The sequence below is a fragment of the Tinamus guttatus genome, unplaced genomic scaffold (assembly GCF_059628265.1).
Source record: "Tinamus guttatus ecotype Peru unplaced genomic scaffold, ASM5962826v1 Tinamus_guttatus_pri_ptg000288l, whole genome shotgun sequence".
Lineage (NCBI taxonomy): Eukaryota > Metazoa > Chordata > Aves > Tinamiformes > Tinamidae > Tinamus > Tinamus guttatus.
In genome coordinates, this window is record NW_028288822.1 from 3,290,108 (window position 1) to 3,432,452 (window position 142,345).

General features: G+C 41.5%; 6 protein-coding genes across 6 annotated transcripts; 5 read left to right on the forward strand and 1 right to left on the reverse strand.

Annotated features, from left to right (window-relative positions):
- Nucleotides 1-899: 899 nt before the first annotated feature.
- On the forward strand, nt 900-35,279 carry TRPC3 (transient receptor potential cation channel subfamily C member 3). Its single transcript, XM_088527678.1, has 12 exons — nt 900-1,228; nt 10,562-11,333; nt 16,382-16,567; nt 22,988-23,152; nt 25,405-25,621; nt 27,222-27,455; nt 28,759-29,023; nt 30,635-30,830; nt 31,412-31,621; nt 32,473-32,556; nt 33,547-33,622; nt 34,967-35,279. The coding sequence occupies exons 1-12, from the start codon at nt 1,002-1,004 to the stop codon at nt 35,107-35,109; spliced, it is 2,775 nt and encodes a 924-aa protein (XP_088383804.1). The 5' UTR covers nt 900-1,001; the 3' UTR covers nt 35,110-35,279.
- Nucleotides 35,280-36,347: 1,068 nt separating this feature from the next.
- BBS7 (Bardet-Biedl syndrome 7) lies at nt 36,348-51,465 on the forward strand. Its single transcript, XM_088527688.1, has 19 exons — nt 36,348-36,449; nt 36,825-36,890; nt 37,539-37,601; nt 37,946-38,121; nt 38,720-38,906; nt 39,564-39,636; nt 40,808-40,924; nt 42,310-42,440; nt 43,195-43,279; nt 44,165-44,267; nt 44,720-44,912; nt 45,913-45,987; nt 46,186-46,251; nt 46,743-46,882; nt 47,848-48,012; nt 48,720-48,829; nt 48,937-49,040; nt 49,967-50,090; nt 51,013-51,465. The coding sequence occupies exons 1-19, from the start codon at nt 36,414-36,416 to the stop codon at nt 51,147-51,149; spliced, it is 2,151 nt and encodes a 716-aa protein (XP_088383814.1). The 5' UTR covers nt 36,348-36,413; the 3' UTR covers nt 51,150-51,465.
- A 1,138-nt stretch (nt 51,466-52,603) lies between these two features.
- CCNA2 (cyclin A2) lies at nt 52,604-56,862 on the forward strand. Its single transcript, XM_088527703.1, is given in 7 exon segments — nt 52,604-53,114; nt 53,200-53,315; nt 53,432-53,655; nt 54,208-54,412; nt 55,549-55,662; nt 56,084-56,217; nt 56,662-56,862. Coding segments are annotated over 7 exon segments (1,356 nt in total). The 3' UTR covers nt 56,714-56,862.
- A 3,352-nt stretch (nt 56,863-60,214) lies between these two features.
- On the reverse strand, nt 60,215-65,207 carry EXOSC9 (exosome component 9). Its single transcript, XM_088527689.1, has 12 exons — nt 65,103-65,207; nt 64,893-64,987; nt 64,390-64,509; nt 64,174-64,276; nt 63,581-63,718; nt 62,982-63,064; nt 62,503-62,635; nt 62,226-62,314; nt 61,918-62,064; nt 61,369-61,559; nt 60,986-61,064; nt 60,215-60,421 (listed from the first exon to the last, which is right to left on the reverse strand). The coding sequence occupies exons 1-12, from the start codon at nt 65,166-65,168 to the stop codon at nt 60,340-60,342; spliced, it is 1,326 nt and encodes a 441-aa protein (XP_088383815.1). The 5' UTR covers nt 65,169-65,207; the 3' UTR covers nt 60,215-60,339.
- An 8,664-nt stretch (nt 65,208-73,871) lies between these two features.
- On the forward strand, nt 73,872-74,060 carry SMIM43 (small integral membrane protein 43). The gene has a single exon (XM_088527704.1). The coding sequence runs from the start codon at nt 73,872-73,874 to the stop codon at nt 74,058-74,060; it is 189 nt and encodes a 62-aa protein (XP_088383830.1).
- An 11,235-nt stretch (nt 74,061-85,295) lies between these two features.
- On the forward strand, nt 85,296-103,060 carry ANXA5 (annexin A5). Its single transcript, XM_088527691.1, has 12 exons — nt 85,296-85,343; nt 90,975-91,059; nt 92,119-92,213; nt 93,274-93,387; nt 94,996-95,086; nt 96,013-96,092; nt 96,607-96,663; nt 97,947-98,040; nt 99,075-99,170; nt 99,663-99,721; nt 101,551-101,673; nt 102,807-103,060. Exons 1-12 carry the CDS (start codon nt 85,335-85,337, stop codon nt 102,867-102,869), a joined length of 966 nt encoding a protein of 321 aa, XP_088383817.1. The 5' UTR covers nt 85,296-85,334; the 3' UTR covers nt 102,870-103,060.
- The last annotated feature ends 39,285 nt before the right edge of the window (nt 103,061-142,345 follow it).

The window sequence follows — 142,345 nt, forward strand, 5'->3', positions numbered from 1 at the left end:
GTGCAGCAAGGATCTTTGAGACTATCTGCGGAGTATAATTAGCTTTGATTACCTGCAATAGGCATCTCGACATCCTCCCACTGCATTTAGCTTTACATCACGTAGAGTTAAGCCAGTCATTCCAAGGTACAGACGTGTGGAGTATATTTGGGGAATGGAGACTTATTTTTACCACAGATAAGCCGGTGCAAAATCCCATTTTTCTTTTCCCAAAACGCAGCAAATCTCACCTAAACTGTTTTCCGTGTCAAAAGAACGACGTTGTGTGACTTTACCAGCCTGGGCATGCGGGTCACGTCCGCAGAAGCCCCCGGCTCGTGGCAGCCCCTCGCTGGGCTACTTCAACCAGCACCCCCGGCTCGCCGCGGACCTCGAGCCCGACACGGCAGGGCGAAGGGCGGCGGGGACCTCCCGGCGGCTTCCTAAAGCGGCGGCGGCGGCGTTAGACGGGTGAAAAGACCGATTCACCTCGACAAACTGCTCGGTACCGGCCGCGCGGTAATGGTACCGGTAATGGTACCGGTAACGGCCGTGTGGCAACGGCTCCGCGCGCACCGCCCCCGCGCGGCCGTTGGCAGCCGTTGGCGGGCGGGGCGGGGCGGGGCGGGGCTGGCCGCGAGGGGGGCGGCCGTTGGGGCGGTTCCGGCGGCGGCAGGTCGCGGCGCGGCGGCCGGCGCGCCACATGACGGCTGCTCGGCGGCCGCTCGCCCCTCGGCTGCGGTGGCCATGCGCTCCTAGCGGGGGAGGATGAGCGCGGGAGCGGAGGGGCAGAGCCGCCGCCGGGAGCCCGGTGTCTGCGAGGCTGCCGCGCTCTCGGGCGCTCCGCGGGGCTGCAGGGCGCCGCGCCTCCGCAGGCAGCGGCAGCGCTGCTCGTACCGCGAGGGGCTCGTCCCCTCCGGCCGCCGCCGGGCAGCGCTTCTCTCCTCCTGCTTCTTCTTCCTTCCCCGCCACGCGCGGTGCCGGGCGAGGCCGGCCGGGAGCCGCCCGCCGGGAGCCGCACCATGTCCAGCAAGAGCAGGCGGAGCAAGGAGCAGGGGCGAGTGACCTTCCCCCCGCAGCAGCAGCAGGAGGAGGAGGAAGGCGCCGAGGAAGAGGAGCAGCAGCGCCGGCGCCGCGGCTGGAGAGGCGTCAATGGGGGGCTCGAGCCGCCGCCGCCGCTGAGAGCTGTCAAGACCCTGCGGGAGCCCTACGGCTACTACCCGCCGCCGCCGCCCTTCGCCAGCACCATGTGAGTCGGGCCGGGGCCGGGGCGCGAGGGCTCGGCAGCTTCGCCGGCGGAGGCGCCGCCGCAGCGGCGGCCGCGGAGGAGCGGGGCGCGGGACGGCCGCGGGCGCCCTCGCGGGCGGAGCGTTGCCGCGGCGCCCCCTGGTGTCCGCGCTGCGCAGCCCCGGCGCTTCGGCGAGGGCCCGGGCTTGGCCCTGCCGCGGCTTCTTTTTTGCTTTAGATCCCTTTTTTCCTTCAAAGAAATGACGCGATTTAAATCCCTTCCCGCCACCAATCACTTAGGAAACTTTATTAAGTCACTGAGGGAGAGATGGGAGGAGTAAGTCGTTCAGTGGTCTAAGGGCCGTGTTGGGTTTGCATTGGTATCGTGTGTGTATCTGTGTTCTGGGGTGTTTTACACTGAACTACCGGTGTAGTTGCTGAGGGGAAAATAATTCTTGTTATAGGCTCATCGAAGGCTTGGAGAGCTGGCTACAGCAACTTGTCCTGGCAGTGCTGAAGCCCCTTTATAGCTTTTAAGTAATCTAGACTCTGATAAAGCCAGACACCCAGCAGAAATCTAGGACAGCTGTGCAGGAAAACACTGTTTTTTGCAATGTATCTTGTCAGTTTACCATTCAAGGTGTCTTCAGAAGTTTCAGTTTGTTTCTAAAGACAAGTATTCGCATTTAAAATCCTGACGCTGGCTAGGGTTGCTGCAAGAGAAATACGTTCAGTTTTACTTACAACGATAGGTGAATTTTTTAGGTCATTTTCATAATGCTGCAGTTAAATGAGACCTCTCTCTGAGGATCATTTGAGTATATTACACTTTCAGGACAATATTTACATTTTAATTAAATATTTTAATTACCAAATGGTGAACATTTTATTTTAAGCTTTAAGGTAACATATTCAGCCTTTACAGAAAAAAAAAGTCTTTATTAAAATTGCCCCAAAGGCAACTCTCAAATACAGAAATAATTAGGGTAGCACTTAGAAACCACTTTTATTTGTGGTTATCACCTTCTACCATCCCAATGCAGAATTTCTACAGAAATATCCTGTATTCAACAACTGTGACATCAAGGGAAAGAATATCTCACTTGTCTTTGGCTGACTGAAGTCGCCTTGAAGCCTTTTCCAGGCTCTCCCTGTAATCAATGGGATGAGAGAGGAAATAGCAGTGGACAGGTCAGCTGAGCCTTTCTGGAGGTGCCTGTTGTTTCCCAGTCACCATGCAAAGAGCCTAGAGGATTGGTTTAGAATTGGATGCTTAACTTCCAGTCAGCTGAAGCCTGCACAGATAAATTTTAACCCATGAGAACTACATTTCTGAATGTCTTGTAGTTTGATGCCTCCATAGGACTGTTAGACCTTTCCTACCCCTTTTTCTATTCCTTTCTTTAAGACCTATTCCTTTCTTTAAGAAATGATTGTTTTGCCAACAGGGACTGAAATTGGAGTCAAGCTTGCACAGCTATAGGCATTTGTACCAGGAGTGAACTCCCTCTCTTGGCATTACAAACTGATACATAATTCTTGTGATCCTGTGCCAGGAATCTTTGTCACAGCAGTCATCGCAAGGAGCGACTGTCCGACTGTCCCCGGGGCTGCCACTGGGTTCCATTAATCAGTGTAACAGGAGCAGGGGAAAACGAAAGGGCATAGAAACCGAAGACCCACAACTGCCACTTCCTCCAATACGTGCCCTTGGTCATCTATGGTACAGCACCAGCTTTTTCTACTGAAGTTATTTTGTGTGCATGGTGCTAAGGGTTAAATCTGTAGCATCCGTTAATGACATAAATACGAATAGCTGTTTGCTAATAATGTGCTCAGATTGTCACGCTTGATGCTTCAGCATGCACTAAATGAGCGTGAGAGTCCTTGACTTGAAAAACGTGTGGTCCAGCTATCAAGTACACACAAATAGTGCAAGGGGAAAGAGGCAGGAGATGTGAAGTAGCATGCCCAGGGAGCTATATTTTGTTGGTATTTGAAGTATCTTCACTCTGAGAGCTGTAACCTATGCAGGGTACCTGTCAACATACAGTTGGCTCCCTCCTGTGCTGAGTATTGCTGGAAAAAGTAATTAACCTCAGCTTCCCACTAAGACTGCAGCCTGGATATGATACTTCTGCTTCAAAAGGTATCATATGTCCTGGGGAGAAAATGTGGACGGAAACAAGTTAAGTTTACTAGGCATCGAATTCCTAATTTCCTGGGGCTCTTTGAAAAAGATAGTTTATTTCTCTGAGTCATGGGAAGGCCAGAGCGCAAAAAAGGTTTTAAAATTCTTCCCTGCTGTAGCCCTGTGTCTTTTTCCCAGTGAGATCAGTTTGCCTTGGTTTGTGTGCACATGCGCAGTTCTCGCATCAAAATACAGTCACTTTATTTTCCTAGAATTCAGATGATTGGCATTTTCTGATGCAGAGTTAGTGAAGAGTAATACTAAGAGAAAGCTCTGCCTGTTTTTTGGGGGAAAGGATTGTGCTTTTTGCTGATTTTTGCCTGCAGTTCTTTCCAAGTTGTGAGCCAGAACTTCTGCAAGCTGCCATGAGAGCATTTTGGATGATGGATTATGTCATTTCAGAGCAGAGGGAGAGTATAAAGCAGGGTCAGGCCCTGCAGCTGCCCTGATTTATGTTCTACTGCTCACCTGGATGAGCCTTCCTCTTCTGGCAATAGTTTGCAGTGGTGAGAAGGAAGCTCTAATTGAACATGCTTTGGTTTGGTGCGGGGTTACCAAATTGCGTGGAGCACATGTGTAAGCCCCTTTTAAGTATGGTGTGCAGGCATATAAACATGACAGCACTTTACTGGTGGAAAAACAGAAACCTGCCAAAGGCCGGTGTGGGTGCAGGGTGTGGAGCAGAGCTAAGTCTTCCTTGGTGTGGTGGTGAGGCTGGCGGGGCTGCCTGATAGTCCTGCCAGGCCCTGCACAGAGCCCTGAGCGGCTGCCTCAAGTGGTACAACAGTCTTTTCCTGGGATGGTAACAGAGCAAATGGCCTTGAGATCCCTTAGTTTAAGAAATCTCAGGAGCACAGGGCTGCTATTTATGTGCGTGTCTCAGCACTTGCTTTTGGGAGCAAGTCAATTATTATTTGGTAGATTTTTAAAACTGGCACCTTGGAGGTTACTTTTGGCAGAACGTACAGCAGGTGCAGTGTCTCCCATGCCACAGATTTCAGTGCTGTTGCTCTTAAAAGCGCGTGCGTGTGTGTGTGCGCACATCACTCAGAGTGATAAACTTGCCTGGTATCTCTGTAACTGTGGGACTGCAGGCCGTTTTCAGAGTCAGAATAGAATCAAGATCGCCAACATTGTGCTGAGATTTAGCAGCAGGATACACAACTTATAAATTCTTGATGCCATCTTTTCTTGCATACATTAGTTCAGGCAGAGTAACAGCCAATTCTTCTGTACAGATGTTAGAAAACTTTGGGGGCAGGGGAAGTGGGGTTTTTTTTGTTTGTTTTGTTTTTTTTTCTCGTCTCCTCCCATGCAGTCTGCACAATGAGACTTTGAAACAAGTTTATAGAGCTTTGGAGCTGCTGTGGCTGAGATAATAAAAGGCATAACACAAGCAATTGTCAGGCCAACTACGTCTCCTTTTTGCCACAAGTTTGAACATCAAAAGGGATGGAAATTTGGAGTAGAAATCTAGAATCGAAGTAAATGAGTGTAGAAGTAGAGGAATCATAAGATTTGCTCTATTTTTTTTTTGCAATTATTGTGCTGCTAAAGTTTCTAGTATCCCATATACAAGTAACTCTGTGTCCAAAGGGAAAAATCAACATGAGGAACAGGCTGCAGGGTTCAGACAATGCTGGAGTGCACTGTAATGTCATAACAGATATTACGAATGCAAACCACAATAGACAAAGTGACTATTGATTGCATAATGAAAAATGCAATTTTTTATTTTTTTCATTATAGATATAAACAGAGAAAGATCTTGGGCAAAAATACTTAAGATAAATAGAAATATAATTTTAATGTTGAAATGTTGAATATGTTTTGGTGCCTGACAGTGCCAACTGATATATAATGAATTAATTAGGTGTTCAGAGGCACATGTCGCTGCCTAAATAAAATGTTTCTCATTTGGTAAGAGCCTTGAAAGGTCGTATACCCCCTTTAAGAGTCATAGCAAGAGCCCTGGTGCAAGCCAGAAGCAGAGATGTGCTGTCCTAGTTTCATATTATTCAAGAAGGGCACAGCCATGGATTATGCCATGAAATTGGAGAAACACTTTTCCATATAAGTGTGAGGTTTCATCCACAACCTGGCACTGGTGCTAAAAGCATAATATACAAAACAGGAGTTAAACAGTGTTGCACTGGCTGTGATAGGTGTGAACAAGGAGAGTATGGCACGTCTGTGAATAGCAGTTTTTAATTGTACTTTCAGTGAACAGATTATCTGTGTTGTTTGTGTCTCCTGTTTATAGTGAAGAAGCTGTTTTGTTGAAAGGGGCAGGCAGCAGCAGAGCACGCCACATTTTTGTCCATCAGCAGGTCAGAGCTTCTGCCTTTTAATGTTAGTATCTTTCCTTGCTAATCTGTTCTTATGAAGACTTGTCTTTAAAGGTTGTGCGTCTCTGTGGGTGTCTTTGCTTTTAAGAAAAAATAGGACAGCCATACCACCAGGTATGAGCTGATTTAAGGTCTTGTCACATCTTTGTTAATCATCTTGAGGTGAATTATGCTCCTTAGGGTATTAGTGAAGTTCCTGAAAGTTTGTCAAAGTGCGAGCATGGGACTAGACTGAAGCTGGCAAATGAGTCATGGTAGCAGTACAGCTAAGGAAGTAAAACTTCTAACTTAGGAGCATATTTTGTTTTATTGTGATCGCTAACAGGTGCTTTTGAAGTAGTGATTTTGAAGGTTGCTGTGCGGTTTCAGTAGTTCTCCCTTTTTGCCAGAGAAACTCTCAGGTCCTCCATATACTTAACCGGTACATATTGATGGCCAAGTGAATGTGCTAGGATGTTGTGGAACTGGAGTACTCCGGCTAATGTGGATGCTCTTCCCCAATTCCACCCCTCCTGCTTATGCTGAGCAGCAGACTGGGGCTGGAGGTTTTGTACATGCCTAGGCCACTTCATGTGCTGTGGGGAATACAAACAGTCATGGGCAAATAGAGGGGCTCTGCTGCTGCCCCATGTCAGCGGGGGGACTGGGTTCTGTGCTTCGTCCCTTCCTACACCATGCTGAAGAGTTTATCTACTCAACCTGTTTACTAGAGCCAGACTTCACTTAATGTTGCAGTGCATCCCTGTTTGAGCATCAACACCTGGTAATTGGATGTTTTTCTTCATGTGATGTTCATGTGAATTTTTATCCATGAGCTCTAGAGATTCTAAATCTTCTTTCCTCTTTCCACTATTTTCCACTTCTTTCCTCTTTCCACAGGTGGGAAGAAGGGCAGGACAATTTCCATCTCTCCTGCCAGTAAGTTATCAGCCTCTTACAGAGGAGAGGTTGAGAATGTAGACTTTAAAGTGTCCAAGAACTGGAGCACAAGTAATTCATACATGTTCAGATCTATTTTTCATGCTTGTAAGTCAATGTAATGATATCTGGAGATGTGTCCTGAGACTCTTGTGTTTTGATTACTTCAGCTAGTAAATACTGAATACTAGTGTGTTGAAAATGCTCTAAAAGTTAAAACTAAAATCTTAACCACTCAAACCATTTTCTTGACTTTTTGGGATGGCTTAAAAGTGTGACTCTTGGAAGAATGGGACAATGGAATAGGAATGCTTCCCTAGCATCCAGGAGGTCTGAATTTGCCGAGGGAACAGGAAGGAAAAACACAATGGGGGTGTGTGAACGAATGTGGCAATCTGCTGGCTGGGTGCTGCTGTACAATATCTCTAGCTCTTTTTCAGAAGGCCTTGACGATATTTTAGTCAATAAAATAACAAACAACTTTCTTCTTAATTTGACAAGAGATTGCAGTCACTTGAAATATATCTTCTCTGTCACAAGATTTATAGCTAAGGAGATCTTCCTTTTTGGGAAGATATTCCCGCGCAACACCTTTGGAAAGATGCATTTATTTTATAGCAGTCAGATGAGTCACCGGAGCCAGGGAGAGGAGATCTTGAAAAAATGATAGATAAAACAGAAAATAAAGTGTGATATTTCAAATTGTATTGAAAAATTACACTGCATATTTTGGGGAAAATATGGTGTTATATATTTCACAAAAGATTAGTGAGATTCAGGGTCACTTTAGAATCTTCTGAAATCAAGAAGTCAACATAAGTTAATCTTTTCTGTCTTTTTACTTGTTTTAATATACTTAAAGTTTTTTTTTTCTAACTACATGATTAAGGTCAAGAGCTACATTTCCATAGCTGGCTGTTTTTTTTTTTTTTTTTTTTTTTAAGATCTGGAAGAAGACTAGATATGTAACAGCATAGCAGACGATAAGATCTTGTGTAAAATATAACAATGGAAATAATATGGAAATAATGTATTTCTGGTCCTACTGTGATTTCCCAAGGGGATATGGTAGTAGCATGTGGTGACTGTTCACTACATGTGCTGGGCTCAAATCTTTATATTGGAGGAATCTGTAATATTAAATAGGACTGAGCTTCAGATACTAAATCAATTCTGTGTTTAACACGGTTACAAATCCTCTCTGTGATGCAGCCTTTTTCGTAGCCGTAAGGAAAATGGGTCAGGAGTGAATAAGAATGGATCTAGCTTATTTGGCAAAGCAGTTTTGATACTATTTCCAAAAGTAAATAGTCATTAGTATAGCTTATGCTACACAGGTAATTTCTGGCAATCCAGATCGGCTTGCAGTTGTAAATTTAACTAAGGTCAAATGTTTTCATCCCAGGAGGGTCCTGCCCTTGGTAACGAGCATTACAGTTTCACCCTTGGCCTGCAACGAGACTGCCCATTCACGTTAACGGAAACGTTCGGAGCATGGCCTAGCTTTTATGATGCCGGGAGCTTTGATAAAGTGATTAAGATTTTATGTTTTGTTAAATTTATTATAACTGATGTGGATAGCTGGAAGGCCAGACACATTCTTACAACCTGAATGGCATTAGTTATGCACAACAAAAACCATTACAGCTGCCAGGACCGCATATAGAGAAAGCCAGTGATGTCAACAGGCATATTTTGTGCAGAGGTAATATAGATAAGCTCACTGTTGGAAAAAAAAACACACAGAAGAGGGGAAAGAATGTGTTCAAGAGAAGGTTATTCAGGTTGCAGAGCTGAACTTACTGGAATTGGGATATGCCACTATTAAAGTTGCTTATGTAGCTTCTACTGTGTCCTCTTGAACGTCTAGTTTTTATGTGCATGTGTCATTTTCCTTTCATTTCACTTCTTTTTACATACTGATAGGATTTGCTTAAAAAACAACTTTTTAGTATTTTCTTTTTTCCTTAATGTTCATTATGTGGACGTGCATCCATTTAGCATATATTACTTAGCCTATGCACTGAAGCTGGAAGTAGTCATTTCCTCTTCAAACTTTCCAAGTTGCTGTTTACCATTATATTGGAATTTTTTCACTGAGGTGGATGAATTCATTTTCACAGCACTACTGTAAAATGGGAGACGGTTTTTCTTTGTCGTCTAGATGATGAGCCTTGAAGGCCCAAGTTTGACATATAGAACCTCTTTGTTTCAGACTGTGTCACCTATGTATAGGGTCATATATATTCAAAGCACACTCTTCCATTAACTCGGATGATGTTTATCAGCAGCATGGTGCTCTCTGTCCATCAAATTGATTCAAGTGATCTCTATCTCTCGAGTTAATGGATTAACTGATAGCAGCTCATGCCACCTTCCTTGGTATTGATCCAGACTAGAAAGGAATGGGAGCTTGCTGCTGGGTTTCACATTTCTTTGCTGACAGCTGAATCAGCTTTGATTATGGGATCCTGAGCACCTTTCCAAGCCTCTGCCCTATTCTCTGGTAGGCATCTGGCATCTGTTTGTCCCCCAGCTGTGCGACTTCGGCCTGGTTGCATCTATCTGATGTGTCAGACCCAGCCAGGCTGGCTGGTTCCTCTAGTCAGGCAGTGTCTGTTCTTCAGCCTCTGGTCCTAGCTGCAGTTTCCTTGCAACTCCTTGTCTCACTCCTTCAAATCTCCTTTCCCCTCTCTGTTCTTATTACCTGGTTAGTTCTAGCTCAGCATCTGATCTGTGTTTTTCTTGTTCTGGTTGGTCTTGTTTGTTCCTCACTGTTCTCAGTCTGCAACTTCTCTGGCTCAGAATTCTGGTTTCTGTGGTCTCTCAGTGACCTTGCCTGTGCTTTCCCTTCCTCGCTTCCTTTTCTTTTTTCCCCTCATTCTGCTTTTGCAATGAACTTTTCTGGGAGTTCACCAGTTTCCAAGCTGATTCTCAATTTCTTTTTCTAAACCATCTCCCTTTACTGTACCCAGATTTCTCCCCAGTGCAGCCTACCCTCCCTACTCATTCATTCCTCTGACTTTCTTCTTTTCTGACCATGTTACAGGATTGGTGCATGTTTGGGGCGGAGGGGGGTTGTTTCAACTGTCCTTTCAGCTTCTCAAATGGTAGACATATCAGAAGCAGGACCAACATAGCCCATAGCATTACAAAACTTCATTTGGACTAAGTGCTGTTCCCAATCTAGACTCGATCATGCCTAGTATCTGGAAATGGAACAGTTCAGCTGCTAGTATCCATGCAGTCTGCTCAGCATGTATGAAGTGCTGTTTTCAAAAACTTATAATTTTGCCAAATTAACTGGCCAATAATTTCTGCCAGATTTGATTAACACATCTAGCAGTAAACGTCAGAGGTCAGGAGATTGGACTACTGTACTATGTACTACTCTGCAGGGCATCAGAAAGCAAAGCTTTGTTTCTATTAATGCTAATTTTGGTATGATAAGCATGAATATTGTCTTCCTTAAACCATCATCTCCTCTGGTGAATAGTATTAATAACTGTTGACACTCCACTTCAGAATAGCAGGTGTTTTCAGTTTAAATACATGTGTGTAAGTATATAGGTAGATCTGTGTCTATATATACATATGTGTGTGTGTATGTATATGTTAGTGGCCTGGGAGGTATTTCTGAAGACGGATGACTTCTTATATTAAGAAGAAAAAAATCTTGACTGTACTAATGAAACAGAAATGGTCTGTGGAACTGAACTTCCAAGGTCCTTTAGTGTCTAATGTGAAGACAGAAGATGACAATAGAGAATTATCCTAGTCATTAAATGGGCAAATGATACAGGACAAAATCAGTAGATTGTCAATTTTTACAGCCCCAAGGGAGGTGGGACTTACTCATAATCAACACTGTGCAATTCTATTACCTTGTTTTTTCTAGGTACATTGAAGGAAGTCCATCCCTGAGACGTATGACTATGATGAGGGAGAAGGGAAGGCGACAGGCTATCCGAGGCCCGGCATTCATGTTCAACAACAGGGGCACGAGTCTCACTGCTGAAGAGGAGCGCTTCCTAGATGCAGCAGAGTATGGGAACATCCCTGTGGTGCGCAAAATGCTAGAGGAGTCAAAAACACTGAATGTCAACTGTGTTGACTACATGGGCCAAAACGCCTTGCAGCTTGCTGTAGGGAACGAACATTTGGAAGTGACAGAACTTCTGTTAAAAAAAGAGAACTTGGCACGGATTGGAGATGCCCTGCTGCTTGCAATCAGCAAGGGCTACATCAGGATAGTGGAAGCAATTTTGAATCATCCTGGGTTTTCAGCAAATAAGCGACTGACACTGAGCCCTTGTGAGCAAGAGCTCCAGGATGATGATTTTTATTCTTATGACGAAGACGGTACTCGCTTTTCTCCAGATATCACTCCCATTATTTTAGCTGCCCACTGCCAGAAATACGAAGTTGTGCACATGCTGTTGATGAAAGGAGCAAGGATAGAAAGACCTCATGATTATTTCTGCAAATGTAACGACTGCACGGAGAAGCAAAAGCATGATTCTTTCAGTCACTCTCGGTCCCGAATAAACGCTTACAAAGGACTCGCTAGTCCTGCCTACCTGTCCCTCTCCAGCGAAGATCCTGTGCTCACTGCTCTGGAACTCAGCAATGAGCTTGCCAAGTTGGCCAACATTGAAAAAGAATTCAAGGTAATGGTGTTTTTGTATTTCTGTTACTGTTTTAATGTTGATGTTACTTTTCAAGCATCGAAGGTTATTATAATTATTTCCTAGGTTTTTACTTTTTTTTCCAATTGCAAATGTTTCCAATTTATTGATTGTATCTTTTTTTTGCCCTTGATTTTGAATTCTCAATATATAAGCCATTAAAAAGCAGTTTTTAATGGAATGAAAGAGCTTTTTCCCCTACTATGCATGGAAAAAGGGACAATGTGAATTCTAATAACCTTGTAACGGATGGAAAACAACTTTGCTATAACAGATGAAAAGCTGTTTTTAGTTACAAATGCTCAGTAATATAAGCTTAGAAAGCAAAAACATTATGGTTTTCTTGAGCATACAATAGCATTGACCTTATTCCCGTTTTTATTCATTCTTATTACAAATAATGTCACCAAATTGTTAGCAATACAGAAAGCTTTTCCTTAATGCACCTTCTGAAATGTCACTTGATCAGAGCTAGCTGTTAAACTGTTTACAGATGCAGTCTCTACTATACTGTTTCCCAGTTGTCTGGTTCGGTATGTCAATGCCTTGCCTTTTTCCATGTATTTCAGCTTCTCCATCAGATAACTAATGATTCAATTAATTAGGACAACAGCTTATAATAAGTAAAGCTTAGCTTGGGGTATGACAGTCTGTGCACAGTGAGTTGTGATATTAATAGCACTGAATATAGTTGTAACAAAAAATTTAATGTGGTCCTGCAGGGTGCTGGGTACCACTTGTGTAATTAATATCTTCGTAAATGATCTGAGAGAGGCAAAGATGCATTAATCTTTCCAGGTGACAGCAAGTGCTACAAACAGAGTGGCTTCTTGAGAAGGACACAACAACCTAGAGACAAATAGGCAGAACCAAATAAAGTGAACTTTACCATAAGCAGATGCTCTGTGTGTTCTTTCCAGCCTCGTAGGAGAGCCGCCTATTTCCCTGTAGCATCTATGGTTGGCTGCCCTTGCTGTGGCCAAGAGGGAATGAACAAAGCAGGGGGGAGGAAAACAGGCAAGGGATTCTTTTAGTATGAACGCCTAATGAGCCCAGAAAGGGCTGGAACTGCCCATCTGACAAGAAATCTGTATGTTCTGTGAGGGCTGGGGCAGGTGGGTAGAGCTGCCAGCAGTGTGAATGTTAAATGAGGTGCTGGGTGGGCAGCTGGCGAGGTGGATCTAGGAGGAAGCAAGCAGCCTCTCTTCTGTGTCTTACAGAAAACCCTTCTGAGTTCTTGCCGACATTGATGCAAGTTCAAAATGTACCTGCCTGTTTGAGATTTTTTCTCATTGTCCATGGTAAACTGTGGTGCACAGCACTTCCAGAGCCTGCTCGCTGCAGTACACATAGGGATGTGGAAGAGGAGCACAAAAAATACTTCTGTGTGGTTTCCTCACAGAGAATAAATAAGGGATTAACCTGTTTACGAAAATCTGAAGCCAAAGTTTCCTGATGCACGCTTGTTAAGTTGAACTTTGGCTCTTTGGCATGTACCAAGTCCAGCTTCTTTCACTTCTGATTTAGAGGCAAATTCTGATGTCCATGTGCAAATTGGAGATTGCAGAGGTAAATTAGAGATCTGGGTAAAAAACTTAGAACATTCATTCATGGCAGTCGGATCCATGTCAGCATTAAAAACCTTATTCTTAATTACAGTGACTTTTTCTCTCAAAAGTAAGCATGAGGGAATCAAACCAGTGAATCTTTTTTTTTTTTTTTTTTTTTTTTTTTTTTTTTTTTTTTTGATACAAGACCTCTGTAGGTAAAAACTGAAAATGGGTAAAAATCGGTGGGGAAAATGGAGCCCTAAAGACGATTTCAATCATCTTATTTCTTACTTTTCCAAATTTCTGGCTCCTTCGTGAAATCCTTCTTCCACATCTTTCTAACTATTATGGTAGAGAAAGTTGTGGTGCAGCTTTCTACTGTCACTTGGCTTTCTGAAGTGGTTTCAGACCTCTGAAATAGACTGCTTTATACTTCAGAGACAGGCTGGGGAGGCAGAGTCTGGAACTGCATATTTTTCTAGTGTAAAATGGTGTTCATTGCCACAGCTGGAGAGTGCAACTGGAGTATTTTGCAATGCCAGTAGCACCAGAAAACACTTTGAACTACAAATATTCAGAGTTTTGTATTATTTTTTTTCTCTATTTTATCAGACCCTGGCTGCTGCAGTTGCTGTAGGTTACTAAGGCTAATTGATATTTGCTGTCCTCCCTGAGACCTTTGAAAACATAATTGCCATGTGACAGAAGAATTTCCAGCAATCACAACAGCAGATGAAGCTTTCCTTTGGAGTAGAAATACTCCCTCACCCCTCCAAGAAAAGGCAGGGTAGCTAAAAACCCTTGCGCCAGTCTGTGGATAGCAGTTCTAGCCTGCTGCAGTTGTGACATGAGCAAGCTCCATTCCCGCAGAGGGAACTGCACTGCTTGACATCATGTCTGACGTCCAGTCTGTCATAGCAAGACCAAAGGGAGCGCAGTCCCACTGTGTACAGGACAAATCCCTCCTCTTGGCTCTACTGAAAGCTCCCACCCAAAGCGACGGGAGATGTGGACGTGCATCTAAAGGCAGAATTTGTCACAGTTCCAAGTAAATTTGCATAGTGTTATCTCAGCTGAACTAACAGTGTTCAAGCTTGAACTACATTTAGGACCAGTTTTCTAAAGGACAGGGCTAAGTTCCAAGATCATTAATGCAACTGTATGCCCAATGTGCATATACTCTTCTTAGTCATATATGCAAACTGGCTACACACACAGTTTCAGAAGGGCTGTTTAATAGTCAGCTTGCCTATGTGTGAATTAGTTATGTTAGTTATGCAGTGCATAGTCCCAGTCTTCAACTGCGGTGCTTATGGAAATCACTGTTGTATAACAGGAAGTAGGTATATGCATTTTGAGTAGATGTAATTTCTCTTTGTAAATTTCTCTTTATAAATTTTTTTAAAATAATTTATCACAGGGATAAAAGTCTTTGCTTTGAATTTTTGTTCATACACTTTACTGTTCATGCACAGGCTAATACCTCCTTTGTAATAATTTGTTTAAACTCATAATGTAATCTTTTGTGTTATGAGTATAAATGGAATATGCAGGTCTGGACAGACTGAGATCTGACAATTGATGTGTGCCAGAGTCCTCTGAAAGTGCTGGTGAGGCCCAGGCCTGTGGTGCCACTCATGAGCAGCTGTGCATTAGATAGAGGTGTCATCTCTGATATCAGTCTGTGTTCTTCTTTTCGTGGATATTTCTGGCATTAGAAAGATGTCTGTAACCAGTATATTTGGAGAGATGTCATTTAAGATATAGCTATTAAAGCCAGCTAAGTTAGCTTAAGTTAAGCAGTGAAGTAACTGAAGATGCATTATGCTAGTCGGGCAACCAGAGCCCCTGGGTTCTCAGGAAGAATGGCCGAGGAGCACTCTGATCTAAGCAGGTCTGGAAGTACCTTGCTCTTTGTTCGGCCTTCCCCTGCAGGGCAGTTTCACCTTAGGGAATGGGCAATTTGCATTGGATGTAGCAGGAAGTCAAACTCCGTTTGGGTGCTCCAGGAGGGAGTTGGGTGGCCTTGTGTAGAACAGAGAAGAGGTGAGAGATTTGGGCTTCATTTGATCTCAGTAGCTTCTCAGGATAAGAGCTGGGGTGGGGGGCGGGCAGGAAAGACCACAGGATGTGTCTTCTGCTGCCAGCACAGCAATTGTAAAAACATCAGCTTACCAAGGAGTAGAAGATGGCTTGAGGATTGGCTCCCATGGTTACAGTGTGGGCCAAATTTGGCTGTTTAGCTTATGAAGCAATTGGATTTTTCAAATAAATAAAATAAACACCTAGACAGAGAAGTCTAATGAGTTTTCCTAGTGTAGGTTTCAAAGTCTGAGTCAGGCTCACATAGTCACTTTCAACTCTTGTAAGGTATATTCATGCAAAAGCAAAATTTGAACTATGATGTTCCATGAGGACCTTGAAAAGCTCAAAATTGGCAAAACTGAACTTTGTTAAAAGTTAATGAGATGTCTCTTTTCGGTACAGTACAGGTAGAATTAATACTAAAACAAAGAGTGACTTTCCTTTGTGCTGCCTCAATATCTGAGGCACAGCAGTTGGATAGACATACAAGCAGGGTCGCTACATGTCAGCGTAACTAAGGGTGGTCCAAAAGTGTCAAGTGCTGGAGGGTGCTGTGAGGAGAGAGAAGAAAGACTGAAGATCGGCAAAAGCAGTTGCTCTTCCTGTGTAATATACTGAGATTTCACAGGTAAAATCAACATGCCATAAATCTGGAAATGGCTAATGCTGTTGTGCAAAGTGGAAGGAGGAGACAGCAGGGGAGGGCACAGGAAGAGATGCTTTACTACAAGGAAATTGAAGTTTCTGCAGTGCCTAATTATCCTGGAGTTGGAGGAGGGAGCAACTGAGATTGTCTACCCAATCCTGGGAAACCTTGTTTGAAGTCCATAATAGGAAACAATTTTTAACCATTTTTAAAATTAGTTGACATCACAGAAATACACTTCCCAATTCAGATTAGGTTTGGAAAAGAATCTCAATAGGAGGAGGGCACCCAAGTGCCTAATTTCCTGCTGCAGTTATTCTCTGCAGTAACTTTCTAACTTAGGGTTACATGTAAAGCCACTTTAATTAATGGTGGGAAGCAGGGGGGAAATAAGGTGGGAAAATGAATACTGTATAAATGAGGGTAAAAATGCTATTTCAGAATTGTAGAAAGAAAATAAATTATATTCGTAGCCCAGGAGGCAATCCTGTAAGCATTATTTCATTAGTTAGCACCGCCACTCAAAGCTTTTGCTGTTCTGCTTAGGTGGGCAGCAAAAAAAATCCTATAACAACCAAGAAATGATTCTGCCATACAAAAAGATTGTAATGTCTGATACATTCATAACTTGACATATTTTGTAAAACTCAAAACTGTTATTTTTTAGTGATTTAACATTTTTTTTTCTTACCCCCCTTGCTATTGATTCTTAAGCACATTCCTTATGGGCCGTTTCTCTTCTGCTCTAGAATGACTATCGCAAGCTCTCTATGCAGTGCAAGGACTTTGTGGTTGGTGTCCTGGATCTCTGCCGAGACTCGGAAGAAGTGGAGGCCATTTTAAATGGGGATCTGAATTCGGAACCCGTTGAGGCACAGAGACACAGAGCATCACTCAGTCGCGTGAAATTGGCCATTAAGTATGAGGTCAAAAAGGTAACTCTTCCAAGCCAGTACTTGGAGACGGTGTGATATATGAGCATAGTGTCATTTCATTATTCCACATGTGTTATAAGTGGTTGTTGGTTGTGTTAGTAAGATGTAGAGCATGTAACCAGGATTTTTGCAGGGTAGAAGCAGGCAGAAGGGTGCTCCAGCGAAGGAGTTCTCTTTAATCAACGTACTGTATCTGGGAATTGATAACTGATTTTTAATGACATAAATCAGCTGTGCTAGCAAAGTTTTGTTTTTGTTATCTTTGCTTTTTACCTTACTTAATGAGGCAACTAAATTCTCAAAAGTAAGTTTAGGAAGTCTTATAATGTCCTATGAGTATTCCTACCAATAGATTGTATATTTTTTTCGAACAAAGGTTTGTATTTTATTACTTTGAAGAGAGAAGTAGATTACTTTCATTGTCTTTAACTATATTGTTTATTCCCCTTCTTTAAAACATGACACTATATCAAAGAGTTCATCTGTGTGGGTATCAAAAAACAGCACAGAGAGAAAATCTGCACTATTGACTCCGTGTTCTTTAAAAAAAAAAAATCTTATAAGATTCAACCCCAGAAATGCATGGAATGTTTGTTGTCAGCTAATCAGTTTATTGCCAGTTCATCAGTTTACACATCTGTGTTTGTGTAAAGTGCAATGTGTTTTCAGCTGATAACCCTATCAAATTATTTTTAATGAGCACAATTTTGTGAAATAATCTTACATATCAAAAGCGAAGCTCTGTATTGCACAACCTATTTTCTGTAGTTGAAAATCTATATATTATTGCAGTTTCAATGCATAGCTGTGCTGTTCTTTCTCAATATCCTACTAGATTAACACACAAAATAGTTAATATGATGGCCTAGTGTCAAAAGAACTCAAATACAGCTGTGCCTATGTTTTATTTACAGCTACCTATTTACATGGTCACCACAATTTCCAGTCTTAACAGCCATTATAATTTCATCATCTCTGCAAGAACTCTGTGCCTTTCAGAAGAAATAATACTGTGTTATGTGGCCACCTGTTGAGCCCATCTGCCATATAAAATGATTTGTAACCAACCTGTCAGGACTGCTGGAAGAAGCTGGTGTTTATTGTGGCCTCAAAAGATGGCTAACAAAAATCGTAAACACAGCTTTGAAGTAAATATGTAAAAAACCTTAAGTTAGTTGAAAAGAGCAGGAAAAAGAAACCGTAGTTTCAGTAGACAAACATGTTATCGTACCTAGATGTTTCTGTGTTATTGCTGAAGACTTAATTTTCTTTTAGGAGATGGTTGTCACTGGTGAGCAAAGAGCTACTCAGACCTGTTAAGAATAGCAAAAATCTATGTAACGTGATACAATTCCAAGTAGCCAACTTGTTCCCTCCTGCAAGAGATCAGTTATTTGTAGATAAACTCAAGAGGTTGGTTGCAGTCCCTGAGAAAAGCAGCTCGGGACCTACAAGAGTGGTGACTGTGGTGGGAGGGAATAAATAGGGGATAGAGAATCGTTTCCATATTCATACACTGCTGTTCCGTGTATACAGTCAGTACAGAAGGTTGGCGAGGAAGGAGCTGGGAAGTTTTCTATCATTATGGTCTTGTGATGCTGAAATTGGCCCCATTGCAGCTGCTGTGAAGTGCAGTGCTGCTCTGGCTGCAGAACAGCAGATGTGGGAATGCCGTGCAGGATGGTTTCAGCCCTGTGACTATAGCAAGCAGGCAAGGATGTGGCCCGTATTTCTTCATTTTTCAGTATTTTTACGTGCACTTCTGGGTTGGTTATATTGGATCAGTTCACTGTTGCAAGACAGATAGCACAGCCAACAGGACTGCACTTCCCTGAAGTGGCTCATGAGCCCTGTGGCGGCGGGAGAGACACTAAAAAACCATATGACAAGTGAACTAATGTTCTCAGGAATGTGGTCTGGGAAATGCAGCTTTTAGCTCTAATGAAACTCTTGCGCTCAATACCTGAGACATTGCATAAGAAAGTAACCCATCCTTCAAATAGGGTACGGATTCTGGAGCTAAGATTCGGACTGAGACTGTAGCCCCAACAGTGAACATCTGAGGGAATTAGCAGCAAAGAACAAGTAGTCTGGCTCTCCCTGCTGAACTGCTACTGCAGTAGTGCTTCCGGTTCCTGCAGGGTGTGTTAACTGTGCTTTTGGGCTGCCAGCAAAATCAGAGGAGTAGCTGATGTTGGGCCAAATTCTGCACTTCTTATTCAAATGAAAATCAGAATGGAGTTTCCAAATGAAATGAACAAGAGTTTGAGTAAAACCATGGGATTTAGTTTTCAAACACTGAAGCTTCTAATAGACAGGACAAAAGATTCATATTTCACTCTGTATGCAGTGTGTTTATATATCAGAATATGCCAGGATCTGTTCCTGCTAGGTCAGTCATTTGGATATTAGAATAAATAACATTACTTTATAATCACTCTTACTCACTCCTACTCATAGAGAAAAATATTTACATACAGATCTCTTGGTTCATGGCCATGGAACTGAATGCAAATTGAATGAACGCATCTAAAAGGTTACTGTCAAGTACGCGCTCAGAAGTAGATATGTAAAACTGGGTTTTTTTTTTTTTTAATGACTGGATATATTCTGCATGCATTTTTTTTTCAGTGAGATCTGGAGCAGCTTGTAAAATATTAGACAAATGTGGTAACAAGATAAGGTAGCAAAAACAGCGAAACTATATGGAATGGGAAGTGAGAGAGGTCAAATGCAGAAGAACAAGGTTGCAGCATGATGTAACTGGTAGGTGAGCAATGATGTGAGATGGTAGGGGAGAGATGCATAAACAGATGGCCAGAGAAGAGGTTGCAATTGCTGAGATTAAAGACAACCAAAGTAAATAGAAATAATCCAGCAGGGATGGAGGGGGAAAAAAAAAAAAAAAAAAAAAAAAAAAAAAAAAAAAAAGAGCTTCAGAGCTTCTATGGATGGGAGAAGTGATGTGAATGGCTGGGGGTGCTTGGAAGTGGTGCAAATAGTGCAATTGCCAAGAATTAAATTAATCTCTAAGATCTTCTTGAGAGCTCTTAGACTTTCTGCCAAAGCAGAACTTGCTATAACTGTTGGCAGCTTACTCCTTAACTCCTTTTAATTTTTGTGGAAAGAGATAGTGCAGGCAGAGCTCATCTCCGCCTCAAATGATAGAGGAATAAACTAGCACACAGCTCTGGATGAGATGCAAGTGGCCCCTGGACTCATCCATAGTTCTAGGCTAACTGCCTTCACACTTCCCTTCTGTGTTTCTTCCCATTTTTTCTGGTAACGGGAGGAACGACGTGGGTGCTCCCACTCCTTTTTCCAGGAGTTTTTAATATGACTTCATAATATGAAATAATTACCTACTTTTCTATGTCTTGGCCCACAGTGAGCTTGTCACAGGACTTCTCACTTAATGGCATGAATCAAGAATGATTTTTTTTCTAGCAAAAGAAGAGACTGGGGGCATGTGGCAGAATGTACAAACCAACTGGTTTACCCACACACAAACAGAAGTCTTTCTGTCACTTTTATTCTCGTATAAGCTTTTAGTGGTGTGGCAGCCTGTTTAAAGGAATAAAAATGTTGCTTGAGTTTATCTTAATTTCTTACAGACATTTTTATCTTATATACTTCTGTCTGCCCTTCCCTTACAGGCACAAACTATGGTAATATGGAGCTAACTGGCTAATGAATCACTTATCAAAATACTTCTGTTTTGGAGCAAAGTAGATTAGAATATGAAGATTGCTTCCCTGTTTAAACCTCATGCAACAGCTTCAGATTCCTTTTTCTGAGAGAGTTAAGGTTCCTTATTTCCACTGCCAACTATTTAATTTGATTTTTTTTGTCTGCTCTATTGTGCTACTGTATGCACTTTTCAGTGAGTTTTGGAATACAAATGTTTTGCAGGCAGGACCTGGCAAGCAAAGTATAAGTAACTTGATAAAATTTCCCTCTTAATCAAACGTGGAATTATCTTTTTTTTTTTTAGGGGGGGAGCAATTGCCTTAATTTCTTATTCCAATTTGCTAGAAGTATCAGCCAATTTGACAAGAATATAAACAAGCTTCGGTTTGCAATGAGGACTTCTGTTCTTGTGCTTAACTGACGTCCCACGTGCTCTTGTGACATGGGCCAGTCTCCCTGGTCAGAGCATAGCAGCAGTGAGTATGATGACTTAGGAATGGAGCTGTAAATGCCATGGACAGGAAATGGAGAGCTGTAGCCTTGTCCTCTCCCCTTGACATTTCTTCAATAGCAGCACCCAGCGAGGACTGCAAGCTCCTGGTTATGAAGTGATCCTGATAGGGTGGCAGTACAGCCTCCTCCATCCACAGAGAAGGCAACCTGGCCATCAAGAAATAAACAGTGCTTTAAAAAACATGGCTGTACATGTGCATCCACAAATGCAAGCACAGTGGTTTTAGGAAAATGAAGCTTGAAGCATATCAAAACAACTGAAATAGTTGGGTACAGCTTGTTTTATCATTCCAGAATTATTTTAGGAAATAACCCTTTTCCCATGCTGAAATCTTACTGAACTTAGGAAGATAACTCGTGCATCTACTTGCTGCTGATCAGAAAGATGGGAGTTGTCTGTTTAATAATAGGTTTTAGATCCTTAATATGGGTCTCGATTTAGGATCTGAGCATTTGAACAAGTGCTTCCTTGCAATTTTCTGACATTCACGGAAAGCCCTGCAGAAGCTAGGGCTAACAAAACTTGTACAAAAGGCTCAGGGGAGCAAGGTCATGTTGAAATAACTCATTGTCTGAGGAAGAATTGCGCTTTTATCTTGAGCATTCTCTGCCTGTCCCTTTGACTGTCTTTTGTGATTAAAGCCTGATACATTCACCTGAATGCTCTATTTCTTCATCTGAATGTTTGTTTGATACTTACTTGATTTTTAGATTTTAAAGCACTTAAGGTGCAGAAGTGCTTAGCTATGGCTGTGCTCAGTTAGGCTGTAAGAGAAGTAAGAAAGTAAGAAGAGAACTGAAGTAAATGGTAGCTGTATATGCTTAGACTACTGATAATCAGGATATTCTTATGTGGATGCATGAATATTGTCTCAGGAATGTTGAATTAAGTACTGAAATGTGAAGTTCACTCAGATATCAAGTCTAACTTGTTCTTGTGGTTTCCCCACTCTGATTGTTATCTTTTAGGCCTGCTGCTATAGAATAAATGAGCATTATTGATTAGTAATAATATGAACCAGTCAGCAAAAATAAATATAAATATAAAATTTTATTTTCAATTAATATTTTTATCTTGCTTAGAAAAATCTCTGAAATGTTTTTTTTAGGTGAAGTATACACCTTTGAAATCCTGTGTGAGCCTCTGTTAAGATGTTAACAGCTCATCAAAACACGGAGATCTAAGAATAGCATGAGACTGTACAGTGATAACAATCTGTACACTGAAGAGCTTTAAAAATCTTAAAATACTAAAAAGGGAACAGTTATTTTTGAAAATGTCAAATTTGAGCATTTAATATTTTTCAGCTAAGATGGTATCGAAGGCACAAACTTCGAATAGAGAAAATGAAGAACTATCGCAAAATGAAGTCTATCTAGTTGACGTAAAGGATAACAAAGCATTAAATATGCTAAGTCTATTATAGTGTTCTTGGACCATCATCAGACCACCTGAACATCTTATCTGATTCACAAAATTGAATTTCTATGTATTACTGCATGATAAGTATTACCTTCCACAAAACAGAAAAATGTGTTTGTAATAAGTGGCTTCTGACTATTTGTTCATATGCCAAGACATTTCAAATAGAGGTGACAGCTGGCCTCATTGAAGTTAATATAAGAATAAAGAACCCTTCCAATACCCACTGGTGCCTCCATGGAGGTTTAAACATATATTCGTGCTTTGTTTACTTCTTCTCTTGGTATGTTCTAAACTTAAAATTTATAAATCGTGAAGGAGGTATTTGGAACACTCGTAAAAGAATCAAACCAAATGACAGCAGCTCTCAAGGAGGTCTGCAAACATTCCATGTGAGAAGCGGGAAGAGAAGCTGAAGGTGGGTTACAGTTACACCAGAATTTCTACTCTCCATCAGCTTGATTTGCTGAGAAATTGTTGCAAGATAGGATTAAAGCCAAACTCTGCCAGGATCCTATTGGGTAGGTGACACAGTTCTAATGAAGCCAAAAAGTTTCATGTCGGTGACATATGCAGCCCCTTCCCCAAAGTGCTGCTTTTCATCATCTCAGCAGTTTCCGTATCTGTTAGCCTTATTTTAAAGGAAAGGAGGAAAAGCATGCTTATCAAGATCTAAATTAACACAAGATGCTTAAGACTCACTGTTCACGTATGTAATATTTATGTAACTTGTATTATAATAACTTGTGTTATATATTATAATATATCTTGATTTTCATTCTTTTTCTTTGCAGTTTGTGGCCCATCCCAACTGTCAGCAACAGCTACTGACGATCTGGTATGAAAATCTCTCAGGACTGCGGGAGCAGACCATAGCTATCAAGTGTCTGGTTGTGCTGGTTGTGGCATTGGGCCTTCCATTTCTAGCCATTGGCTATTGGATTGCACCGTGTAGCAGGGTATTGACTTTTATAAATTGCGTATTAAATTACTTTGTATTATTCTGGGTGCTATTTTTCAGCATCGAGCATCCAAAATGTAGTATTGTGCCTCGACCTTGATGCTTCTGAAATTGCTGCTTCTAAATAATCATATTTTTAGTGAGCTCTAGCTTTGAGCCAAATGATGCTGTTTGTTTTATGTAACATTGTAAAGGGGGAACTACAATGATGAAGCATTAGTGGGAATGTAAGTTCTTGTTAGGTTTAAAGAAAGAAAAAGCCAATTTGAAAGCTTTTTTAAAAAGTTTTAGATCATGCTCACTTTGAAATTTCTGCAATGTAACTGAATTCTTGTATTTGTTTTAGTACTGAAGATTTTTAATAGTCAGCACCCAGTGGTCCAGAAGATTAGATAACAGTTCTCCTCTGGTGGCATTTTAAGGGCTGATGTTCCTTTATAGACCATCAATAAAATGTTTGTTTACTTCAGTGATGCAGAATTTAATCCTAAATAAAATATTTGCTGTTACTGTGCTAGCAGGTCTGTTTACCAGGTGAACCATAGAACAGCAATCAAATTAAATACAGCTTTCCAACCGTTTGGTATGATATATTCATAAGAGAGCGTACCTCTAAACACTTTTTTAAAAATGATACAAAAATGAACAAGTGCTTCTACATTTCCTGCTAATTTCAAAATGAAAATAAGAGAAGTTTCTTTGAAATCCTTACTGCCTGTAACATCTGAGCTATCTGAGAATGAAATGTATTGATAGACCTTCTATATATCAGGAGTAGTAAGAAGATATCTCTAAATTTCTTTGTCTTTAAAGATTTTTTAAATAAATATACTTCTGTGCTGAATATAGTCCTAGAATTTTCTTTTTCCATTAACTGTGCAGCAGAGAAATCTGAGTTTCATTTGAACTTATATTTTGCCTTTGTAGCTCGACTTTAAAAGGAATAAGATTTTGCTCATCCCTTGCGTATTTCAAGTGAATGTGGTGTTTTCTCTGCATTAACTGTTTTCTTTAAAGATTAGCCTTTATGAAATGGTATAATTATTTAAATTATTCTGTGAAATGCTTCTTTCTGTGATTATCAGTAGTGAAGATATTCCTTACAGCTCTATATTATAGAAACATATTAATTTTTTTAGCTAGTGGCTAATATGGAAAAGTGACGTTTGTCCTTGAGCTTTAATCCCAGTACCAGAGACACCTGACATTTTTCCTCGTGCTTATGTCAAATAAAAGTACTGTGCATTTAGATCAGTTGTTTGATACTGTAATTTCAAAATGCTTTCTAAAGGTCAGGAGGAGGAAAGGGTACTGAGGCTGTTTGCATAGGTAGTAAATCTGTTCTGCGTGTGCCGATCTGCTCGGTCCAGAGTCGGCGACTCCAGCTTTGGAGGAACCATTCCACAGAGCAGGAAGGTTCCTTGCAGCGCCGCATGCCTGAGCACAGTTGGCTGTGGGTGGGATGGCTCCTCAGGAGCGCACTGTGTACTGGCAGTAATACAGAGTAGCCACTCCGTGGCGAGCAGCACGTGGTCCTCGTGCATGGAGGGAGCCCAAGAGCCCCGCGGGCCACAGCGGTGTGCGGGCGCTGAGGTGAGGCCAGCTGCCTGCACAGAGGCAGGGCACACACGCAGCCGCGCTCACGGTGCGGACATGGGCTGCATCCCAAAGGTGCTGATCTTTCCAAAGGGAGCTGAGCTGGGAGAGACTGGTGAGTTCAAATGGGCAGTCCATCACGGAGGTCCCCAGAGTGCCAGCAGGGAGTCTTGGTGCCGTCCCTGTCCTGGAGCCAGTGCACAGGCCCCAGCGTGCGGAGGAGCCTCGCGCTGCCCACGCTCTTTGAGGCGGCGTTGGCACCTCGGCGTTGTGCTGTCACTGCGCTGTGAAGGAGGCTGCCCGTGGTCACCTCAGTGAGGTGGGCCCTCCTCTGGCACTTTCAACACTGGCTGCAGGCTAAGGCTAGCAAACTGTGTATGTCTGTGATTCCTTGGAGCATTTCCCTGCAAACATTGCCATCTAGGGTTTATGGAATAACATGAACGCTCCCAAAGAGGATGACCCCCCACAGGGCTGCCTTTGGGGGCCTCCTGTTCGGAATGGCACTTTCTTGTCCTTAATATTCCTGAGTAGAGAGTAAAAGTTTTGTTTCTGATTGTCCTGAGATTGGGGTGCCTCTTTATGCTTCTGAAAAACTGGATGAAAAAGTTTCTGTGAGGAGGATGAGTGACTGCTTTTGTTTTGTCTTCACAGCTTGGAAGAATTCTTCGAAGCCCATTTATGAAATTTGTGGCACATGCAGCATCCTTCATTATTTTCCTAGGCCTGCTGGTGTTCAATGCTTCAGACAGATTTGAAGGAATAACAACGCTACCCAATGTCACTGTTACTGATTACCCTAAGCAGATCTTTAGGGTGAAGACTACCCAGTTCACCTGGACAGAAATGCTGATTATGGTATGGGTACTTGGTAGGTATATTACCCCTTCATCTCTCTATCAGCCGTCTTCCTGGAGATGGAAATTTGAAAAGAGAGAGGTATCTGTCCCAGACCTTCCCTTCAGCTACTGCATGGTTAGAAATAAGCACTTGGGGCTGGTTACTACTTGCAAACTAGAAAGAGCATCTCTGTGCTTGCGTGGGAGGGAAAATAGTGGGAAGAGCAGGTTGGGGCCATAAAAGGGATGACTGGACTGCTTTATACCTGGGGTGCAGCCCCAAGCAGGACTCAGGAGGCCTCTGCACTGTGTGCTGTCACCAAGCCACAAAGTTGGTCAGCTGCCAGCCTTATGTGAAGCTATGTATGGCAGAAAATGGCATGTTCTAGTTTTTTATTTATTTACTTTTTTTTTTTTTTTAATCAAGGTCAGGTTCCTATGTTCGTAGGAAAACATCAGTTAGCCACATGATGATGTAGCATTCTCAGGTTTTACTAGCTGGTGAATGTGGAAGAAGTATTACTCTGGCTACTGCATAAAGGGGCCTCACCCCAATTTTTGAATCTTTGATGTCTTCTGGTTTAAGCAATGTTTAATCTTGAACTGCATTATTTTAGGAGTATCCCTTGTGTGTGCTGCCTTTTGGGGAGTCCCAGCTGGTGGGGAACTACTTCTTTATTGCTTTATTTAATGGAGGGTAAAGATTGTGATTTTGATGATCTCTGGGACTTGGTTACTGTGAGAAATTACTTTGGTTCTTAAGAGCTGACCAGTCCAAGCAAATCCAGTGTGTGGCTGCTGTGCATATGCTTGAGGTGACAGCAAAATTACAATTTAGATTGGAGAGTCTAATGGCATAGGTCTGTTCAGCAGAACCCCTTTGCATTATTCCTCCAGGGAAACAAGCAAAAAAAAACCTCTCTCTCTCTCTCTCTCTCTGTTCTCCTCCCCTCCCTCCCCAACCCCCCGCCGAAACATTTTGAAGTAAGGAAAAATCATGATTCTCAACAATTACATCTCTAAATTGTGATGGGATTGTGGTCTGGATTAGTTGCTTGTGAATGAATCTCTGGGGAGAAGTTTGACTAAGAAAGCGGAATTATTTGAATTACAATAGCTAAATTTCCCTTCACGTTCTGAAGGGCGTCTTATTCTATGGAGAACCAGTACTCTAATTTTGCAAGTTACATGTTGTCATCTATACAGTTGTGAGTTGTACCTTTCTGTAACAATTAGCCCTTTTGATTAAGAAGTGTTACGTAAATCTAAATGCTAAAATAATGAGGAGACTTTTTAAACATTATTTTTTTTTTCTTCTTTAGGAACTTGGCATGTTGTTAGGCTTTTGCTTTCATTCCATATGCAGGTTTATTGGAAAGTTATGGTGCTACTTTATATAGTATGGAGAGGACTGAACTTTATCCTGGTATATTGATTAAGATCTTGGAATTTGATCAATCCTGTTAAAACCAAAAGAGACATATCCAGCGTGTATGACAGCTCTGTGACACAGCAAATAAGTGATTTTCTGCTCTACTTGTATCCCCTGGTTTCATGTGATGGGAGAATACAAAAAGCTTAAATGAAAGCAGTGTGACCAACATTGCTGTGTTTTGTCATTTTTTGTTGCAGGTATGATGTGGTCAGAATGCAAAGAGCTTTGGCTGGAAGGACCCAGGGAATATATTTTGCAGTTGTGGAATGTTTTGGATTTTGGGATGCTGTCCATTTTCATTGCCGCTTTCACAGCAAGGCTTCTAGCGTTTCTGCAGGCCACAAAAGCACAACAATATGTGGACAACTACATTGCAGAGAGTGACCTCTCTGAAGTCACACTTCCACCAGAAGTAGAATATTTTACTTATGGTGTGTTTATTTTTTCTGCAAATTTCTATCTTAAAATAGAAGATCTGATTGACATTCATTTACGCTATGAAATTAACTGGCATTTTTAAGCCTTAAGATGAGTATTTGCATATGTTGATGATCATAATATTACCTAATATTTTCTGCCTTTGGTTTACTTCTCTGATATTTAAACAATACTTACTATGCTAATTTGATAAACAAGCTTGCCAAAGTGTTAAAAACAAACATTAGGAAGGACAGAATCAGTTCAAATGTAACTGTGCACACTTTAATTGTTTTTCTCAAACTGTTTATACTTTTTTCCAAGCTATCTCTATTCTTGATTTTACACAGAACTAATACAGTTTTGATGTGAATTCTTCTTTGGTTGATTCATTAGAACCATTCATATCCCTAAAGGTTTATCAACATTTCAACATTTTATGATTAAGGAAGAAGCTTATGCCAGAACCAGGGAAGTCCTGTGCAGATAGAAGTATTAAATAGTTATTGCAGTGTAAATATTATAATTAAAGGTGTAAATAATTTCTATTTGCAGCTATCAACGGAGGCCTGCATGTGCTGCTGTCAGTGTACTTTATGAGCTTCAATATATTACAATACCAGACTTTGTTACTTTAACTGGTATATGAGCAACTGAATCTGTAAATAAATATTATTTTTGTACACATAATTTTGGTGTTAAGCACATTTTAATACAGTGGTATTTTGCTACAAGGATGCATTAACTCACGTAATAAAGAATTTATTATTTGTAAATGAACTCTACTATTTCTGAACATATTGTAAGTAAAAATTGTGATCCTGTTTCCACTGAGGTCAATGTAAAGAATATCCATGACCTTAGTTTGCTCCAAGTTATATCCTGAATTTGTAACAATGGCAAAAGTTTCATGTAATGGGAAAAAAAAAGTTCTTCAACCAATACTATTAATTTTCCACTAATAAGCCCCAAAATGTGAGTTAATTATTGGCTTTAGACAGTACATATTAAAAGAGCTTAATCTCATGGTCATGTTATGAAAGGCAGTAAGAAATTATTTATTGTTACATAGTTCTGTTAAAGTACACACTGTAGAAGAGATTTTCATCTTGAAGCAAGTATAATTTTCTTCTAGTAAAATGTAATTTACTTTCCGTATTTGTGACTTAAAGGAAACAAGAACAGAGTAGAGGCTACTAGACTCCCCAGATACTTGTCTCTGCTAGTTGCAGGCATGTTCATGACAAATCTTATCAATATTTTTTAAACAATATGATAAATGAATAACTCTCTATGTCTGTATTTCATGTCTTCCAGCTAGAGATAAATGGCTCCCATCTGATCCTCAGATAATATCTGAAGGCCTTTATGCAATTGCTGTTGTGCTTAGCTTTTCTCGGATTGCATATATCCTGCCTGCAAATGAGAGTTTTGGGCCCCTGCAGATTTCCCTTGGAAGGACTGTTAAGGACATTTTCAAGTTTATGGTCCTTTTCATTATGGTCTTTCTTGCATTTATGATTGGAATGTTCATACTGTATTCCTACTACCTTGGAGCTAAACTAAATCCGGCCTTTACAACGTAAGTATGATGCTGTATTCAAGCAAAAGGAAATAGGAAATTTTCAGTTTTCCACAAAGGTAACAAAGTCTGTGACTACTGCAAGGTCTCTCCTAGCATTACATTGTAACTGAAGGCTGTTCAAGTCAGTGAGAAATCAGGTATGTTAGAGCCTTAGAAAGCAGAATACAAAAGCCCATCCTATCCATACACCTATCCTATGTACATAGAAGAAGCTGCCATTAAAATAATTTTACCTCTATATCATGGTAATCATACAAACTTGCGAACAGCAACTGCAAGAAAATGTTACTGATTTCCCCAGAATTATATTTTTCAATATCAACCAGTAGAGTTACACTGTGCTCTGACAGACCTAACTGATACACAGAGAGGAATGTAGCTGTCAGAAACGGGCCTCCAAATAATCCTTCAATCTTTTGAGAAGTGAAGGTAGCAGTTCTGTAGTGATGTGTTTTTCTTGGATCAGTACTAAAAGAAATCTATGAATTGCATTGAACCTTTTTGAATCAGATTTACAATTTGCATGCTATCTTTGCATCCACTTGCTGTTACATGAGTTACATGAGTGCAAAAGAGCACTAGCTGTGAATTGCATCTTGGGCAATTAGATTCACTTGCCATGATCTTCTCTGAGATTTCTGTCTGATTTCCATTTTTTTTACTTCCTGAAACAGAGTTATGTTGGAACTTAAATGTTTAGGATATCCCAAACCAGAAGTAGTTCTGTGGATGCGTCAACTTTATTCTTTCTCCCATCTTTCTTCAACTGAGCTTTTGTAAAAAGTGCAGTGTATTCATGTATTTGATTCCATGACTTTTCCTTCGACGTGACTTTTTTTTTTACACTTGTTCTTCCTTATTGTTGTTCCTTTAGATAAAGAATGAAGTATAATGATATTTATTTTAAAATTTCTTATTCCAGATATTGAGTGCAGATAATAGCAATACAAAAAAGTAATTTCCAGTAAATTCTGTACAATGAAATGTACCTTTTTAAAAGTAGGATCAACCTTTTTATTGATTTTCTACATCTCTTAGCTTCCATTCCGGAGGAATGGGTTGCAGGAGGAACAGCAGTGTGAGGACAATCCCGAAGGTGTGAACCTGCCAAGAGGCAGCTCCCTCAGGACTCAGCCTGTCCTGAGCCTGGAGCCTGAGGGGTGTTGAGGTGTCTGCTTCCTACCGATGTGCCCGCATCCCACTGTGGTTTCAACAGGGGTAGTTAGAACAGAATTAGACTGAAAGGGAAATGTGCTTCATCTCAACCTCTGCAAACGTGATAGCCTTCCAGTTCCTTTTTCTCTGGTATTGAGCTTTCAGTCTTTGACAAATATTTTTTGAGTACCTGAATGAATTTTGCATGCTTTACCAGTGTTACAGCTTTAGTACGTGTGATGTGATGGAGCACAGTGGAGAATTCAGGCAGTCTGTGAACACGTTTTCTTAGTTTTTAGATCTTAAGGATCTTATTTTGATCAATGCCTAAATTAAAATTGCTACAGACTTGGGTCATGGACACATTACTGGAGATTGTTTATTGTTTGTTTTAAACACAGCTTATGCTTTTATTTGTGTAACTAGTAATAACGCTTTCCTCTTTTCATACAGAGTGGAAGAAAGTTTCAAGACTTTATTTTGGTCAATATTTGGCTTGTCTGAAGTAACCTCGGTTGTCCTCAAATACGATCATAAATTCATAGAGAACATTGGTTATGTTCTTTATGGCATATACAATGTAACGATGGTTGTAGTTCTGCTCAACATGCTGATTGCCATGATCAACAGTTCGTATCAGGAGATTGAGGTATGACTTGAAATCAAGTTCAGACTGGTAAAACTTTGGTTAGAAAGTATGAGGACAAAATCAGTCTGTCAGTTTTTGATGAGATTTCTTCATGAAAACAAATTTGACACTTTGTAAGTCATGGTTTGTGTTCATAGTTATGTAAAAAGCTGTGAAATCTTAATAGTTTATACTGCGCATGCCTGGAAGCCAATAGAATTGCACCTTTTGAATGAGTACAAAGTTCATGTAGCCAATTTAAAGAAAAGAAGAAAAAAAGGCTTTAAAAATGTTCTTCTATAAATAGCAGAGGGTTAATATATTAGCTTTCATTCTGTGCAAAAATAACTCATGTTTAAATAGTTCACATGCTTGAACTAAGTACCAGTAATGAGATGTTGACATAAAGAGACCCAGCTGAATTTTAGTTAAAGTAGATTCAATAAAGCAGTTGCATTTTTGCAGAACTACTAGGAATCTTACTTGTAAGTAAGTGACATTTTTATTTTACATAAAGTTAGATATTTAAAAGATTTTTAATTTGGAAGGAGTTTTACATATCATGAAAACAAAGCACATCCCTGTCTTGTGTCTTAATGCAGGACGACAGTGATGTAGAATGGAAATTTGCCCGTTCTAAACTCTGGTTGTCATATTTTGACGATGGAAAAACATTACCTCCACCGTTCAGTCTTGTACCAAGCCCCAAATCTTTTTTCTATTTCATCATGAGGATCATTAACTTTTCTAAGTGCAGGAGGAGACGGCTGCAGAAGGACATTGAAATGGGAATGGGCAATTCCAAATCTAGGGTAGGTACTAAAATCTTCTGAATGTAGTCATGAGTTATTTTTCTAACTCAGCTTTCTGCTTTCCATTTTAGCAGATAATTTGTTAATTAATAATTGTTAGCATATAATTCTGATGATTAAGCATTTATATTTATAGATCTATAATTCATGTTGTCACTTGCAAAAACACAGTTTTAACAAAAATAACTGAGTCATCAAAGATGCAAGTAATTCCCATGTGGAATGACCTAAATATTGAACAAAAAATGCCTTCAGCCTCTGCTGGAGAGATGCCACCGTACAGTTGAATTTCATAGACCACAACTCCTAGTATGAAGAGCTAGTTTTTCCTTTCACCAGCATAGGCAATGTGTGAGGGAATGTGATGCCTTTGTGATGGAATCAGCTGATCCTCTGACAACTGAGCAGGGACCAGTTTTCTATACGTATTGCTATTCCTGAAAACTGTGCTTCAGAAGAACCACTTTGCAGCTACTTTGACCTGGGCAGAAATGGCTTTGAGCTTTCTTGTAGCTGAGTGTGTGCCTAAGGGTGCAGTTTGACAATAACCCTTTGCCAAAGACACTTTAGAGAGTCTTTCCTTGATCTGGTCATTCATTCCTGCTTTCAAGTGGTAATCTTCTGAACTCTGTGAGCACAATTGCTTTGAAGCTATGCTGTGAACAGGATCGTTGCAAAGAGCAGTGTTTAAAAAAATAAATCAAGGCAATCAGGCAATCAGTGTGTTTTCTTTTGAAAATAAGCTTCTAAAGTAGTGAATATAGAAACATCTCCAAGAAAAAAAAAAAAAGGCAGATGACTTTTAACTATGAATTCCATAAGTGTTTGAATTTTGTTTCATTGTTTCCTAGTTAAACCTTTTCACTCAGTCGAACTCCAGGGTTTTTGAATCACACAGTTTTAACAGTATTCTCAATCAGCCAACACGGTATCAGGTGAGTACGTACACTGGCCACTGCTGAGTAACGGAAGTGTGTGAAAGTAGATAGATATCTGTATTAATTGTGCATCACATAAATTGAGTAATTATTTCATACCCTTTATTTCATAGAATTACAGACTGTTCAGATTGGAAGGGACCCTTGTATATTATCTAGTCCAGCCTCCTGCTCCAGGTCAGAATGTCCAAGGCCTGGTCTACTCAGGTTCTAAAGATACCATAACCACTCTAAGCAGCCCTTTTCAGAGTATTTATATTGGAATAAGGGAAGGGGAGCCAGGAGTCGATGCCAAGAACAGGTATGGTCAGCTAATGCCCAGAACAGCTGTGGCATACTTGATTACCTAGAGCTTGTTCTTGGCCAAAATAACTACAGCAGATCTGGCACCATATGCTAGTGCTGGTGCTCAGAGGGTTTTGTTTAGGGAAGAATTCTGTGTTGCATAAGATCCTCGATATCACCATACAAGTGGCTGGACATGTGCTAAGGATGTCAAGATCATGGCAGAAAAGTGCTAGACAAAATACAGATTTTCTTTCATCCCTGCAATTTTACATTGGTAATGATATACACAGTAGTTAGACCGTATCATTGGGTTTGCACATCCTGTAGTGTATAAACCTCTGTCAGAACATCTGGTGACTTCTGAAAATGCAAGCTGTTCACACTAAGCCAAATGTCCTTGTTTCTTTCTGTTACACTGCATTAAAATAAATGAAACTACATTCAATATTTCTGTATTGTCCATGTTCCCTGCAATCAGTGGTGATATCCTGTAAATAAGAGGTAACAGTGAGAAAGGTGCTTTGTTGGAATGCTGAATATGTGTATGACACAAAAAAAGCCCATACAAGACAACTGCTTCATCTAGGGCTGATAGTTCTTTTGCTTATGAGGAAGTGAGAAATACTGTTCATAAATGAAAGTAAGCAGAGGTTCAGTATAAATGCTTATCTGATTGTATAACTGTTTTTAATCTGGCAGCAAATAATGAAGAGGCTGATAAAACGTTATGTTTTGAAAGCACAAGTGGACAAAGAAAATGATGAAGTAAATGAAGGTAAGAGACACTGCAGTTGTAGCATTCAGAGGCAGTTTTTGCCACGCCAGACACACACCTTGACTCCCAGTTGGAGGATGACTCCGGTGCACACAGTCCCCCTTTCTCCTGCCTTCCAGCAATGAAATGCAAGCCTGAGGGGTAAAACAACAACAACAACACAGAACAAACCCTTATGAGGTCTGGGCAAATCTCGAAATGAAGTAGTCAGGATGAGGGCAGCACTCTGCTCTCTAGGGAAAGATCATGAGGTTATAGACTAATGACCTTTTCAGGGCCAGCTCTGTGCTTTGAAGATGCAAGTAACTGTGCCAACAATAGTTTTGTTCCCGTAAGCTGGAGGAATCCAAAGACCACATGTTCTCACTAATAACTGTGGAGTTCAGGTCTTCCCAATGCCCTGATGCCTGCATGGGTATTTATATACACACACTCACATGAGTAAGGCAGTTAATGTGTGGAAAAATCATGATGTACATCATGATTTTCCTAGAGGCAAGTCCACTTTGTGCAAGCTGGCTAACACCTGAACTGCAGGCTTGGCTGCAAAGCAGAGACAGCATTTTGCCAGGCTTGCTGGTACCTTAGGTATTCTCTTGTACTGTTTCATACATGACAATTTCCTGCAGAGGATAGCATGTAAGAATTAGTAAGCCTAATATTTCCAAGAATAGTAGTATTTAAATTAAAAACAAACAAACAAACAAAAACCTTCCTTTCTTGATCTGAGCATATAATGAATGTCCAGTTGCTTGTTACAAACCTGGCCTTGACCGCTGTTTCCTGACTAAGGTGGTTCCCAGTTAGCTGGGGTGTTGGTGCCTGTGTTGGCTTCTATCATAATATTAAATTGGTTGACTTTTTCTAATTCAAAGGATATTGTTAAGGAAGAGGAGAGAGACTCAGAAGCTGTGAGTTTTATTGCCAGCTCTGCCACACTTTTCCTGTGTTGTTCTAAGCATATCACTTCAGAAAAAAATCTCTTTGCCTTTTCTCTCTGAAGTGGGGGGGGATAAATACTAATATTTACCAGCTGCTCAGCGGTGTTGCTGTGATTAATTCATTAACCTATATAAAGGGATTTGTGAGTATTTGATATTCGGTGTATCTGTGAAACACAACATTAGTAGCGTGTGCTGGATTATGAAAATACCTTGGGCACAATCCAGGGGTGGACACATTCTCACACGCTGAGTGTTGCTGCTGCCCCTGCTCTCGGCAACATTTTGGGATAAGCATATGGAAATAATTCTGAAATAGGCTCTGGTGTTTCTTGACAGAACATTATTTTATGAACATATAACAAACTTTGCTAACAAGTATTTCTTTCAATGATTAATACAGGTGAATTAAAGGAAATCAAGCAAGATATCTCCAGTCTTCGCTATGAACTTTTGGAAGATAAGTCCCAAGCAACAGAAGAGTTAGCAATTTTAATACATAAACTCAGTGAAAAACTAAATCCTAATATGTTGAGATGTGAATGATTCAGCAGGTGAACCATGGCTTTGACTACAGCACAACTATTTATTGGCAATAATATTTCAGTATCTTATACTTGAAAAATGTATTGTAGATTTTTAGCACTAAATAATTTTATGTACAGCTTCTCTGGAATTTAGTCTTAAGGAAATTTTATTAACTCATGACACAACGATTGCTCTCTCCATTTTAAGTGTTTAAAAGCAAAAATTATCACACTTTTTTGCATTTATGCATTTTAAGAAGGTACGAATGACTAGTATTTTAACAGGTTTATGAATGAATGCTGAAAATTCTTTGCACTAAATTTGCAAGAAAAGATTACAATACTGTACACAGTGTAGTGTCCTGTTTCTTACAACAGTGGGGTATGAAGAGGACGATTGCCTATCTAATAAGTCAGTTAGCAAGCAGTGAAGGATTACTTGAACTCTTTTATGTTCTTCATTAGCGACACTAGCACCCCATCACTGTACCCTCACAGGCACTCCATGGAAGGCAGGTAAGTGTGAATGTAACTTTAGAAGCACTGTTTAATATGTATGTATATATGCACCTGCACACATAAAAAATAGCTTTTTCTTAATTCAGCATACTTACTTTCAACAGCAAGGAATAGGATTTTTTTTTTAAAAAATACTTTCGAAAGTAATGTGACCTCGGTCCAAAACTCCCCTTTATGTGGTAGAAATGAATTTTTTAAAGTGCAGTGGGGGCAGGGCTGGTCTTTTGTTACGCACTTCTCGGTAACGCCTCCGATGCTTGTTATTAAATAAAATATACAAAATACTGTTAAATAAAATACGCCTCCTCGGTGGTGTCATGCACAGGGTTACGTGAACATGTACCCAAAACAACTTCTGTGAGAGACGCCCCAGGTCTCAACGTGCGCTCGGTCTTTCAGGTGCTGTCTCAGCAGCCCTGAGCTGTCCAATTTTTAGATTTAAGTTCCAAAAGTAGGTTTATTCGCCTTAAAACCGCCGATGTGACACAGTCCCCCCCCAGCCATGATCCCAAAGGCGCTGCCGCCTTCCCTCAAAGAGAGCGGGCGGGGGCCGCTTCCCCCGCTGGAGCCGCTCTGACCAACCACGGCGCGTCCCTGCCTGCAGGCCCGCCCCCTCTGCCGCGTGGCCAATGGGGAGCCACCTGGGGGCCGCGTGGCCCCCGTTGCCGCGGAAACGGGGGCGCCGCGATCGCTGGGGGCGAGAGCGGGGCCGGGCGCGGGGTGCGGCGACGCTGCGGGCGGGCCGGGCCGGGCCGGGCCGGGCCGGGCCGGGCCGGGCCGCTCCGCTCCGCTCCTCTCCTCGCCATGGAGCTGAGCCTGGCCCGCGTGGACTACCTGCAGGTAACGCCGGGGCACCGGGCCCCCTTACCCGAGGGCAGCGCGGCTCGGTAGCGAGCTCGGCCCTGCGGCGCCGCCCGGCGAGGATGGCGCAGCCGTTGCCGCTCGGGAGGGCCCGAGGCGCCGTGACCGGGCCAGCGGCGCTCACCGCCCGTAGCGGTGAGGAGCCCGGCGCTCTGCGGAGGTGGGAGGCGGCGCGGGCCGGGGTAGCAGGGTGCCATGGAGCCGGTGAGTCCCGAGCGCAGGCGCTGCCGGGGCGGTTTCAGCAGGGCCGGGCGCTCCGGTGACGCTTGGGCTGAGCTGCGGCTCCGCAGGCAGCTGCTGCCCCCGCTGCTGCGAGCAGCCCGGGGTGAAACCCCCAAACGTGTCCTTACCCAGGTGGGAGTAACGGCGCAGAAGACCATGAGGCTTCTCCCTGCATCGGGACGCAGGGCGACGCAGAAGGTACCCGTTGTTAGCGGCAGAGAGCTTGTTCTGCAGCCTCTTGCTGATTTGTTCTCTGCTTTGCAGAGTGCCCTGATGATACCAGCATAATGTTAATTGACTTCTGATTTCCTCTACCTGGTAAATCATAAGAAAGAATCTGAACGACTGCAATTTAAAGAGTTGCAGAAACTGAAAGGAAGGCCTTGCAGTCTTGTCTATGTTGCTAGAAAAAATATATAAATAAAAGCGTTCTTTAAAAAAATACTTTTAATATAGGTTCAAGTTGATGAAAACGTTCTTCAGGAAAACTCAACACAATCAGTAGTGCATTTCTTTAAATAATAAATGCAAAATATGAAAATATGCCTGTCTGGGGGGTGTCACCTGATGATTTCTGGCCTTTACAACAAGAAGCAGAGAAAGGGTAGTAAGGGCTCTCACTTAACATCAAAACTGTTCTTAAACAATAATGTGCTATTTATAGTAGTTTACATAGTGTTGTAAAGCATAATCCCATACAGCTATATAAGCTAAGTACTATAGGTCATCATAATGTTTACCAAAGCACAGAAAAGTATGACTAATCTAGTGAAAGTGTTATTTTTTTTTAAAAAAAAAAGTATTTGCAAATGGAATAAAGTATAATATTCTACTATACTTTTGAAGGTTGTTGTTGGAGATCAGGATGGGGTGATTACATGTTTCGGCATAAAAAAAGGAGAAGCTGTGGTAAGTATTTTTCCGTTTAAATACGTATTTTTGAATGGAGTGCAATATGGAAGAGGGATAATAGTAAAAAAATTGCACAACTATCAGTAGGGTGAAATTATCTTAGATAAATAAGGATAAATGTTATACAGCTTTTTTTTTTAGCTTATTATATTTAAAAGACTTGCTCAAAAGTGGTTGATTTCTTTGTGATGGAAAAATATACGGCATTATTTTTATCTGCCTATAGTCTGTAGTAACATTAGTTTTGCCAGAAATAGTAAAATAAATTTATCATCCTTTGTGTGAAAAGGTGGCTGTAAAAATATTATTGAGATGGTTAAAATCCCTTTTCTATTTTACAGCCAGTGTTCAAGACGCTGCCAGGGCAAAAAATTGCAAGGCTGGAGTTAGGAGGAGCTCTTAATACACCGCAAGAGAAAATTTTTGTGGCTACAGGATCAGAAGTTAAAGGTTTCACAAAAAGAGGGAAGCAGTTCCTTTCATTTGAAACTAATCTCACTGACAGCATCAAAGCCATGTATGTATTTTATTTACGTATCTGTTTTTATGCACAGCAACTGGTTAGTTTATGTTTTTATGAAATAGGCCTCTTAAGGCAATATATGTTTGTAGGTGTGTGTGCAGCTCTAGCACGCAACAGCTGCATGACCCATAGAAAGGAGCTTCCTGTGACAAATAGAGAGTGCCCAGGCCCCTGCATGGGAGCTGGGGTTGTTAGGATGGTGCGTGATGTTCCTTTACCCCTTCTGTGGAAAATCAGCTTGTTTATTCTTTGATTTGGTTGTAAAAGGCCTGGGACAAACTGTACATAAACAGTCTTGAGAAGAATTAATACTCTCAAATATACATTAGGTAAATTTCTATAGAGGTGTTCTAAGGATTTGACATGAAGACAGGAGATAAAATTTGAGAACTATATAAATCATATGGTTCTAGTGTGCATAAGAAACATTTTTTCTTTTAACTGATGAAATGGATAGCTTACGGCATGCTAATGCTATGGGATCTGCCGTGGGCTCTGCAGGCAGTAACACAGTCTGTGCATTATTATCAGGATAAAATAATATCCCTGTAACTGTACTGGCAAAGTGCTCCAAGCAGTGTTTTCTTCTCAGGCATATCTCGGGATCGGATCTCTTCCTCTGTGCAAGCTATATCTATAACCATTACTGTGACTGCAAAGACCAGCACTACTACTTGTCAGGAGATAAAATCAATGATGTTCTCTGTCTTCCCGTAGAGAGAGTGAATTGCATTACACCTGTACTTGCGTGTCAGGATAGAGTCCTCAGAGTTTTACAGGTTAAAATATTTGCTTGTTTTTCTTCTGTGTATGGATGCCATAGAATCTGGGTATTTCTTAAGGGAATGAACACATTTTCAATGTTTTGAGTGTATTATATCTTAGTTGGTGGCGTTATTGTCCGTAATAATACAACTAATTTTTTTTGGGGAAATGAAGTTTTGTTTTTCTGAAATCATGATAGTAAACTTGCAAAATAAGGATTTATAAAAATCTGTTATAAATAAGCTTTGTAATTTAGACATGTAAGAAGTTAACATTTTTTGTAACAATAAGTAATTTGTTTTCATGTAACTACAGCTGCTCACACAAGTGATTAAGTGTGTAACTATATATAGATAGGGAAATTCTTTCTATCATAAATTACTGTCACAGTAATTCTGTCTCATCTTAAATAACTATTACTTCATACTAGCAGATGAATTCTCAGTATATCTTACCATAAAATGAATGTTTATATGGTAATAACATAATAACATATTTTAAGACCTTTTAAAATTTGAATGTTTTGTTTTATTTATGAATAGATGAATATTTATGAGTAAATGTTTAGGAATAAATGTTTATGAATAAAGGATACCCGTATACATGTACTCCATTTTTTTTATTTACAATATTTTAAAAAAATCATTTGAAGTATTTTTCTCTGTCTTTAGGGATCTGATTTACTGTATGAAGTAGAAGTTTCTGGACCACCTACTGTTCTTGCTCTAAACAATGGAAATGGAGGTAACAAGATTTGTGGTATACATATAACTGAACATTTATTGACATTATAGTTGAAAAGACATTATAGTTGATCTAGTTGTTGTTTTAGTGGATGAAGTTCATATGTGGCAAAAGGGATGAAAGGCCTGTTCTCACTAAAAGAAATTCAAAGTTAAAGATACCTTTTTCTCCACGCACATACACAAACACACAAAAACAGTTTCTGAGTCAGAGTTACAGCATTAATACTGTTTAGGCAAGTGAGAAAATAATAAGATGAAAAGAGAGAGATGGCAGGAGGATCACTATAGTGCCTTTAGTTTGAGACTGGTGAGGCGGTTGTGGAGATTTGAGGCTAGAGACTCTTCCCCCATTTTGCTTTTTATGCACTGACTGTAATTCTTATATGTAACTTTTTAGATGATTCTAAATGATACTCACATTTCACTGAAAGCCTCTTTCAGCAGCAGTGAGATATAAAGTGGTTTCATCATGTATGTGTAAATATGAACTACCCTTCTGGAGACGTCAAGCTAGTTTGGGTTTTGGATTTCTCTCTTACATGTAGTTTTTCTTAATGGGAATCCTTAGCTGTGTGCATCCGTGCATGGAAGAGAATATTCAGTAGTGTTCCTGTGCACTGAGGATGTGGCAGAAGGATCAAGAAGGATCAGGCTTAAAATAGTTTGATCATCCTTCTTGTTAATATGTATTAACCTACTATAAATCCCTCTGGTGTCTTAATCTGGTGCTTAGTTTAGTTTTGGTTAGACCATTTGACAGCAATGTTCACAGTTGGTTTGGCCAAGTACTACTTTTTTTGCTTACCTCTCAAGGCATTATTCACTATTAGATCTATGTTCTTAGTGAATCACTTTTTTTTTTTCTCTCTCTCTCTGTAAAGGCAACTACGAAGTCCCCCTCTGCCTAAATTTAAAGTCCTAGATTATGAATGCCTTGGTCGCTAGGCAGAACTCCAGTATAGGAGGATATTTGTGCACAAGAAAATACGAGCATTGAAGAAATTACATGAAAACTGCAACTATTATATTTGCCTCTTTTTTTGAAGCGTGGCAGTTCTGTTGCACAGCATTCTTTGTTTGGTTTTTAAATTCTTGGGAAGCAGAGTACAGCTATACTTTTAAAATCCTTGTATAATTGTATTGATTCTAAGATGAATTTATGTGCTTAGGTGATTCTGGAGAAGAAGTTGTGTTTGGAACTTCTGATGGTAAAGTGGGTCTGATCCAGATTACTGGTTCCAGTCCTGTACATAAGTGGGAAATTGGAAATGAAAAGAAGAGAGGAGGTATGTGTCTCAGTCTCCTCATCTCTGGTTTTCCAGCTTTAGGTATTATTACAAGTATTATAATCAAGAGGTCTTATTCATAGATATTTTGGATCTGCATTATAATTATTGCAGTGTATGATATTAATATGAATAAGTTCTCTTTTATTCTTTCTCCTAAATTTTAATCAATTCATCTTGCTTTGGATTTTCTGTTCGTACTATTTCCAGTCTTTTAGCATAACTTTGTTGTTATAGTGTGATTTTTAAAGTGACAATGTTAAAACAGAATACAAATTCATATATAATCCCTTGAAATTTATGTTTTTTTGTGACTATCTTTAAATGCCAATATGAATGTGTAAATGCTAAATTTTTCACATGTTCAGTAGTCCCTAGGTCTTTTCAGAGGAAAGGCTTGCATCTTCCCTCCAAGACTATTTTTATGTTAAATCATTCTTAAGGTTTTTCTCTGAAGATAGTGCAAAGATTTCCTTAAAGCTGCACAGTATGGTTTAAGTGGTGTGAACATAGTAGAATGCTTTCTGCACTTCAGTCTTGGTATACTGTTGCTTCTGCAGCATGTGTTAGCCTTTACTCCATTGAAAAGGAAAGGACCAGAAATGCCTTTTTTTTTTTTTTAAATGTGAATTTAATTATCCCACGAAAGAAAACATTAAACTTTAAAATGCATTAAGTATGGCCATACTGTTCCCTTGCAATACTTGAAATGCTCAAATTCCATCTGATTTTTCTTGTTGTCTTACACTAAAGCTTATGCACCCTTTCTCTCTCTCTCCCTCCCTCTTCCCTCCTTTCCTTTCCTCCGTTCTATAGCTCTTTCTGCCTGTCTGGTTGTCACAGACTGTGGTTCCACCCGGTTCAGTGGTAATGGGTTGTCACACTAACATGTCATTGAGCACTATAGACCTAATCCCGATCTGGCACAAGCCACAACCCTATTTCTGTCAAATTATTCAGAATTTGTAGTAGTGTGTTGATTACAGCTCTGTTTATGCTCTCAGAAACAAAGAATAGTAGAGTGGAGTGGACAGGCAGATAGTTCATCTAGGAAGAAGTTTGGCATGGCAGGGTTAACTCCTTCAGGAGGGAGTTTTGGGGGTTTCATACAAGGGATATCCATACAGTGCTGTTCACCTGCGGTGTTGCTCACTGGAGAGGGCTCTTAGTGTTGACTTGGTGTTGGCTACCATAAAATCACATGGCATTTTTTTGACATTTGGCTACAGATCAGAGACTTCAGCCCTCTCTGATGCGCTCAGCCAGAAATAGCTATTACAAGACTTTAAAAACTGACCTAGAATTCTTTCTCTGTAGTTTAATGTGGCCTGTGTATATGTCATAAACAAAGATGAAGCAAGTGCTTTCTTTGTCCCTTTCATTAGGTATCTTATGTATTGATAGTTTTGATATTTTGGGAGATGGGGTTAAAGAATTACTCATTGGACGAGATGATGGTATGCTAGAAGTCTATAACTTTGAGAGTGCGGATGATCCGGTTCTTCTATATGATCATGTAAGTCCATATTCATCTTATTCTTCTTTGCTGGCAAAATGAATTAAAAATCTGTATTTCAAAATTTGAAGCTTTTACAAGATTGAAAGTTACAGCTATAATGACATTCATCTTTTAAAAGAAATTACTGCTCTCTGTAATGTTAGCAGTACAAACTTCAAAGGGTTATGCTAAGGTTTGAAAAGCAGAAAGTGACATAATCCTAGTTTGAGTAAAAATCATAATAGTGTGGCAGCTGTATTGATGCCCTGTCTCTGCTAACTACTGAACCCTGTCCTGGGTGAAACCTGAGTGAAGAAACTAAACCCAACTTGTGTATAATCTGTCTTTTGCATATGAAATAATGAATGTTAGCTGTCAGAATTTTTCTAGGCTTGATTATAAATTTCTAAAATTGTGGATTTATTTTATAGGGATTATGTTAGCTTTCAATCAGACTGTTGATTATCCCTGGAAAAATGTGCGTACATCAGTGTTTTACTTCAAGCCACCTCTTTCTACTCTATGTAGCAAAGGCAGTATCAAAATGTATTAATTAAAGCAGCCTGATTTAGCTTTGGTCATCATCAGCTAGTTTACTTGCTTTTAGTGTCTAGATACTCTGCATCTATGTAGGTATTTTGTGATGCAGGGAAAAAGGAAGAAGTAAAAATAGAAAAGGAAAAAAAGGAAAAAAAAAACTAAAAAATGCGAAACCAAACTTCTAAAATGGGTCCAGTGATATTTCCCTCTCCTTGAATGTGTTTATTTGAAGGCATTATCAGAGAGCATTGTGTCAATCCAAGGTGGCTGCGTAGGAAAAGATGGATATGATGAAATTTTAGCATGCACCTATTCAGGTAAGCTGCCTCTTATTCATTCAGTAGAAGCTGGGTGTGGTATGGAATAGAGATGTAAAAGAAAAACACAGGCGCACCTCTGGCTTTGCAAAGGCAAACTCCAGTGTGGGCTACAGAAGGCTGGCTTTGGTAAATTTTGGTAGAAAAGAAAAATACTGCTCTGAACAGCAGAAGTTACATTTGAAGCCTGGCAGTGTATGACTTGTGTGGATTTTTTTTTAAACCTTGCACCATTATTTGACTTTCTTAGTTGTTGAAGTAGGTAGCTGAGGAATATAAAAGATAGTCAGCATTTACTTGGCCACTTTTGTGGTGCGTTTTGTAATAATGCAGTTTTGCCGTTTTAATTCTGCCGAACACCTAGGTCTACATACCATACCTGAGGTATCACAGTATAAAATCGCATATCTATTTTTTAAAGGTAAATGCCATTAAGAAAACCAAGTTTTTTTTCACATCAACCAAGAGCATGTTGTCTCAATATATACTACGTGGTATGCAGTTTTCTATAAATTTACAGCTCTTTAGTGTTTTCAAATATAGTGCTGCTATTAGGAAAACTTCTGTCAGAAGTAGTAGGGTTGAATAGTAAACACTTAGATAAAAATACCTATAGATGGATTATTTGTTTAAAGTGCTCTATGAGAAAGGATAAGTAATGCTTTTCAATTTGTAAATATAGAATGACTACCAACCCATAAAAATCTATGTTTAATGTCTAGAGCCATCCCTTTTTGGAGTGTATCCTCCAAAGAAGGATAAAACTAGAGCTTTATTCTCCCTATCCAAAATCCTGAGCTAAAGTCACTCTACACAGATGTAAAAGCTAGGTGTACCTTTTTATTTATAGCTTATTTGGAATATAAACTTTGTATATTGATTTAGGGTGGCTGACGGGGCTGACTACAGAAACCATCCATAGAGAAGGTGGATCTGGTGAAGAGCTAAAATTAAGTCAAGAGATGCAAAGCAAGATTTCATCCTTAAGGTAATTTTTATCAAAGCAGAAATCAATAATAACCTGCTATTTCATGGTCCCTTCTGTCTTGTCTTTGGATGATGTTGTCTTGATGCCGTCTTTCTTACAGTTCTTTCTACAGTTCTTCACTTCTCTCTTTTTAATCTTCTAAATGATACAAGGGAAATAGTCATATATTATTAAAAATATGTTTTGTTTTTGAAGGGAAGAACATGTCCTTTCAGTGTCTATTAGAAATTTCTTCAAGCACAATCTGGTAGAACCTACATTTTCATATTACATAGCTTTTATTTTATCTTTGTGAAGTTATGTATGTGAAAAAGGACTTTACTGGTCATGTCTGATTGGAAAACAGTGGGCAGAAGATCAGAAATATGACAACTTTGCGAGTAAAATATTTAATTTCAAAGGTAGCTTTTACAGTTAACTTTTCTGAAGAGTTTGTGTTTTCTCTTTTCTAGGAGTGAACTGGAAAGCTTACAGATAAAAGTACTCCAGGAACGTGAAAAATACCAGCAGTCTTCTCAGTCCAGTACTGCTGTTTCATCAGTGCCTGTGTTCAGTGTGAATGATAAGTTTACATTAAATAAGGATGATGCCAGCTACAGCCTCATCTTGGAGGTGCAGACAGCTATAGATAATGTCCTGGTACAGGTGAGAGCATTTGTTTTCGTGTTGGCTTTCACTGAGATTTAAGTAAAAGTTAAAAGCATGAGGAGACTTTCTGTTTAAAAAGACAAGCTATAAGCTGTTAAGTATGTGTTTGTTCTTAACTGTCTGAATTGATAGGCAGCTGAAATGTGCAGCCTTGGGGTATTGATGCACTTGTTCTACATGTTTGTTGTGTAATCTTCTGTACCGGAAGATTCACTTGGAGAATGGTATGGGTCACTTCTGTGCAATTGAACAAATTCAGTATCGGATTTTTATGTTCTTAGTGACAAATATTTCTGCTAATTAACACTATCTTAATTAGTTATTCTTCTTAACACTCATTTCAGCTGTTGCAATGTCTTTGTAGTCAGAAGAATAGTAGTACTGAGTTAAATTTCTTTTGGGATATGCCTGGGAAGCAAAATTTGACCAGGAAGAATTTCTGTTTAGGTAAATTTGCCATATTAGAGTGGAGGGAGCTACTATATGATTTTTTTTTTCCTGTTGCATATTTTTATGGCAAAGGACTTTGCCATAAATCACCACTGCCACACATCAGAGGTGTTAAGGCACACCAAGTTTGCAGTTCTGTGGTTTCTTCAGTTTCATTAGCTCAGCAAGGAATACTCAAATTGTTTTTATCTAGGCCTGAATTTATTGCAGAGTGTGCTTTTGTATAAAGAAAAGGATCGAAGTTCTGAGGTAATGCTTGGTATTTCCTTCTGTTGCTAGAGAATGCAATAAAACTTTTTTTTGTTCGTTAACGCAGCTATGCAAGAGTTTGAGACACTGTAAGAGACGTTGTCGTATTCCTCTGAAAAATAAACTTTATGGAATAAGTTGCATGTCTGTTAAGCTTTTACCTCTTTGCTATGAATAATGAAGTAACCATATTGCCTCACTATTATGAAAAAAGATTGATTAGAGTTAGAGGATAAATATATTAGAAGCTACTCAGGATTTAAAACTTTTTATTTTCCCTTCCTTATATGTTCTACAGAGTGATGTCCCAATAGACTTGCTGGATGTGGATAAAAATTCTGCTGTTGTTAGTTTCAGCAGCTGTGATTCTGAGGTAAGTGAAACAAGGAAATAATACTTAAAGATTGCATTATGAAAGAGCTTAATACTCTTTCTATAATAAAAAAAAAAACCACCGAATTTGGATTGATATATTTGCAGTATTAAATATATGGAGTTAAACTACTTATTTGGTGATTTTTGTTTTGTTTGACCTGTTTTATATTATTCCACTGTTTTTTATTGTTCACAGCCAAATAGCAACTTTGTTCTTGCAACCTACCGATGCCAAGCAAATACTACAAGACTTGAACTTAAGGTAAAATGACACAAAATACTTTCCATGGGAAATTATATGGTATGTGGCAGTGTGTTGCTTTGGTATGTGGCAGTGTGCTGCCTAGGGATACAGACATCTCCTCCTGGATTGACTGGTTAACCTGAGCAAATGATGAGTCAAGTTATTCTCACGTAGTACCTTTCTGCTGCTGCGTATTCCCTGTTTATGTGGTTACCACTGAGAAAATGTGTGAAAACATGATTACTAAAGATAATCTTCAAAACACACATAGAGACTATTTAGCTCTATCTAGGCTTTCTCTTGATGTGGTCAACTATTACCGCAGTAAATACTGTACAGTTTTCTGTACTCTGTACTGTAGTCCTGCTGAAATACGGATTTGTACTAAAGTCCTGCTGAAATATGGATTATCTTTATTAAATTTTGAACACCCACCAATTCTCTGAATTCTGGTAAATTCATCTTTTCCTTCCTGTTCTTGCTTGTGGGTTCTGCTTCTATTTATGCAGGTTCGATCAATTGAAGGACAATATGGGACACTTCAAGCATATGTAACTCCAAGAATTCAACCGAAAACCTGCCAAGTTCATCAATACCAGATTAAACCACTTTCACTTCATCAGAGAACTCACTCTATTGACCAAGACCGGTATTTACAAAGAAAAATCAATGCTTTTCTTTCTGATGCAGTGCAGTTGAAACAGGGTTTACTGTAGAAGTTTAAGCAATTATGCTCAGTTTAAGAACTTGAGCTGCCGTTCCATTTAATGCGTTTTCTGACAAAAAAGGGGCAGGTTTAGCAGGTTCCTGCTTTCTTTGATGTTTTTATCTTTATTTTCAGATTATTGGATATTATTTTATTGACAGGGTGTGGTAGTGCAGCCCTGTGTGTCCGTGGAGCTAAGGGTGTGACAGAAAGGAAACTGTCCTTCATGACACTGTCTTTCTCAGTTTCAGCCTCAGCTTCCCCCTAACCCCTTTGCTGTAATTCTTTCCCTTTGCTAACTTTAGCTCCTGAGTGACTTTTTTCCCCATATCCCTCATTGTTTTACCAAATTTTGACTTCCCCCTTAATCAGTATCTTATATTACCATCTATTGATGGCATTTAAACTGAAGGATTGAATTAATGATAAAAAATCATTCATCAGGTATTTGCTTGAAGTGCCAAGGTGTTCCCTTGTTTTGATGTAAATGCTGTCTGTCTGTGCTTCACAGTGGAAGGACTCTGAGGCTTTTAGCTGTATCTTTTTCTTTTGTCAGTTATTTACCTTTATCATAAATGTCAAGCTTAACAACTTGAAATAGGTATGCCTAAAACCTCCAACTGGTTCTTACCCAATTTTGCCATACCTACTAGTAGATAAAATTTGCACATACTCATAGCTTTTTGTCTTGAGTTATAGAAAACTAATCTGCAGTGTATTACTACTTATCAAGGTACCGGAGTTGGCCAAGGGTGGTTTTTATGTTGTTTTTTTGCAGGATGCTGATGATAAACAAGATGATCACATGGAATTAAGTGTTTATTTTTCCTTTTCATAGGGATATCCAGTGCACTGATAGTGCCACTCCTAGCAACTAATGGCAAGTTTTTACTTTCCTAATGTCGTAGACCCATGAATACACTGATGCTCAAAGGCCAGTTCAGTTTTGCTGAAATTCATTCCTGGGTTGTGTTTTGCTTGCCCGAAGTTCCTGAAAAGACTCCAGCTGGAGAGAGTGTCACCTTTTATTTTCAGAACACCTTTCTGGGTACACAGCTTGAAAGTACTTACAGGTAAAATATAGTTACAGAAGGAGAGTGGACTTTGCTGCGGCTGTGTGTTTTATTTTTGACTAGTCTATGAGGACTATTCTCATGCACATGCTAATATTTGCCTCTCCATCCTTCTCACTTCCTGTCTCCAGTAAAAACTCCCAGTAGAGATAATGGAAAATTTTGCTTAAAAGGGGCTGTTAAAGATTACCCTGATTGAATCGTGCACAGTAATGATATAATCCTTAACAGCTAGAAAGTGGTTGAGGTCCTTTTTGGGGAGAGACGTGTTTGTTTTTCCCCCTTTCTGGTAATGAAGCTCGCCTTCCTGTTTGCCTTCCAGGTGTTAGAAATCTAAAAAAAAAAAAACTGGTATATTGAATGCCATGCAGAATCTTACTTGTGTAACCTTAATGCCGTGCATCAAGTAAGATAAAATGGCTTTATCTGTGTATGCCTGAAGATACTGCTTTCTATGAACTCTTGGAACAGATTCTGTTCCCTGACGAGATTACACTGTCAGTAGGAGAGGAGGGAGTAACATGGATGTATACAACCACACAAGAGAATCACAAGAACCATTATGACCAATATAGAGGTGGTTTGTTTCTTTGTTTTCTGATTTCATTATTAAACTATGGGTCTTACATTTTAAAATGGGAAAATATCTAATGCATACAGCTGTTTTAGGTTGGCCTGCTTGTTTAAAAGGTTTCTTCTTTTTATAGAAAAGGTGAAGGACTTTTTAAGTCTGACAACATATCCACCATATCCATCCTAAAAGATGTGCTTTCCAAAGAGGCTACTAAAAGGAAGATTAATCTTAATATATCATACGGTAAAACTTCTTTGCTGTTTTACTGTCTTTGACTTCATTTTATATTTTTTTAAAATGAAATGTATTATTCATTTGCTTGTTGTTCCTGTTTTTTGATGCCCTACTAGACATAAACGAAGAATCTGTGAGGTATACGTTAAAGCTTATCCACCCCAAATTAGAGTATCAGCAGCTGCTGGCCAAGAAGGTTCACTTAATAGATGCTTTGAAAGTAAGTATTTTCTGGAGGCTTTCTGTGTGGATTATATTAGTAAATATCTGTATGGCTCAAGTCAGATATGTGCCTTAATGTTACCTCTTCTGTTCCCAAGACACACATAGTAGTTATGTTGGAGACACACATTTTAAAGTAAAACTCCTATTTGTACTAGCAAATAACACATGGAGAATCACTGATGGTTGTTGAGGGTATTTAAATTGAACAGTGGACATGGGCAGCTGATTCTTCTTGCACTTAACTAGTTTGTCTGAATTCTGCTTAGTGGAAAAACTTCACTACTAGTGAGCACAGAATATGTTGTATATTTTAGTTATCAGTTAAAACAGGAAAACCTGAGAGATACAAAATAATAGAGAATTCATTATTGCATGTTACATTTGTGCACAGGTAATGATGCTGGAGCTCTTGGTGTTTTGTGCTTGTCTTGGGATTTTTTTTTGTTTTTTGCATAGCAAACATTTAACTTTTTTTCGTGCCACTGTTATCTAACTTGTTAAGCAGCAATAAAATAATCCGGTGAATGACGAAAGCTGTTAGCACTTAAGACTCAAAATGCATAATTACCTTCAGTCTAGAATAGAACAGCCTTTCTGTACAGGATAAAAGGATCTGTATTAATTGGATCTGATAGTAACAGTTATAAAAGCATGGTGAAAGCTTTGCGATGCAGCTGGATGCTGTAGAGGCTGAGCTGTGCACTGAACCTGTTCCGGCAGCACTAGGAGCTCAGAGCTGTAATATGGAGGACTTTTGAGAAACCTAGCGTATGAAGAGACAGGTAACATCTGGTATTAGAAAACCTAGAGAAAAAGGCACTTCTGAATTAGCAAGTCATTTTGAAAGGCATTGTTTAATCCCTGCTGCATTTTTGTTACATTTACGTTCTTTTAATTTTCACAATTTAAAATGTCTTTGAGGAATTACAAGTCCATGAAGGAAATGTGGACTTCTTGCTCCCTAAGTACCGTAGCATTTTAGAAGAGTCGGATCAGCTACTTGAGGAATACAAGAAACAACCTGCGCATCTTGAGAGACTTTACGGTTTGTTGATCAACCCAGCTTTTTTTTTTCTAAATGCAAATTAATATTCAGAAAATACATTGGACATGATTGAAATAGTTATCAAGTCAGTAGCCGTGGCATTGAAATAATTTGATACAAGGGTACATTTGAGTAGCTTCAGGAGACAAATAGGTGTCTAAGTGTATCTGTCCATCTCCTCTTACAGCTAGGCTGTTACACCATGTTGCACAGTATTTTTGATCGTAGGATTCCAGAGCTAAAAGGCAATAGAACGTAGCACATGATGAAATTGGTTTTGCTTCTACAAATTTTGAATAACTCCGCTAAGGTCTTTCAGAATTGTTTGCCTGAGAACTCCCAAAAATATCTGTCGTAAGCACAGTGCTGGGATTGTCAGGGTTATTTGCAAGTGACTTTTGTACCTTCTGTTTAATAGGCAGCTTTTTATATTCCGATGACCCTTGTATTTATGAACACAATTAAGGAATGTATTCCAATTCCAGATGGCATTTATGAATATATCAAAGTTGAATGAGTGATTAAGTTCTGCCAAAGTAAAAAGACTTAACATAAACATAAAAATTAACATAAAAATATGCATGGGATGTGAAGGGAAAATCTTTGACCTAATTAAGTGAAGGAAATTCTGTTGCATTTTCTGGTGGTTCTGCCCATATAGCTTTTAGCTCAGGTGCTAGGTTTAGTAATGAGCTGTCCTTTCCTACCTGTGGAATGTTCCTTTCTCCTGAGTGTCTCAGGTGTGGGTAACTCTAAGGCTAGTATATATATATACACATACCTTTTGGAATTAAGCTGAAATCTGGGATAATGGGAGGGTGTTTTGGATTTATTTAGAAGTAAATAATTGCTTAAAACATTGTTAGTAGAGATGTCTCATAGTTGAAAACAAGACAAAAATTTTGGAACTTTACTTTTGCAGGTATGATCACAGATCTCTTCATAGATAAATTTAAATTTAAAGGCACCAATGTGAAAACAAAAGTTCCTCTTCTTCTGGAGATTCTGGATGGCTGTGATCAAGATGGACTGATTGCTTTTTTTGAGGCTGCAGCCTGATTTGGAAGTGACAAGGAAAGGACGCAGTGATTCCTTTTAGCTATTTGGTTTTTAACCAAGGTAGTCATCTATCAAGTCCAATACATCAATTTGGGAAGGGGGGAAGTTTTACTATTCTTTTTACACTTTAATTTTATTCTTATTTATTGCCATATTGAATACTGGTCAACTTTGGTTCCTCTAAAGCATTGTACATGTGAAACGCACACACAGCTTATGTATTCACAAATGTTTTTCATAGCTAACGAAAGCTATAGAAGCAGATACTGAATATCCCTTTTGCAGAAATGTATTTTCAGTAGTATCAGAGACTATAAATCGGAATATTTTCCATTTGTAGGAATGTATGAAAAAAATATTTTCATGAACTTAGCACGCTTAGAAAATAAAATCAGGTGTTTAATGTGTGATGTGTGAGCTGTGCTAACAGGCACCGCGCTGGCAGCCGCTTTGCGTAATGAGTGTGCGCAGGAACGGCGGGGAGGAGCAGCTCTGCAATTTAGATTTACACCGTTGTTCTTTTGAAAGGGGTGAGGTGTTTTATAAATGTCCCCTGTGCTTCTCCTCGTGTGATTCTTTGTTAACTCATTCCCCAGAAGCCTTCAGTTCTCCTTACGTGAAAGTCAGTGTACTCTTCAGCCTGTTTTTTTTATTGCTTGAGACAGTAAATGCTCTTTGGATAGAGATGTGTGTGTGGTTTTGAGCAACCACAGTAAAAAAGTGGTTAAAGAATCATTATGGTTGGGAAAGACCCTCGAGATCATCAGGTTCAGCCCATCATCATCCTGCCTCCTAAACCGTGTTCCTGTGCCTCTCGTCCACCACTTCCCTGGGCAGCCTGCAGCCATGTAGAACTTCTTAATGTCTAACCTGAACCTCCCCTGGCGCAATGTGAGGCCATTTCCTCTTGTCCTAGCAGTCCTCCTGTTATTCTGGAGAAGAGACTGACCCCCGAAAGGGGGAAGCCAGACCCGGCCCCACCGCTCTGGGCGGCTCTGTCTTGGCGGCCGCCGCGCCCACACGGGGGTTTCCCCTCCCTCCCTCCCTCCCGCCGCCCCTCAGCAGCGCCCGCCCCGCCCCCGCCCGCGCGCCGCCACTTCCCGCCCGCCGCACCCGAGCGGAGCCGAGTGGGGCCGAGCGCAGCCGAATGGGGCCGAGGCGCCTCCCCGCGCGGGAGGCGGCAGCCGCTGCCCGGCGCGCACTGCGCATGCGGCCTTCCTCCCGCTCTGCAGGCCCCGCCCCTCCGCCTCAGGCCGTGCCCTCTCCCCGCCGCGCCGCGCTCCCATTTGGCCCTCGCCGCTGCCCGTAGGCCGCGTGACGCGCGCGGCGCGCGCTCGCTCATTGGCTGGTTCAATAGTCGCGGGCTACTTGAGGGGCCAGAGCCGCGCCGCGGCGCGAGACTCGGCGGCCCTGGGAGCGCTCGCGCGGCCCGGCCCGCTCCCGGCGCCGCCATCATGTTCGCGGAGCAGGAGAACCAGGAGAATGTCCCGCCCGCCACTGCTGCTGCCGCCGCCAAGGCGCCGCCCGCCGCCGCCCGCGTGGCGCTGGGGCTGCTGCGGGGCCCCGCGGTGCGGCCCGCGCCGCCGCAGGCAAGTGCGGGTGCGGGGGGTGGGGGGGCTGTGGGGCCGCCATCTTGGCGCGGCGGGAGCTGTCAGGGCGCCTGTCAGCGGCGCGGGCCGCGCCGGCGCTGACGATGCCGCCCCCGGCAGGCGGCGCGGAGCGAGGCCCGGGCGGCGGCGGGGCGGCCGTGCGGGGCGCAGCCGCCTTTCGCCATCCATGTGGACGAGCCCGATGGCGAGCGGCCGCGAAGGCGCGGAGCGATGGCGGTGGCGGCGACCGACAAGGAACAGGAGGCGGCGGCCAAGAAGGAAGAGGCGACGGCGCTGGGACTGCGGGTGGCTGTGAGCGCCCTGGGGGAGCGGCGGCCGCTGGCGCCGCTGAGCAACAGCTTGGAGCTGAGCTGCGGTGAGTGCCCCTGGGGCCGGCACGGTGCTCCCGGTGCCCCGGGCCTGGCGGCGGGGCTGCTGAGGTAACTGCTCTCTCCCGCCAGACTCGCCGAGCATCATGGACATCTCCATCTCCTCCGAGGCCGAGGAGACGAGCCCCAACGTGAACAATGTGCCCGACTACGCGGGCGACATCCATGGCTACCTGCGGGAGATGGAGGTAGGAGGGCGCCCAGGCAGGGCCCCCTGCGCTGCTCAGCACCCCCTAAGGAGGGCGGCCAGTGCCTCCCCAGCCGCCCTGCACAAGCTAAACCTTGTGTGTTGCGCATCCTCCAGGTGAAGTGCAAGCCCAAAATGGGCTATATGAAGAAGCAGCCCGACATCACCAACAACATGCGGGCCATTCTTGTGGACTGGCTGGTGGAGGTTGGCGAGGAATACAAGCTACAGAACGAAACCCTGCACTTAGCTGTCAACTACATTGATAGGTTTCTGTCTTCCATGTCTGTCCTGCGAGGAAAGCTCCAGCTCGTGGGTACCGCAGCCATGCTGCTTGCATCGTAAGTGGAGCTGGTTAACGGGAAATTCCACTTGCTGGTCTCGTGTGTCTGGAAATCTTCTCTTGTGGTGCTCACATTCTGTTCTGTGTAATCTGACTGACCAGGGTGGTTTTGCGCTAGGTAGGAAGCCGTAGTTATCCCCTGAAGAGCTTGGTAGCTTAGGTCGAATGCTGCAAACAAGGAACTAGCTATGTTTGTGGAGAGGCCTAGTGTGAGGAGTCATTATTTGCAGCTGCAGCAGCAAAAAGCTTTTGGGATGTATTTGGGGATGTATGTGCAAAGCAATTCTTGCTCACAACTGTTAGTCTACTGTGTTTTCAGGAACTTCAGTAACTCCTGAGTCCCAAATTACTTAACAGTAAAGCTATTAAGTCTCTAACTTCAAAGTTATGCTGATCCAGGACCTAGGGGACTGGAGGCAGCAAACTTGAGTAACAGGATGCAGCTACTCCACAAGCCAGAACTTGTACTTTTCTGCTTTTCATTAAGTGTTGCCACTTAACCTGGTCCTCTGCTATGCAACAACTTGCTCATAACTACTCTTTACTGCAGAAAGTTTGAAGAAATCTACCCGCCTGAGGTCGCAGAGTTTGTCTACATCACAGATGACACCTACACCAAGAAGCAAGTTCTAAGGATGGAGCACTTAATTTTGAAAGTTTTATCATTTGACTTGGCAGCTCCAACGATCAACCAGTTCCTTACCCAGTATTTCCTGCACGAACAGACAAGCGCAAAAGTTGAGAGCTTATCCATGGTAAGTAAGAATTAATAGCTGAACTGTGTAACGGGGCAGTTATTAGTGCACCTTGCAAGCTCTGTTTTCTTTTACCAATAGAAAACCGGTGCAAGGTATTTCAGGGCAGGCTTTCCTGTCTCAGCCTCTGTTAAATCACTAAGGTCCCTCTTTGGGAGAGGCCTGGGGAGCACAGCTGGTGCCCCCTGTGTCCCTCTGGGGTGTTGCTCCGCCTCTGGAGAGCAACCCTTTTGTTGGCTACTTAGCATCTCAAACAGCCTTGTTGTCTGCTATTTGAGCTGGCTCAAGCATGAGTGCTTGCTCAGAGCAGGCTGAGACTGATAAATTCTGGGTCTGTTTCAGGGCTGGTTGCTTCCCCTGATACTTTCCTATCTAAAATTAATGTGTTCTCCCCGCCAAAAGGCACATTGTTCCTTAAGTTTCCATGTTAAAATTGTATAGGGATCAATGCATAGTTGTCATCAATTACCAGAAACCTGCACCTTGAATAGCTAGTATCTTGTCTAGGTGGACTTGTCTACCAGGGTTCAGTTTGTCTGGAAAGGATACGATTATCAAGCTACAAGTCTAGAAGCTAGTTTCTTGAACAGAGTATGAACAGTGAACATCTCGGACTTGTTCTGGATCTAGTCTGACGTTATCACAAACTCCAGGCGTGCGGCAGGTGCTGGAGATGCTAAAGGGAAGCAGCAGTCTCACCAGGCAAAGGTCAGGCATGCCTGGACCTTGTGTGCCTCCAAGGCTAGACCTGTGCTGCCTGCAGAGCGCGCGTGCGAGCGATGTTAGGCTGTGGGTAGCGTGGATGCTCTGAGGAGTGTTTCTTGGGTAGTCTCCAGTTTTTTTTTTTTTTGCTATTAAGGACACCCAGAATCAGATGGCAGTTCCATTTGTCAGGCCTTATTTTTTTCATTTTCTCCCTGCACCTGTGTCCAGTGCTTTAACCTGTCTCAACTTTGTCTTGAGCAGAGTATCAGTATTTGCTGGAAAGCAAAAACGTGGGACCATCTCACTAAGGGAATTAACTGGGAAAAGCTGTTTCACTAATGGGCAGGATTTGGAACTTAAGGTTGTATCCAAGTGAAGCTGTTTTTTTATTCTTCCTTTTGAAAGTAGATGATTCTCTTGTCTTCTTGCAGTATCTTGGGGAGCTGAGTCTAATAGATGCTGATCCTTACCTGAAATACCTGCCATCAGTTATTGCTGCTGCAGCATTTCATCTAGCAGGCTACACAATCAGTGGACAAACGTGGGTATGTAGCACCGAAACAGAGTCTTCAATTCTCTTCACAACTATTTTATGCAGTTCTGCATTGTGTGGCCAAGGCTCCTTTTAGGGCTCAGGCTGCTGGAAGTACAGCCCCTCCACACCAAGAGTTTGTTATTACAGATTGTCCCTGTGGTATCTGAAAGAGAGGGGTGGGAGGGGGAACCCCTTCTGGGAAGGGAGAAGCATCTCCTGATGTGCTCTGCTCTTGTGATTCCCCTGAAAGCTGTTAGCAGCCTCCTTGTGATAGGCAGTGACCACTGGAGGTGAGGAATATTTCTAGTTTGTGTCTCTAAAGGCTAGTTTTTGGGATTAATGAACTGCTAAAATCTGAGCAGTGGTTATTAAACTGCTTGATGCCCAAGGGAAATGTGCCCAAATGTTCCTCTTGCTTTTCTTTTTCTCAGCCTGAATCTTTGTGCAAAGTAACAGGCTACACCCTTGAAAACATTAAGCCTTGCCTCATGGACCTACACAAGACCTACCTCAAAGCAGCACAACACACGCAACAGTCAATAAGGGAAAAATACAAGAGTACAAAGTAAGTATCTGTGGACATGTATGATAAATTTAGTATTAAGTGTGAGTTATCCTACTGTGTAGTTGCTGCTCTGGGGGTTTCAGCTTGAGATGGGTCTTAAGACAGACTAAACTAACCAAATGGACATTGTGAGTGACAAGACTCCCAAGATTTGTATGTGGTGCTTTGTGGAGCAGTAGCTCATGTTCACTGACAGACCAGCTATCACTGCCTAGGCCGTTAGCTGTGCTGTGGTAAGTGCAGTGATTTTCCTGATGCTTGTGCAATTGGCAGTCAGGAGGCTGCCTCATGCTCCTAGAAACCCGAGTGGCCGACGTGCTCCAGAGTTTTTTGCTGGCCCTGCTGTTAGCAAAAGGCTCTTTGCTGCAGTGCCTGTGCTGCTCTTTCCAGCACACAGCGCTTAAGTGAGATTACAGCCTGTGTGTTTTTCCTCCCCTCCTCTAGGTACCATGGAGTATCGCTCATTGATCCGCCAGAGACACTAAACTTATTGTAATAATCAAGAGACTGATCTTTTAAAAAGATGTATATTACCTTTGCAAGAAAATAATGTACAGTTTTAAACAAGGTTCAGAAATCTAGATGTGATCATTTGGAATATTAATGCAGGTTTTGATGAGCTTAATTATGAAGTTAGTTTTATGTGGTTTTAATGTAAATCTTTTGTACATGCAATCTTGTTAAAATATTTAGCTGGACTTTTGTTTTTTTTTAAGGATGTTCTCTTTAAGCACAAAATTAACCATTCAGACCAAGTGCATGTCTGAGATTGCTTATCTAATTATAAACAGTAAAAACAGCAGGGCATTAAAATAGGGCTTTGCTCTTTTCCAAGTGAGACTGACTTGGACTCCATAACAGTATTTGTAGCATTTTTTCTACTGTCTAGTTTAAACTGAGGCTTAGCACAGACTAAGAATGTGGCTTAACAGTTATAATTTTGAAGGAACTGCACAGGTACAAAGAGAACACCTTCCTTAATTGTATTTGTGCGAGACTCTTTAGGAAGTGCTAGATACTGGGAGCCTGGTTGTAGAAATGCAATATACTGCCTGATCTGTCAGGTTAAAGGCTGAGTGCTCTACTACAAGGACCATGTGCTTCGAACTAGCCGGAGAGTCTGTCCTTGGTGCTTCCTCTATGTGCAGAATGGACTTGCCATAGGTACCTTCTGGTCAAAGTCTAAAATGGATACTAATTTAAGGCCATGGAGTTCCCACTAATGCATTATCTGCCCCAAAAGCCCATCAATGTCCAACTAAATTCATTAGTTCACTTGGCACTTTGCTGCAGTTCAGTCTTGCCACCAGAGTGATCTGCTGCTGTGCTGTCAAGAGGGAGGGAGGATGGAAGGGATCCCTTTTGCGTGGCCCTCACTATGCACATCCCTATCGCTTTGGAAGGGCTCCTCTGCAGCATACAGCAAAGGTGTAACCAGCTCATCTTAATTTTTCTTAGAATTTCCCTATACCTGTTACCAAGCTAGCGGCAAATAATCAGTGTTGGATCAAATGGACACTCGCCTTCAACATGTACAAAAGGAGTGATGTCCTGACCTTACTGTGCTTTGCCTGTAAATCAGTGAATGTATGGAAGGGGATTTTTAAATGGGCCATTTCCAGGTTGGCTAATAAACATCTTTACATCTGATGTTAGTGGTCCTGCTGGTACCTTAAAAACAGTGCCAGTTGGTGGCATTACCATCCTAAATTGGCACTCCTTCCTAAATCCCTCCAAGGACTGCCCTGCTGAACCTGTGCCACTCTAATATGAAGTTAGTAAGCATAGTGGGGTGCCTATCTGAAGACATGAACAGCACCAGCAGAATTGTATACCTATTGTCTCTGGGACAAATGATGTGGGCTATAAAAAAGGACAGCAGCTGCCCTCTAGCGAGCTGTTAAGCACGCATTTTGGTGAGAAAACTCACGTGTCAAGTGAGTAGCTAAAAACTTGCTCTTCTGCCCCGATGCCTGCTGAACTCCAGCTCAGCTCTGCTCAGTCTGTAGTCAGAGTCCTCCACAAAACAACACAGTTTACAGAACTCTAGTTTAGTGGTGTTGGTTTGTGAAGCAAAGACAAGAGTATGCAGCAGAGGCCCTCTCTTTTGGCAGATATGAGCTTTTGGGATGCACTTTGGCAGAAATGTTGTGTGTCTTCTAATGAGTAATGATGAACTGTATCTTGTTAGTCTTCCTTGTTCTCCATTAGCTTCATTAGCTCAATTGTAATAGCTTGACACTGAAAAGCTAAACTTGGTTTGACTGAAACTACACATTATCATGTCTGATGCTTAGTTTGGGAAATGCTCTAGCCTTACAGGGGAGTGGGTCTGAATATCCATTAACATGTGGGCCCTTGCTCTACTGGGAACTGCAGCTGGTGACCTTGGCAGCTCTTATGAAAATGTTCCCTGACCACTGTCTGCAGGCCTAGAGCCCACAGCTCTTCCTGAGAAGCTGGGTCCTGCCTTCTCCTTTTGGTGGCATAGACTGGGAACTTTAAATATTACTAAGAAGTGCAAACATAAGAGAAATAACTTAAAGCTTACAAATTACTTTCCCCAGAAAAGAGCAAAATGCCAGTACTCAGGTGAAAGGCTTAGGCCCTCTTATTTTACAACTACTGAAACGTCTCCTTGCTCAGCTTTGGATAAAGGATAGGTTAAAAAAAATAGCATAGAGGATAATGCTGCCTTGCTCCCTAAGCTTTGCATTCAGCCTATGGGGTCTGCTATAGCCTGAGAAAGGCTCTGGCACTGGGCTAGCATTCTGGCCGTCGTCTGGCTCTGTTCTTCCTGCTCTGCCCACAGTTTTGCTGCTGCAGGGATCAGCAGCCTCTTCAGTTTCTACAGTTAGCAGGAGGCCTTTCTAGAATTTCTTGGAGCTTTGAACAAAACAGAAAAGGCTGCACTGTACTACCATTTTGTCTATCCAGTGTAACTTCTGTATTACTTTCAAAAGAAACAACTTAGGGATGTAGGGCATGCCCTATTAGGTAGGGAAATAACAGGATCCCTAAGTAAAAAGAGAGACAAAAGAGGTGCCAAGAATACTCTTCTTCCTCAAGAAGGTGAAACTCAATCTTCCCTCATTCCTGTACTCCTAAAGGCCATTTCCAATGAGAAGAACTGACACTAAGAAAATACACTCTTTGAGCTCCTGGAGGAAGACAATGTTTGCCCCTTTTGGAAAGGACACACCTTGATTAAAGCTGATAATTAGCAAGAAGTTGCCCTTGTGCCAGTTCTAAAACCCTACTCTCACATATAGTATTTGCAATAGCAACTTCCTTCCTGTTCATATTTCACAAAATACTGAGGTCACATGTAAAAGAATCCTACTTTGCTCTTGTACATATACATGTGTTTACGATTTGACTCAGTTTTCAACCAAAGCAGCTAAACCATCTTGGAAACTTCTTTCCTTTGCTTTGTTGTGCCTCATTTTAAATTCAGAACATAATTCTTTAGGACAAGAAGCATTCCTGTTTGTTGCATGTAATATTTAATTAAACTTTAAAAAAAAAAAGCGGAACTGTGAGTCATTCTCATTCACATTTTGCAGCCTCTTGTCCTTGGCCATTTGCTTTTATGATATTTCAAGTAATTTTATTTTTGCTCATTTTCTATAAAGCAATTTTAGTGAAGGTAAGATATGGAATGATCCAGAAAGACTGTCTTAATCACATCCTGCCATGGCATCTTTCAAGGTATGGTAATAGCTATGTTAATCAAAGAACCCTTCTCCTGCTGTTAAGCTGGAGCCCTAATTCTTTCTAACAACTGACCTCTTGTCTATACCTATCTTACAACACGTAGTACTGTGATTTATACTCCTATAAAAATTGAGTTGTTGCTGGGACTGTTTTGCTAAGGTTGCTCTTTCGCCTGTTTGTACAACTCAAGTTAAACAACTTGAGTCAGTTGAGAGAATTTACTACCAGAGAATTTAATTTATACAGAAACTTGATTTCTTTTATTTCAAAATGTGTACACATATGTGAAGTATATACGAAAGCACACCTGAGTTGGGATGGGAGGAAAGTTATCTACAAAAATAAGGTCAGTAACAATAGACAAATTATGTATTGTACACTATGTCTGAAGGACAGGTGATCACTTTAATGAGCAACTCTCTTCTTTTTTCTCTTTTTGTTAAATGTTTTCTTACTTGTATTTTCTTGTTTCAAGTTGGCCTGTGTTCTGTGAGCAAATGACATTTTAAACAAAATAACACATTAAGGATTTTTATTTTAAAAGTTAGTTGATCTTCTCTAACACAGCAAACATCTACCCTGCTCAGCACAGAGCTCCAACTTGAATCTGAATGTTTACATGTGTTTAAAAATGTTTTAACTTAAGTTTCCATGGCTAATGGAGGGCTATGACACTAAGTCTCACCTCTGAAGGATTGAATTTCAAGATGAGCTATAAGAGGCACTCTCTGCAGCATCTCTTAAGCAGTAACTGCTTCAAATACACTTTGATGCTCTTAGGCCCGTGGTAGGATTGAGACTAGTCAAACATTTTTAAGCCTCTTGCACAGCTGCAGGTCAGACAGGACTAGTGTTCTCCAAAGGGAGCTGACTACCATCCATTGAAACTTCCTCACTGCTCTCTCTGCAGCCCCTTTGATCACTGCAGTTCTGGGCTTGGCCTTGGTCATCTCCACACATGCTAGAGAGCGATGTCTTTGAAAACAGCTGGTGCTTTCAGAAACTATTCCTCATCTACTTCTTCCCCCTTGTATTGTCGAAGTACCTTTACCTTGTTTTCCGTGGTGGAGCCTGTGGTTCCAGAATGACAACTTCTTCCTCTTCACTATCAGACAAGACAATAGGTTCATCTTCAAAGAAACAAACACACATCTGATGAGTTTTGTGCAGACTTCGGTAGCTAGTAATTATTCCTAAATAAATACTCCAACTAGAAAGACAGATGCTCACTACTGCTAGTGCTGCTCTGAACCTTCACCTGGACATTTCTTAAAAAGAAATTTGTTTTGGGTGGTATACTAACTAGGAAAGGGGTGTCTCAAAAAGTGGCTATCCTCGTTCCCCTTTCTTGACGGGCAGTTCTTACTCTTTTAATTCTTGACTGCTAACAAAGTGATGTTGTTATAAGTGTCTAATACCAATATGAATATTCACCTTTCTCAGTTTCGTTGGTAACACTGGTATCCTCCATTTTAACTTTCTCCCATTCAAAAGCAGTAGCATCAGTTTCACCTTCCTCATCTGCAGTTTCTTCTCTCTCAGATTCTTCAAGGTCTCCCCAGGCATTTTCTATTCCTTCCCCAATTTGGGCTGTCCCAGGAGTGTGCAGTATTGGTTGGGTAAAACTTGAAGTAGTTAAGAAAAGCCCCTGTTAGTTGGCAATCTGTTGGTAATTTAATGCAAATTAGGTGGATTTTAATCTGTGTCTTTTCTCCCTAAGTCTTTAAGGGGGAGGTAGAAGAGAATACTTTGTTTCTAGGGAGATGGACAGTTTTAATTCTTAACGTTAACTAAATATGAATGAAATTATCTAAAGGCTGTTACCACCAACACCAGTATGATGGCGATAATTTCATCTGGAGGCTGTGAGAGTACCTAGACTGTGAGAAATTTTGGCCGTGTTTACCTTTAAAAGTGCTGAAGTGGTAGCTGAGGGGAAGCCTTTCCCCTCAACCCTCCCACATGTCGCATTAAAAAGGATACACTTCAGAAGGAGGATCAGCCTTAGTGATGATTTCTTCTGCTTGTTCTTCCACATCCTTAGTATCAACAGCAGCTCCCTCCATTTTGAAGGCAGTGATCTTCTGATTTGGTATAGATTCTGCAAAGCCAAATTTCCCACCTTCTTTCCTAGTCAATGACATGTTATTTCAGGATGTTTTACGTTTACAAATTCTTTTTCTTTTCATGCTTAAAACAGCTACAAGGAAAAAAAATGCTATTCATATTAAAGGCTGCTCCCTCCCACATGTTTATTGAAAATGATCTCTTGCCCCTTTCCCCAAACTCACCTAACTTTCTGATCATTCTCCAAAGCCTTCTGAATTAGTTCTGTTATTTCTGCAACCTTTACAGCTGCTATTTTACTGCATCTCAGAACCTGTTTATAATATATATGTAACAGCAGGTTATAATTGTAAAAAACAGGAATTTGACCAGAACCATAGTACACCACAGACAAAAAACACATAAAATACACTAGGAACTCACATTAACAGGACTTTTCAGTATCTACACTACTACAGGGAGTAGTTTAGATTTGAAAGGCTGCTCAAGGCAAATATTTACCTGATCCTTTAACAGCATAATCCCACCACTGGACTGTATGGTGCAAATTTCCTGGTGTTTATTCATGGCAATTACAAGGAGACCATCCATTACCTGTTCCTCTCTTTCACTTGGATCCACCAGTAAGTAGGTACTAGAATGAAGTTTCCACATATAATGCAATAAGAAAAAAAAAAAATTTGCAAGGAAGTTACTATCTTTAATAAAATAAGAATGGGGAAAAAAAAAAGCTTAAATAGAAATAGTAATTATGAATAGGCCTTTCCATCCTCAATCCATTTCTTCATTGTCTGTAAAAGGTGCTGTTTCCTTTTAAACTTGTGCAGTATGCTTAAGTATTACCATCATTTCTCATTCCAGGTAAAGTATTTTAAGAAACAAGTCTATGGTTACCAATATTTTTAGGACTCTTCTACATTGTCATTTTCTGCAGAACTGCTAATAGCTTGTTTCTGTCAAAGGCTTAAAAAAAAGCTTACCCTTGTTGGAAGAAGGCAAAACTGACACAAATAGGCATGTGATGGATACTCAAAGGGACAGGATCACGCTCCTCAGGGGTGTACTTTAAAAAGAATTAGTCCAGAAGAAAGTTATTTACAAAACATTTAATTTGAAGATGATGTACTGTATGCATGAGATATGTAAAGGATTTTTTTTAAAAAAAAAAAGCATAGAAAAAAGGTACGTGAACTTCTACTGATCCAAATATTAACAAAAGAAAAGTCTTTCTAATACTTCTTGTGTGGTTCTTTCTGATATTAATTACATAGGTAATTAATACAGCCCATTCTTCATTCTTGTATTTGATCTGGTTGACAGTAGCTCATGAGTCAAAACATTCCACAAAATTCTTCTTACAATTAATACTCCCCTAAGCCTGAAGTTGATAAAATTATGTGTTCAGCAGGCTCTCTTACTTACTATCCTCTTGCAAGTTGTGCAACAAGGCCTTCATCCTAAGCAACAGGGATCTTGGAGTTCATCTACTGACATAAACATTTATTTCTTCTCTCTTGGACAGAGAGGAACAACTATCTGCGGTCCTATAGCACTTACTATAGACTGATATATAACTTACCACAGTTATTTCCTCTCCTTGCACAGATACATCTGGTCTGCGAAAATGACACAAAGCTACAATTCCTGCTATACTAGCGGCATCAATGATGTTCCCATCATGATTTAACAGGTGCAGGTCCACACGAATTTGCCAAACCTAGGGAAAAGTGCACATAATGGCTCAGGACTTGATAGCATGATTCCACAGAAGCTGTCATTATTGCAATGATTTCAGCTTCTGAGTCACCAAAACAAAGTACTAGAGTATACTCATAAATTCATCAGTTCTTGGTTTAAGAAGTCATAATGAAAAATCTTAGTAAATCCAAAGATACACAGTATGCTAGGTTTAAACACTGGTAATTTTGACAGATACACAACAATGAAATATAGTTAAGATATTCAATCGGCAAAGAAATACTTCAGGGTGCTAACTGTTGCAAAAGGCTTGCAGAGATGAGTAAATTAAAACACATGGCATGCAAACTCAGATGGTTACATCCTTACTACGTTAGGCTAAAGTCAAAATTCTGAGTTTTCAAAACAAGACAGTGACCACTTCGAAAAAAACATATACGTCCTCTCGTGTCCGGAGTCAGCAACTTCCTGTACCTTTTCACCAGCAACAACACAGAGAGACTCCGTATCTATGCACTTCGAGTTTCTCAGGCATCGTTCTATCAGCCTGTTCAGTTTCACCAGCAGCTCAGATTGCCTGTTAAAACAAAATTGCCCCAGACTGTGTGCAATTAAACTGTATATTTACATGGACCCTAATAATGGCTCTTATGGTGCCCCTCTTTTTAGCTTTTTAAGGAAACTACATACCTGCCAGGCTCAAAAGCGGGTGCTGCCATTGGTGAGAGCTCAAGATTGAAGAAAAGGATACCTTCTGTAGCCCGATTTGGCTTGGGGGGCACGAGCTCACATGAGACTTGTCCAAGAACCCTGCAGTGAGAGGGCAATAAACCCTCAGATCACTGAATTTAGTAGGAAAAAAAATATCTACCACTAGAAACATGAGAGAATCCCTTAAAATATATATATGTTTATAGACATATATATACTTGCATTTCAGTTTTTATTTTGTACTTGTCATCTCCAAATTTCTACCCAGGCCCTCTCTCTCCTCTGTGCTCCAATTTATTGCACGGATTCCTACTGCCGAACTGCTGTCGCTTCCAGCCTTCATCCCGGGAATTACTTCTCAACGCCCCTCCCCCTGGGCCTCACGGATTATTTTAAAGCCCTCTTCCCCAGACAGGGAAGGACAGGCCAGGCGCGGGGAGTGGCCTCCCGCGGCCGCCGAACCCCCATCCCGCCCCGGCTACCTCGTCTTGCCCAGCTCCACGATGCAGCAGCCGTAGTCAGTGCCGAAGGAGATGCGCACGTTGCGGTAGTCATAGCACTGCCGCCCGTCCAGGCGCTGTCGGAGAGACACGCACAGGGTTACTGCACCATCGCCGCCCGCGGGGAAGGGGCCCGGGGCCCTGCCGCCGCCCGCGAGAAGGAGAGGAAGAAGGGGAAGGGGAGCCCGACACCTTCCGCTCCTGCACGGCGCGGAGGAGGAAGCGCCGCTCGCAGTTAGACAGCGGCGTTTCCTTCATGGCGGCCGTTAACGGCGGCGCGAGCCTGTGCGATCCCGACCGGCGCGCACCGCTGCGTCATCACGCGGCAGCCGTTGGACAGCAGAGCGCATGCGCGAGCCGCCCCAGCGCGGGAAGGGCTGAGGCGAAGCGCAGCGGGGCCTGAGCTGGTCCGGCCCGGCCCGGCCCGGCCCGGCCCGGCCCACTTCGCATGTGGCTCTGAGGCTGAACGCGGGATCAGTCTTCGCAGCTCCGGCAAAGCACAGCTTCCAAGAGAGACATGTTTATCCCCGGGGGCTCAGCCTGCTCAGTAAATGTGCTTGATAGAGTGACTGATTTCAGCGTCATGTTCTGCATTCGTAAACTCGTTCTCTTGAGAACTTACATGTTAAATCAATCTCTGTTAATCTGCAGCTTGCTTGATATCACTAGCCCTGCTTTTAAATGAGTGGAAGAGACTTTCCGGTGCTTCTGTAAGTCATCCCAATGTTTTTAAGTTTAAGCTCTGTTAAGAATTGAAACATGGAGGCCGCTGGGGGTGAAATTTGAGTCCAGTTGGCCTGAAATGGTCATAAAGTAGTGAATTACCTTGCAATGGGAATGCAAATAAAGCAATATTTAGTAGTTGAGGAAGTAAGGTTTAGTCATGGTTTGGTGACCTGTACTCATAAGTGATGGCTCAGGTGGCCTTGGAAGGGATTATTGTGGTGCCTGTGAGTCTCGATGTGTTTTTTAGTGACAGAGAATAAGGACCATGGGAATTTGTGAAAAAGGTCTTGTTCAGGAAATTGTATGGAATTAAAAGAACGCATCTCTTATTTTCATTGGTAACACAGATGCAGTGCGCAGTCTTCAAGTTAGGCAGAATACTAAGGAGATGCCAGAGAAAAATAGTCTGTAGAAAACAGCTAAGCTGGCAAGAGTAACAAGGTAAGTAGGATTACAAACGTACAACAAACTTCCCTGAACAATTCCTGTTCTGAAATGTCTTGCAAGTTAAAACTCAAGGCCTCTGCAAGTGTCTTTTATGTTTCATTTGTGTTGAAATGAGAAAATCTATTACACATAGTCTCCTGTAGGCTGTTGAAATATCTTCATTATGGTGTCTTTTTTTTAAAGCTTGTTAACACGTTTAGCAGGAGTTAGCAGCTGTTTACTCTGAACAAGTGCATCATATTCAGAAAATTGCAGATGGGACCAAATGAGGAAAAGTACTGTAAGATTGCCCACGCTGATTTTATATTTTCAGAAAAGATATTTATTCTAAAAGAATACCAACAAGGGATTATAATGGCTCTCATGTTGTAGAGACAAAGACAAGTAAACAGTTTTCCCAAATGATACTGAATGTAAAGCAACAGTAAGGTAGAAATTGATTTTAAACCTGCAAACTTTAGTCACAAATACGTTAATGTCTGGGATAAGATTCAAACTCATCAACTGTCATCATGATGTTATCTTTTGTTTTGTTTGTTTTTTCTTTTAGACTTTGATGTGTAGGTTTCACTCAAATTCTGACTATCCTGCTTTTATCTAGGAGACAGGAGAAAAGTCGTAGGAGAAAAGCCCTTCCACTGGGACCAAGCTTGCTCCTTGTAAGCAGACTTGGCCCTTAGTTCTGCAGTGATTTGGCCGATGCAACTTTTGACATGAAATCTTGAGTGTGGATACTAATCGTTTGCCATCGCTTAAGATTTGATATTATTTTGTGTGGATTAATAGCAGAACTAATTTCTGAATTACATACAGTTGAGTAAGTAATGAAGAGCTGGCATTTTTAAGTCATTGGACGCAAATCCAACAGTTTGAATTGTTTCATTTACTATTAGCAGGAGGGTATAACATGCACGCTTAGTAAGCACTGACAGAAATATGTTGGTAAAATGTGTAAGTTGAATAACAAAAGTGGAAAAATTCTGAAAGAGGCTGTATATGCAGGCTTTGCATTTTTAATGGCTTTCTAATTTAAGCTGTTTTTGCCAAGTATGTTAGTGCAAATGCTTTTCTACAACACTGATGCATTCGTTTTGTTGCACTGTGGTATGTATGTTGCATTCATAGAAATTCAATGAAGAGGTGTGGGTTTTTTTTTTTTTTGCATATTCAAATAAACATGAGCTAAACCTATAAATTAACTTTTTTACATCGTTTATGTGCTACCATTTTGCATTTGTCATTATACTTACTAAGAGACCATTTTCATGAATGCTCTAAGTCTTAGCATTTGTGGAAGCAGGATTGCAGAGTATTTGTCGTTTTATAATTTAAAGAGATGTGAAGTCTTTTTACATCCCAGTGAATAGAATTTGTTTGGTGATGCATTTAAGTTACGTCTCAAACAAATAGGACAATCAGAACAATGTTGCATTACCCTTTTCTCACTCTCTCTGCATGTTTTAGCGTAGGAGTCTAATGGTAGCATTACACAATATCATTATGATAACAAATGTGAACTTCTGTTCTGCTAACCTATTAAGGGAAATGAGGGGAAGGTGGCTGGGCCACTACCTTCAAATGAGCTCTGGAGAAGCAGCTTTTTGATATTGTTTTTCCATTTACTGTATTATTGGGAATTTGTCTACAGTCATTACAAGTTCTCTCCACGGTAAATTGGGTTAGCTTTGCCACTACTGTCATACTAAACCTCAGGAAAACAGAGTTTAATTTGTCTGAAAAAAAAATGATTAAGCCTTGTGACTCGTCATAGAAGGATATTGGATTGGCCAGACATGATCCTCCCTCATTTGGAAATCTGTGCAGACTACTTCCAATCGCACTCTTGTCCTTTATATGTTTGGAAATATTTCCAAGTTTATTTGCAGTGATCAAGGTAAGATTGACTGGTCTGTAGTTCCTCTTTCTTGTCCTTGAAGGTAGAAGTGGCATTTGTGTTTTCCTGGATCCTCAGGAACTTCTGAACACCACAACCTCTCAAATGTAATTAAGAGTGGCCTTAAAATGACTTGGGCCAGTTCCCTTGGCGCTCATGGCCATGGCTGCATTTCATCATGGCTAAATTATTTTCTTGATGATACATATGCATATTTTGGCTCTACATTCAAATTAAAGGACCATTCAATAGATCCATGGAAACAGTGAGGTTGCAGAGGTTTCACTAGAGACCTAATCTGGCACACAAACATTTTATTAGTGGTGATGATATGCAAGAAGGAGAGATGCCAATTTGAATTACAGGATTTTGATTGAGTTTGGAAAGCTATTGGCTTACAAGCTGGAAAAGAATATCTTCCTGTGGTGCATTTCATGTGCATAGTAGCAGGACGTGGTGACTGTGAAACCTTACTGTGCCATTTTGTCAGCTTGCAGTAATGTATAAGGTGCACAGAAAATGTCACTATCTTTTTTTTTTTTGGATTGGAAAAAAACTTTTATTGAAGGCTATATGGACCGTACAGGCTGAAGGCATAAAGGCTTAAAACATAAGAGTAGGACTTCACGCAGAGAAGTATTCTGCAGAGGTCATATCTTTCCTGATTAAAATGTTTTGTGCTGAGCTGCCCCTTCGTCTCACTCTGCGCTCTGCTGTCAGTAGCGCCCTTACATTCTGTGTTCTGCAGCGTTCTGCAGGCTTAGACTGGTCTCTGGACATCAACATGAGCAGTTCAGCGCTGTCACTTCTGGTTTACATTCATGTAAAGGAGCAGAGCCTTGTGCCTCTGTTGGGCAGGCTGGGGCCCAGAGCCTTTGGGTGCCCTTTTGACAGAGGTGAGCGACTGGGCTGTTGTGGAGCTACAGTCTGGTTGCTTAGCAAAGCAATAATTTCCTTGTAAAAGAAGTTCTTGTAACAGTTTGGATAAAACGTTATTTTTATAGGAGTTGCATGTTTCATCCCCACTTTTACTAGGTTTTATTGTTCTGTCAACAACTTCTCCAGAAGTTAGTTTTGATTATCTTTATTGCTGAGGAGACAAGTAAGGTAAACTCCTGCTTCCGAAGCTGTTTTTGTTCAAGATCAGTAAAATACACAGAGAATTTGGTGATGGACTTCAGGAAAAGCTGGGTGAGATTCCCATCAAGTCAGTAACTTAGGCCCCAAAGGAACCAAGTTGTATGGGAGGGCTAGAAAAGAGTTACTTCCTGTGTTTCGTGACATCTTTGCACAAAGCTTACTTTGGAGATTTTGTACGTGCACGTGTGCTAGGAAGGATAAACAATTTGATGCAAAAATTAAGGATGTTTAAAACCACATATCAGTGGAAATTTGAAGCAGGATACATGGGAAAATAAGGTCAATGGAATAGGCTAATGAAATAGAAGCTGAGCTAATACACAATTACTGCAATGTTTCTGTTCAGTAAAAGGCAGAGTTGTAATTGTAACCAAGTAATAGAAGTACACTGGGTTTTTGAAATGACAGAGGAAGGGAATGAGTGTATTATGCTGCCCAGTAAGTGAATAAATCACAGGCACTTAGACTAACGCAGGAATCCTCCAAAAGAGGAACCTAATGATCTATTGTGCCCACAGAGATGCGTTCTTTCATTTGAGATCAATGTTCTGCAGGCTGAAATGCCCAAATTCGATTATCCTACCAAACTGAGCCATGAGACAAAATCACATATGACGACCGAAGAAAAAAACAAACTGCATCAGAATCTTAGTATCTTGACTCTAAGCCTCCAGCAACCATATTTTATGGCTTAATAAAAAATAATTAAAATTTGATCTTCTTTCTTCACAGTAAACTTAAATATAATGTGCCCCATGCTGCTTTGCTGCTGCTCCCACTCTCCAGTGTCTCCAGTATACACATTTACATGTATATGCACAACATGTTGTATTCAATGTTTTAGTAGATAGATTTGGGAAGAAAAGCTCTACATAAACATAAAAAATACTTTTAATAGCTCGATTTTACAAGAGCTGCCAAGGCTTAGAAACAAACACAGTTCTACCAGAGGGGATGAAGGAGGTGGGTAATCACTGTGAGCAGCGCAGGCTGCGGAAATAAAACTTGCGCAGTTCAGGCTGCTTAACAGCTTGATGCAGTGAGGTCCTCTTGGCCTTAGTCCAGAAAAACACTTAAACAAGCTCTGTATTTGAAGCACAGCTGTGAGGCTCTTTGTACCTTACTGGTTCGCAGGAAGGTGCCGCAGCTTGAGTGCCTAAAATTTAGGTGGGTAGTTTCCTAATTTATCCGTCCCAGTAATTTTATTCCCTAAAAGAAGCTCTGGATCATAGGCAAACCATCCAAGTATCAGATTTAAACAAGTTAATAAGTTCTGGTCCGTCTGCTCTCTGGATGTTCATTTTATTATTCTCCAGAGGCTAAGTTTCTGAGTTCACCCCGGAATATTTGTACTGTTTCTGCCCATGCCATAGGCTTCACATAAGCACTTCTGTTTCATTTTTAGTAGAAAGGAAATTTATTTTCTCAAGAAAGAGTCCTGTCAGAGGTTCTAGTCCTGTTGACCCTTTTTCTATTCAGCCCTTCTTATCTCTAAGCAATCCTCTGGGAAAGTGGTAAAGTCTTTGCTGGGTGGGATTTTGGCAGGCAGGCAGCGAAGTTGCAGAAAAGAAACACTCTGTCTTCTTTTGAGAGCTGAAATATTATTCTGTCATCATGTAATGGCACTTAATTAATCTATAACTTAGAGGCTCAGCACAATACTTAGCAGGGAAGAGTCTGGCTTTCTCTAAGTTGTGCAATTTCTCTCTGTGTGTCTCGGCCAGAGAGGTATGCACTTCAGCATGTCGCTCTCGATATGTGTGCGTGGGGCGGGGGGGGGGCTTGCTTTTATTATTATGTTTACAATAGCCTTTGAGTTAGAAGAATCACATTAAGCCAAGAACTGTTAAAGTTAGTGTCGAAGGCTCCAAACATAAAAAAGCAATGTCTGGATTAAGATTTTTAGTGTTGTTTAAAATTTTCAAACCTGGCAGAAACATCTTCAAGTTCAGAGGAGTGTGACACTTGTTTGTACTGAACAGGGAATTGATTCTCCTTGCTGAATGTTTCATTGTTTTAAAAAAATAAAAAATGTTCACGACAAAGTAGAAACTAGTTTCCTTTCATGTTAAATGTTGGATAATTACTCAGTGTAGGCAAAAATTACTATTATTTTTTTAAGAAGCACTTTATTGCATTCTGGTCTTGACTATTACTTGGCAGAGATAATAGATTAATTATTGGATATTAAATTGATACAGCATAAGTGGCTTGATACAAGAACTCAGGAGTTTGAGATTGAAACTAATATAGGTTTGAAAAATTAAATTTTTCTACTGGAAAAGTAGACAAGCATGTTTACTGATACACTTTGTTGATCTTACTGTTGTAAGCACTTACTCTACTATTCTTATAACACAGGGGAAATCCATAGTACTGAAAAGCCTGAAAAGCTGATCCATAAGTGGTGATGGCACATTTATGATGAGCAAAACTGTGGAATATTTTTCTCTTTTGAAACCAGAATTATTTTGAATAATTCCATCCATTTTCCCACAATCCACAGTCTCTCGGTCTCAAGTGCCAGACTACACTGCTGCCAGTATAGGATGGATGGAAGAAATGTGTACGAGGTGCTGTGATGATCATGACCTGGATTTCTGCTGCCTATTAATTGAATCTGCTGAGCCTTACAACTCCAACAAATCAGTATCATTTCCATTCCCAGATCCTCCAAAACACCATCATGACTCAGAGTAATAACTGAATGAATAAGTACATTTGGTTACAAATAGAAGGAAAATCTGACTGCATTTATAGAATCGTCAGCTATAACAATGTTAGACAGCACGTATTAATGCAATTGCAGGAGAGGTGGTTCAACCCCAGAGAAAGCAGGATAAATAATAAATGGTCAAGTTAAACCACTAAATAAGAAGTGTTCTTTCTGAATATTTCTCCTGCTTATTCAGCCTGCAAACAAGAAATGAATCCTGACCACCTAATTACTTGAGAAATTGGCAGGCATAATCTTTTTCAAGCCCTTTTGTTATTCTCTGTGACAGCTTCTTTCGAGAAGTCAATCTTTATACTAAAATATTTTAGTACAAACAGAAGGTGCATTTTTAACACATATGGATGCACCTCTCTTGAATAACCACTCTCAGAGTGGCTATCTCTCTGTAGAGCCTTACTACTTTGTATGAAGAATAAGGATTGGGAAAAAGTTCTCACATACCTATCTACTGAGGTTGTATATTACATATGTTTTTGTACACAGTCTGTGAAATGCTTTGTGTTATATTTATATAGGATTAAATTTGGGGTAAAAGATGGTGAAATGCAACTTTAAGTAATTTCAGAATTCTGTTTCGATCACAAAAAAAGAGATGTTTTTTGCTGATTTTAAATACAATTTTGTATTTGCAACTGGTTCCTAAAACAGAGTCCTTGTTAAGGTGCAAAGGCATATTTCGGAAGTAAGGACTCCTGTATACAGCAGCTGTTTACAAGGCGTTAGTGCCCAGGGCAGCAGACTGTCTTTCCTGGACATTTAGATCAATATTCTGTGCATTCAAAAGTGTGTTAATACTGTTGTATTTCCCAAAATTCTAATTCTGAATTCCTCATGAAGAAAAACTGATGAGAAAATACTGTTTCAAGTAGTTCAATTCCTCACTCCTAATAAAGGCAAAGTGGGAAGCTGGTAAATATTGTGCTTGAGGGGCTATAGACCAGGAAAGTATCTAGTGGTGGTGGAAGGTGCTGGTGGATTATGGATGTGGGGCTTTTGTGCTTCTGTCAGATAATATTTTCTACAGTATTGATAAAGATGTCAGAATGAAGCTTTGCTACTTCAGGAAGAGATGAATTATCATTTTCCCAAATTGCTTCAAATTGTATATTAAATATTATTACGAAGGTCAAATGAGTATAGAAGATTCAGTGTAAAATGGTAGCTCAATAGATAATTACCTTCTCAGCTCAAACTTGCGTCAAAGCTATACTTAAATTTAAGAATTTCGAAAGTTTTATCCTAAGGAAAGTGGAATACATATATTTATTTGCCATATTTCTTGGGAGAGCAAGACAGTTAGTATGGTCCTGACAAAATTAGGAATATATGCAGCAGTCATTATGTTCATTCTTTTAAATTTCAGTCCTAATGCTCATAAATCCATGTTTGCTTTGGGAATGTGACTTTAGCCGAGATCAATGGCTTGAGGAAAGCGCAGAGTGACATCCAAACACACACATGGAAGGTTTTCCATGAGGATCTCAGGAGCCGCCTCGGGTTCACCCGCTCTCCTGTAGCTTGGGTGCACAGAGGGCCCTGGGGAGCAGGGAAATGCCTCGCAGACAGTATTTGTCATGGCTTTCGTGTAGCCTGGACAAGCGGCCAGGGTTTGAGCTCAAGTTCCTGTCTGCCTTGTATTACCTGGCCGGTGCCCTCCCTCGTGCCTGGGGCTGGGGCTCTGCTCCCCACGCGAGTGCCCTTCTCGGCCGGGAGCCCCCGGGCTACCCCGGGCCCCCCGACGGCGGCTCCTGGCCCCGAGGAGGCGGCGCCGCCGGCACCTGCTGGAGCCAGAGGGGCAGCTCTGCCACTCTGTCCCGGCTGCCGCAGCCCTGGCCACCCGCACCGCCGATGCTGCTCCTGGCCGCCCACGGGGCGCGCCTGCTGCGGGCGGCGAGAGCCGAGCCAAGCGGGACCGAGCCGAGCCAAGCCGCGCGCGACCCAGCTGCGTGGCACTGAGCTGAGTCGCGCAGGACCGCGCCGCGCTGCCCCGGAACCTGCGCGCCCGCCGGCGGCGGGCATGGAGTGGGAGCTCAACCTGCTGCTCTACCTGGCGCTCTTCTTCCTGCTGCTGCTGCTGCTGCTGCTGCTCCTGTGCCTGGTGCTCCGGCAGCTGAAGCGCTCGGCGGGCAGCGCTCCTGGGGCACCGCGGCGCAGCCGACCCTCTCGGCGCGAGCCCTGGGGCTTGTGCCGGGAGCAGGCGCTGTGACTGCTGCCCATCACCCTCACCTCGGGCCACCTCGGCCTCGCCAGCCGCCTGCACCAGCCCCAGGGCTCCTGCTAACCACAGGCATCTCCTGTTCCCTCACCTTGGCTTCACCTGCAGCCGAGAAATTGAGGAGGCAGCTGAAGGTGAGCTTGCCCGACGCGTTTTGCTCTCTACCAAAATCAGGTAAAGCTCCTGACATGTAAATGTAAAGTGCTTTGTGGGAGAGATTAGTTTGGATTTACTTTGGTGTACTCAAATCTGAGTTTGACTCAATTAGACTGTTATTTTACAGGATTTACTCCCTGCATATGTCTAAAACACTAGTTTTGCTTAACTCACAGTAGGTGGGGACAGACCTGGCATTCTGCCTCTTCTGACTTCTCCAGTTCACCACTGTGGCTGTGGTCTGCCTTGGCCTCAGCACAGCAACCCAGACACTGCAGCGGCGGCCGGAGAGTCCCCACGGCCAGTCCTGCTGCTCCCTGCCACCCTGCGCCAAAGGACTGGGCACTGTGAAGGAAGTGCTGTGGGCCACCAGGACTTTCTCACAGTGTTGCCTTTTGCTTTCTCACAGTGTCAACTTTGATAGCTCTCCAATTATGGTGGCTTTGGAAACAAGGCAGTACATAAGTGAGATCTGCCCTTGTGCATCACTATGAAAGCAGGATTTGGAAGGGACTTTCGACTGCTTGTGTGGCACATGGCCATCTCCCAGGTGTGTGAGGCATAGCAAAATGGCTCTGTAAAGCGGCGCTTTGGGTTTGAGGCTATTGAGGCATGGGCTGGCAGCTCCCAAAGAGACCAAACAAAGTACCGTGCATTTCCCTGGGGGTTGCAGTGGCAAGGCTGGCATGGGTGTCTGCACCATGACAAGTGCATGGACACAGTGTGGTCTGTATAGGAAGGATAAATGAAGAAGTTCTTAATGGATGCCAACAACCGGCCAACAAGCTCAGTGAAAAAAAAAAAAGTATTTTGGAAGCCTTGTAGGGTTGATTTCTAAGTGTGTGTGTTTTTTGGGTTTTTTAAAAGATCTTATTAGATTACAGTTCCTGGAAGCAGCCTGGCTGCTAGAAGAGCATGGTGTAGCGTTGCAGCAGGGTGTATTTAGAGGGCAGAGCACTGTGCTAATTCAAACAGTGTCTCCTAGCGTCCCGCCTGCCATACAGAGATCTGCCCTGCATTTCTCCATTGCAAGGCAGCGTGCTGCATGCACAGAGCTCCTGGTTTCCCAGCTCCGTATGTCAGCTCCCAGCCCTCGCCCTGTGGAGTCTGGGCTCTCTCCCCATCTGCCCTGTGCCTTGCCCTTCTCTCGTTTCTCTTGCCGCTGGCTGCAGGTGACTGGGCACGGACGTGTGGGACAGGGGCGAGGAAGACCCTGTCTTCCTTCCTGCGAGCAAGGCGCTGTTGCGGGCACAGCTGGTCAGAGCTGGCACAGTTGGGACTGCTGCTCCCCATGCCCTTCCCAGCCTTTGCATGGGCTTTGGGGCTGCCCATGCCGTGCCGGGGTATCCTACATAGCAATAACATTTCCTTTCTCTCCTTTGGTAAAAATGGCAGGAGGGATAACTTCTGTCATCAATTAGAAAGAGGTCTGGCTGATGGTTTTACTTGATTAATACAAATAAATGTGCAACAGTAGGACGTATTGTATGTGAGCACACAGAGATTATCTACTGAGTTGACTCTGCAGATAAATAGCCCTGAGGTATGTCAAATAGTGTGAGTAGTTGGGATGGTTTTAGCAGGTTTTAATAGTAGGAATCTTAGACGTATTTTAAAGTTTGATTTGCACAAGCAGTGCCTACTTAGTGTATTGTGAAGAAATTGAGATTTTTTTAAAACAAATTTTCATAAATCTGGCTGCCAGGCAGGACATAGGCTGTACTAGCTTTATCTGGAAATTTGAAACTAATAGACCATTCACCTCTCAAATAAATTGCATTTCAGTTAGTGCTCAATGTGCAAAGCAACAAGAGGGTCTCTCGTGCTGATGATGGGTGCGGGCACTGGTACCCTGTCGCTGGGCAGGGCTGAGCTCTTCTCTCTGTCCAGACACCTAGTTCACACCTGCTTACTGGACTGTTGCTGACAAAAGGAGGGAATGCAGATAAACGCAGCACAAAGATTTTAGGGACGCGCGTGAGGGGAGGATTACAATAGTTTAGTGTGTATACTTTTGGTAGCTGGCAGCTAAAGGGGAGCACGATTGCCCACGTATGCTCGAGGGGTGTGAATATGGAAGGAGACTTAGCAGAACCTGCAACAAGGTATAATGAGACAGAGGAATACGGACAGCAGGAGAAAGTGCTTGACGGTGAGATGTGTTAGATTAAGAGATAATCGCTCAAAGAAAACACAAGAAGCTTGGTATTTGCATGTTGAAAATTAGGTACAATGTACAAGAGGGAAGAAATCTATGCTTTTACAAAGGTGTATCAGCTATTGAATTAGCTATGTTCTCACCTATAGATTAAAAGAACATTAAGCACCGTGTATCAAATTTATTTCTGGTGAAGCCTGAGGAATTATACCAGGAATGTCTTACTTTGGAGATTGGTAAATAATCTAAAATAAGTACAACAACCTGTTTCTTTGTTCCATGTTCAATTTGGTATGGATATTCCCCTTGTGACAAACAGCAGCTGTAGACATAGTCACAGTTGTGCAAGAGGATCTTGAATTTCCTGGCATCCCTGAGAAGCTCGCTGTTTCTTCGGCTTCCCTTCAGATGCATCGCATCCCTCAAATTTTTATTTTGAAAATCCACCTACTTGGAGAGGGTTATCAAAATTCCCTGTTTTGAGGGACCTTCAGAGGCTTTAGCCAAACGGCTGATAAAGAAACAGCCTTTCTCCCTTCTTTCTAAGCACATCAGGCTTATAATACACCATATAATTCCGGTGATTTTTCCTTGTGCTTGGATTTGCTACAGCATTGGTGAAATGAGCTGTTTCTTTATCGATTTTATTAAGATATCAGAATTTAATCATCTATGTGCCTGATTATATGGTGTAAGTTGTATTTTACAATTGATACCCTACTAACAGTAGAAAATATAAAAGAAACCATGGCAGCCATATTAATACTTTTGCACAAAGTGGTCAATAACAGGCAAGTCACTGAGATTAAAAACAAAAAAGACAAATGTATTTCAAAAAATTCATTCCATGGGTTTTCTGTATTTGTATATTAATCTAGAAAGCACAGAATAATTTAGTTCCTTTCAAGTGCTTGTAAAAAGAAATTGTCCGTTGCTTCTGAGGTTGAATCCGTCCCTTTTTAATAGCGTTTTGGGTACACAGTAGTGCTTCAAAGAAGCAATTTGGATTGTCCAAGTGATTCTGCAGCTGCTGACATGAGATATGTAGCTATCTGAAAGGGCATGCCTAGGACCATGCACACGCCTGCTGCTGTTCTCCTGCATGGGATTCCTAAGCTCTTTTTCCAAGACAGGAAGAGTTGTTTTGTAATGCGGCGGCCTGACTGCTTGGAGTTGCACTGAGGAAACCCTTAGTGAACCTACAAGAAGTTGCCCCTCAGCAGCAGGTTACTGGCTTTTGGAGGCAGCACCAAGCCCGCAAACAAGCTCGTTGTTCAGCCTCCCCTTTCTGCCACCAGCACTATCAGTCAAGGCAGGCCCAATAAAAACCCTAAGGTGAAAACACTTTAAAAGGAGAAGGCATGAACGTGATGCTAATGGCAGGAAGGTAGAGCTCTGAGGTGAGAAGCCTCAGATCAAATTGATTTGTTCGCTTATCTTGGCCTGCAGTTCTGATAAATGAAACAGTGCCTGGGCACTTTTGTAGAAAAGATTTCAGCTTTTCAATTTAAAGGCATAATTCCATGTCTGTGCAATGCTAATTTAAGAAGAAATTACATTCATATTAATTTCTTTTTTATCTCGTATCTTCAGTATATTTCAGTTCTTCAGACATACTCATTGCCTGACCTGAGCTCTCATTCACTATTGAAAGTTGTTTTGCTAATGGCTTTTATGAGTGTCAAATTAAAAAGGATTTGCTTGACTGAAACCTGCCTAGACTGGATAGGCTTTCACACTTGTGAAAATATTTGACATTATCTTTTCAAGAGCGTATCTGAATTCTAGAGTCTGCTGAAGCTGTCACACTGGAATAAACCAAGTGCTTTTATGAATTATATTGATATTAGTTGCACTCTGTGCTGAAGTCATAAGACTTGGCTATAGACTTTACTATTTCCTCCTTATTTGTTCATCTTTTACCTACTTGCTGTGGGATTTACTGGTGTCTAATTTCTATGGCATGAAATCTGGTTTCTCATTATGTGAAATATAGTCCAAATTTACATTTAAAATCTTGTTAAGGACCAATAACAAAGAATCAACAATCACAGAACCTTTTATTTTCCATTTATTCAAATGCACTTCTATAAGGCCTATTTCCAGCTCAGAATCTTGCTTGTTTTAAAGACAAACTCTTAGCCTGAGCTATCTATCAGTAAGAAGTGTTTGTCTTCACAGTATCAGGAACCTGCTGATGGTTTCATACCCAGAAGAACAGTGAGCTAGAGGGAAATCTGCCTACAGACATTGAGAAATCTCAATAAATAAACCACTCGGGGACCAAATACCAGGATGCTGTGATGTTATTATTGGTAAGCAGCCCTTTTCTTTTTTCCCCAGCAGCAGAGCTGTCAGTTTAATTTTCCAAAGAGGGCAGCAAATGGATTTTGACAGCATATTTCTGAGTGGGAACTGTAATTCAAACACATATGGATGGCTCCATATGGACCTTTTGACTCTCTGAAGTGAGAGAACGGGATGCAAATAGCAAATGTGAGGGAAGAAAAACAAATGAAGCGGGGTACCTGCCTGACTACCTGGTGACTTTTTTTAAAATTGTTGGAATAAAAAATTTACCTGTCTCAGGATTTTCAATGAATTTTGTGTATCACCCTTGTTACTGCTTTATTTTATCATAGTATTAGTGCATGCACAGGAAAGATTTGAAAAGATTTTTTTTTCTTTTTTTCTCCCCATCTCTCAGCCAACAGGTTCAATACCTGGGCCTTGCCACTAGATGTCTCATCTTAACCAATGCAGAGATGGGAGGGTGCATCTTATTTTGACACCTTAGAGTAATTTGCAGGGTTTATTTATTTATGTATTTTTCTTTTGTGAGTAAATATGTACACCAAGGAGGCAGCTTTCAGTGTCACTGAGGTCCCTTAGCAGCATGAAGGAGACAGAGCAGCCCAGCGCTAAGCTGGGAGCTTGTGTCTTCCCAGCTGGGCTCTCCTTGCAGCTGCGCTGCGCGTTCCCTGGGGGAGCTAGGCCAAGCACGGTGCCTTAGCTGGCCTTGTTCTCTGCTGGGGAACTTGAATACGAGGGTGTCTGCGTCTCAGGGCTCTCCTGAGAATGCTAAATGCTGGTGTGTTCATCCAGGGCCTGAGATGAGAAAGAGGTCTTGTTACAGGATCTCACTATGTATTTAGGGATAGTAAAAGCAAAGGACAAACTTTTTTAGTGGCATTATGCCAGTTCATATCAGCTAAGTGGATTAATCACAAAGCAGGAGACATGCACTCACAGACAGTTTTTATTTCCTTCTCCCAGGTTTTTCAAATTCCCATTGAATTAAACCTCCAGCAAACATAACTGTTTTTTTTTCCTTTACTCCTTTTTTCCAAGCATAGTTAATGGCCTAATCAGCTGAGGGAAACATCTTTCTGGACTTTCATTGTTTACACTTGTTTACATCTCACAGATTTGTGATTGCTCTTAAATTCTATAAAACTCTGCTTTAAGTACTGGGTAGAAGACAAGTGTCTTGCTCCTACTGATGGGCTGTGCCCTAAGGGATTCTCATGGGCCGGGTGCGTGTAGAGCGAGCACAAAGTGTAAGTGATCTGCTCAAGTTGAAACACACAGCACAGAAAAGCCGGAATCGTAACCCAAGCTCCTGACTCCCTTTCTCCACTAGGGGAGTCCAAATTCCCAGTTGTCAGGGATGTCAGCTGCATCTCCAAGGAAAACTAGGCAGCCTCTGTGAATGTAAAGCTTTGCTTGAATTCACGTTGTTTATTTTATCCATGACATTCCTGTGATATGTCTTTCTGTAGAGATAGTTTCAGAGAAACCTGCACCTCCTCTGAGTAAAAGGAAGTGTTTTTTTTCCAGTAAGCTGAATCCAGCTGCCCAATGCTGTAGCCGCTGTGAATGCTCTTAACTCCTGTTAACCTTTCCTCATTGTAATGGGGTCCCTCGAGAAATCAGGAATCTAACAGAGCACCGCTGTATAATGGGCTGCAGATTAAAAGTTATGAATCACTTACAGGAAATTCTCTTTGCTGGAGCATAAACCAACATTTTTAGTCTCCAAAGCAATCCTCAAAGCACTTAAAAAAAAAAAAAAAAAAAAAAAAGAAAACTTCCCTGCTTCTAGCTCTGAACCTACCCTTCAGCAGTCCCTTCATGCCAGCATGTACAGCATGGAGAGAATTTTAGAAACTTTCTGTTGGTATTTACAGTTTTACCCCGCCCATTAGGCAGTAGTGCCCTCCCCTCCCTCCTAATCTATTCCTTATGCTGAAAGGGTTGCTCTTCCAGCTCGTGCCTCGTACCTGCACCTGAGGCGTGTGAGTGCTGCCAAAGCTCCTCTCAGCAGAGCTGGCAGTTGTGCCTGCTGTTTGTGTAAGAGCCGGGCGAAACGCGGTGCTGAGAAACTGCAGCTGGAGCATCCTCCGGCTCCTGGGCTGGAATGGAGCTGGTGCCTTGGGTGTTAGTATTAATCAAAGTGTCAGGATGCAATTTCTCTTTTCTCCCCACTCCACTTCTGACTTGTTATTCCTCAAACAATTATCAGTGTTTCACTTCCAAAGAGACAGTGTCAACGAGTGTTTCAGTGTTTCATACTCACTGAGTGTGAAATGCATCTAAGGCTGATCTTCAGTTATAGTTTCATAATGAAACTGTGACTATGGGCACTAGCATCTGCTCCCTGAAATTTCACAAGCCTGAAAATCTTCCTAGGCAAAAGTTTATTTCTTTTCATTACCTCTACAATAGGCTTTTAAAAATGTTCTGCCCTTTTTTTTTTTTTTCCTAAAAAGAAAATGTTTGAACTAGGGCATTGACTGTCCTTAGCCTTTTGGTATCATGCGAAGAGGACTCTAACACTCCTGTTACTCCTTTAGATAAACTGAAAGACTTTTCATTCTCAGCAGCTGCCTGGTAAGTAGCATAAGGAAACTTTTCTTTAACATGTGCCTTGCCACGTTGCGTCATGTAACATCTCAGAAATGCTATTGCTAGCAAAATGATGCATGATGCTTTTGGGGAGGAGATGAGGACTCCCTCCAGAAGCTGGCTTGATATAGTAGACCACCTATCTTTACTTTTTTGTTTTAAACCTGGAGTTACTTGTCTTTCTGTGATAATAGCATCTTGCCTTTGACAGCAATTGCTATAGGGTGGGCTTTTGAAGTTAACTGCTTCATTTTTGGTTAATCTTTCATCCAGCTGCTTCCTACCATGGCAGCAAATAGTCCTTGTCTAGAATTTCAGTCTTTGTGCACTGAGATGACAACCCAGTCGAGAGTAGCTGCATGTTTCTTTGGGAGACAGCAAAACCTTTATTCTCCCAAAAGTACAGAAGTAGCTGACAGGTGAAGCCTGTGTCCATGACAGGATTTCATGCTGCTCTCCTGCCACCTCCTCTGTAGGATGAGATGGTTAATTCCCATGAAGGTGGGTTTCAGCCTAGCCGCTAGCTCCCCAGCATCTCAGCTCCTCCAGCAGGACAGGGCTGGAGGCGCAGGAAGCAGATCCTCATGAGCGCTGCTCATTCTGGGTTTTGTCAGTGTGCCATGCTGGATGTGTATATGTAGTTTTTAACCCCTTTCCAGGAGGTTAGGGCAGGGCAGTGCTAACCTCTGGCACAGCAGCGGTAGCTTATGTCTCTTCAGAGCAAGATGCTGTGAATGCAGAGTCTATCCTCTGATTGATGCAATCCCATCTTGCCCGCTGAAGAAATGCAAGATTGCTACTGTAATCCATGCTTCTCACATTACTCTGGCCTTGTGGCTGCTAGGCACGTCTCAGTTGCCTAACCAAGGGACATTCGACCTAAATGTGATACTTCAGCTTTTATTTACCCTTTAAAAGCATAACTTAGAGGTGAGGACAGAATTTCACTCCACATAGACAGGATCTGTGCCTTGAAGCGGATTTGGCATTTAGAAAAGCATGACCCTTCTGGCAACTGAAGGTCTTGTGTATGGTCAAGCTAAATACATCATAAGGCATTGTTGCTTTGTTTATCATTTGTTATTGTTGTTGTTATTGCTCCAGCTGTTCACATCTCCGCACTTAACAAAGCTCAGAGCCATTCAAAAATAAAAAAAAAAAAAACCCTGACAGGATTTTACCAAATTGGGAAGACCTTTGTGTGGTTTTTGGGTGAGCACTGTTGGACACTGGAGCAGCTAGCAGGTGCGTGCTCGCCATGGCTAGGAAGGTTCTGCACCTGATGTCCGTAAACGTCTCCTAGTCCACCTTAGATCTTGCCATCAAGGGCAGTCCATACAATATACATTTCTCTTCTGCTGCAAGCTCATGTCTTCCTTGGGCTCATTCTGAGTTTGCGGGTCCAGCCATTCTTACCTCTTCCCTTGGCATTCAAATCCATGCAAAGCTGAATATTCAGATCCATGCAAAGCTGAATAAGTAGGAGATTTTCAAACATTCACTCTGCAAAATGGACTGGCAAATCTTTTATGTAATTTTATTCTAATGGCTTTCAAGGCCTCCTTCCTCCATGAAGTTGTGCAAATATTTGCTTGGTTAAGCAAACAATGACAGTGTTTTAGTCTGACTAGAGTAGCTCTAACCTCATCTGTTGGCAACAAGATTGCTCTGTTCTTCTCAGTTTAACCTTTCCATTGCTTCAGCGAGTGTTTATCTTAAATTGTGAGGTTTTTTGTTGTTTTTTGGGTTTTTTTTTTGGACCCCCTCCAGAGCAGGAAAGCACTGTCTGTTCTCATATCCAAGATTATCTCTTCCTTATCCTTCATGGATTAGATTGGCCACACATTACCTCACGTTTGGCTGGGGGTAGGACTGTGCTCCTCAAAGGTGCAAGAGAGGGAAATGAAGCCAGATACCTCAAAATGACACAGGGTAGGCTATTTCAGCTCCCCTGTGGACAAAGTGCGTACACAGAGATCCTTACTGCGCAGCAAGCGGCATGTGTTATTTTGGTCCCAAACTCACAGCCTGCAACAAGTGTTTAAAGGGAGAAACACTGTTGAAGACGTCTCTTACCATTTGAGGATTTTCTTAAATTTGAGAGTGGTCCTAAATTAGTTAGGATATTAAATATGGCACAAGAAACATAAATCATATAATCCATGTACCAGAAAAATGTGCCCTCATAGTTTGAAAGATACATGAGTAGAGCTAGGAGAAAACAAGCTTCTTTTCAATCCTCCCTTCCTCCCTTCCTTCCCTCCTTTCCTCCCTCCTTCCTTCCCTCCCTCCTTCCTTCCCTCCTTCCATTCCTTCCTCCCTTCCTTATTCTGCAGTTTGTGTTAAGCTAGTAGCAACTATTTTGTGTCGGACCGCCCGCTTTAACCAATGCTGGCTGCTAGTTCATGGCTAGGGGAGCCACGGGGAGGGGAGAGGAACACCCGGGTTTTTCTGAGGCAGTGCAGTTGCATTGCGGGCAAGCAGATACTAATTGATTACTTATTAGTATTGACTACTAATTGACTGCTTATTAGTATTGACTAATTGACTACTTATTAGACAAAAATACAAATTTTTGCAGATTATTCCAGGACTTGTTTCATCATTCATGAAGCTTAACAGGTATGTGTGAATCACTCAAGGCACCCATACCTATCTCTGTAGCCATTTGCTATGGAAGGGAGATCCTATTGACATGTTTCAAAGCGAGGACTAAAGCTTTATTAGTTTCCAGGGAGGTTACTAATCGTTAACATGATACTAATAGAGCCCTTTTCAGCCTTCTTGCTGTCCAGTAACTTTTCCTTTCCTTATCACATGCCTGAGTCACAAACGTGGTCTGAATTCCATTTGGCTGTGCTCACACCCGTGGCTTTCTGCGCTCTGTGCGGCACTGAACTTTAGAGTGCATTAGAAATGAAGGATCCAAGTCCTATGCTTTCTTTTCTTTTCTATTCTTTCTTATTTATTTATTTATTTATTTTTGCTTTCCCTGGGCATATGTGTGCACTTCCTGAAGATGGTAAATCTCAAAAAATGAACCTGGCATGTCCTGTATATAAAGTGCAAGGAGAAAATGACATTGGCGTTTGCAGCTGGAGATGGGTGTGCCTAAGCTGCGTTTGTGCTTAATCTCAGAGCAAACAGTTCGAACTTCCACACACACACAATTAAAACCATTTCATAGCCCTTTATATTTTCTTAAACATCCTGACTTTGCAGCTTATCTATTGTGCATTTCCCCATGTATATATTGAGCAATATTGAGCAGTTTTGCTATTCGCGAGTCTGTGTGTGTAGAAGGTCACTTAAAGGGATGGGATGCAAAGGAGACTTTAGTAAGGAAATCAGGCTGTGTTAGCAAACCACTTGGCCCCCAGTCCTGTAAGCAGGGCCTGCTGGATCTCGTGTTTTTCCTGAGCTGTTTGTGAACTGTGGGAGCAACGTCAAATGATAGAAAAAAAAACAATGAGAGAAAGAATGAACGAAGGAAAGGAAAAGAGAAAAGAGAAGAAAAAAGAAGAGAAAAGAAAAGAAAAAAAGAAAAGAAAAAAAGAAGAGAAAAGAAAAGAAAAAAAGAAGAGAAAAGAAAAGAAAAAAAGAAGAGAAAAGAAAAGAAAAAAAGAAGAGAAAAGAAAAGAAAAAAAGAAGAGAAAAGAAAAGAAAAAAAGAAGAGAAAAGAAAAGAAGAGAAAAGAAAAGAAGAGAAAAGAAGAGAAAAGAAGAGAAAAGAAAAGAAAAGAAAAGAAAAGAAAAGAAAAGAAAAGAAAAGAAAAGAAAAAAGAAAAGAAAAGAAAAAAAAGGCGGGGCCAGTCGCGGCGGGGCAGCGCCCTGCCCCGGGTGGGGCCGCCTCCCTCCCGCCCGCGCTCGCTCCCTCGCAGGCTCCGGCGGCAGCGGCGGCTCTGCGGCTCGGCGGACCCGGTGGACCCGGTTGAGTGAGGGGCGGCGCGGGGCCCGCGGCGCTGCTCTTGCTCCTGCTCCTCCTGCCGCTCCTGCTCACCGCCCCTCTCTTTGCAGACTCGGCCCGGCGCGGAGGAGCCCGACATGGCGAAGGTGAGGCGGCGGCAACGGCGGCAACGGCCGCTGACGGCCGCTGACGGCCGCTGACGGCTGCTAACGGCCACGCGACTTGCTCCCCAGCTTTTCCCTCTTGCTTTTTTCGCCCCGCCGTTTTATTTTCGGCCTTTCTCAAACCGCCCTGTCCCAGGCATCGGGAGGCGCCGGGAGGAGGACGGCGATGGGGAGAACAGCTAGTCATGTGAGGCGCACGTCAGGCGTAACTTCTTTTTTTTTTCCTGCCACTTTCACTAATTTGTCCAAGTTTTCAGTGCCGTGTGTTTATACTGTGCTTGGGTGGAGGCGCTTTCCACTGGCGGAGAGAAGTACTATTTTCCCCTCCTCCTTTTCTGCTCGGGCCTGGGCTGCTCTGTCTCTGCCACCGAGGTGACGCGTCTCGGCGCTGCCAGGTCCCTCCTGCTTTGCTGGGTCTAATGCCTTTTTTTTTCCTTCTCCTTCCTCAAAATGTTGCATCTACCACACACTGTTTCACTCGATACATTCTCCTTTGCAAACCTTGTGTCCCTCTTGCTGCATCTGAGCGGGAATGAAGCCTTGGAGAACAAGTCAGGAGTTGAAAGCCATGACATTGTACAAGTGAGGCTGATTTCATAGAAGCAGTGAAACATTGTAGTGTTTTTTATTTTAATTTGAAATAATAGTTGAATACTTATTTGGATTATTTAATACTAGTGATGTTTGAATATTGCTGAGAGCATTTACTCATAGTCTATCTGAATCTATTTTTTTTTTCTTAAAAAAAGAGGCTTTTCATTTTAAAGAAGGGGCATTTTGTTTTTAATAGCTAACTATTATATAGAATAGAGAGTTCTGCTACTCTCTGCTAGGCTTTTTGAGGGTTAGAAAAGAGACTTATTTTCTAACTCAGATTGGCTTCTTGAGATGTATCTCTGTATCTCACTGGAAAATAGAGAACCTTACATATGCCAGGGCAGGATATCAGGCCAGACTGAGCTGCCTGGGCAACCTTTTATTGCCATGATGTATGTAATATCACTTGTAGATCTGAAGATAGCTTCTGCTTTGTAAAAACATGGAAATTTCTGATCCACTTCCGATTTAGTGGATTCACGTGCCTCCACATGGGCACTGACTGGAATTCTTGATCTTTGTCATAGAAATCTTTCACGTTCCATAGCAAAAACCAGTTTACCTTGTGTTCATGTAGTAGGGTTCTCTATTGCCCGAGGTAATGCATGGGACTGTGAGTGGCTGACTGAGGTAGGTGGAGGTGGGCTGAAGTCATTGCAACTATGGGTCTTGTACCTGGTAGGTCTTGCCCTCCAATATCCTGCTTTCCCCCAGCTCCAGTGACACTTTCTGCCTGTATGTGGCTGTAAGAGAGTTAGTGGGATTCAGCCCCAAAAAATAAAAAGGTGAGGAGTAAGATCTACTCATGGCAGAGGAATAGCATGCTTTTGCGTGTGATGAGATTTTATTTTCTGTTCCTAATTGTGTTGCACCACAGAATGAAAATGCCTATCAGTCAATTGTGAAATATTGAGTATTAATTGACAGTAGCTATTCCTGCAGGCAGCTAAAAGTTCAGAGTTCACAAAAGCTGTACAGAACAACATGAGAACTGTTGTATACTGAAGTCCAATTAAGTCTAGATATATCACTGAAGAATAAGGCCTTGAAAAAAGGTGAGTTATTCCTGGAGTCTCTGGCACTGAAATAATTGCTCTTGCTCAAGAGTTTTTCTGCTCTGGAGGTGCTGAGGGATTTTGCGTGTTGCCACTGCCAGGAGAGAAAGATCCATTCATTTTGTGGGAAGCTCCTGTGAGCCATGAAGGTGCCCTGTAGACTGGACTCTCCATGTCTGTGTTTACCTGTGTTATTTGGAGGAAAACTGCCTCTTCTCACACGGCTTTATCTGTAGCGGTCTTTGTTAATGCAGATGCGTGTGTGTGACAAGCGCTTCCTACTAGGTGAACTGAGCTCCCTCTGAAAGTCCACCCCATGAGCTTTGCTAGTTCAGAAATCCCGGATCAAAGCAGCAAGAGTGCCTCCAGCGTGCAGGATGGCAGGCTTGCGTGCTGGGCACAGGGCTGCCTTGGTGTGCTGCTCTCAGCGAAGCGAGAGGGACCATTTCATGCATCCCTTTGTAACAAAACAGCCGGGCTCTGACTGCTCCTTGCAGGGGCAGGTGTGGTTGCTGCGCCCGCAGCTCCCGTTCCTGTTGCGCCAACCTGCACCTGTGACTAGGAGTGCAGGAGTAGTATCACTAGCTTCAAGGTTGCTTTAGAGGATGATCAGAAGGATCCACGTTTTAGCAAGTGCTCAGTTGAGTCCTAAGTTTTTTCGTTTTTTTAATGTTATGGTATTGGTTTCTAAGTTGAGGTTGCTCGATCCTCTCTTTCTGGCTCTCTTCCCCGCTATCTTTGGTATACAGGGTGCAGTGACTCAGAGTTCAGCACAGAGGTTGAGTAATTTCATCTCCTCCTAGGAGGGTTGGGAGGTTGCGTTTTTTTGTTTTTTTGTTTTTTTTTCTCTACAGGGCAGATGCAAATTAAGTCTGCTGACCAGAGCTTATTCATTCCCTTTAAGTCGGCAAAATGAAGCTTTACTAAATGTAGAAAGTTTTATTTTTTTTGTCAAACTGTTTCTAAAATAGTTTTGTACGCGCCCACTCTATGCCTGTATGCATCCATTTGCTATGTAGTTTATGTTCTCCTGGCTGCAAGAGGGCTCTACCTATCTTAAGAAACGCCGAGGGAATCATGCATTTATTCCAGCTCCTGGGCTCATCTTGGTGTTCGCAAAATAGCATTCCTTTTCTGCTGGTCAACCGACCTGCTGGAAAATGTTCTCCATTTCCATTTCTCCCTGTGCCATTTCCCTGTGCTTTCTTGGTAACAGATGACTGATTTAAAAAAAAAAAAAAAAAAAAAAGTGGTATCAGATCCCAGCTCCTCTGTAATAGATACTGGGTTTCTCAGTAGCGGAGAGAGGAGACCTGACTTTTCTTGGTACTGCAAGATGAAAAGGGGTAGTTTTTCATGTGTGTGCAATCTGCCTGGTAAGGACTTGCCGTGAGTGGGTTCGGAGCAAATGCAGTTGTGAGAGAGTCTAGTTCAGTACAAATGTGGTGGTCCCTTGTTCCCCAATAATGAGTGCTCTGTATTTACCAGGACTAAACATAGGATCTTGTGGGTGGGAAACTTTTTTTTGTCTGCTTGGTAGGAAAAACAAAAAGGAACGTAGCTAAGTGGCTACTGTTGTTTATGCAGATAGGGCTGTTGCCAGGATATATGGCCACGTGACATCTAGTTATGAAGCAATGTCATCTAGTGGGAGAAGCTGTCGTAGCTTTGAGCTGCTGGTTAGAGGAAAAACTCAGCTGATGAGACAAATATTTCTGTCCTTCTACAAACATGTCTATAAAGTTCTGTGAGGCAGGAGAAGTAAAAAGAACAAGCAGAAAACATCAATTTTATGGAGGGACGTGAGTTTTAAAATTTAAATTCCTAGAATCATGATGGTTGGAAAAGACCTTCAAGATCGAGTCCAACTGTAAGCCCCTCACCACCCTGCCTGCTAAACCATGTCCCTAAGCGCCACATCTACACGTTCCTTGAACACTGCTGGGGATGGGGACTCCACCACTTCCCTGGGCAGCCTGCTCCAAGGCTCACCACGCTTTCCGCGTAGGAATCCTTCCTAATGTCCAACCTGATCCGCCCCAGTCAACACTGTTTAGAAGGGAATCCCTGGAAGGTAGCAGTGCCTCCTTATGTCAAGGAAGCTCTCTCAGGTCACAGCTACACCAGAAGAAATTCATGATTTGTTTTTTCTCAGTTAACAAAAGTAAGAAGCATGATGCAAAGTGCCTTTTAGTGGAACATTTAGTGTTAAACAAAGTTTTAACTTAGAGAATAGCCCTTGACTTCTATGAGATCTGTTGCCCAGAAGGTTGTTTCAGTAGGAAAATTGTGGGGTTTTTTTTCTGTAATATTAATTTACAAGACAAAATTAATTTTTACAATCAAGAGAAAAAACACTGGGAAATATCCTCTTCGAAATAATCTTTTACTGACTAGCAGAGTCATGAGGGTGAGGGGAGAAGGAAAATAGAGGCTTTTCAGTCTTTATTTTCTTTTTTATCATACTAAATTCTGTTTTGTAAATTTGATTCCCAAATCCTGGAGGTTTCTTCATGATAGCCTTTGGAATTAGCTAGGAAAAAATCAGTAACTACGTATTGCTGTGCTATTTCTTGAAAAATTGCCCAGGAACTTGCTTGTAATGGGAAAAGCAGAACGCTAGGGGAATTGTCAAATCTCTCAAGTATGTTGGATGCTGGAAAGCATCTACTAGAAATAAACGTGTTGTTGCTCTTGAGCACCGTCCTCCTGTGTGTTCCAAAGCTCGGGAGCTGAGGCAGGCCGAGCCTCTTGCTGCTGCGATGGGAACGCGCTGCTCGGGCCTGCCCGCTGCGTTCCCCGCGCGGAGCTCCCCGCCCAGGGCAAGGCCGCCGCAGCGAGGCCAGATGGCGGCGCTGCCGGGGAAATAATCTGCCCTCGGCCCCAAGGGGCGTCTTGGCACCTCCCTCTGCGCTCCGTGACCTGGGTGGAAGAACGCTCTGGCCCTCCAGCTTGCCAGATCCTTACAGGAACGGCTACGGGAAATCTCCCCCGCCCATGCGCCCGCCAGCAGTTAGAATAACCTCCCTCTTCCCAAGCCCAGGCTCTTTCCCCTCTTGTCCATTGCTCAGCGTAAAATCTAAAATAGCAAACTACACATATGAGTGCAGCACAGTGGGTTCTTGAACTGGCATGGTTAAGTAAAGGCAAGTCTTTTAAAGTGCTGAATGTCCTTTTGACTGGGCAAGAAACTCCCTGAAGAGTCATGTTCCATGGAAACCTAACGGAATTATTTCTGTGTTTGGATGTCTTGATCTTCTATCCTTATGTTTGAAAGGAAATTTATTTTTTGGCTGCAAACTACTATGTGGAAGGTTGCTGAATTGCATGTATAAGAAGGTTCTTATGCTAAAAATATCATGAAAAGTTGAAGCCCACTGTGAAGTTCAGTAGGTCTCATTTCCAGTATGACGGGATGCTGAATCACTTGAGTAAAAGGTGCTGGTGCCAAAAGATACATGATGAAAAACCAAGTTCAAGTGGGAAAAATTTAAGTATAACACAGGCTGAGAATCCAGTAAGTTTTTCTTGAGGAAAGGAAGTTTTTTTTTTTTCTTCTCATTTCTAAGCATGTCTTGGGTCTTTGTGCAGTTTTTCCAGCATATATACTCTGTCCAATTATTTCTCCAAATGACTCAAATTGTATTTACTTAGCCACTTTCATGCGTTCAGGCTTTAATATTGTAAGTACCAACCCTGCAAATGATCATCATATAAATAGACCTAACTTAGCAGGTGCACTGCTGAATGAAACCATTCTAGTACCTTTGTAGCGACAACTATGTTTACATACCCACAGAGAGCTGTTTAGACAGGCACATGCAAGAAAAATATATTAATACCTTTTGAATTTTGGATTCAAATTCTAGTCTGAGGTGACTGAGAGGACTGGAAAGTGCTGGTATCTTCTATCTCATAGCTTTGCTCCTTCTCCCACCTCCTTTTTCTCTTTTTTCCCTAGTACACAAGAGGTACCGTGAAGGCCTTCTCTCCTTTTGATGCCAGAGCTGATGCAGAAGCCCTTCGTAAGGCCATGAAAGGAATGGGTAAGAATAATTTATGAAAAGGAAGAGGTTTTCACTCTTGCCTTAGCTGGCTTTGGAAATGTCGTGTCTGAACTCTCTATTTTTTTCTGTATTAACAAGTAAGGATAGGGCGTGTGTCTACATGCTGTGGAATGATAACCCCAGAAATACAGAAGCCTCAGCATGTCCTAGCTCTGACTGTGCTCTTAGGAGTGTTTATTCTTGGGTTAGCACAGGGGAGAAAGAGAAGGTTGTTTGTACATTCCCAGTTGAAAAATGAATACTCCCCAGACTTGTCTACAGAAGAGGATTTACTGCACAGTAAGTTCAACTCTTAACTTTACCCGACAAAACAGTAGAGAATTATGACAATATAGCTAGATGCTCTGTGCTTGGAAAATGTGCATCAGCTGCCCCTAGCCTGGGAAGGGGTAAGTTGTGGCACAGTGACTGTTTTTGAGGGGCACAGACACACCACGTGAATGTCAACTCACATGTGCTCCCTCAGCTCGCAGTGTAGCTTTCCTGTGTGAACGTGCAGGAACTGTCAAGAAAGGCTGCAAGAAAGCAGGGAGCAGGAAGTGCAATACACTTCTGCTCATCAACAAATTAAGTGGAGCTAGTAAGATGTTGTGCTGTGAGGACTACTTTGAAAATTATTATATGTAAAAGGAGAGTAGCTCCATACTTCATACCCTGGGGTATTTAGTTGTGAACTGAGTTTTGCTGGAGGGGTTGGAGTACTTATTCTAAAATAAATCCCTTAGAGAGCCTGAAAGCAAAGCTCCTTTATAGAAACACAGGCTGTGAATAAATGTTGTACCTGTTGCGTTGGGTGCTGGAAGCAGTGTCTGGAAGAAGGCACTGACTGAGAACAACACATGGCTTTTCCAGCCACAGTTTTGCTGTAGCATGTTGCCAAACCTGGCAGCACAGCTTGAGGTGTTACATTTGTTAGTTGAATGCTTATGCTTTTTGTCAATGAATTGCTATTTCTAAAGCATCTTTTATTGCCATCTGAGTTTGTGCCAGCCTTGTTTGTTTTTAACGGTTTGCTTTCTTTCTTTCTTTCTGATTCAGGGACTGATGAAGAAACAATTCTGAAGATCCTTACGAGCAGAAACAACAGTCAACGCCAAGAAATTGCATCTGCCTTTAAAACCTTATTTGGCAGGGTGAGAAGAAAAATTACTTTAGAAGTGAGCTGAATATGACCTGTGATAATTACTTAAAACTGTGAGGAACATAAACCTATGAGTCCTTTGAAGAAAATGCAGCTGTCTTTCCTCCTCACCCCTAGTAATTCAGAATTGCTGGCTAGGTTAGAATATTCCATTGAGATTATCACAATGATGTGTTGTGATTTTCTTTTTCCATCTGTGATTCCAATAAGCATCTTAGGAGGTTTTGTACAAAGCAAATCTGTAGTTTCCTGTTACCATGCTTCTAATATTGACCCCATCCTCAGTATGGAAGGAATTATCAAATCTTTTGATGCAGCAAATTTGGTTTGCAGGGTAATGCAATGGCAGGAAAAGGATTTTCTGGTACTTTGATTTCTGTCAGTTTTCCTAGCTATCTAATGTCATAGCAGAGAACAAAGGCAAGTATATGGTAGATAAAGGCAGAGGGTAGACTGAAGTAAGGAAGATTTGTTTCTCTCTTTCAGCATTGCTTATCTGGATAACCTTTGTTTCAATGGCAAGTGCAGCTAGCAAAAAGAGTTTAAAAGAGAGTTTTTTCTACATACCAACCCTCTGTCCCTATTAGCATTGGTTACCAAACAAACCCAAATGGGTGGAATTGGTAACAGCCATGCCAGTCGTCTTTCCTTTTTGACAAATTCTTTTGACAAGTATTTGCTTATATGAGCTGTGAAGCAATTTTGTATATCTTTTTCTATTTTAAGCCTGTCATTCTACCTTGCTTAAGTTTTTTTTTTTTTTTTTTTTTTTTTTTTTTTTTTTGGTTAAAGACTGCAGACCAAAATATATCTCAGGTTTACCAAATGCCCACATCATACATAAACCCTCCTTATACTATTTTTCCTCCTTATACTTTGGCTAAACTTATACTTTGGGCTAAATTTATTTGGTGCTGGTTAAAATGAAAAACAGCCCTGTTGCTTGCACTTTTTGATGCCTCTCCAGAGTGATCTAGTTTGTGAACATGTATGACATCCATCTGAAACATTTAATCCTTGTTCATTACAGTTCTGTGTTTGTTCTGCATTAGGATCTTGTAGATGACCTGAAATCAGAGCTTTCTGGCAAATTTGAAACCTTGATGGTGTCTTTGATGAGACCTACATACATTTTTGATGCTCACGCACTGAAGCATGCTATCAAGGTAAGAGGATAGGACCAAGGGATTGAGGTGAATACGTTCTTTGACATAACATTGGTTTTTGCTCTTGTTTTGTTTTCTATAAATAAAAACTTTCTGTTGGTAAGAGGAATGCTTGTAGAAATCTTCTGTCTTTATAATTAGAAATGTTATAAACACTTGCTGATCTGGTTAATGCTGTGGTTTTGTTCTTTATTATTTGCCCTAATAACTCCTTAGGAGTGTATTCGAAATCTCATCTGTATAATGTTCTATGTGAAATTATTTCAAGGGCAAACAACAGTGTCACTGTATATTTTAATTAAAAATTCATAACATGGGACTTATTCCTTCTGAATTAGGTATTACAAGTTGGGGGCATGTATGGTTATTAAATCCTTTTTGCTGCTAAAGTGCAGTGCTGAAGTTTAGGATGCACCAGATGTTTCACTATGAGCCACGCAAGCTTCATAGCTTTACAGCTGTATGCGTGGACTACAAGTTAGTTGAAGGCATTTCATTAAAGTATGGTGGGTTTTGGCTGTCTCTTGCTGACTATGATTTAAGCTAGAGAGTTTTTTATATTCGATGATGTACAATCCAACTTGATATGAAGTTGTGGAAGTTCGTGTCCAAGAGCAAAATTATAAATGGGTTTTTATTTTGAGTGCATTGAAAACTGTCTCCAGTTATACAGTGGGAAGAATTGATAACCGTGTTAATGTTACCTTTCTAACATCTTTCTCTATCTGAATCTATTTGGTGCTTTTTTGAGGGAAGGACAGGTAAACAGACAATTTATGGCCTATATGTCTATTCACTCTTCATTGTGTATTCTTCCATATGTTCCTTCCTGCTTTTTCCTCTGTCCCATCTGTCTGATCTCATCAGTCTGTGGAAATTCAGGAAGTGGGTGTCCCAGAATTGTTTGCAGAACCTACTGACTGCTGTAGGGGACATTGAACTTGACATAGTGTCAGCTGGTGCTTGGTTGGGTGGCATTTATGTGTAAGATCCCAAGATGCTTGATGATGACCTGGTTAATATGTAGGCTTTAGTCCTCATGAACCCATGACCCAGCAAACTGTGTGGGACAACAGAAACTTTGAATCCGGGAATTTTCTGTAATGTTTCTGTGTGACGTAGGAAGGGGAGATAGCACCTGACAAGGAGGCTCTGTTGACTAAAAGGAAAAAGAAAATCGCCAGACTCCTTTTGTTGACTTAAGAGCTGAAGCCTCACAGGGAAGTGATGGAACAGACTGGTATAGGAGGGAAAATAAAGATAATGAAACAAGAGTGTTTTGATACTGTCACTTAAAATAATATTACACAAGATCGTAGAATTCCAGAGAACGCATCTGTGCACGAAAAGGTCTTGATAATAGCTGCGATTCAGCTAAGGTGGGTAGCAACAGTAAAGAAACGGATAACCAGATTTCAGCCTAAGGTAACAACCCAGCTAAAAGAACTTGGAGTCTGTGTGGAAAATGATAGCACAAGTTTCAACAAGTGCTGCTGCTTAGTCTCTGCGGTCCAGGTTTATAAGCTGCTTCTTGCTTGTGACTGTCTATAGGAATGCCCGTCATCGTGTTGTTATTCTACTAAAGGACTTATACTTGCCCCCCTCTAGGGAGCAGGGACCAACGAGAAAGTGCTGATTGAAATCCTTGCCTCCCGAACACCTGCAGAAGTGCGGAATATAAAGCAGGTTTATCTGCAAGGTAAAAGTTCACTTAAAAATAAACTTCTAGTTCTCCTTTCAATTCTTTCACTATAGTTTTGATGTTTATTTCAAATAAGGCTTATCTGTGAGCCAAGAGGTGTTTCCAACAGCTGGGATTTTGTTCTGTTGGGCTGGAAAACTTCATACTGTAAGAAGCTAGGGTTTGGATTGTAAACCACAGTCCTTCTTCTTTTGCAACTCTGACTTGGATGCAGAATTTGCTGTTTTGTGATATATAGTTAGAATTCCTTCAACTATGCTTTCCTTCCATTATGTTTCAGCTCTCTAATCAAAGGGAATTTTTAGTAATTATAACCTGGTACTACGTAAACGGAAGCTGTTTTTTGCTTCCTACTGAGCACTGTGGTCAAATACATTTGTACTCAAGCGGGTACAACTTTTGATTGGTTTGGGTGCTATGTTTCTAGATCTGAGCTGAAGCACAGAAATATCCACGGAAATATTAATGGGTTTTCCTTCTGTGATTTGTGGGAGTTGTTGTTGGTAGTGGTTTTGAAGCCGGTGTTTAATTCAATACATTTATTTTCTATCTCTCCAGCTTTCTGCCACACAAGAAGTTGTCACGTCTGAGTAAGATTCAAGACAAGGCTTAGGGTCCGCAAGAGCAAAGCTTGCCAATAGTATTAGGTTATTAGGTTTTGCAAGCAAAATGAAACTTTTCTGGGCTCCTGCTCACTGGGTTGCTGTATTTCAGCATAACAGCAGTTCTTTGTGCCCTTTAGTTCTTTTAGGAGTTGAGCCTGTTTGTGGCACACCCTGTATTTTATAATATTTTGAGTAATCAGCTCCTGATATGAGCTTTGGGATAGTATGTTTGGGTTATTAAAGCTATTTCTGATGAATGATTCTGACAAATGATTCTGATAAATGATAAAGGTGATGAGTAGGTTTGCTGTTTTGCAGAATATGAGGCCAACTTGGAGGATAAGATCACAGGAGAAACATCTGGCCATTTTCAGAGACTGCTTGTGGTCCTGCTGCAGGTCAGTATCTATAAACGTGTGTAGGGGAGACACTGAAATGCTGGGCTGCAGCACACTGCCCCTGCTGTGGTGTGCAGCTGATGAACTGAAATCATACGTACTCCTGCTCACTACTACATTTCTACATTTCTTTCGTGTTTGATGCTTCTCACTTGTTATCTTGGGATTCTGGACAGACTTGGTGACAGGCAGGATTGGTTCTGAAACTGAGTAATTTCCACTAAGGTGACAGGGCCAGTCTGGAGCTCTGTTACAAACCATTTCCACAGCCCTTGCCTGAGAAAATTTTGTGATGCTCCTGGGTGAGCAGGGGTCCTGATTCTGTTGAAAGTATTGGGAGAACAAAGCATTTATTTCATTATGCTGTATGCAAGCTGGAGGGAAAAATAAGATTTGTTTTGGAGAAGCTGCAGTTTGGATGGACTTCTCACAGACACTCTTACAGGCTAAACATATCAGACTAGTTGCTTTTTGATTCGACTATCACTGTAATGACTTTACAAATTTTCTTTAGGCAAATAGAGATCCTGATGGCCGTGTTGATGAGGCTCTTGTTGAGCAGGATGCTCAGGTGGGTGATTTTATATATATATATATATATATATATATATATATATATATATATATATTCCTTCTAGATGTCATTTCTACCCATTGTTTTGCAAAAAGAGCATACAGATGGAACTCAAAATATGAGAGAAGTTCTTGAGGTTCTCTTTTTAAAAAAAAAAATATTGCTACATTTTTATACATTCTGGACAAACATAGTGGTCAAAACTGAAATTGGCATCAACATTTTGTGAACATTCGGATTTCAGTGCAAACTATGTCCTGTTTTGCTTATTGCTTCATGAGGTGCCTAAAAGGTACAGTGGCGAAGTCAACAGAAGAGAGAGCTATGGATGCTGAGAAAAGATACTCGAAGACCTGCTGCTGGAAAACTCAGGGATGTTAGGAGTTCATTCCTTACTGATCCCTAAACCTGTGTTCCACACAGGGAAGGGAATTCCAGCAGTAAGCTGGTAGCCTCGATGTGGTATTTTGTTAGGTTATATTAGCTTTGTTCTTAGTTGTAGTAATGGTCACTATTTCAGCAATTTGGTTATGGTGCTTGTTTAATGAATGTTTCCTCTCAGATCTTTTGGATACCTTTGAGCTAGACATTGTTGCTTGCAGATTGTTAACTGAGATGAAAGATAATATACAAATTGCTCAAAAAAGGTGAGACAGAGGAAAAGCAGAATGCCAGATCAACCACATAGCTGTTTACATTGAAGAAGGACTTGCCTGAGAAGAGTGAATGTGCTCTGAAATAGTTGAAATTTGTTATCAGTCTAGTTTCCCATGGCTAAGAAATGAAAAGTCTGAAATCCTTTTTCTGAGAGCATATAAATCCATCTGACTCTTCTCTTTGGAAAACTCCCTCCGTGGCGAGCACAGCATGGTTCTCCCTTTGCTGTGAGTCATCAAGTAATGTAGTTCTGCCTGCCTGATTTGCCAAAAAAAAAAAACAAACAAACAAACAAAAAAAACATAATTAAAAAGGAAGGTGCCGTGTTTTTACTTTCTGCTTTATCCTCCTGTATTATCATGGTTCCAGAAGGCTCTACACTTATGGAAGAGACTTTGGGCATAGTAAATTTTAGAGCCTGAGGCACTATTATTAATCTAAATTTCAGAACATATGCATTTCACAACCAATTTCAGAATATATCAATTATTCCTTTCTGAAGTCATAACCATGGCTTGTATAGTAAATGTAATATTCTTTGAGTGAGACAAATGGAGCTTTTTCAGTAGGATGCATGGACACATAAGCAATACTGTTGTTTTAGTCTCTTTAATTTCCAACAGGTCTTGTTTAGAGCTGGGGAGCTGAAATGGGGAACCGATGAAGAAAAGTTCATCACCATCTTGGGAACCCGAAGCATTTCCCATTTAAGGAGGGGTAGGTAAACATGGTTCAAGTATGGTTGAAATACAGCCTACAGTCTACCCAGCTGGTGGTAGAAGCAGTAAAAAAGCTGTTTCTGCTACTGCATTTGTCAAGCCCAGCAATCTTTATTAATCTCTCCCCTCTTCCTAATATATTAAATTTTGTTTCCTAAAATTTATTTCCCCATAGCAAGAGCAGTACCCATCTGCTGCTTGAAGGAGTGGTAGTGTGATAGATCTAAAGGACAGCCAGAATGCAATTTTTGGATGCTTGTTTATTATTTTTTTCCCCTTTCAAAAGAGACAACATGGCAAGTGATGCTGAGAGTCTGTTATGAATCACCAGCTTCTGATGGACATCCAGTCCTGAAAAGATCAACCCTTTTATAGGTGCATATTTTGTTAGGTGCCCCCCCCCCCCCCCAAACTTGTCCTATAAGACTTGAACTTGCAAAGTAAATTTGGTTTCTGATTTTTGTTGTTTGGTTTTTGCATTAAGGTAATCCTGAAGCTTGCTTTGATCATGCTTTCAGTATTTGTGTAGCACTGCAGAAATGCAAGATTTCTCAGAGTTGTTAACAGTAGAAAACCCAAGTCTTATGGATACTCCTGAACACAGAAGTTCACTGCCCGTAGGCCAGTTTGTTTGCACAGAGTTAATCAGATGCAGTAGCCCAGTGTGGGGAGGAGCTTTGGGTGCAAGTGAGGTGGCTGCTGCCATTCGTGTCAACATCATTCCTGTTTTCCATAAACTGCTAGTACCAACTGGAATTCAAGCCAATGATCTCTGCTTTCTGGAAAAAAATGCTTGTCGTTTCCTGTAACTTCCCCTTCTCACTCCTTCTCACAGTCTCTCATTGAATATGTTGTAGAGTAGCAAACTGGTAGGAAATAGGCATTTGAAATAGGACAGAGGGACGTGTGAGTGGGAAATAGCATTTGAACAGTGGCTAAGGTGGTACAGATGGAATTAATCTGCATGCCAGCACATGCTGGCAGGAATACCAGCTATACATGTGACTGTTTGTGCACTTTCTTGTTTTCCAGTGTTTGACAAGTACATGACTATTTCTGGCTTTCAAATTGAAGAAACCATTGACCGTGAAACCTCTGGTGATTTGGAGAAGCTACTTCTGGCAGTTGGTAATTAACAGTCTTACCAGATCTAAGACTGCCCACCTTTCATTTACTCCCCAGGCCCCTTAAGCTGCAGCTGTATGGGAAGTGGCTTGAAGACATGCCTCCTTTCCAAGTCATATTTTTTGTATTTAGAAAATAGGTCTTTACTCTTCTTTTAATAGGAACATGGGGGAGGAGGTGAATTCCATGCTTTTCAGCCATTTGCACCTGCACCAGAAAGTGAGACAAAATTCTACCTTTGTTTGTATTCCTGGCAGCTCACTCAGTAGGCTTGCAACCAGCAGGAGAACTTGGCTAGAAAAGTTTCCTTCCTATTAGAAGTACGTGATGCTTTTAAAAGCCCAGAACCCAAAGAGTGCAGCAAAGGGGCTAGCTGTAAACTTAACTGTTCAAACTGGAGGCATGGTCCAGAAAAGTACACAGCTGTCTAGTCTTGCCAGAAAAATATTGTCCTGCCTTGGATAGCAGTCATTAACTTATGTTTTGTCTCTTTAGTGAAATGTGTCCGAAGCATTCCTGCTTATTTTGCTGAGACCCTGTATTATTCCATGAAGGTAAAAATACGGTTTCTGTACATCACTTTTCATCTCCTCCAGCTACAGTTCCTTTCCCTTTCACCTGCTGATCATTCCTTTCCTTTTACTGCAAATAGCAGCAGGATGCAGTATTGTAAAGCTTATGCAAAAGGCTTAGGGGACTGTCCGTCTGGTGGGCTGCAAAGAATTCATAAGCTTTATTTCAAGTTTGTCAGACCTGAAATGTTTCATGGGAAATATTGATTTGATCAGCTCTTTTTTGGGGGCTTGATCTTGTGATGCTGGAAATTTTCTGGCTAGATCCATACAGCACACGTGGCTTAAAAAAAAAAAAACAAAAAACCTACAGTATAGAGTATGTTTATGTGTTCATATGAAGTAAGGATGATTTATAGTTAAAGATTCTATAGGGGGACATCATGGGAAGCCTGTCAGCTACACAACTGTTTCTTCGGTGGCTTTGCCTTCTTTTGGGTGGGAAGAAATAAGAATGCAAACTGTATTTGTAACTCACAATGGCTAATGTTAATTCAAATCCTAGGAAAGATAGTCTTCTGTTTTCATGCAAGTTCTCAGATTCCCTGAAGACTTCCCCTTCTACCCCTTGTGAAAAGCACTGAAATATTTGCCACCAGATGGCTGTGTTGATGAGGTGTCAGCATGAGAATTAATGGAAAGAGGTGAAATTACAGCTTAATTTTTTAAAAGCTGCTCTACTGCTTTATAGACATCAAAGTAAAATAAGGTTCAGATTGAAAGTATAAAATACTATATCAGTAGGCTGAGCTGTATGAGGAGCAATTGCTTTTTTTTTTTTTTAAGAATACAATAGAAAACCTTTCTCTAAGGGTTTAGGCATCTGGTAGGTGTATATTGTGATGGGTCTACCTTCTCTTAGTCTATTGGTGAAATCCATTTTTTTTTCTACTAATAATCATTAAGAACTTTGCATAAAGAAAGCTTTTAAAACTTCAGTTGAACTAGCATTTTATGTCAAATTCTACTCAGAAACCATTATCTTCTTGGCATATTTTGAGGGCAGCTTTGGGGCTTTTTTTTTTTTTTTTTTTTTTTTCAGATGCCATCTGAGAATATTACACCCATTCTAAGAACTGAGTAACCCTGGTATTTAGGGAGGGCTCTGCTAATTGAGCAGCATTAGCAGGACAACATGCAAAAACTTCCATTGCTTCAGCTTGCCTGGAGTCTGACTTATGTGAGCAGGAGGGATCAGGACATTCACTGCTTCCCAGCACAAAAAATGGAACTTCTCGTCAGAGAAGAATTGAGCAAGCTTGTGTGGCTGGAAAAGACTTTCTATGAAGCTCACCTTTATAATATACAGATGGATAATTTGTGCGTTGGTTTGCTCAGCCTGTGTGTGGCTGTACAATGTTACGTGCTTTCCTCTAGCCATTGTTAGGGCTTATATGTTCCCTTCCAGAAGCCACTGGCGTTTTTGAGAGGGTGATTTACATGTGCCAGTGATAGTGATGATGAGATCCACTACAGGGTAATCTTGGAACTAGATTATTTAGGATTTATCTGGGTATTCACAGTTGAAGCCTGTGAAGATGAAACAAATGAAATAAGGGGTGTGATAATCATAGGAGTTCAGAGCTTAGAGCACTTCACATGGGCAGCCCTGCCTTCTCCATATTGTGGTGTGAATGTGCTAGGAGACCATCTAAAGTGTTCTCTGTTTTGGAGTAGAAATGTCGTCCAGGGATGTTTTGAGGTGTCATTTGCTTTCTTCTTGTACCCTGGTTGTATTTACTGTTTCATTACAGAACCTGTTCAGAACAAATTCACATATCGTAATGTATTATTTGACCTTTTCTCTTTAGGGAGCTGGCACTGATGATGAGACCCTGATCAGAGTCATGGTTTCAAGAAGTGAAATTGATCTGCTGGATATTAGACAAGAACTCAGAAAGAATTTTGCAAAATCATTGCATCAGATGATTCAGGTAAGATTGCTGCTCTGCTCTCAGAGTACGTAGAGGTACCTGGGATATGTTTTCCACTATTTTTTGAAAAAATGTTTGTGCAGGGGTGAGTGGGGGAGCAGATGTGTTGATAGCAGGTCAACACAGTGTACTCAGAGCAGTGTTGGCTCTGCTGCAGTAGCAGTGTCATTGAAGTGGGAGACATTTACTATGAAAAGCTGAAGTTTTCTTTCCAGTGTTCCCTAGGAGAGCAAGTGTAGTCATATGAAATCATTATTACTCATGCTTTTCCATTTTTAGCTTCTTTATTTCTTTTTCTTCTTGCCTAAGTTCCTTCTAATTTTCAGTGCTTTGGAGAGGGGCAGAGGAAATAGCTTTGGGTTTGGGAGTTTATATTATCTTGAGGCTGTAGTTCCAACCTCAGACTGTTATGTGGAACTTTTTGTGCCATCTCAAAGGGGAAAAAAAACATCACTGCAGAATCATTATCTGAATCATAATCTCCTCTGAGTGGATGGGAAGGAGCAGGAAGGAAAAGATCCAGCAGGAAATCCAGAGCCAGCTGTTATGGATTGTTACATATTTGCTGAAAAGTTGAAACAAATACTTTTTCCCTAAGATTTTTTTTTCAGGGATTTTTTTTTTCTTTTTTTTGTGAGATTTTGCAGCACTGCTTTTATTTCTTACTTGTTGCTCTCTCTGCTGCCTTGCTTTTAGCACTGTGGGACGTGGAGAGCAGCCCATGGCAGTTTGTGGCAGAGAGTTCCACTAAGCCCAGGGAGCAGGGAGGGGGCCTTATTGAGGGATAGAGCCTGCACTTGGGACATGTAAATCTGTCACTTTTAGTTCTGCTTTGGGCTTCTCTGGTCTCTCTCACTTGCAGATTAATTCTTTCTAATATGCATCTCATGGCAGAGCAGTTCTAGGAAAGTGAGTTTTAAGCTTTCGGTGTTGCTGAAGGTCTGTCTGTGTAAACAGAACTCCTAATGTAAGAGGCAGAGAATTTCCTTGCGTCATTCCTGAGCGGAGAGTCATGCGAGTGGATTTCCTGTGGGCGGGCCTTGTGTGTGATCTGTCCGAGTCCTCCCTGGCTGCTGCTTTCCTTTGCATTTCTGTGGTTATGACTCACGGTGATTGGTCTGTTATATTAACAGAAAGATACATCTGGGGACTACAGGAAAGCGCTGCTGCTCCTCTGTGGTGGAGATGATGAGTGATGCTGGCAGTGGCACCAAGCATTGGTTGTGCTCTAGCTTCGCAGGCCTTCACTTAGCATGTCCAGCTAAGGTTTTATATGTTAATGCTTTATGGCTCTTTGAATTTATACTCGTATTGCACTTATTCAAAACAAGCTCATTGTTATCCAAGTGATAGCCAGTCTCTTCTCCTCCTGACATCCCAACTTCCAGGAATTTCAAGTGCCTTCTGTGAGTATGCAGGCGTTCTCTTCATAGAAGATGGGTACTGAGCACAGAACTCAGTTCTTCCCAAGTGTTTTGCTGGCATAGGAAACAAGTAATCATGCATTTCACTAATAATTTAAAAATGTTTTGCATTTATTCCATACATTTCCATTGAATGTTAAGCTAGCTCTAACATTGCAAATGAAGAAAAGATATCCTTTGTATGTAACATTTGAATTAATTTGCGAAACATAATACAAGCAGTTATTGGAAATCTGAAGGACCAATAAATTTTTTTGCTCTCAGCACAATTGTGTGTGGTTTTTAATGGGCCAAGACCTGTTTTCCCTCCCCGGGTCATATAATTCCATCACTTAAAATGGTTGGTATGTTTTTCCTACTACTTTGTAGATTTATAAATATATAGGATATTTTCCAGCAGCATATCATAATCTCTTGTGAGGTAGCAGGAAAGCTATTGGTGTGCTGCATGTGACTGTTCAAAATAGTTGGAATAGCAAATTACTGGTGTCTAGGGCATTGAATTCCTGCTTCGTGCCACTTGCTTGTTTTCCTTTTTGTTTTTTTCTAGATTTTCTATTTATTTATCTCTGTCCCACTAAGCTGGGGGGAGGAGGGCAGGAAAGCTGTTAGCCCATCGCCGAAGCAGAGCAGCTGGGAGGCCCTTGTAGGGCCAGCTGAGGATTTCCGCGATAGGTGAAGAAGAGATGAGTGGTTCAGGGGTTTTGGGAGCAGGCAGGTGATTGCAGAAGCACCCTCTCACCAGGTCTGCAGGGAGCACTGGTTCCCAACTTGTTTTGTGCATTCAGAGGCCTAAATACTGCAGCTGAGTTTAGCTTGTTGGTTAGTCACACATTGCAGCTATAGAAACTGCACATTTTTTAGTAGTCCTGTTGAAATTCATTGTTTACATCTTACAAACAGTAAGAATTGCTGTAGGAAGGCAGCAAACCTCCCTCCTTCAAAAGCAAACAAAGCACAAAAACTTTTCTGGTTGCTATTTGAGGATCTCTTGCTGAGCAGGATAAAAGACAGGACTGGGAAGAGGCTCTTCTAGTGTCCCGGCGCGTGGGGCGGGAGCCCCTTGGCGCGGAGCCGTGCGGGCGGCGCTCCTGGACCCGGGAGCTCGGCAGCCCCGGCGCCCCTCACACTGCTGCTTCCCTGTCCTGCTCGCGCCTCCAGCCTGCGTCCTCGGCACACACCGGTGCTGGGAGCCTTGCTCTTTAAGAGGTCCACTGAGTTTTCCCAAGATACCACCCTGTTCCCATGCTTTTCATCATGCTTCCCTGTTCCTACGTTTTCCTTTTCTCCTTCCCTCTTTCTGGTCAGTGTCTTTCATTCCCCAGGGGTGGATGCCTTACACTCCCTTTTCCACCATCCTCACCAAGCCTGTCCCTCTCTTGATTCTGGAGGTGTGAAGCGCAACAACAACGACCCAGCAGACCAACGTCTGTATTACAAGGGTGGTGGCACTTAGGCAGATGTGTAATTCTCGCCTAAGCAGCTACAATTTTACTAGCATTATAGAACCAGCTGTTTGGACATTGGCTCTTAACCTTCCATCCATCTTTACCCAAGCTGTATTTTAAAACTGAGTGCAGTGTTGCAGTTTCCTTACTAGTGACAAAACACACTAATTCTAGTCTCCCTATAAGTTTTTATTCAAAGCTATACTGAGCTGAAGAGCTTGCTTAATATGACTATTTTCTAACTGTCATTTCCTGTCTGGATACAGCAGAAAATCATAACACTGAAGGAGCTTCGTTTATAACAGACTTCTACCGGTGGTGCTTGTCTCAGAACTGATGAGAAAGAGGTAATTCTACCCATGTCCTTTAATCCAGGGTTTGCTCCTCTCTGGAGCAATGTCAAAAACTGATGGACATTGAAGATCTGATACCAAGAGAAACAGGTTTGGCTTTTTGTTTTTCTTGTTAACACTATCCAGACTGGCCACAACTCTGAGTGCAGGACACTGCTCTTGCCTAGGATCTGTCAGGATCTAGCCTGCAATAACCACACCAGCATATGAATAAACAGCCTAAATTCTCCTTGAAACCTCTACAGCAGAATTTATTTTTGGCCAGGCACACATCAAAAGGTGTAACCGTGCCTCTCCAATTGCATTCCCTTCTTTCCCTACAAGCTGCTTGCTCAAGGATCCATTTACTTTACTTTTGAAGGTCTCACAGCTGAAGAGATTCTTTCTTGAACCTCCCTTTTCAAGTTTGTCAGCTCTGCTGCCTTAGCAACAGCAAAGAAAATGCCAAATAATTAACAGCATAGAGCTTTCAAAGCTCCTTGAGAGAAGGGACTCATTTTTAAAATGGGAACATTAAACTGGTAGATGTGAGACTTGTAGTGTTAGATGAATAAAATTTAGGTAGGCAGGAATGTAGTCTTTCAGCATTAGTTGGTTTTGTTTAGGAATTTGTCATAGCGATCATTGCTGATAACTCCTAAAATTATTGCTGCAGCAGAATGGTTTAATACAATCAAAACTATATTTAATTATATCAATATGTACTTTTTAAAAAATGTGATACCTACTAATTTGAACATATAGTCCATATTTTCTATCTGTAATACAATTGATGTCATTTCTAAGCAATTATTATTACAGAGCCTGAAATCTCCCAGCTAGACTGGAGTTACTACCAGCAGTTGTCCTCCAGTTGAGGTGTTTTGCTCCCTAAAAATACTTTTTTTTTACACAGAACCACTAGGGCAATGGGTTTTGCTGGATGATGTGATCAAGACAGATCTCTTTCCCTGCTGAGGTTCTGCAGAGTGCAACTCCTTGCATATCTTGTGGTTGGTGTTTTGAAGGTGATGGCTTTCCCACTGCCAGGGACCTTTCCAAAGTGCAGGATCTGTTAAAATTTCCTAGAGTCTCAGTGGATAATAAGTGCCTGGGAGGAAACAAGCGGAAGGGATTTTTTGCCTGGCATGGGCTCCCACTGGAGGAAGATGCATATCCTTATGTTCTTTTCCTTAAATTTCTGAGAATCTCGGCTGTGCTGGTTGCACACTTTTGCAGATACGGTACATGCACCATCTGGCTTGTGGTCCTGTGGATTTAAGCACTTAAGAACATTGGAAGAGTTGGATCTAATTTAGACTGTAGAACACCTGGTTCTGGAGTCCCACATGGGAAGATGTAGAGTCAGGTTGGAACATGCATTAGAGGAGCGGGACAGAAACAGTCTGAGCTTTGGTCAGAGCTGTGCAGAGGCTATGAGGGCTCCAAGGCTGAATGCAGCTGTAATAGACTGGCAAGCAGTCTCAGAGAGAAGCTGTCTGGGCTGTAAACTGTTACATTTACACCTTTCAAAATGGGTTGTGGCCTCTCCTGTCAGAGCTGTAAGGTCTGCATTAGAGGCTACATTCCTGGAAGTACATTTTTGGCTGGCAGTCAGAGTAGCGAAGGCAGAGACAAACTCAAAAATAAGTGACTTGCTAACTTGATGTTTCCAAGTGCTTATCATGGCATTCTTTTATTCCTTGCTCCTCTGAAAACAGCAAAGTCAAAAAACAAAATAAACAAACAAAAACCTCCTTCTCCACAGCTTCAAAATTGGCCCCTGCCTTTTAAAGGACTCTTCTTCAGCTAGAACTTCCTGGGAGGCCGTGCGGATTGGTGTCTGAAAGGAAGGTCCCTCGCAATCCTGGAGGTGCTCAGTGTGGCAGTGGGCTGAGCCATGTCTAGCAGTGAATTGTCTCTGGTGGGCTTCTGAGGGTTTTGGTTTGGCTTTGCCTTGGCTCAGATCGGAGAGGATGTGTTACATTTCCCTGAAGTCATCGACTCGGTGACATTTCGTTCCTTCTCTGCTGTTTCTTTGCTTTGAGGAGAGGTGTGATCACTTTTTTTTGTCTGAAAAAAAAAAAAAACACAAATCATGCCATTCTCCTGTGATAACTGTGCCAAAACAAACTTACGGTACACCCTGACTTCTTAATTCTAGATTTGTAAGGGCAGCAAAAAAAAACATGGAATTTATCCGTATCTGTGGAACATGACCAGAGTGTATGGACATTTGTAATACAAGATGGTAGTTTCTATTACCTTTTCTCTCCTCTATCTTTTTGCATTTTAAAATCAATTTGGTGCTCAGCACTCACAGCATACTGTTTAGTTGAACAGATGTTTAAATCTTAATTGGACTCAGTGCACGTTCTACCATTTACAGTTATCCTGGACCAGTTTGCACCATTAGAAATTCTTTTGATAAGTTGCAGACCCAGAATTTAGAGATGTGGTAAACTCAGCAATGCAGAAAATTGCTCAACTTTTCACTGACCACTTTGCCAAGATTTTCAGCTATGGAGTTTGGAGAGTAAGAACATGGTAGTCTGTGTTTTTTAAAAGCTTAAGATACTGCTAAGGTCTAGCGCCATCCCTAGCGGGACCTGCTACTTCTTACGCTGAGCTGTTCTAGGCTGTTCTGGTTTTGTTTCCATAAACCTGCTGCCAGTCCTGGAGCAAGCAGTGTAATAAACTGTTAGGGTGAGAGAGCCATGATTAGGGTTTGGAAACTGTGTCAAGCTGCAAATATTAAGAGCTATAAGGTGAGCAAGTTTCATCAAATGGGCTGATGGAAACAAGCCAAGACCTTATGGCACTTTGAGAGCCTTTTTGATTGCCACTCATTCTCTGATCCACAGATAATGAAAACCTTGCAGAACACACTAATAATTGGCCTGCAAAAAAATGCTTTCACTATCAGGCTGAGCGATCTTTTTTTACTCATCTTTTTTCTAGCAAGAATAACATCGTTAGAGAGTATATGTTACAGAAACTCGGTAAGAACAGAGAGAAATAACATCTATTTTGAAAGTCAATCATTTAGAAAAGCACTGGTTTATTGTGGTGGTTTAGCACTTACAAAACAAAAGCTAATCTATTTTCTAGCTATAAAACTGCACAGGTAGCTTAAGCAACATAGATTCAATTCATTAGTTTTTGTTGCTGTGGCCAGGATTCTATGTTTGTCCTATGCTACTGATGACCAAAACATGAAAAAAAAATGGAAAATGGGACTGGTGTTTGGAATCTGGGGGATGTTAATGTGAGAACTGGGATGTTTAAAAAAAAAATGTAAACACAATATAATAATATCAGAACCTCAGGTTAACTGAGGCTACCTTTGTTACATAAAGTTGGATACAGATTTTTACATACTAGTGAAATAAAGGAGTGACTTAGACCTGGGTAGTTTGAGAGAAGCTAATCATGTTTGAATATCAGCCTGATTCTGTGCTCATTCACTCCTCTGTTTATTGGTAGAAAATCCCCTCTGATGTTATCCTGCTGTAAGCTGATGCAAAAGTGAGACTTTTCTTTAAGTCTTCTGCTTTTCCCTCTGAAAGAGTATCTGTGTGCATTTTGATCCTTTCCTCCACATTTGTACTTTCTGCCCTGTTGCTGGGTTTGATGGTATTCTTCTAAACATAAACATCCAGTTGTTTGCAGAGATGCACTTTGAAGAAGGAGTGATGGCAAAGACCATTTTACTGGTAATACCATGCATAACTAACAGAAGAATGAAATTAATATCTGTATTCTCAATTGCTTTACAATTGTACTGTCAAATTCAGAACTTAATGTCACTGAAGGGAACTTCTAAGTTACAGGTGTCCAAGTTCAGGAAAACATTAGTCATTACTAGGCAGTTGCATAAAAGGATGCAAATACCTAAAACCTCCAGTGATGTTCCTTAAATGCTCAGTATGTGGTTTGGGGCAGGCCCCGAATTGCACCGCTCTTGTCGTTGCTCAGCTGCTTCTGTGACTAGGTGCAGCTGGAGTTTGCAACACAGGTGTTTCTTGATCCATCTCTGTCTGCCATGAGACAGCCTTTTGCAAATAAAAATTGAGTTTTGTCCCTTTTGTGGAGGCAAAAGCCTAAGTCTCTTGTTCCATGCAGCAAGTCAGTGATAGTTTCTCCCTTTCGGGCACTGTGGTAATGGAACCAAGAAAGAGCTGAGAAGGCTGCACAAATACAGGCTGGTTACCCAGGGGGACGATAGTGTGCATGAATCACTAATGATCAGATGTTGTGTAGGAAATTCATTTGGAAGTATGGAATATTTGAAATTCTGTCATCCTATCCATCATTTTAATGGCACTACTGGTATGTGTAGATGAGAAAGAATACTGAGCTGGAAAATATACTAAATTGACACTTTTTCTGCCTGAAGTCTTAATCATCTGTTAACTTGCTCTTGGCCTGTGGTTCATCTGATTTTATTATGATATGTACTTTATCTACTTCTATGTAATATACTTATTAGAGCCTAATTAAATTAACTAAATGGTTGTTCTTTTTCATGGTTCTCTGGTGTGCACACCTGGAGAGAGATTTTAGCTAAATGTTGAATGGATGCATAAATTTCCATACAGCAAATTCTGTAAATGCTTAGCTTTTAGGCTTTTATTGTATTTTTGCAAGCAGAGAGGTCCTGAAAATGGAGCACCGATGTGGTGCAAACAACAATCTTACACTTGTTTTTTGTAACACAGAGAACCAAGCAAGATATACGGAATAGTTTTCCAGTCTGATTCTGATCGTTCTTCAAAGAGATTTTGAACAAGCATACTATTTCTAAGGGGCTGGTCTCTAGCCTTAGAGACCAGTGTCATCTACCCCAAAACTGTCCCTACAACCACCATGTCTTTGGAAGGAGGTTCTTCCAGTGCAGGTTTATTAAATATTATGAGAGTGGGTTTCTTCCTTCACTCTGTGTGGCGCCCCATAAAGATCATGCTCAAGAGTTCCTACTTTTTCCGTCCTTAGTCCTCTGTGTACCTAAACTTGCCATCCAAGCCCTGAGGTCTCCATTGGAAAGAGCAGGAGCTGGGAAATAGGGGCTCTGCTGTAAGGCTGGGGAGGCATTTCACTATGGAGTGTCCTCTTGATCCTTTTGACCTTGGGGCAGATCCTTTTCACTCAGGCTTCCCTTAAGCACCTGGACCCTGTGAATTTGTGTGTGTGTGAGGGGGGATGTATTGCACAGTGGTTGCTGATTTTTGAGGACAATTTTTATGGAATGCACCTGTGGCATGCCCACGATGGCATATAGGGATGGTGAATGGGTTAAAAATAAAAAAAGAACAACAACAGCAAAAAGTTGGAAGGAACTCAATATGACAATCCCCTATTACTTTATTAGCAGTCTTGCTCTCAAAATGTATTTCAAAGGCCTACATTGAGCAGGGCAGCCCTTGTATTTCGGGTGGAGAGGTGAAAAGCTTTCTGAGCAGAGGTTATGAAAACAATTTTAGTACAGATGTTTCCTGAATAGTTTGGGGGAAAATGATTGGATAATGAGTCTAAAGTGGCTTTTTTTGTTTTGATGGTTGTAATGTATTTTCCGCTATAATAATCTGTACCAGTTTCAGTGAAATATGTGAGGCTGTATGGTGGTGCCGCAAGAGACTTATATTCTTGATATTAATTACAAACTTCTGAAACTTTGAAAATGGAATAACTCAATAGGTGACAGATTTTTAACTTGCTTTCTGAAACTCGGCTCAATAAATAAGTGAGGACAAAAATGTGAGGGTGATTGCAATGGAGATTAAGGAAATGTTATATTGTTTTGAATGTAAGCTAATATAAAAAAAAGGAGGTACACATTTTTCTAGATTTTTATATTAATATAAAAGTATCAGAAACCAGTAGTCAGAAAATGAAATGTTAACATGCCACTGCAATGCATAATAAGCAAGATTAAATTAGACTTTAAGATTAAATTTACTTGAATGACTACAGTATACATTGAGAAAGTGCTCAGAAATCAAGGACTGAAACCAACCTTGGCAATGAGATATTTGTTACTAACCCATGTTGATCCAACCCAGAGTTTAATATGTGAATTAGTCACTCAGTTGGCCAGATGAAGTTAGTTCATTAGTTTGGCTATATCTGAACAGATGATTCAGAGTTTTCTTGGCCAGGCTTTGTGCTAAGCTGATGCAGAGCTAACTGTTATCGTTTATTGAAGAGTCAGCTCATAACCTCTGTAGGAAAAGGCTTGAAGCAATGATTTTTCACTGTAATATCATGCTTGTAGTAATGTCATAAAATCTTAAAACCATTTTATCAGGATTACTGTATGCCAGCTGATTCATAAAGCTATGACTTAAGAATCCAAAAGACTTAAAATAGAATATACAGAAAAGCTATGAGAAAGTGCACAGAAATTTGCCCGAGACATATGCAATTGCTGAAGCCTGACACTCGAGGCGTCTGCACCCTGCAGTACCTCAGCGACCCTGTGCTCTGAGTAGGCGCTTAACTGCAGGTCAATGGGAGAACCTGAGGCCTTGTTTGCCAGAGAGTGTTGTGGTGGTGTTTTCTCTAAGCACAAAGAATGAATTCCTGAGTTAAATAAAAAGTGAAATCTAAATCTAATGATTCTTCTTTATGAATCTGATACCTTTGAGCTACATTCACAGGGAACCCACGTGATGAGAATGGTATTCAAATCTGGCCAGAGGAGGCCATCACATCATCTCCATCGCATGTGGCACCCGTACATAAGGCTGTTAAGCGAAAGCACATCATGGTGTTAGACTATAGACTGCCCAGGCTCTGCTTGCATCTTGCATTGGATCTCTCAGGTGTCCAGGATCATTATACAGGACACAACTACCAGCTGGTGAGCGGGTAAGCCCTTGCAGAGAGCCCTGCTGCTGCCACCGAGGCAGTCCTGCACGTGCTCTCTCTGCAGTAGTGCCCTGCTCCTCTCTTTGTAGCCGCATTTACATAGCTGCTTGGCAAGTAACTTTTCCAGCCAGAAGTTACCCGAGAGGGGAAGGCTGTGGGACAAACCCTGGGTAGTTGGGAGAGTGGGATTGCTTCCTTCGGGCGCAGGGCTGGCTTATAGCGTGCCTCCAATTTCGGAGCTGCTAAGCAACGCCGCTCTTTGTAACACAACTGTTCCTCCCTAAACTTTCATGAATCATGAGGAAAGGGGTAAAGAGGCTTGCTTTTTGTAATGATTTGCATGTCTTCTCTTAAATGCCTTGAGCTATGCCTGAGCCTGTGGAGTCTGGGTGGGGAGAGAGGAAAGAGCTGGTGTTGGAGTGGATGTGAGTCACTGGGGCCAGCATCTCGTGCTTGCAAGTTTCTTCAGTGAATATTTTATTGCAAACTCATCAGCATCTGTTGGCATAGGAGAGACATTTTTCAGAACTAGTCAGGATTTTCTGCTGGCACATGAGAAAGGAGAGGAATATTTTGGAGTAGCTTCCCTGTAACATGGAGGAAGTCCATATTGTCCCTGTTATGACTCCTGAGCCCTTGCCTAGATGACAGTGGTAACACCTCTGAGTAATTCCAAAACAGGTGAATTCTAAGTACTTTTTGAATCATTATGTATAAGGGAAAAAACTACTCCTAGCAGGCTAATTCCAATTTGCACATCTAAGTCCATATTTTTATATCAGATCTTGTAAATGTCTGGAGAATATCCCATATTGTCACTTATAAGCAACAAAGAAGTAAACTTACATACATATGAAATCTTACAGCCTTGAACATTCTGTTGGTGAGATTGTTCTTTGTGTGGTTAAAGTAAAACTTTAGAAAATCTGCCAAATACCTCTCTATCAAAGCTCATCTGAACTAACCAGCTAGAGACTGAGTACAGACTGACCAGTCAGTGCCTGTGGTGGAGTGTCTTCAGGCCCTGTCATTTTGTATTAAAGAGGTGATCATTTCAGTCTTCTCACCTCTGATCCTGGATTTCTTCCTCAGGAAACCAAGGCCTTGACCTTGCTGTGGTATGAGACTAGGATGCAGCCAGACCAAGAGGCCCAGCTTTGGCAGACAGAAATGGATGAGGGCAAGAACTGAGGGCGACTGGCACTTGTTTGCAGCTGTGAGCTTCAAGTCTGACCCATTTTTCTCTGTGCAAGGAGTGGGGAGAAGAAGAGTTTTGTGCAGAGGTAAGGTAGGGGAGGGGATGTCCAAGTGCCTGAGTGCTCCCAGGTGGGAGCTGGAGCCTTTTCCTCACTGCCTATCTTGGGCAACATGTTCTCCTTAGGAGAAGAAGAGGAATTCTGCTGGGGAGGGGAAAGAAAAGACAGCAGGAATTGAAAGGGGCAAGAGAAAGTGATGATTAGTCTTGTATTAGTATTGATTAGTATGAAAGTAGAGATGATTAAAAATTGGAAGAATTAGAACAAGATTATACAAAGCACAAGCAGAAAGGAAAACAGAAGGGAAGACAAAGAGTCATTATATATTCCAGGGTAGTTAGTTTATAGGAGGAAAAAAACCAAAAAAACAGAATTGCAAATTCTACTTTTTAATTTTAGGTTTACTTTTACAAATACTATATATAAACATTGCACCAATTGTGAGAAAAACCTATGAAGAAGGATTTTTTTCTGGTAAAAGCAAAACAAATATAACCAGAAGGAAAAAAAATCTCCAAAATTTAAGCAGGAAATGAGGTTGGAAAAAGTGCTTTTGCGCTCTTGGTCTTTCTCTCCTCTTGCATCCTAGGGGTTGAGTTCTGATGCTGATGTCCTTAGGTAAGTCACTTTAGTGATAGTATTGAGTTGTCTTTAAGGCGCTTATGAACCCAAACTTCCTCCAACAGAACAAATTATGGAAAAAAATTAAAAGAATCAGTCTGGGTAATTCTGGAGCTGGAAATGGGGAAAACAGAACAGTAAACAAAAGGTAACTATTTTAATCAATCTCATATCTCCAATCTTGTCATTGTGTAGGGACCTAGTTTGGGATTTTATATATGAGCTAGCAACTGCTGGAAGAAAGAACAGTTTACACATTTTAATGGAGAAAAATAACTCTGACTTTTTTCCATTGTCACAGTTTTCTAGACACCAAATAAAGACATAAGTAATATTGTAATAATGCCACAGCTGGAGGAGTTGGTGGATAATACGGTGGTGACAATATAATGTATGTTCTGCAAATGCTATTACTGTAAGAAGAAAAATGTTGTTTTTTCTCCCTCATGCCAATGCCTGACATCTTCAAAAGGTCTGGGTGAGTCTTTGTTTTTCATTTTGTGAACAGAGATGTCAAAAACGGCAAGAAGCTCTTTCTGCTGCCTCGTATCAGTTTACTAGTTAGGAGTGTGTGCCAAGCTTCAGGAAGCATTATTAATAAGCTGACAGAAATCACTTTCTGCTCACTAGGGATCCAAAACAGGTTACCAATAATGATGAACAGCTTCTCTCATTTTCTCCTTGAATTTCATTAAATAATTTTCCCAAATACGTGCCATTTCCTATAATGGAACCTGACCACAAATGATGCAAATTTTGAGTGATCATAACACATCAATGCTTATTTAGATGGCAAATCTACAAAGTGAAATAATCAATGTATTGCTCTAAATTACAGAAATTGTATCCTAATGATGAATTACAAAATACGATGATCGACTATGAGCTATTGAAAAGTCTGCATTTATTACTTTTACTTGATGTGGGAATATTTTGCTTTTGGAAATGCTACCAGACATGTTGGCAATATTCAGTAAGGAAAAATGGGTGAATGATTGACTAGCTTGTATAATATCCCTTTTGTGCTCCTCCAGTGGAGTTTTTTCTTCTTCCAGAATACCACTTGCACTGTCCTTCTAAACCAGACCATGTGCTATGTTCCTCAGTTGCAAACGAGCCGGACATGGTTTTCTCTTCTGCAGGTGCCTCCCAAATCTCCCTTACATGTTGAAGAGCTTTCTTTTCATTAGCTTTCTGTTGACTATTCCTGCTTGAGGTGTAATGAATAATCTGAAATTAAACTCCAGATAGAGAAATGCGTTTCTTTGGACTGTATGCAAAAGCAGCTGTTACTGTGGTTCATTTTAGTCAGTCAGCAAGGGCACATTATTTGGGAATTTTCTGGGTGGCATAGAGCCGGTGTGAAAGGATCAGGACAGAAGAGCTTTAAAGGAAATTTCAGATTTTAAAGCTGTTGGTGTGAAAAGATGTCATGCAAGTGGCAAACAGTTCACAGAGCAGTCAGGATCCTGGCTGGTTTTGTGTTTCCTTCCACGCGCTGTGAGAAGAGCAGAGCAGACTTCTCCTCGTGCTCCTCTCCCTGGTGCAGACTCTGTGCCTGTTCCGCACAGAAGTGACGATGCCTTGAGCTCCATGCTTCTGACTGTGGGTTTCTTTGCTTTGTAACCTGCAAAATCTTATATTAATGACTCTTGTTTTCCCTGCCATTTATTCTTTAGTCCATAATTTTGGGAAAAGATGATCTGGCGTTTGTTTTCTGAAGTAAAATAATCTTTTAGAGAGCATATTCTGTTATTCTTGCCAGCTTACTGAAAATATCACCCTACCTGCTGTGAAAATACTGTGACTTCAACATCTTTTTCTTATTGTAGGTGCTTGCTATATCCTGTACCTTTCTAATCTGAAATGAAAATACCCATAGATCTGTGGCATAGATCTGTTTTTCATGTGACTTAATTGATTATTAGGAGTGATTTTTTTATTTAGTGGCTGGATTATTTTTGTCTGTGTGGAGTTGGTTTCTTGATTGCTTATATACGTGGGGATACTTCCTGAGACTAGAAAGCTGTGGTCAAATATTCAAGGAAACCTGGTTTAGCAGCACTACAGAGGACCCAGAGAGAGATTCTGCTGTTTAAAATTAGCCCCTGGAGTTTGCATCAGATCAGTCCTGAACTTGTTCTATGATTCATTAAATCACTTCCAATTTCAACTGCCTCCAGTGCATTCTGAGTAAAACCACAGCACTAGAGGGCAGGAAGGAAGGATATTGGAAACTGCTAGCCAGCCCTAGGTGGGAAGGGTTTATTATGGCGAGGTAAATGCTGCCAGGATGCTGTTTTCAGTAAGAGGGGCTTCAGGAGAGTTTGAGATATATTGCATGTAAATACTGGAGTCTGGCAAAAGGGTTGTTTTTAGTCCCTGTGTAACCTTGAGGGCTGACTCTAATGCTATTGCAGTGTCAGTGTGCATAGTCCGCATTTAATCTTGCAGGGCAGTGGTGGAAAGCAAATGTTGTGAAGAAACTGAGTATTTGAAGAGATTAGAATTTGAATCAAGATTTGAATAAAAGCAGTAAAAATTAAGAATTTGTTTGTACTAGCTCATGGACTAAACAAGCAAGTAGCAGAGGTGGGATACAGTGATTCTAGTAGTATCTAGAGAAAGTAGAGCCACGTGTTGTGAAGAAATGGTGTATTGTGAAGAAGAGCTGTCCACACTGTATGCGTTTTGGGGGATTTTATCCTGGCTGAGATTCCTTTCCCAATAAGTGACGTAGTAGAGATTCATGGTCTATGGAGAACCGACAGGCTGAGTTTCTTGCAAGGCTGCTCTATTCAGAATCCTGTAAGGATAAAGCTTTACTGAAAAGAATGAAAATGGGGCTCTTGACATAAAAGCCTAATGGAAATTCTCAATATTGGGATGTTTTGAGTATTGAGTGCTCTCCAAAGGCATTGGCAGTGAAGCATGGATTCAGAACCAAACTTCAGCTTGTCTGTATAAATCCTTATGCCTCCAAGAGCTGATTATAAGATGGAGAAAAAGGCATCAACGTTATTGCTTGAACATCTTTCCACTGGTTTCTCAAACTGCTCTTCCCAAAACATCTGTCAGTGCAGCATTAAACATCCTAATGACTATGAAAACCACTCAGCCTCTCCGTATGTTTTAATCTGTAAACATTTTGCGCAGCAAACAATGTTTTTGCCTTACCCTGTGGCTCTAATTATCTGCTGTGATGCATAATGTAACAAGAACATTTTGGTGCAAAGCAGTGTTTCTGTTCTTTATTGGCTTTAAGAAAAAAATTTCAGCAAAAAGTTTTTTCACTTTGATTGCAACAAGATTTAAGCAGCACAACCTCCCTCTGCATAGTGTAGGAACTGGCTGGGAAGAAAGGACTTGATTGCAAGCAACTTATTTGCTAAGAATTTGGTGAAGTTAAATACAATCAGAATTAGTTTGAAAAAAAAAAGTGAAGTATTAATTTGCAATTTCGTCTTCTAATAGGTATTGGAGTTGGGAATTGAACATATCTTACATTCACTTTAATCTGCATCCTGACAAAGTATTCTAAAATGTTCTATACCAGTACGTTTTGTAGTGTTTTTTTTTTTTTTTTTTTTTTTTTTAGAAGAGCATAGAGGTAAGCATTCCCTGTTAATTGCATGTTTTGGAAGAGTGATTTTTACATTTCTCTAATATCCTGTACTTTTTATCCCCATTGAAATATATAAATATATTTTTCCTTTATAGCATACACAGTCTTGTGTCTTACAGGTATTTCAGGATGGAGCTGGTTATGAAGTAAGTTGCATGCACTGTTTTGTGATTGTGTAGAGGATTAATAATCTCCAAACCCTCTGCCTCTACCACCTGATGAAATGGAGGAAGTCTCTCTATTGACTTACTGAAGTAATGCTGCAATTTTTGAAAACGTTAAAAATCAAAAGGTCTATATTTACCGGGATGTTTAGACACTTAAAGTTTATTTAGGGGTCTGACTTTGTGTCTAAACTTCTATATATCTTTTTAAGAGGTGAGATCTTTCTTCCACTTGGAATTAAAATGTGACACTAAAAGCATGTCCATTAGTTGCACATTAAGGCATGTCTGTGAAGCAAGAGACAGGTACTGTGCAGTAATCTGTTTTAGATGATTTTAATCTAGCTTGCAAGGCAGTATTGGTAATGAAGATGTCTCCTCAGATTTCCATGTGCAGTGGTAATCGGAATGTGGATGCAGATCCCTTAGTAGCTTTATGGGCAGTATCACCCTGTCTTCCCCGCCTGGGAAGGTTTGAAGTAGCTCCGCAGGAACGCGGTCTTGGCGGTTGCTGCCGTGCCATCCAGAACAGCTCTGTGCTCCGGAATCACCTGGCACGGCCGGGTCGTTGTTTCCCAGCCGCTTTGCGGGGATCCCACGAGCCCTTTAATCTGCCTGTTTCCCGTTCCCTTGGCAGCCTCAACCGGTGAGCGGAGGGCCGGTGCCCGGGGGGACCTTCAGGGCTCTGTCTAGGATTGCAGGGCAGTACTCAGAAGCGAGTGTAAACTTCAGAAAAGCTCTGCGTGGGATAAAAGTAGAAGCTGGCCTGCAAGCTGGTGTCCTATACAACCTGCAGAACTTTTCAGCTCTCCTGGCTCTTAAACCCTGCGCTGTGATCCATTTTGAGAGCAGCGGGCACATCCAGCAAGATTTTCTCCAGCCACTGGAAAGGGCAGTGCCACGTGCTTGCAGCCTGAGTGCAGGCAGCTGCCGGGTCTCTGCTGCCGGCGTGCAAGTGCAGCCCGCTGAGTTACAGGCTGCTCCAAAAATCTGCTTTGCTCACTTGGTGTTCTGCTCTACTGCAGTAATTGCTTCTAGAAACTGCTGTAGGGCCGGCACACAGGAACACGCTCCTGGGCTGTACTCGTGCACATGTGGGATGAAATCCCAAGCCTCGAGGGCAGGCAAACATAGATCTTAATGACAGCGACCTGAAAAGAGGCTTTCAGACTCAGAAATCAAGGTTTATTTGAATATAAACTAGAGATTTACGAAGGCTTTCAGCTTCTGCTTTAGCTTCAAGACTCTTGGGTGGAAAGGAAAAAAAAAAAAAAAGGCACAGAATCCCTTTAAGATCCCTATAAAATCTCACTCTCTGTGTCATTTCAGACTCCCAGACCTGTGTGTGCTCCTGTCCTCATCTGCCCTGCCCTGCTTCTGCTGCTGGCTGAATCTCAGTACTTTTTCCAGCCTTTCCTGCTCTAGTGTGTGTCCAGCTGTTGCTGGAGCTGGCTCATCATCTGAGCTCCTTCTGGAGGGCTTCACAGCTCCAGTGGGGACAGGGCAAACAGCAGCTGCTTCTGCTGCCCAGCAAGAGCCTTTTAAAGGAAGGAGCAGGGGCGTTGGGCTAGATGATCTCGAGAGGTCCTTCCAACCTCAGCAATTCTGTGAGTCTGTAATGCTGTGACTTGCAACTGATTTGAATAGACACTTTCTGCAGTGGCATGTTACTCTTCATATATAATATATTTTATGTTTGAATTGTGGATTATAGGCCTAATATTTTAGTTGGTCCTGTCCTGGAGCTGGCCTAATTGGCTTTATAACTCTTTTCCAGGATTGTTTTTATAAATCTGTGAATTTAATGATTGTGATAAATGATAGGTTTATGGCAATTGCCTGACAATCGGTGTCCCAAGAACAAAAATTAAATGCAACACAATAAAAAGATATCAAGAAGTTTGTTTTCCCTACAGCTGTCATGGTACCCGGAGGCTGATTTTTTTTTCTTTTGTTTTTGTATGTCTAAAGGCATTTCATCATGTTTAGCAATTACTTTGGACTTCCAGCTGTCCTGGGGGCTGGAAGGAGAATTCAACTTATTCTCCTGAATGATTCAGCTCTTCCCAGAAAATATCTGTGATTTTCAGGCTGGATAAGTACAGGCTCCTCAGCACGTTGGAGAGTTTCCTATTTTAGATGGGGAATTTTCTTTAGCAAAAAGAAATAATGAGGTAGACCAGTGGGCCAGTGGAGCAGCTTGCAGCTGTGTCACGGGGGCAGAGTGCTGATGCTCAAGGTAATATCCCATTTTCCCAGACAGAGTGAGGGCTGTCCTGATCGTAGCCTTTTGCAGGCAACATGCAGAAGAAGCACTTCTTACCCTACTTTCCTATCCCATTTAAAGTGTTAGAAAAAACTTGAGGAACTTTGAAATGAAAGACATTGTCTTAGCAAAGTACTGTACATTTCCAATAGAAACTTTTATTTTTCTATAACTTTTTAAAAGAAGCATCTTCTCTGTCTACTTGAAGATTCACTGAAATCAAAATTCTGCTTCTCGTATTGGGATATGAAATTTAATTAGTTGGTTCACTTCATACTTGTAAGAGTTGAATGTGTGTTTCTGCCTCTGGAGGAATGGATTTCAGAGCTAAAATAAGCAAAAGCAGTCATCTCTAGACTGCTAGAGACAAGAGAAATAACTTGGGGTTAGAGATGTAGTGGTACAGGCAGGATACAGAGTATTTCACTTGGACACTTGTATTTGAAAATAATACACAATTTGAGAAGAGTGATTTGGAGTAGAAACCTGGAAAATAAAGTAATAGTAGTTACTAATTACAGTGTAATATAGCAGCAATACTTTGGGAACCTTAATACTAACCAGGAGCAAATCTCTCTTCCAATACATCTTTGCTGGATTTTAGATGTCTCCAAGACAAAGATTTTGAAAAATGAGGTGAAATCTATTCCAATTAGAGTTGCAGAGACTGAACAGAACAGAGAGCAGAGATGGAGGACTGATATATTTGTCACACACCAAGTAATGGGATGGAATAAAGCAAGGCATGACATTTAGGACGAATATTTAGGATGGAATTTCCTCATGGTGAGAACTGTTATCTACATAAATGGTGTCCTGGGGAAGAGCTGAAACGTCATTGCTTGGCCAGTTTTAGAGAATTAGACTGGACGAGAAGCTGGTAAAGCTACAACAAAGAAACACAACTTTCTTAAGGGACAGATGCTGTAGATGCTGTGAGGACTTTTCCCTTTTAGAGTCAGAGGATGAACTTCTCAATAGCCTAAGTGGGGAGAGCATTAGTGGTTCCCTTTTTTTTTTTTTTTTTGCTTCATTGCTCCATTATCTCATTCTTCCTGGAAAAGTTTGTAGCAGGAAGGACACTAACCAGTGACCACTTCTGATGCTGTCCAAAGTGACTGAGAAATGACCTAAGGACCTACTGGCATAGCCTGCTGAGCATCAGCTCATACAGGCTCTGCATGCACAGATTCAACCAGGACTATCATTAAAATTCATAACCTCAGATGCTCATTACCAGGTTTCATTTAGAGATCAGGCTTGTTCTTGTGATTCTGTAACTTAAAACAGTTACAAAAAAAAAATCTTTACCTTTGATGCTGAAAGTCTGTTTTTTTTTTGTTTTGTTTTCTAAACATACAGGGAATTGGGAATGATTGCCATTTTCAAGCTCTTCTAATAGTAACAAGTGTCTGTTCTACTATTTGAACATATCTTGTTCTTAGTTATATATTATTTTAGAAAGCAGACTTGTAACCTTTTCTGTTTCTATTCAGTAAGCAGGGCTGATTCCTCAGTGCTTCAGCTGTGTAGTTGTACAAGTCGTTTGGATGATATGTGCTACTGCCTTTACTTTCTAACCCTGAAGTCTATTGGGAAAAGACAGGAATCTGTGAGAATAGATTCCATAGCATGTACTTCTTGTTGAGTATATTTGTTTTATTCTGCAAAACACATATATAGATAACAATATGTACTCTGTGATAGTCTATCTCTTCCGTGGATCATGTAGATTTTGGTCGTCTAGCAAATAAATGACAAGTGTGCTTTTAATTCAGTTCAGATATATAATTCATCTCTGTGGTCATAGTAGCTTGCAAAGTTATATATATATATATACATATATATATATATATACATGTGTTCCAAAGAGTTATTCTAGGTATATGTTTGTTAGCCTTGTTTTTCTCCCTCCCTTCCCCTCCATCCTTACTTGCTATTGCTTCTGTTTTCTCTGTGATGCGGCCTTTAGTATGTGTTACACCTAACGGAGAGAATAGCTCATTATTTAGAATAATTAACCATGTTTTGAGATCTGTGTTGGGCACAGAGCTGATTCTTCTGTCAACACGTGGGGTGTTGAGCGCGTCCTGGACACATTGTGATGGGGAGGAGAGGGTGCAGCCCCGCACAGCCTCTGCCCCAGGCACTGGCTCCCCTGGAGGTAGGCGAGCGGGAAGCGCCAATGGCAGGGGGGCCCCTGCTGCCTGCCTGGGCCTTCTTTTGCTTTGCTCCTTGGAGATTTTGAAAAATATAAAAAGCAAACACATCTAAGCCAAAAGCTGAGCAGCATGGGGAAATCCTGAATAGCTTTCCTAATCACACATAGCATGCATGTAGCTGTGGAGCTGTATAGGTCTATATAGCATTATATCTAGACAAGGATCTCTATCAGAGAGAGATTTACATGTTTACCTTTGCACTTAAAGATACTCAAATATTATGATATTTTTATAAGTAGATGCAGGTGAAATATTTCTTATTTTTAAGTTGGCAGGATGGCTTTCTTGGGTTTTACTTTCTTTCAGTTTTAGTGTGCATTTCACAGAGTAACTGCACTCTTGCCGTCTCTGATACGCTAAGAACCGAAGTGCGCAGGAGGAGGCAGGTAATCGCAGGCCAGTAGCTTTCGCTGTTGCTGCCTTGGAGCAGCAGTAACATCCCTTGCAGTGATTTGGTAGCTCGCAGCTATTCCGCAGTGAGCTGCAATCATTTAGTAATTGCCTAAAAGGTAGGATTAAAAGGTACAAACCGTACCCTTTGATGATAATTAAAACCTTCTTTGGGAAGCCATAGAAAACTTCTTCACTACGGCCCTAACAGACTGACAGCTGGGATTAACCAGGGCTTTTTGTATAAAGAGCTTACCCAGCCTTAAGGATGTACACAGTGCAAATTGTTTGAAATTATTAAAGGGGTGTTTTCTGTGCATTGTCTTTCAGAAGGAAAACAAGCTTGAACCCCTGCCACTGAGCTTTGCTATGTGCAAGAATCTCTTGCTGACGGTGAGTTTGACAGAGGAGTCCACTGAAATGAAGGGCAGTTTAGGTGCTGTACTGCTCCATACAGAAATGCAGCTGCAGATTTTTCTGAGTGGGATGAACAGTTTTTCTTGTGATCAGCGCTAGTGTTACAGGATTTGCAACGGACTCGGTGTCAGAGCTATTAACACCCGCAATGGGAACGGGAAATATGGCATCTGCTGCAATCAGTTCAGCTTTTAGTGATATCTCCTACATCCAGAAAGTGTGAAATACAGGAGGACTTGTAAGGAAGGGAAATGTATTTGCCAGAGTGAGTATTTAGCTAAGAGATGGTGAACTCTGGAAAAAGGGGAGAGTTTTAGGAGCATGAGTAATAAAGATATTTATTAAAAGAGTATAGAATTTATGAGGAAACTCAACAAATTGGGTGTTTGCCTCTAGTTGTTGCTAGCATTCCTATAAGAGCGCACAGGGTGTGCTTGAGGCTTCCTGGTGAGTTGTGGAACAACAGGTTAATTGGCAAGGAATAGTTCAGCTCTGGGGGAAGGGGAGTTTAGAGCTGTCTCTCACCCTCATTTTACAGTGAAATATAAACAAATCTCTTTTCCCTCTGAGACAGCTCCCTTTTTCAGGGCTCTCCAAGCGGAGGCAGGGGAGAAAGCCAGCCCTACATACTCCTTTCCTTGACTTGAGAAAGGCAGCTAATGAGCATTCATGAGAGCAGGCGCAGGGTTAGATTTAACAGGGGCTTCCAAATATGTGCTCAGCTTTTGTTCTGCTCTTCACATCAATTCATGGCTTGCTGGGGCTAATCCCAGGCTTTCGGCTCTGCTCAGCTCCATAATAAATATAAATCAGCTTGTTTTTAAGATGTTCCTTCATTAGCAATGAGTTAAATTAAATGAAAAATGCTGAATACACATTCAGTTAAAGCCTCTGCTGCTCACTGAGAGCTCACTCGGGGCTGCCGAGCTCCCTCAGCTTCGTCATCTGTCAGGTGTGGTTGGCACAGGGCAGGATGGGCTCCAGCGCCTGCAGCTCACAGGTTGTCTCCTCTCCTGAATTCTTGAGGACTCCGCTCGGTGGCAGCTCTCCGGAGGCAGCAGCAGGGCTGGAGCGGGCGCCAAGAAGCTGCCCTGAGCTCCCTGCCACAGGCTGGGGAGGTGACGTGCCCGCACACGCTGCCTCAGAAATCTGCCAAAAATATGGTTTCCTTGTCTCCTGCCTCAGGGGTGACTCACTCAGTGCCCACTTTGTCATCTCTTTGTGCCCTGCGCAGTGATTTACTCTTGAGCAATGTGGCCGTAAAGTATTTCAGCTCTTCATGGTGTCAAGTTGTGCCCTGGCAAATAATTTTGCAAGCCGAAACGATTGCAAAACAAGGCAAAATGTGTGCAATTCCCCTCACTCCTCTAGTGCTACAAATCAGTTATATAATTCTGAAGCAGAAGTTTGTTTAAGGTGAACAGATACATTTCAGAGCAGAACAATACATTTCAACTGTGCATAATATTCATCTGCAACAATTAAGCGGGAGTTTGATGCTTGTATTCTTTCATCTGAATCTAATCACCAGTACTTCTGTCTCTGCTTTGATTGCTGTTTTCTGTTTGCTTCAAGTAAAGCACATTTAGTGAAGCATGATGGGAAAATAAACTGGTGATTTTATTCTAACTGTCAATGTTCTTAAAAGCAAAATATTTTGCGCAACTTGTCAATCATGGAAAAAGTCTCATTGGCAGAGAACATTGCTCCTCACTAGTGACTGAAAATCTTTTGTAGTTTTGGAATGAAGCAAGTGCTCAGTGGTTCTCAAAAAAAGTTTGAGATTTTTGGTTTTGCTTTGGGGAAGGGATTTTTGGCTGCTGTGGTCGCTATTCTCCTTCGGAACAAAGCAAATGTTTCAGTATTGGAATTTCCCATAAAGCAGATGTTCCACTTTTTTTTTTAAGCATTTCTAATATTTATTCAACCTTTCAATTAAGACTCTTTAGCTATGTTAGGTATGACTTAAACGTTGGTGCATCTCTCATTCAGTGGATATTAAGCATCTTCTCGGTCTTACTTGCCCCCGAGGAGGGCAAGGATGTGGCTGAAGTGCCTTGCCAAGGCCTGCCCATTGCCAGACCCCATATACAGCTTGGCAGGGCCTTGGGCAAGGCAGCCTGGTGACACTTGTTAGCAACAGGTGAGTAATTGTCAGAGGTCGCACAAAGCCGGCGCTCGTGTTATCTGGTGTTTGATTTACATTTTTTAGCTTCGATTTTGCGCAAATTTTCATCTTTGCCCTAGTTTACAGCTGAAAGAAGACCTGCTGCATTTATTATTGTGCTGTGTTTGTTTAATACATATTTCATAGTATGCCATAGAGCACCTAAAGCTTAGCTGATGGGTATAGGGTCCACTGACTACTTACTTGACACTCAAATGATAATTATGATTCCTTTTTAATAACTATTTGCTGTTTATTTTGTAGTTCTGGTAAAAATGGGGATCAAGAAAGAAATTGTATTTATGCTGAAGTTATTGCTAGTGTTAGAATGGTGTTAAACCTCTGTATTTTTCTTACTTACAGGTAGCAGAGTAGCTACTGGTAAGCGTTCTTCTTGAGTGGCTGTGTCTTTCCCTTGGTTGTAACCTTTCTGAATTTCTCTGGAAAGGAAGAAAGGCTGCTTTTCTTCCTCTTTCATCCCTGTAGATTCATATATCCTATTCACCTTTTATTGAGAGCTGTAACTTAACAGGGCATTCCCATTTTCTCACTGATGAATGTGTTGTCTAGAAAGCTGAATCTGACTGCGTTCATAATTAACAAAAAAAAACAAAAGTCCCTGTGGGAGCCAAGGAAACACTTCTTCCTCCCTCCCTTGTGTTGCCAGCAGGCCGGGCTGGTCGAAGGCCTGGAGGCCTCAGGACCCGCGCGCCGCCGCCGGTGCCGGTGCCTGGCCTGGAGGCCTCAGGACCCACGCGCGATGCCAGTGCCTGGCCTGGAGCCCTCAGGAGCCCGCGCCGGTGCCTGCCCTTGGGCCCCTGTGCAGAGAGATTCATGCAGCAGCCCCGGCGGTGGTGGCGGCCATTTCACGATGGATTACTGGGCCCATGCAGAGAAATCATGGCATCAAGTGAGAGGTTTGCTCACACTTTTGTTTCATTCTCTGTGCATAGATGTCTTCTTACTCTTCCCAATCTCTAGTCTGTTTCTTTTTTATTTTTGACAGGCTTTTTTTTGTCTCCAGTGTTTTTTTTTTTTCAGAGTAGGATATTGCATTTGGACAGGATATAGCCTTGCAGTAGGGCTGGAGGGACTGACCTATCAATTCTCCACCATTTCACATCATGCAATCATATTTATTTGCAAGAAGTGGCTGTAGTATCTAATACCGGTGCAGAGGCATGTACAGTTCTGGTGTAGTTTAAATATATGAGGTAGAAGAATAATGAAAAGCCAGTAGATACTTAGAATCTCAGTGCCTTAATCTATGCTGTGCTTTTCATTTTTAACAAGGTTTACCATGCTTTCAGCAGCATGCAAGGAGTTGAATTTAATAGCAGTAGGTTGGAATGCTTGGTTTAAACCTATCCAATATTAATTCTAAAAATTATTCCTGTTAGATATTTAGCTAGATATTTCACTGTTGAGGCTAACATTTGTTGACATTGATTTCTGTGCCAGGCTTGATAGTTCATCTGCTATTAGATGAGTCTCCTCTGTGCTTTATGCACAATGTTTTAGTCCATGTCCTATGAATTTTAGATTGAACCCTTTCCTTTCATATTTATAATTACATGCCAGCAGCATGTTCTTTTGGCATTAATTACTCATAGGAAAAACAAGTGCTGTATTTTGTAGGAAAATACTTTGCATTTTATGTTTTCCAGAGAGAAAAGGTTGCTTGCAGCAGCATGAGAGCTACTGTAACACACACGATACGTGAATTTGTGGGAATGGCAGACCCCTTACAGAAAGGGATGGTAACTTCTAGGAGGGTGTTAGAATAAAATTCTGTTCCAGACAGGGCAAGCTCCAGCAGTCTCACAGGCTTTGGTGTTCCTGCCTGCCCTGAGTGCAGCGCCATGGGAACCTGCTGCTTGGAAATGCCACCGGCTGCCAAAAGACTTGACATGGCCGTTTTTCACCTGCTGTTTTATCACTTTTCAGCTTCAGAAAGGTTTCCCTTTCTCCCCTCAGGTGTAGCTCTGTAATGGAGATATTCAACAGACTGGTGGTAACAGTTTTATTCTCCTGGCATTCTGTGGGTGACTCTTTTAGGCTCCATTTATGTATTGTGTAATTAGCTGAGATTTAAGGACACTGTGCAGACAATTTATGTGGGGTGCTACATTTTAGAAGATATGCACTGTGCATTTAACAAATAGGCACAGAGTTGGCGATTTTATATCGGAAAAGCAGTAGAGCCTGTTTGAGAGGACAGTGCCATGAGATGTTTGACAGCCCCAAGTCTAAGCGCTGGTGAAAGGTGGAGTTAGTTGTTTTGCTTAAATGGGGAGAGCCTGGAGAGAGAGGATGGATTACTGGCTGATTTCTGAACAGAGAAGAGTCACTCGGCAGTTATTAGAGCTACAAGCAGGAGTACGGTTTGGTGGTGCGAGAGCTGCAGAATAGGATTCTAGCTATATCTTGAAAAGCCTGCTGGACTCTGAGGAGACCTTATTCTGGAAAGCAAAGCAACTACAGCACATGCAGGCTGTAGGGTCATGGTTAAACCTAGAGATATGCATATTCCAATTTGCTTGTGGGAGGGGAATTTTTTAGAGTACAGCTTTATATATGAATATTTTTATTTTAAACCATCGCATTTTTTAGTTTCATTTCACATGTTTTCTGTCTCTCGCATTAAAACATTTCTCATAAAATGTCTGGAAGAAAGCATCTATGTAGGTTGAAAGGTCTTGCTTTCAGGTGAGGACTGTACAGTTGAGGCTGAAAGTTCCTGCAGTGGCAAGAGCAAGTAATACAAGTTTTATGCTTCCTAAGGTCAACTTGCATATTTTTTAGAGATCTACGTAGAAGTTGTATCTGTCTTAAAAGGTCAGTGAAAGTCACTTTTTCAGTAGACGCTGTTTTTTCAAGAAGAGAAAGCTATAACAAATTATTGCTTAAGGCAACTACTGAATGTGGCAGCCTTAGTTTAACTATAGATTGCCAACTATTTTTTGTCTGGGTAGGCATATATGGAATTTTGTGGATATATCCTACCACAGGTAATTGTACCAGGACTTTTTGACTGTTCCCTCCTTCCTCATTCAGTATAATAACTGCTCGAGATGGCCAAATTAAGCTTGGTGCAGAGATGAGCAGAAAGCCCCTTCCTTGACCAGAAAGGCAGGGGTTTGTGATGTTCCTGACAGCACCCTCAGTGCGGGGCTGCCTAAGGGGCAGCATCTGACAGCGTCCAGTGCCTTGGCCTCAGGTGCGTGCCGACTCCCTGAGTAATGTGGGAATTATCCCCCTGGCCAGGCTTTGGGGCAAGGAGGCAGAGAGCATGGAAAGGACGAGGTGAATTTGCATGCTCCAGAGAGATTCCTAAGGTCTCTCATGTAAACTGCCTGCTTACTAAACTGAAAATGCTTAAAAAGCTGTTCAAGTTCCAGCAGGAAAACTCACACATGCAAGTTCTGATAGATCTGAGATTATTCTAGACTGCTATTTTTAAGTTAGTCTCCTCGGTGAGTATTCCCAGTTCCCATTTACTGACAGGCTCATTTTTATTAGCTAATGATCAGCTTGAAAACAACAAGCTTTTCTTTATTTCACCCCTGAGACAGAAGACAGGATGGAATGGAATATTTATCTCGCCAAAGAACTATGGAAGAAACTTTGAAACACACGCACACACAAACATACATATATATATATATGTATATATACACGCCCACACACACACATAAATATATATATATATATAAAATCCATCTGATCTCTCAGGATAAAGAGATACATATGCAGAATTAGCTCTAGTTTGGTCTAGTCAGCTTAATCTTTAAAAATAAATGTTTTTAAAAAGCAATGTTAAATGAAAGGGAGGATTATATAAGGAGTGAATGGCAAAAAGGCTTTCAATATCATGGAAAACTGGCATTACTTATGTGAAAGAGAATGAAGAACAAGGTAAAATGACAGTACGAAGATATAAGTTAAATATAAATTTCAGTAGCATCAAATATTATTCTTCTGATGTATGGCTTTAATATTCACAAGAAGATAAAAAATGCTCAATTTCAACTTATGCGAGTGATTCATAAGTAATAATTCAGTCACAGCATTTTTCAAAGAATTGACTTCTACAGAGAATATCAGTTACCACAGAGCATGGTCAGAGGCCAGTGGAAATCCTATGTGTGTGTGGGGAGGTTTTTTTTTTTCTCATTTTGATTAGGATTTGTTTTTAACTGGTGGTATTTTTAACTGTGGTGGTATTTGTGAGATTAAAGTTTTTTTTTTTTTTTTTTTTTTTTTTTTCTGCACAGAACCTGAAGTCATTATCCAGCAATTAATCCTCAGTAAAAGCTCCCAAAAGACATTGAACTGGATAGGAGTTGAATAATTTGTTTTCTTTCAAATTGGAGCTTCAATCAGAGATAGGAACTTGTAGAAACTTTCCAAATTACTCCGAGGCATTAGACATTAATTGAGAACTTCAGGGTTTTGTTTTCTTGCTCTATCTACTTACTTCTATTTTAAAATTTTATCACATGCCTAAAAAAAATAAAGGTTAAGTCTGGCATAATGTGAAGGCACTATACAGGGCAAAAAGTGATCTCCTGGTGTTTGATGCCTGGGCTTAACTGTGCCTCAGCTCAGCTGTGCAGAGTTTGGCATGGTGTTGTGGTCCTTAGTAGTCAGGAGAGCTGAAGCACTAGAAAAACTGCACGGGTTTGCAGCACAAGAGCTGAGCTGGAGTGTGAGTTGTAGAGCTATGTGTATTTCTCAAGTGTCTGTCATCAGACTGTTTGGAAAGTGGAGCAGATTTGGGGAGAAAGGGCAGTTGTTACATGAGGTACTGTATTATCTATGCAGTTAAACAAACTTGCTTAAAGGTAGTTGCCGTGGATGTGCTGCTGAAGGAGCGAAGCTGAAGGAGAAGGACTCTTGAGCCTGTCACTGCGGAAGGGATGGGGCCGATAGGCACTCCTCCGAAGCAGCGTAAGTGTATATAGAATCATAGAATCACAGAATGCTTAAGGTTGGAAGGGACCTCTACAGATCATCTCGTCCAACCCCCCGGCACACGCAGGGTCACCTAGAGCACGTGGCACAGGACTGCGTCCAAGCAGGTTTTGAAGATCTCCAGAGAAGGAGACTCCACAACCTCTCTGGGCAGCCTGTTCCAGGGCTCTGTCACCCTCACTGTCAAGAATAAGTTCCTGTGGAACTTTTAGTGTTTCAGTTTGTGGCCGTTACCTCTAGTTCTGTCAGTGGCCACCACTGAAAAGAGGCCAGCACCATCCTCCTCACTGCCTCCCTTGAGGTACTTATAGACACTGATCAGGTCCCCTCTCAGCCTTCTCTTCTCCGGGCTGAACAGGCCCAGCTCCCTCAGCCTCTCCTCATAGGGCAGATGTTCCAGGCCCCTGATCATCCTTGTGGCCCTGCGCTGGACTCTCTCCAGCAGCTCCACATCCCTCTTGTACTGTGGAGCCCAGAACTGGACACAATACTCCAGATGTGGCCTCACCAGGGCTGAGTAGAGGGGCAGGATCACCTCCCTTGACCCATATATACACATATATATGTGTATTGTTCAATACTAAGAGAATTAAGAATATTTAGTGAGCTAATGCAGTGTATTAAATTATGTACTTAGCTAAGTTTCAGATTTAAATTTCTGAGCAGTAAAGGACTACATCCACTTAGAATAAAAAAAAAAAGTAGGAAATAGTTTATTAGAGTGATTGATTTCTAGGCTGGTATTTTTATGTGCAACATCCAGTAGCCGTGTACAGAAACTGATTCTCCAAGAGATTAGAAAGACAGCTTTGGGGCCTTACATGCAAGTTAGCTAGGCTGCTACTTAAAAATATGTTTAACTGTTCTTGAAAATCTAGCAGGATCTATAGGAAATGAAAGACACTTTACAGATGGGAAGCAGGTACTGAGATAAATGAATGGAGAGAGAACAGTCATCGTGTATTTTTCATGTTCTCTCCTGTGTTTTTTTTTCCTATCGACTGTGTAGATTTTTATCCTGAGTTCTGAAGAAAAGTTGCTGCTTCCCTTTCCAAATCTTGGCAGGTCTTTTTTTTCTTTTCTTTTCTTTTTTTTTTTTGGTAGCTTTTTGCTTCAGACTTACCTGTCAGTACTGCTACAAGTTGCTCATTAGCTCTCCTAATGTGTCCTTCACCCTGGTCTAGCTTTGGATCGATCTACCTGAGCTCCTCTCCCTGTGCTGGCTCGACAGGCAGTTGAGACAGAGAGAAATATGTGTGTTTGGCAGGTGACTTTCTTGTGTGCTTTACATGTGTGTTTCACGTTGGGACAAATCTCATGTGAGGGACCAAACTTGGAACGTCCTCTCTTCAGGGATGTGGCAGCTGTGAGTTCACCTGTGTTCAGCTGTGAGAAAATACTTGTATTTAGCCCAAGCTGCTGTGGCAGCCGGTTGTGGTGCTGTGGTGAGCAGCCTCGGCAGGTGAAGTGCCCAGCTGTCCTGTGGCAGCTCTGCTCCGCTCTGCGCTGCCTTCGAGTGACTGAAAAAATGCAGACTAAGGACGTCTGGATGCAGTGAACTGACAAAAACCTAGGCTTTTAGTGTAGGTTTGGGCCAGCACTCTACTTTGAAACAGGAAACAGCTTTCAATGCTCCTGAAGGGCAGTTGGGCTAATCCTGTTTCAAGTTTCTGTTGACAAAAATGCATTAGATTTCTTGATATGATTAAAATGTTCTCATTGAAAATGGAGAGAATGAAGGTAGAATTTATAGTTGGTTTTTGTCTAGGGAAGCCAATAAATACCCATATTGTCTATCCTAGTAAGCAGCTGGTAAGAATGCCAATGAGATTTTCTTGTGATGTAATATTTGGAATTTGATATCCTGCTTTCGGGTTTTCACTGCAGGAGCAGATAGCTGGTTGTTGTCAAGGCTGATGTGTACAGTTCCAGTCAAAGCTGGAACTGTCTCCTGTTATGATGGGCTGGTTTTGTAGTTTCCTGACTGACACGTAAATTGCTATTTATTTTTAAAATACAGCATGGCAGAAGAGGCAGGGAGACTCATGAAAGCTGAATTGAGATTTTGAGTGTCATATAGACGTAAATGGGAATAGATAGCTTGCTGTTCTGATGCAGCAAATTGGTATTTCCAGAAGGTATTTCTAGCCTGATTGAAATGTTTAAAATGAAACCCTATAATTAAGACCTTCTTTTGATATATCGTGCTTTAGCTTGCAGCCTTTCTTTCTGTTACTGAAAGGCAGCTCATCCACACCTGGTGGTTGTCATACAGCAAGTGCAGTATGCAGGTGCAGTAAACCTTTGCTTTGCACCTTCTTCAAGCAGGAGGAGAAAAACAATTCCTGCCAGTTTTATACTGAGTTTTGGGAACAAGTGATTGATCAAATCCTATTTCTTGCTGTCACAGGCAGCACATCAGGTAGTTTACTTGCTTCCATTGCCCTCTGTCCTGGCTCCTTGCTCTCCTGGTTAGGCACATTCCAGTTTTCAGTTTAAATCCAGCCTCTCCATTTCCATTTCTTGGGGCAGTAGTGTCTTGCAGCTCAAGCAGCTCCTGTTCCCCACGCCATTTCATGCCAGTGTATTTGCAGTCATGTCCTATCCTTCACTCTTCAACCTACTAGGCTAATTGCACCGTGGCCTTTAACTCTTTTCTTGGTGAGATGACTCCTTTTTTTGTCATTTCTCTGAGAGGGAGTGTTGGTGCTGAGCTGGTATATACCCGCTCATGCCTTGAGCAGCAGTCTCCATAGGGCTCTGCTAATCTTGCTTTGGCATTGTATTCCCCTGTATATGCAGCTATTAGTTGGATATGCATTTGCTTTTCATCCTTGGTCGCTGTTATGGAGCTAGAAAAGTTCTTTCTATCCAGTGTTAGCTACAAATATCACAAAGTCTGTTTGTTTGTTTTTGTTTCTTGCACCTTTTAAGATGCAGTTTTTAAAATGTTCATCTGGCTGTGCTCCCACAGTTGTTATGGGCCAGTCTTTTGTGCCTTTCATGAGAACAGAAACGGTCTCTTACAGCAAAATGAAGTTGCCCATTTATTCTTTGGCAGATACTTTTTATAGGTGGATTTCAGGGAGCAGCTGCTCTGTTCACTCTATAAAGGTTCATTTGATGTTGACCTCAACAGGTACACTTTTGTTGGCCTCTGTTTCATATTGGCAACTGTTTATCAGAAATACAAGGGGAGATACAGATTCCCTGTTTCCTGGTGATGTTTGCACCACAGGAGTAGCAGTGAGGGCAGGACAGTGCACAGCTGTTGAAAGAGAAAAGAAAATTGCTGCCTTTTGATAGAGGAGCTCGAACCTGCAACCCCTGCACCAGCTCACTCTTTGCATAAGCAGAGCTCTGTCCTTGCTTCTAACAGTGTCCATCTGGCTTCTGGTAAGGTTGTGAGAAAGGGGGCTTGGAAGAGCCTGAAATGTCAGCTGTATGGTTAGCCTTCAGCATCTTGTACAGCTCTGCTGCTCCACAATTGTGTTACTTTTGTTTTTCCCTGAAAAAAAGGCATCCTTGCATGTTACCCATATTTAATCAATGAGAAAACACACATACACAAAAAAATCTTTGATTCCTAAATAGAAAGTCACCTCTCCATTACGACTGGGGCTACAAGCTGTTATTTGAGGAAGACAGAACAAGCCAAGAGCTGAAAGCAGAAACAAGACCTTTGCTGAAATGGAAATCACTACTAGTATAGCAACGCGCTCTCTGACAGCATCAGTATTGCAATTTTTATTACAAACTTAAATCCTCATTCTCATTGTCTTTATGCCATTTTACATAGACTTCAGTAAAATAACTTCCAGTTTATACAATTCTGTATAATCTATTAGATGCATTTTTAAATAGTTCTGAGAATCTTAAGGCACTTTAAATCTGAAACACCTAATCTCTGCATTGCAGTTAATTTCTTCTTCATTACTTTTATTAAGTCAGCTCAGCAGTGTAAGATATGCTGTGCCGTAAAGTTTTTTTTTAAAGTCTTTGAGCTCCCGCATGAAAGCAATTTAGTTTGACACAAATCATTCATGCACATTTTTGGTGCTGTTAGGATTTTTTCTCCTAGAAGTGAGACTCATCGTACAGCACTGGAAAGAAAGCAGTCTAGCAACTGTCCTCAGTAGATTTCTGTTGTGTAAAGGGTGTTTCAGATGGCATTGTGAAATACAGAAGAGTAACCATCTTGATAAAGTTATATTTAATTCGTGTTTTCCTTTGACTCTAAGGATCCTTGCTTCTGGCAACTTCTAGGCTTAACAGAGCTTTAATGAAGATTTTCTTCATTTAAGTATGAAAGTGAAAATGGAAAGTGAATCTGTTCTACCTCAGTCTAGCTGAGGTGATTTATTTTTTAGCTTTATTTTGAAATGGAAATTCAAGAAATAAATACAATAATTGATTTGGGTGGAGTGAGACATGTTTGGGTGAGTGAGAAATATCTTCAACATCTATGTAAGAAAATTACATTTCAAAATGTCTTCAGATGAAATATCCAACTTGCTCATTTCAAATGTTATAGTATGGTTCTTTGCTGCAGCAAGAGCACATGTATGTGCTTTAAAGTCCACAGGATTGCTGCTTGCCTTTCTCTATGTTAATAGACACAGTCTCCAAAGATATTTTCTTCATTTAGCAGTATATTGCTTTGCAAAAATTCATGTTGCAAGAGGAAGAGGTATATTACATACAAACTTGTTGAGGTTTTCTTTGTTTGGCTTAGCCATCACTGATTTATCTTTTTCTAAAGCAGCAGCTGATGTGCAAGGTGAAATCTACCATATTACACATAGATATATCTTCCTTTGCCTGAGTTAGCGTAGCTGATGCAGTCTCCACACTGCCATGGGAACGTGCTTATCAAACACTGTAAAATGCAACTGTTTCCCTTTTGATTCCTTGATCTCTACCTTGAAAGATCATACTATGGTACCAAAGCCAGCAAAAAAAGTTTCCTGTGGATCGTGTTGCCATATGCAGTATCTTCAAACTGATGATAACCACCCGCAGAAATCTTAGGCTTTGATTACACTGATGGCTTAACATGCTGAAATTCAGGGTAGCATTGGATGTTAAACCTTACCTGCCCTACACTTAACTTGCTGGAGCTCATGTGGCTCAGGGCAGCACCGGATCTTAGAGCAAAAGCTAATAAGCCTTGGAGCTGTTGTGAGGTGAGGTGCTATAAAGTCTTGTAGATGGGCTTTGATACCAAATATCTGAAGCAGTTCAGTTTCCCCTCAGGGCCTGTGTTCTGCGTCAACAAGAGACAAAATGGATCCTAATAGATTTCATCCTTCTTTACCTTAGCTTAAAAAAAAAAATCTTTGTATATTTTCCGTGGTTACCTTCAGCATTAGCAGCTTTGGTAAATGGCATGTGATGAGGTAAAGAGTGGTAAGAGCAACAGGTAAATCCATAAAATAAATATATGCTCCTGGCTTAGTCTGAGGCAAATTGGTATTGAGCCTCAGCTAATGAGTAGGACATTGGGCAGGTAGAAAGAAAAAGTGAATGGGAAATGACCTTATGAATGCTAAATGATTTGCTGGGGGACACAGGGAAGGTCTGAGTTTATCATCCAGTATGAAATGTCCATGGGCAGAACAAAGTCTGCCAACCCAAAGACAGGCTTCTGCAGGGCACCTCGGAAACACTGAAATCCAATTAGCAATGAGCAAAATCAGGTTTGTCAAACATCTGTGGTCTGCAAAGTCAGACTGGAGTGCTTATGAAATGAATTTTCAGGGAAACTTCAGCATTTGCTTCTTGGTTTATTTGGAGTATTGCAATCACTCTGTCTGCTTCTAAACTGACCTTTCTATTCATGGAAGAAGGATGGAGTAGCACAAAAGCAGATCACAGTATGGAGGGAGTGAAGCTTCTCTGTGCCCCTTACAGATACTGCTTGTTGGTCTGATAATAACAAAACTCACTGCATGGTTGCAGTGAGGATCATGATTACATGGAGGGCATAAAAATGGAAGGGAAGAAAGAAAAGTAATTCAAAATAAGATGCTTCATAGCAAACATTTCAGATTGATACCCAGACTATTCACTTGAAAGCATTAACTGGTGAAATAATAACCAATCATACCAAAACAATATCAGTAACCACTTCTGTCAGATAATAATCAGTTGTGATTAGCAAAGATAAAGCTAGAGCTTGATGCAATGCATTTCAAGGTGCAGGCTTGCAGAATGGCACACAGCTTTAAAATCATGGCTAAAATTGGACTTCCTTTCGTGACGAAGCAGGTTCAGAGACAGAACCGTGGGTCCCTGCAGTGTATCAGGCTCCTGGCCGCGGGCTGCCGAGTCGGCTTGAACGGAGCGAGCAGCGCGGGCCGACCTGCTGGGCCTCGCTCCTCTGCGTCGGCTCTCGCAGTCAGCTCGTGTTCAAGCCGCCTTGGACATCTTTATACCATGCTCCAGACTACAGTGTGCCGGTTTTCGAAGACGTATGTTATAAGTCTCTAGGTCTCTTATAGCCAGTAGAACTGGGACACTGGCCTGGACTGCTTCTTGATGCACAGCATGAATTACGGATTTCTTTGGTGCTTTTAAAGTGTCAACGAAAGCCCACCAGGAAGAAAGACAATTTGGTTCTTGATCTTCACCTGCACTTGGATGGTCTCTAAGTGGAAATTATCTCTTTTCCACGTAAATCCAGGACAGCTGAATTGAACTACTGGAGTCCAGCTGTGAGGAGCAAAGACTTGTACAGTCTGATTTCTGGTTTAGTTTTGTTTTTAAACATTGGAAAGTCAGATCTGTACAAAGGAATATAGGCTGTGGGGAAGCGAATGAGACAGTGGGAACATGTTTAATGATGGTATATGGCTAAGAGCGAGGTCTGGCTATTAATGACAGCACAGCTTTAGTGCTATTACCAGTTTGCTAGTTAATGAATTCACTGCAGGGCTCTGGTGGCAACCTTGGGAAAGCTGCTGCAGGTTTGCTGGTGCCTTGCCAAGCCTGCTGTGCCTCCTGATGGAGGAGGAGAGAGGCCTCTATTATTAACAGATGCAGCCCAAGCAAATGAGACACGGCTGAGTGAAACCCAGTGCAAGCCGCGTGCCCAAGGGAGCAGCAGGAACCTAAGGACAGTCCAGCCTGGGAAGCAAAAAGTGGTTTCGTTTTTCCAGCGTATGAAGGAGCTGCAAAGCTGGACTTGGACTTCTGGAGTTTCCTGACTTGTGAGCCATCACTAACTCTGGCTTTCATATCGTCTCAAATATTTTAACTTACCTTGGAGTTTCAAAGGCCAGTTTCTTATTATTCTTATTCTTGCTTTAGGGAGATGAGGGTGGCAACCATACTGTTTGTGAGGAGAAAAGTCTAAGGGAGATGTATTGAGAGCGATGGAAAAATGTATACGGAATTTTGCAAATTTTGCAAATTTTACTTGTTCTCAGCAGTCTGTGTATGTCCGGACTGCTCTGCTGGAAACACTGAGGCTCAGTGATGTTGCTTGGGTTGTGCGACTGGTTTTTGAAGCAACTTGCTTGTTTTGCTTATTATTTTGTGTTGGCCACATGGCAGGGTAGTTTTCCTGTTGTGGAGCCTGAGAAGGAAAAACAAATAAACTTTGTGGTGCGGCCTTGTTAAATGATTCGTGGGCCAATAGTGCAAACAAACAGCAAATCATGAACAACTGATTCCTGTGTTTTAATATTTTGAAAATAGCTATCTGAACAATTAGAGACTTTTGCTACAATTAGAGAATTAGAGAATGCTACAAAAGCAAAAGATATGAAAAAAATGGCATTACTCATAAAATCATATGTATCCTGGGAAAAAGAAGATACATATAAGGTGAGACCTTACCAGCCATTCCTTTAAATCACATGCTGCCTGGGACTATCTGATCACAACGTTTGTCTAAGTTGATATTGAAATAGTTGATATTGAATAGCCCTCAGAGCACCTAACTGATCCAAGACCCCGTCTGGCTCAGTTATTTGGGCTGAAAGCTGCTCGGCCCCTCCGCGGGGAGAGCAGGGCTTTGCCCTGGGCCCTCAGGTGTTTCCTCTCCGCGGCCCCAGTCTCCGCGTGGCGCTGCCATCCCCGTGCTCCGTGCCGTGGTAGCGGCTCCCGATGCCAGCGCCCCTCTTGCGCTTGGCTGTGGGGCTGCCGGGGGGCTCTTCAGCAGCACCTCGCTGGGCTGATCTAGGATCTCCTGCTCTAAGCCCTGGCGAGGAGTTTCAGCTTGGTTGACGCGTCTGCCCGCTCTGCGCTTCGTCTTGTTCCCAGTCACAGGATGTTTGTGCTGGCTGTGTTGGTGCTCAACTCAGAAGCGTAGAACCGATAGATAATATTGTGGGTGCTTTGGCCCAATCTGAGTTATGGGAAGTCGCTTTAATGTTGCCCGGAGGATGCAAGTGCTCTAAATTGTGGAAAGTTGCTTGGAGACCTCAGCTTCTGTATGTGGATTTCCCAGGATGTATGGAACTGGTCTGCTCCCTTATGTTAGCCCGGTTCCCTGGCACCGCTGTCTGGATGGCAGCCAGATAATAACATCCTGTGAATGCTCTCTTCTTTCCTGAGCTACTGAGAGAAACCTGCTAATCTCTGTTCTGTTTTGCAGGATTCCCGAGGCTGAGTACAGCCGAATCTCTGGGAATGCTGCAATTGCCTAAAGTTTTCTGTGCCCTGTATGTATGTTTTTCTGACCGTGCATAGAAAGAGATTAAATGAATTAGTTGCAACTTAAAAATCACTTTGGGAGCCAAGGTTTTAGTCACTGCTATTTTGGATTAATTTCTGAACATCTGTAAGATAACCTTGAGAGACATTTGGATGAGTATTAAGATTCATTACATACTGCTATTGAAATAGCCAAGTAAGTTTTCTCTCAGAAGAGAAGTATCTTTGAATAATACTTTTCTTTTTCTTGAACAATGGATTTCATTGGCAGTGAGGACCTAATTTCTCAAAATAAATGTTTGTGCATCTTTCAACATTTACTACAAACCAATTTTCCCCATGAATTTTTTTTTCAGGTAGTGAGTTTTACAATGAGGCTACAGTTTGGTAGAAGGAAAAGAAGGCAGCAGCTCTCAAAGCCTTCCACTCTGCTGTGAAGTTTGAAAAGAAAGTTAAAAGCAAGTAGCTTTGGAGTATGTGAGGAGATCAGCTGTATAAGGATATGAAAGATTCAGTTTGGCTTTCTTCTGTGAAGTAGAATTGCTACAAATTTTTAGCAGGCTCAAACCAGTCTCAGTGGCCCTAAAGTAAAGCCTTCATCCTTGAACAGCTGATAAAATCACGTCCAAAAGGCGAGTTGCATCTCTGTACATTAAGCACTCCTTCCGTCCTCATTGCCATGCTTTTGAGTTGTCCTGTGTTTTCATTAGACTTGCACAAAGTTCACTCACTCTTTTCCTGGTGATGCCATTGCCCTAAGCAGTACACAGGACTTGAGCAGGCTTGAATTTCCTTCTCTTTCAGTGCTGTGCAAGAAACCTTGATGTTTTCTTTCACGATTCCTCACAGCAGGTGAAAAACACTTCCTTTTGGTACTCATGGGTACTAATGGTACCCATTAAAAATCTAATGCTTCATGAAAAGTGATGCTTTTGCAAAGGAAATGGCTTCAGACTCGGATAAGAACCCAGCTGATTGATTTTAAACATGAATTTCCCACACTAGCTGCAACTTAAATTTTTAATCATTTTTAGAATCAAATTTAACTGAAACTTCTTAAGTTCTAAACTGAGCATGAAATGGCCTCCCTGCTACGAATCTTCTGTTGTCAGTGCTGAACAAAATAGATCTAGTGCACTATCGTGAAAGACCATTTTGCAAGATACTCTTAAATCAAAAGTGAAGGTCCCTGAAGTCATGAATAGACACCTGCCAAAATGCTTTTAGGCATGATTACCAACCTAGGCAGCTGAGGAATGTCAAATAAGCACTCACACTCATCAAACATGTATTTGGTTCTTTTTTTTTTTTTTTTTTCCCGATTTGGGAGGGAAAAAAAAAGTGCTTAAACTTTCAAGCTGACCGTCATATTTCCTCCAATATTTTCCATTTGATAGTGGAAATAAAGATTAGGCAAGCTGGTCATCAATTGCTCAACTTTCATTTTCCCGCTTCTCAAAATGCTCTTTATTATGTTTGAGTCTTAGACCTGATTCTTCCTTCATGCTGCTACAAGTTACCAATTTCAGTTGAGTTAAGCTAACAGGAGAGTATGTCTCCTATTTCCTTTCCCTGAGAAACTATTGACATTTTTTTCAGGGTTATTTGTTTGTTTCAGATCAACTGAAAAGATTTTCATTTCAGTAAAACAAGCTTTTAAATGTATTTTTCAAAAAAGAAGTGAAACAATTGTATCAAAACAACAGCAACAATAACAACAAAGCCAGCTCTCTTCCGTATTAAGTGCTGAAGTGAAATATTTTGCAGGGGTAGTTGAGCTATATGTATTGCAGGACTTGTGAAAGGCATTAATTCATCTCGTTTTCCTGTCTCGAACATCTGGTTCTTTCGGGAGTTGGCCTGTTTCATGCCTTATAGTTCATGAAGCTTTACCATTGCTGATTCGCTTGTGGCTGTCCAACACTTCTAATAGTTACTTGAGTGCTGGAGAATCCCTGGAGCATACGAGCATGTGTTTTGTATTCCTTTGATAGGCTCAGGAATAGAAATATTATCTCCTTTATAAAAGGTAACAACTGCAGGAGGCATTTAGGAGGGCTATTCTACTTCCTCTGAACAGCAGAAGCAGTGTAAAATGATCAGTGATGGAGTTAGAAGCAGGTATCACTGTCTGTTTTAAAATACATAAATGATGTCCAAGACTGAAAAAGGTAGAATTTAAGCAGAGAAATGTTCAAGGTCAACAAAAGAAACTGCTGGGTGTTTTTGTTCTTGTGTTGTCCACTAAGCTCTTCTATATTCCCCAGAAATGGAAAAGACTTGAAGAATTGATTAAATAACGCTCTCAGGAAAACTCTGTGATCAAGTAATATAGATTGATATGAAAGCCAGAGAAGCACAGCTGACTATATATGAGCTAATGGTTCATCTAAGACCCCTCCAAAGTACATAGAGATTTAATATCAAATGCTGAAACGTACATAAAGTACATACAGAAAGAATGATGAACGGTGACTGTCAACACCTTCTCTAGTGGCTTTTTGTATTGGTCACAGCCGGGCTCTTTGCTTGACAGTTCAGGAGTTAAACTCTATTACAAGCATAGCACCTTTTTTTTTTTTTTTTTTTTTTTTTTTTTTTAATTCAAACCCAGAAGACTTTCATGCTTAAATGAAACACTACAATGTGCTAAAAAGGCACCTTCCCAGTCAATACCTACCCTTCCATGTTTACAGAGGAAGGTGTGATTCACAGAGTAGCAAGTACATTTTAAACTGCTTTTGAAGTGCTCTGACATACTTTCATTTCCTTCTTGTACTTTGTCAGGGGAATTATATGTTAATCTCTGCCGGTTGTGTGGGTGGGACTGTATAGGAGTCAAAGAAAAGCAGAGGGCTGCGCTGTGGAGATAAGGCTTCACCAATCCATTAGCTCTCTGTCGCCAGCAGTGATGAGAATGAGAAAGCCCCGCTTGAACGTGTTCGCTTGGCAGCTGCGGCAGCTGTTACCTATACATGGTGAATTGCTGATTTACCGTGCTTGCAGGATTAAGCGGCGTGGGGGAACAGGGAAGGGGTGGCCGCCATCTGTGGCTCTTCTTCAGAGCGCTCGTTCATGTCACGCATTACTATTAACTGGCCCCTCATTGTATTTCATTATTTAGATTTAACGTTAAACAAAACACCTGTGCAAAAGCCCCGAGAGCCACTTTGGCAGTAATTAGATTTGCAATTGCTGCCCAACAGCACAAAGACAAATGTACCAATAAATAAACTGCCAGGCAGCATCAGCAAAAACGATTTAACCAGCAGATGGAAAGAGGAATTTCACAGAAGACAAAAACAGTCACAGATCCTCCCGGGAACATTTGTCCATCCTTTCCCGGGAACGCTTGCCCAAGGCTAGTCCAGTCTGCCGTGGATTATTTCAGGTGAGGGGAACCCGTCCCACGTTTCCGAGGGACTCCCGGCCGGCAGCCTTGCTCTCCTCGTGCTCCAGGCGCCCGCAGCGGGCACCGGGGCTGCCGCAGCAGGAGGTACAAGCGCCCCGTGGAGACAGGAGGCCGGACAGGGCCTGCGGCTTGCGCCTGTTCTCTGCTGGTGGTGAGTTTTCCAGCTCGGTGCTACGGTGCGGTTGTCTTCAGTACTCAAGCCGAGTAACTAATTGGGTTAGTCCCATATGGGCTTCTAGCGCAGTGGTGCTCGGGGGTGGCTGAGGACGCGCAGACGTGCCGGGCCTTGCAGCAGGCCCCGGAGCCCGAGCGCTTGGGCTCTTCCAGCGTGTGTTTAGAAGCGGCGCCGCGTCTGATAGACGTGCGTGAGCAGGGCAGCGAGGGCTTGTGTTCTCCCTGCCCACTGACAGCTAAAAAAGA

Coding starts and splice junctions, on each gene's coding strand:
- TRPC3 (XM_088527678.1), top strand. CDS start 1,002: ATGTCCAGCAAGAGCAGGCGGAGCAAGGAGCAGGGGCGAGTGACCTTC. Junction 31,622..32,472: donor TGGGCAATTCCAAATCTAGG/GTAGGTACTAAA, acceptor ATTGTTTCCTAG/TTAAACCTTTTCACTCAGTC. Junction 32,557..33,546: donor ATCAGCCAACACGGTATCAG/GTGAGTACGTAC, acceptor TTAATCTGGCAG/CAAATAATGAAGAGGCTGAT.
- BBS7 (XM_088527688.1), top strand. CDS start 36,414: ATGGAGCTGAGCCTGGCCCGCGTGGACTACCTGCAG. Junction 46,883..47,847: donor CACTCTATTGACCAAGACCG/GTATTTACAAAG, acceptor CTAATGTCGTAG/ACCCATGAATACACTGATGC. Junction 49,041..49,966: donor ACTTAATAGATGCTTTGAAA/GTAAGTATTTTC, acceptor AATGTCTTTGAG/GAATTACAAGTCCATGAAGG.
- EXOSC9 (XM_088527689.1), bottom strand. CDS start 65,168: ATGAAGGAAACGCCGCTGTCTAACTGCGAGCGGCGCTTCCTCCTCCGC. Junction 64,277..64,389: donor CCCGCTTTTGAGCCTGGCAG/GTATGTAGTTTC, acceptor TTGTTTTAACAG/GCAATCTGAGCTGCTGGTGA. Junction 63,719..64,173: donor GTGTTGTTGCTGGTGAAAAG/GTACAGGAAGTT, acceptor ACTTTTCCCTAG/GTTTGGCAAATTCGTGTGGA.
- SMIM43 (XM_088527704.1), top strand. CDS start 73,872: ATGGAGTGGGAGCTCAACCTGCTGCTCTACCTGGCGCTCTTCTTCCTG.
- ANXA5 (XM_088527691.1), top strand. Junction 93,388..94,995: donor CACTGAAGCATGCTATCAAG/GTAAGAGGATAG, acceptor GCCCCCCTCTAG/GGAGCAGGGACCAACGAGAA. Junction 95,087..96,012: donor AAAGCAGGTTTATCTGCAAG/GTAAAAGTTCAC, acceptor GCTGTTTTGCAG/AATATGAGGCCAACTTGGAG.